This window comes from Moschus berezovskii, chromosome 15, assembly GCF_049115385.1.
Source record: "Moschus berezovskii isolate FMDL1 chromosome 15, NW_MosBer_1.0, whole genome shotgun sequence".
In the NCBI taxonomy this organism is placed as follows: Eukaryota; Metazoa; Chordata; class Mammalia; order Artiodactyla; family Moschidae; genus Moschus; species Moschus berezovskii.
In genome coordinates, this window is record NC_142474.1 from 23,922,150 (window position 1) to 24,034,469 (window position 112,320).

Consider the following 112,320-nt stretch of genomic DNA (forward strand, 5'->3'; position numbering starts at 1 on the left):
TGTGGATCACAATAAACTGTGGAACATTCTGAAAGAGATGGGAATACCAGACCACCTGACCTGCCTCTTGAGAAACCTGTATGCAGGTCAGGAAGCAACAGTTAGAACTGGACATGGAACAACAGACTGGTTCCAAGTAGGAAAAGGAGTACGTCAAGGTTGTATATTGTCACCCTGCTTATTTAATATATATGCAGAGTACATCATCAGGAACACTGGACTGGAAGAAGCACAAGCTGGAATCAAGATTGCCGGGAGAAATATCAATAACCTCAGATATGCAGATGACACCACCCTTATGGCAGAAATTGAAGAGGAACTCAAAGGCCTCATGATGAAAGTGAAAGAGGAGAGTGAAAATGTTGGCTTGAAGCTCAACATTCAGAAAACGAAGATCATGGCATCTGTTCCCATCACTTCATGGGAAATAGATGGGGAAACAGTGTCAGACTTTAATTTTGGGGCTCCAAAATCACTGCAGATGCTGACTGCAGCCAGGAAATTAAAAGACGCTTACTCCTTGGAAGGAAAGTTATGACCAACCTAGATAGCATATTAAAAAGCAGAGACATTACTTTGCCAACCAAGGTCCAATTGGTCAAGGCTATGGTTTTTCCTGTGGTCATATGGATGTGAGAGTTGGACTGTGAAGAAAGCTGATCACTGAAGAATTGATGCTTTTGAACTGTGGTGTTGGAGGAGACTCTTGAGAGTCCCTTGGACTGCAAGGAGATCCAACCAGTCCATTCTAAAGGAGATCAATCCTGGGTGTTCATTGGAAGGACTGATGCTAAAGCTGAAACTCCAATGCTTTGGCCACCTCATGCGATGAGTTGACTCACTGGAAAAGACTCTGATGCTGGGAGGGATTGGGGGTGGGAGGAGACGGGGACGACAGAGAATGAGATGGCTGGATGGCATCACCGACTCGATGGACATGAGTTTGAGTGAACTCCGGGAGTTGGTGATGGACAGGGAGGCCTGGTGTGCTGTGATTCATGGGGTCTCAAAGAGTCGGACACGACTGAGTGACTGAACTGAACTGATAGCTGATTAACAATGTTGAGATAGTTTCAGGTGAAAACCAAAGGGACTCAGCCATACATAAACATGTTTCCATTCTCCCCCAACACCACCGACCCCCCCATGCCATCCAGGCTGGCACATAACATTGAGCAGAGTTCCATGTACTATAAAATAGGTTCCTGTTGGTTATCCTCTCTAAACATGGTAAATATGCTATCTATTTTACTTAGTGTGTTTCGTATTTACCATATTTTCTCCACCACAGAATATTAACACTACAGAGCAGGGATCACTGTTTATTCATGAATGTATCTATCCCCTTTGCATAAAATAGTAGCTGCCACTTAAGAGTGGTTTGCTGAGTGACTGAATGAGCTGCCAAAGCCCAGATAGGGGGCTGTCTGGGTGGGGAGGCAGACAGGTCTCAGGAAAGCGCAAGGGTGGAGAGGCCAGCCTGAGTCAGTGCGGTCAGGCAGGGGGACGTTCCATGGAAGTGACAGTTTGCTGCCCCTCTGGGGAGTCCTGAGGATGGGCAAGGCTTTGAAGATGCACACATGGGCCGTCTCCTGGGCCTCCCTCCTTCCTGGTCTGGTGTGTCTCCGGTCCTGCCAATAAACAGGATTTCTGGGCAACTGCCTGAAAACCCTGCCCCACACCCCAGAGGCCTTGACTTGCTCCTTCCTGTGCTATAAATCGGGTCCCTTCCAGCTGTGACATCCTGGATGCTGCTGGGGGCGGTGAGGCAGGCACATTGGTTGGAAAGAGCTGTGCATGGCCTCGAGCAGGGCACTGCCCCTCAACATTCTTGTCAGCAAAATGGGAATGAGAGGAGGAGAATGGACTTCAGGGCATAACTGTGACGTTCAATGAGATGAAGGCGTGAAAGTCCCTGCTAAACTGAGGTGCTCCAAGGACTCATGGTGGGTAGTGGCACAGGGGCCAAATCCCAGCTCCACTGCTGAGCTCAGTCTCTTCACCCGTAAAATGGGGTTAAGTGAGTCATTAACTTCTAGGGTTGTTGAGCGATTCAAAATGCAGAGGAAATTCTTAGCACTCAGGAGACATGTAATAGTTGTTAGCTGTTATTGATGGTAATTATTCTAATAATAATAGAGATTGGAATGTTATTGAAAAGCCATTTGGGAGTCCAGAAGCCTTGTTTCACACCCAAGAGAGGACCGTGGACTTGACACAGCACAACTTCAGTCATGTGACTTTGTGTCCAGTCTGGGTATGGGGTGTGGGGAGTTCATATCCAAACCTCACTACTCCCCAGCTATGGACGTATAGACATGTTATTTAATTGCTTTAGGCCTCAGTTTCCTCATCTGAGAAAGTTGAATAATTATAGTACATGCCTCTTACAGTGACCATGAGGATCAAGTGAGTTAAAATGTGCCCAATACCTGGCCCTGTGCCTGGCAAGCAGCAAGCAGACCATATGGAACCGTGCTGTTCTCTTCATTCCACTAATGGGTAAAGTGAGGCTCAGCCAGGGGAGCACATTTGGTCCAAGATGTCGGTTGTGATGTTTATTGGGGCTGAGATGGAATCAGTTTCAGTAGAGCATTAGAAACCACAACCAGTGAACTCATTGTGAGCTGTCCCCTTTTATCTCAAGGATTTTTCCAGCTAAGTGGGAATCTATGCCAATAATGTTAGAAGAATGGATAAGGGAAAAACTCAACACCGAGAAAAATCTCATCCATGCACTTCCTTCCAGAGAGCTGAGGAAACACTTAGGACTGGTATTAAAAGGTCTTGGGTTCCAACTTGAGATGTACCAAGCAAGGTAATGGACAGTCCTTGAAGGTTTTTGAGCAAGGGAGGATTTAACTTAAAGGCTATGTACCTGGGGGGCTTCCCAGGTGGCTCAGTGGTAAATAATCCTCCTGCCAGGTTCCATCCCTGGATTGGGAATATCCTCTGGAGAATGAAATAGCAACCCACTCCAGTACTCTTGCCTGGGAGATCTCATGGACAGAAGAACCTGGCGGGCTACAGTCCATGGGGTCACAAAAGATTCAGACACGACTTAGCGACTAAACAACAACAACATGTATCTGGGAATACATTGGGGTTGATTCCAGTTCCTGAGGTCTATACATTGCTGGTGGTGAGTGAATTGGCACAAATCTCTGTGGAGGGTGGTTAAACTCCATAAATAGCCCAGATATGTTTGTAGAGCTCTTCCTCAATGCCAGGTACTGAGCAGAGCTGATGATCTGCCACTGCCCCGTGCTTGTGATCTGGAGAGGAGACAGACAATAAACGAACATACAACTCCACATACTCCATGTTGGAGGAAGAACTGCTATGAAGAAACCAAAGCAGGATAAAGAGAAGAGCTTGAGTGGGAGGGGTGGTGTTCGATTTGAGGCACAGATTGAGTAGGGAGGAGCCATGGAGACCTGCAGGGAGAGAGCATTTTGGGAAGAGGGAACATTGAGTGCAAAGGCCCTGGGATGGGAGCATGCCTGGGAGGTTCAAACTCCTGCCAGGAGCCAGGGGTGCGAACATGCCGGGTGGGTTCAAAACCTAGTGGGGCAGAGAAGGAGAATGTGGAAGGCACCAGGTGAGAGAGATCACCGGGTCAGACATACAGGGTTTCAGAGGCCTCGAGAGAATGTATTACTCTGAGTAATACGGGAGATCAGCAGAGGCTTCTGAGCAGAGGAGGGGCGGGATCTGACTCAGGTTTTAAGGGAATGCGTCTGGCTGCATGTGGAGAATGGACTGTGGGGGCCGGAATGGAAGCTGGCAGCCCAGGGTCACAAGGAGGGTGACTGGTACCCAAGTGGTGAGGGCAGAGGTGGTGAGAAGTGCCCTGGATTTGTTATGAAGAAATGGAGCTCAGGGTTGATTGAAGGATTGGCAATATCTGTCAAAATTGCAAATGCACATATCCTTTGACTAGCACGCTGCTTCTGGGACTTTTTCCTACATTTACACTTGCTTATGGGGAAGTGACCCATATGCAAGAATGCTAGTTGCATGTAAAGGAAGAACTGAACAGGCTGGATTCAGCCAAGTGTGGGTGGGGATGTGGAGATAGTGCTGGGGAAGTGGGGGCTGGAGCTGCCATCTGGAGAACAATCTGTCGTGTTAAATATATATATCAGAATGTGTAAAAGATGGCCACCACTTCTCTGACACTGCTCCCATAGAGAGGTGAGGCCTATGCACCTGCTCTCTGAATCTGGGCTGGCCCACGGCTGTCTTGACCAACGACTATGGCAGAAGGGATGCTGTGTCAGCTTCTAGGCACAGATCTTAAAAGACTAGCAGCTTCCAATCACTCTTGGAATGATTGCTTGGGGAGAACCCAGCTGCCAAGAAAGAAATCCAACCACTGTGAGACTGCCATGTTGCAAGGAAGTTCAGGTAGCTATGGAGAAGTGTCCTTTAGGGTGAGATGCCAAGGGTGGGGAAGCAGAGAGAGAGAAAGAGGGAGAGAGCACATCAAGGCTGCAGACATGAGTGAAGATGCCATCTTGGAAGGGAACCTTCAGCCCCAGCTGTCTCAGCTAACACCACATGGTTCAGAGCTGAGCTCCTTAGCCAAGCCCTTTGTGAATTCTTGACCTGCAAAATCATAAACAAAACAAAGTGTTGTTTTACACCTCTCAGATGAGGGCGATTTTTGTCGTACAAAAGATAACCAGAATACATATACCCGATGAACCAGTAATTACATACCTCTTTGTTCAGACAAAATTCTCATGCCAGCCCACCCAAGGACATAGCAGTGCTGTTACGGTGGTAGACTTAGAGACCACCCAGTGCTCATCACTGGAAAAGTAAGAGAGAAGAATGAATGTGGTGGATGCAAACCAAGGAGTCTTAGTCAGCAATTAGAAGTCACAGGTCAAGTCACAAACTAAATCAGTATTAAACAGGGAATCCATACTGGAGCACAAATAAATTAAAAATGCAGAAAACACAGTAACACAGAAAGCAACAATACACATACAAGCACACTGTGTTCATTATGTTCTATAAGGAGACTTACACCCCAAAAATGCACATGGAACCTAACAGAATGGGTCTATGGAGGTCCCAAAAATGGGAAGGGGAGACAGGATAAAAAGGAATAGAGGGAGAGAAATAAAACAAAGGAGGGACATGCAGCGGTCAACACTGACAATCAACCATGAACTGAGGAATGTTTTTCTTTGCTGTTTGTTCAACTTAGGTCTCTACATTTGAACTTAAAATGTAGTAATAAAGGTAAACAAACTAAATGTCTATAAATAGGAGTTGGTTGAATAAATTACAGCACCTTCACATGACAACAAAATCATGACAAAGAACGGAGAAGCCTGCTATCTACTAGTTAAATTTGTAAGAATCACTGAAGTACCCTGGCAAGGGGAAAAAAGTGATTTAGAAGGGTGTGTATAATATACCTCCATTGGTGGGGGGCGGGGGGGGAGTACAAATGTATGTATTTGTGTTTATGTTTACAAACAAATGGGATCTCTGTGTAAGAATGTCACAGAAACTAATACCAGTGGATGCTTCTGGGGAAAAGAGCCAGGTGTCAGGGGACAGGAGTGAATGGGAGACTTCAGAAGAGCTGGTACCCAGGAGGTGTGTTCGGAGAAAGAATCATTGCCCTCACTGGAATCATCTTCTCCAGGCAGGTTTGCCTGGTGCAGGGGCTCAGAGGGAAAGCAAACCCCATCCTGACCTGCTCAGGGTTCTGACTCTGCTGCATCCATGACAGAACCTTGGCCAACAAGACCCTGGATGGTTGGGGGCCCTGCTCACCGGTTGCTGGCCTTGCCTTCCTTACCACTCACCCATCACAGCACCCCCTCTCTACTCCCCATCTCCACTCCCCATCTCCTGCTATGTTTTTAAACACTCTAAGTAATACAAAGGCTAATGTAACAAAGCTCCACTTTCTTATCACCCAGTTTAAGGAAGAAAATGTCAAACACAACTGAAGAGAATAGTGGTTTTTTGCCCGTGGTGTGTGGAACCTATAATTCCCTGAGCAGGGGTCAAACCCATGACCCCAGCAGTGAAAGTGCCAAGCCTTAACCATTGAACCAACAAGGGAAGTCCTAAGAGAGTGCAGTGGTTTTAAAATATGTCCACAAATCCTTTGAAACACCTTCCTTCAAAGGGGGCCCCTATTTCCCTTACCTTTGAGTAATGGGTGGGGCTTAGTGACTCCCTTCTGATGAAGAGAATGGGGTGGAAGTAATATTTAAGGCTAGGTCTTAAAAAGGATACAACTTCAGATGTATCTGTCAATGCTCACTTTTGGAGTCCAGTCCCCATGCTCTGATGGGATTCAGGTCACATGGAGAGGAACTGAGTCCCTCTCCTCTCCCTCCCCCCAGTGCCCAGCAAACAACCAGCACCAACTTGCAGCCATGTGCATGAGCCACTTTGTCAGCAGCTTCTCCAGCCCCAGTCAGGTCTTCAGATGACTGTAGCTCCACTTGACATCCAAATGCCAACTCTTGAGGACCAAAACCACCAGCTAAATCACCCCCCAATTCCTGACCTGCAAAAGCTGTGAGAAATAATAAATGACTATTGTAGCTTTAAAACATCATGTTGTGGGGTTATTTGTTACGCAAAATAGATAGCTAATACAGAAGGCCCCTGATATCCTTTCCCAACAAACAGTCTCCCTCTCCAACCAAAAGAAACTCCTCTATTGGTATTTATTATTCCCAGGAATGTTTTAACTTTTACTGTGTCGATATAAATCATTATACAATGTGTAGGACTGTATTTCATTCTTAAAAGTGTATAGAAGTGCCCGTGATATAAAGCATACATTTGTATTTATGATATGCATCCTGTCTCGCTTGCCTTCTTTTCTTCTATGGCATGTTTTGGGGCTTCCGAGGTGGTGCAGTGGTAAAGAATCTGCCTGCCAATGCAGGAGACACAGAAGACGCAAGTTTGATCCGTGGGTCGGGAAGATCTCTGGAGTAGGAAATGGCAACTCATGCCAGTATTCTTGCCAGATTTTTGCAGGCTGGAGTCCATGGGGTCAAAAAGAGTTGGACATGACTAAGCACCCCAGGCATACTTTCGGGATGCATCTGTGTTGAGGCAGGCAGCTGCAGGCCCTTGTGGCTGCTGTACAGCATCCTGTTGTATTAACAAACCACAGTGTATTATCCAGAACTCCTTGTTGGTGGACATTCAGGTCATTTCTGGGTTTTGCTATTACAAACAACAGTCTTAGTGACATCTCGTTACCCTCTACTCCTCTTCATATGGGAACTTCTTGTTTGAAATCTCAGCTGTGATGTCACCTTGCTGATCACCCCTCCTAGCTGTCAGGTTCTTTAGGGCTCCCCAAAGCTGGTCTCTATTGCTCCCTTAACTTTTCCTTCCAGTATCTAGTATGCTTGGTCAGCTTTCAGTCCTTTGGGCCTTTCCCTGAACTCGATAGTAGCTCCATGAGGAGGGCTTTCCTCCCAGTTTTCCCCCTTTCTGCCCACTCCCACCACACACCCAGCATAGTGTCTGAAACACAGTAGATCATCAACAAAAACGTGGTATATTAGAAACGGCTGAGAATAGCTTCCTCACTTCGGGCCTCAATTTCCCCATCTACATGGTAAAAACATTAGATCAATTTTGGGGTGGCTTTCATTCAGCTTTTGAGAGGGGCCTCTGTGGCCACTGCAAGGTAGAGAGGAGAGAGCTTCAGCTTTCGGCAGAGCCCCCGTTCTTTCCTCATGTCCTAGCTTGGTCTCCATGGGAGATTTGGTTTGCAAGGGAAGAGCTACCATTTACTGAGCCCCTGCTATTTACCTGTGACAGGCGTCTTCTAAGTCGGCACAGGTATTTTCTCATTTCAGCTGCTCATTAGCCCTTGGAAGTAGACACTATTACTCTCCTCTTGCTACAGAGGTAAACTGAGGCAAAGAGAGGCTAAGTAACTTGTCATGGGACTAGCAAATGAGGGATTGAGATTTGGGCCAGAAGAGACTAGCTCCAGAGCCGATTGTCTAACCACTAACCCACCCTGCCAGCTTTAGAGAAGGGTGGGGGCAGAGGAGGAGGAAGGAGAAGGGCAGGGCAGAGAGGAAGGTAAACAGAAGGCTGACAGTCACTCTTCTGAAGGCCTCTGCCACAGAGAGCATCCTAGTGTCCTCAGTCATTTCCCCAGGCCCCTGTCTCTCAGCCCTGATGGCTTTAAAACATCCTGCCTCCCCCCATTTGGTTCCCTGGCCCAGCTCCAAGCCTCAGCAGGGTCCTGCTGTGCTTCAGCAGCTCATACCTCTTCCCCCACATCTCCTTCCAGGTGTCTGGACACTAAACCCCAGAAATTGGGGTCTGGAGTCACAGCCCAGATCCAGCAACGGGACAGGAGGGTCTTTCCAAATCAGTTCTTGTTCAGTCATTCAGTCGTGTCCAATTCTGCGACCCCATGGACTGCAGCACGCCAGAATTCCCTGTCCTTCACAATCTCCCAGAGCTTGCTCAATCTCATGTCCATCAAGTCGGTGATGCCATCCAACCATCTCATCCTCTGTCATCCCTTTATCCTCCTGCCCTCAATCTTCCACAGCATCAGGGTCTTTTCTAATGAGTCAGTATCTTGTACCTTCCCAGGAACGTCAGAGGAGGGAAGTATGATGAAATTAAAAGGACATCTCATTTCCCTGGTAGCTCAGATGGTAAAGCGTCTGCCTACAATACGGGAGACTCGGGTTTGATCCCTGGGTCAGGAAGATCCTCTGGAGAAGGAAATGGTAACTCACTCCAGTACTCTTGCCTGGAAAATCCCATGGACAGAGGAGTGTGGTAGGCTACAGTCCATAGGGCTGCAAAGAGTCAGACATGACTGAGCGACTTCACTATCTTTCTTTCTGTCTCTCTGGACACCTGGGCCCCAGGGTGAGTTGTGGAGTTGGGGTGAAGCAGCAGCAGCAGCTCATAGCCTCAGGGGATTCTGGTCCAGAATTGGGGGGGGGCTGGGTCCAGATAGTACCTGCTCCCTGGCAGGCAGCATCCCCAGGAACTAGGAGGGAGGATCCTGAACGTGAGTGCTGAAGGGTCCCTGGCAACTTAGGATTCTGGTGTTCTTTTGCATGATTTCTGAGCTTGTCAGCCTAGCTGTCTTCCATCTCTTTCTCCCTTTTTTAATTTGTTTTCAAACTGTATGTGGTTCCAGGCATTGACCCTTCCTTTTATTCATTCAACAAATCTTTACCAAGGACCTACGGTGTGCCAGGCACTGGGGAAACAGCCATAAGTGAGCAAAACTGATAAATATTCTGACCCCTACAGAATGTGCTCTCTGTCTGTAACAAAAAATAGGAAGAATAAGTAAGTCAGGAGAAAAATTAAGAAGAGAAGAAGGTACCAACTTTTGGGAAGGGGAATGAAGAGGGAGAGGTAGTGGCAGAGGAGGAAGAGGAGGAAGAAGAAGGGGGAAAGATTTTATTTTTACTTTTTTAATTAAAAATTTTTAATTTTATTAAAAATTTTTAAAAATTTAATGCAATTTTTAAGGGTTACACTCCATTTACAGTTATTACAAAATATTGGCTATGTCCCCCATGTTGTACAACACATCTTTGTAGTTTATCTTATGCCCATTGTTTTGTGTCTCCCACTCCTCCCTGCCTATATTGTTCCTTCCACCCACCTCCACCCTCCCCTCCCCCACCCTGGGAAAAGTCTCTAGCTGGCCTCGGAGGTATAATCATAATCATATCAGGCACCTAAATCTCATCCTGGTTTAGGTTGCTGGTGTACCACAAATACCGAGCCAGAGCCTTAGAGGCTGTGAGCTGCAACTACTGAAGCCTGTGTGCCCTAGAGCCTGTGCTCTGCAGCAAGAGAAGCCACCGCAATGAGAAGGCTGTGAGCTGCGACTACAGAGGAGCCACAACTAGAGAAAAAGCCGGTGTGCAGCAACAAAAGTCCAGTGCCACCAGCCAACCAGACAGACCCACTAAAGCCTCTCTCCTCGGTGAAATTTCTTCCTGCCTTCCCCTCCTTTGGGCTCCCACAGCCCTTCGCAGTTCTCTTTTCTGGTTTGGTTGGCTTCCCTGCGGGTCTCCCTCAATGGCCAGTGAGCCTCTGAAGGGCAGAAGCTGGATGTGGCTCATCTCTTCTAGTCCTCATGCCAAGCCCAGAGCCTGGTACATGGCGGGCCTTCCACAAGGGCAGGGGTCATCCCATTTCACCTTTATAGCTTCAGTGGCTGGTTGAGAGGAAGTGCTTGATACATGCTATTGGACAGATAAATGAATGAATGCCTGATTTAACGCGCGAGTAATGATATGAAGGCTACTTTTCCAATAGCAGCAAAATCTCAGTGCTGGGAAAACAATTCAAAGCCTAGAATCCTGATTTCTAGGCCCTTCATTCCTAGATCTTCAGAATGTTGTTGAAGAAGAGTCCCTGGCATCACTTCTTCCAACCCGGTGAACTTGGGCAAATTGCTTCATCCTGTGCCTGGGTGCCTCCATTTGCTCAAAAGAGGAAATAGTTCCATCTTTCTCATGGGGTTGTTATGAGGATGAAATCTGACTGTGTGCGCCAGGCACTAAGCACAGCCCCTGGACACCCATGAGATGTTGTTCTTCAAGTCTACACTTGACTTATTTTGAAATAATTTCAGATTTACAGAAAGTTTGCAAAAATAGTACAAAGAATTCCTGTATGCCCTTCATTCAGACTCCTCAAGTGTTAACATTTTACTACCCTTGCTTTATCCTTCTGTCTCTGCATATATTTTATCTAAACTGCTGGGAGTGAATTGCAGACAGACGCCCTTTTATCTCCAAATGGTTTTATGTATATTTTCTAAAAAACAGATGCAAAAATTAGGAAATTAACATTGTAGGTAACTATTATCTACATTTAGACCTATTGAAATGTTGCCAATTATTCCACTCTTGCCCTTTAAAGCAAACAAACAAAAAACTTTTTTTTTCTGACCCAACATCCAATTCAGGATATATGTTCCATTTACTTTGTGTGCCTCTTTACTCTTTTTTTTTTTTAAATCTGGAACAGCTCCTTTTTCTTTGACTTTTGTGACCTTGACATTTTTGAATCTGTATAGGCTAATTGTCCCTTTATTTGGAATCTTTTTGATCTTTCCTTATGAATAGATTCAGATCAGGTGCTTCAGGCAAGAAGACCACAGAAGTGGTGCTGTTTACATCACTTATGGGGGGGCACATAATTTCACTTTGCCTGATTACTATTGATGTCCACTTTGATCACTTGGTTAAGGTGGGGTCTGCCAGTTTGCCCACAGTAAACTTACTCTTTCTTTTTGTCATTATCTGTGTGTATGTGCTAAGTCGCTTCGGTCGTGCCTGACTCTCTCTGTCCCTCTCCAGGCAAGAATATTGGAGTGGGTTGCCATTTCCGTCTCCAGGGGATCTTCCCGATAGGGAGATACATTAAGATGATGAAGATATTGTGTTTCTCTTCATACTTCCTACTCACATACATCTTTTGCATTAAATGTAAGTTCCTATTCGACTACAGAATACATAAACATGGACCAAGAATTCAACAGTACAAAGGAGTGTAAAGACGAGTCTCTACCCCACCCCATCTCCAGACACGACCAGGTCTCCTTCATGAGCCATCCCTACTCCTGCTGCTTTTTTGTGTCCTTCCAGAAGTGTTCTAGCAGGTTATACACTAGGCAGACTAATACACAGATGTCCCTCTTTGAGAGCTATATGCACACGGAATGTAGCTGAATACACACATTGCTCTGCATCTTGCTTTATTTCACTTGATGTTTTGGAGATATACTTGCACATGAAGATCTTCTGCTGATTTTAGAACCTTATTTCCACCTGAGATACAATCCCTTCCTTTTCACAAATAAGGAAACTGAGGCCCAGAGTGGGGAAGGAACAGGTCCCCAAAGTTAGAAGGAGAAGGAGACTTGGAAAGCAACCTGGGTCCCAGGCACAAAAGAGTGGCTGGGTCTCCCCACTGGGGAACCAGGCCTTCCCGGGGCTGCCCCCGATGAGATGCCAGGGCCAGGCTCAGGTCCCTGTTCTCCTTCTTAGCTCTCGTTAGGGACTTCCCTGTAGCTCCCTGCTGGGCCGGGCCTTGGGAGCCCCATTGATCCTCTGACAGCCCAAGACAGATCGTCAGCAAGTGTGTATTCAGGTGCAGGCCGAGCACATGGAGGCCAGATGAGAATGGGGTTGGGGGGGTCAGGGGCCCACTTGGGTCGGGGAGAGGCCTGAGGAGGAGAGCAGAGAAGATCCCACAGACACCTGCCTCCTCTCTCCCTCCCCCATCATCCTGCCCTTCTTGCGGCTACTGTTCCCCCAGCCTCTTCTTGCCAGGCAGGGCTGTCCGGCAGGGACAGGCACAGGGCTTACCCGAGTCCTCTCCTCTCCCTCTGGCCTGGGAGGCTTGGCTGTAGTGAAGTGGGATATGGAGTGAGCCCGGCTTGGTCCAATCGCAGCTCAGGCTCCTCTGTGAAAGACAATAGCGACTCCTGAGCATCAGTTTCCTCGGGACAAGGAGGAGCGAATGCACTTCACATGGTCCCGTAGGCAGTGAAGCAGGCTGGTGACTGTCTCTATGACCTCCCATCAGCCTCTCAAAACTCCCACTGCTCGTCCCTTTCTAGTTGTGGAAGCTCCCACCCATCTTCCCCAACTCGCCCTCCTGCCCCAGAAGGAATATAGAACTGAGCTGGGCCTGCTGACCCAAGAAGGCTCCTGGCACGAGCCCCTGGGGTCGCTGTGTCTTTGCACCGCGAGGAGCCCAGTTGCAGCTGTGACCAGGTCTCTGTCTCTGGGCTCGGGCGATGGGCACTCACTCCCTGGTGAGGTGGCTGCTCAACCCTGCCTGCTCTCCCTTCTTCACAGAAATCTGTACCCCTGTGGCTACCGGATGATAGTGTGGGCCCCAGAGTGGAGGGGTCTGTCTAGGTGACCTGTGACCTCCTGTCCAGAAGCCCTGTAGATGGCACATGCAGCCCAAGTGGGTACCTGGTAGTGAGTGTGTGGTGTGCAAGGAGGTGGTGGGCTTGGGAGGCCAGACTAGGGGTAGAAATGGGCTCAGAGAGAGGGATGGGGGAAGAGGAGTGGGGCTTAGTGAGAGAAGAGGGTCTTCAAGGGAGATGTGAGAGCAGAGACAGGAACAAGGATTCAGTGAAATACACCGGGACTTGGTGAAAGGGGCTCTTGGTGATGGGGACTCAGAGAGAGCCTGGGAGCACAGAGAAGAGGCTGGTGGGACAGAAGGAGAGGTTGCTGTAGACTCAGAGAGGAGAATGGGCCTAGGGGGATGAAGACTCAGGCAGGAGGCCAGGGGACATAGGGGAGCATCAGTCTGGGGGAGGAGTGGGTGCCCCACCGTCCCCCTGAAGCTCAGGGAGGAGGAGGCTGGGTCTGTGGAGTGCAGCCCCAGAACAAAACCTGTGGGAGCAGCCACCCTGAAGCTTCTTCCCAGCTGACAGACCCTGAGCTAATTGTCTTAATGAGCAGCTGGGCCCTGTTTCCTGGGATTTGCATTTGCAGATATTCAGCACAGCAGCACCTCTGTGGATGGCAGCCAGACTGGCCTTCCAGGGGGTGATGATTCCGGCAGAGGTAAGGTCTCAGGAAGGGCCTCCCCTGCCTCGTGCAGGGCTGGGGAAGGCGTCGATTTGCCCCTCTCCCACCCCCTGCAGATTGGGGGATATTGGAAGGCAAAGTCCACTGGAGGCAGGGGGCTGGCATCAATTATTCGTCTTGGCCAGGGCCAGGGGTGTGGGTCATGGGGAGGGGACCAGGGTTTTAGCCCTCGCAAATCTCAGGACATTAGGCTTGGAAGCCTTTAGATCCTGAAGTAGCCACCATTGCAGAAACAAGAGAAAGAGCCAGAGAGGGTAGGGAGCTGCGCAAGGTCACACAGTACAACAGAAACACTTGGGAGCCTGTCTGTGCCAGACCCTATCTGAAGCACTTTCCTGAATCTCACCAGCAACTCCATGAAGTGCTGGTAAAACCAGTGGTCGCTATTAATAACCCCATTTTACAGATGAGGAGACAGAGGCACTGAGCACTCACACAGCCCAGAGGCCCCACAGCTGGGATTTGAACCCAGCCATCCTGGCTGGTCCCTGCAGAGTAGAGTAGCGGGGCTCTCGGACCTGGGCTCCCCCTGGCCATGAGGGCTGACAGTGCCTCTCCCCCCCACCCCCCGTCCTTCCCCTCTCGGCAGGGATGCCAGTATGTTTTGTGCCCCCGGCAGGGTTGGGAGGTGAGACTTAAGTATAAATAAATAAACAGGGAGCAGATGGTGGGGGTGGGAGGTGCAGAGGTAGGGCCAGGGCCTCCTACTCCTCCCTGGGAAAACATTACTGGGCCAGAGCAAATGGATTCCAGACTTAGGGCCTAGGGGCCCCCTCCCTTGCCTGCTCTCTGGTATGCCAGTCTGGGACCTGGCCAAGCCCTTGGGATAAATGGTGGGTTGGGGCCCTGAGTTCTAGGCTCTGCCCATCCCTCATTTCCTCTCTTCTTCCTGTGTGACCTTGAGAAAGTTACCTGCCTGTGCCCCCATTTACTGATCTATCAAATGAATGGAAGATGGTGGTCAAGTTTCTGCTCAAGGGCCACCTTCTCAGGGCAGCCTTCCTTGATTGCCCTAGGAAGACATTGTTGGAGCAACAGCTTAGAGTATCAAGGAGAATGTGAGTGTTTGTGTCTTTCAACCCCCAATGGTCCATGCAACAGGTATTTGCTCACAGTCTGCAAGGAGTTGGCCACTATGCTATCCTCAAGGCTGAGAGTGTCTCTCCTAGCCCCAGCAGCTCGCTCAGTATGGCTACTAACACTTGTTTTGTAAATAAATGAATGAGTGGGTGGATGAAAGGGGAGACAAGGAGCTGCCACGTTTCCCGAATATGGAATCTGTATCAGCGGGGTGATTGTGGGAGTGGACCAAAGATGATGTGGGTGAACAACAAATATACCATGAAAAAGTCATTCTTTTTTCAGTATCTTCCAGATTTTCCAATAGGCCAAAGAGAAAGTCTCCAACAATGCTGATGACATCTCTCTAACACCTGTGGATCACGTGTGTGCTCTTCCAGTCTCTTCTGCTCTCTCTCTCACCTGGACAAAGCTGGTCTTGGACCTAGAACTTCTACAGGCAATGGTATCCAGCTAGAATTTGAGAATATTGTTTTGCTTCCATTTTGCTCATTTTGGTCAGTTACTTTTTATTTGTGGTAGGGATTCTGATTTTTTGTTTTCTGTTTGGATATTGCTGGTGAGAGTAGAAAGTGGCCCTGGAGAAGCTATGCAGAAGTGTTGGCATTTTCTGAAAAAGTGATTGTCTGGGACAATCACTGGTGCTGGGGGCCTGATGTTACAAGGGAACTTGTGATGGTAATGGGATGTTCTGTTTTGACTGAGATAGTGGTTACATGGGTGTGTATATTTGTCAAAATATGTTGCACTGTGCACCTTAAATAGATACATTTTATTCTGTGTAGATTTTACCTCAATAAAGTTGATTTTAAAACACATATATATTTAAATTTCAGTCTGCCTCCTGGCTGACTGAAGACATTATGTACATAACATATATATTAAGATATTAAACACAGATGCCCTGTGGGTGTGGCCAAGTCATGAAGGTTGTCCATCACACAGCAGTTTGGGAAACATGGAAAGCAAGACACGTGAAAGTCAAAGTCGCTCAGTTGTGTCTGACTTTCTGCGACCCCGTGGACTATATACAGTCCATGGAATTCTCCAGGCCAGAATACTGGACTGGGTAGCCGTTCCCTTCTCCAGGGGATCTTCCCAACCCAGGTCTCCAGCATTGCAGGTGGCTTCTTTACCAGCTGAGCCACAAGGGAAGCCCAAGAATACTGGAATTGGTAGCCTATTCCTTCTCCAGCAGATCTTCCCAACCCAGGAATTGAACCAGGATCTCCTGCATTGCAGGTGGATTCTTTACCACCTGAGTGGAGTCAATGAATAAATGGATAGATAAAAGACAGAATAAGTGATTGGGTAAATGAGCAAGTGAATGAATATCTACCCCATTGATAATAATCCTACACAGCCCCAACATACCAGGGGCTATCCTATCTCAACTTGCATAGCCCCTGTGATGGGGAGCTCACTACCCAATGACATAGCTTTATCTAATGTCCAAACGTTAGGACTATGTGAAAGACTTTCCCTCACATTAAATTGGTCTTCCTGGTGACCCCTTGCCCTCTATGGCTCCCCAAACACATCTGCTTTCCTACCTGGGGACAACCCAAATGCCCCTCCCCCAGCCTGCTCTTCTCTGGGTTCTTCACCCCAGATGCTTAGTTGCTCTAAGCTGAACCACTAGGTTCAGCTTGAAAAGCTTACATCATAGCAGTGCAGCAAGATAAAGAACAAGTACACAGGTAAATAAAACAACTGCAAGCCATGAAGGAAAAAAACACTGAGAACATTGGGGAATCTATCGGGGAGATGAAGGAGCAAGGGAAGCCTCTCTAAGGATCTGATATTTGAGCCGAGTCCTGGAGAATGTGAGGGAGCCAGAAGAACCAGAGGAAGAATCCCAAACAGAGTCCAGAACAAGTGCAAAGGCCCTGAGGTCAGAGAGCAATTGGAAACTGTGAGGCAGCCAGCCTGGCTGGAGTGGGATGAGGTGGGGAAGGGCAGGTCACTCAAGGCATTGATGGCGAGGAACCTGGAATTGTTTTCTAAATTTGATCCTCAAATACTGTTAAGTGAACGTGTTATGATATGACTTTCATTTTAGTAGACACGGTAAATATGTACTGTCTTAAAATTAACCGAAGACTCTTCTAGTTCCAGTAATTCAGCATGTTCATAGTGATAATAATATGCCTTCACGGAACAAGGAGCGGCCTTCAGAATGGGCCTGACTAGGTTTGCCTCTTGGCTCTGCCTCAGCCCTGCTGTGTGACTGCGGGCAAGGGGCCTCATCCCTCTGAGCCTCAGCTTCCTCATCTGCAAAGTGGAGATCCTAAGTGTGTCCACTGCATGTGGTGGTTGTGAGGATTAAATGCCTTTACACTCGGGCAGCATTTAAATAACATAACAAGTGCTTTTGTGCTTTTGATTTATTTAAAACAAAATAGGTGAGGACACAGAGAGCAAGATGAGAAATCTTTTTTCAGTCTCTCTGAGTCCAGGAGAAAGTCCTGAATTGGTGGGGCTGGGAGAGAGAGGGAAGGAAAGAGGGGAATTGGGGTGGAGAGGAAGCGGGGAGGGGGAGAGAGAAGTTGGACAAAGTAACAGGGTTATGTTTACACTGTTTACATTGATCGTCACATAGGTTTATGTCACCTGCTACTGATTTTCCATTTAGTCCAACTATCTCAAGTTTCTTAAAAAAATTTTCTTTTGTTGTTTAAGTAAAACAAAAGCAAACAGATGTAACAATTCAAAAACAGTGGTTCCTATAGGTAATACTGAGCACTCCTGTCCCCAGTGGCCCAAATTGTGAAGGAGGCTCTTGATGGGATTTTAGGAAACATGTTTTAAACTTCACCTCCTCTTTGCACTCTTGGGGAACTGGAAGCCCTAATGTGTGTCACATGCTTGGCTGAATCCTCCAGGGCACTGGGGACAGAGTGGTTTCACCCCGGGGACTCTGTCTACATTCTGGCCTGCAGTGAAGTTTCTGAAAAGGGCTGGTGGACTCTTAAATCTGGGGGTCACTAGAGTCCTCTCTGCTACCCTCATCCCTCAGATCCAGTTCCACCCATTGGAAAATTCTTGGGCTGTAACTTCAGATTACATCCAGATTCTGGTCACTTCTCTGCACCCTGATCTAACCCACCGACCAGAACCTGGGGGCCTGGTGACAGCAACAGGTTCCCCTTCACCCCCTTTCCAACCCTGCTTGACTCAGCAGCCAGAGACACCAGGTCCGTCCTCTGCTCCAAGCCTCACACGGCTCCCAGTCAAAGTGCCAAGCTGATGGTGCCCACCTCTCCCACCTCATCAGCTGCCCGGCCCAGCCTTGTCCCATCCAGGCTGCCCCTCCCACACCGGCCGCCCTGCTGTTTCCTGGACATTCCAAGGGGCTCTCACCTCAGGGCTTTTGCACATGCTGTTCCTTCTGACAGCCATAGGGCTTCTTTCCTCTCTGTTCAGGTTGATGCCCGCTCCTTGGAGAAGTCTAACACCTTTATGAAACTGATATTTCCCATCTCCTTCTTTCTTCTTCCCCTGCTTTTCCCTCACAGCAGTTAACACTATCAGATACTGCAGTTTACATTTTATATATGTTCCATGTGTGTTTCTTGCTCGTCTCCCGCGAGTGGACTTCAAGAGGACAAGAGTTTCCATCTGTTTTGTACTCTGATATTCTCAGCACCTGGAGCAGTGTCTGGTGCCCCACAGATCCCCGGGAGAATGAACATCCAGGGAGTGTGTGAAGGGTGGGGGCAGCCACTCCCGGCCCCCTCCTTGGTCCCCTCTCTGGACATGGCATCCCCACCTCCCTGCCCTCACCTCCTCAGCCCTCAAGGGCAGCACAAGACATGGAAGCTTATCTCTCAGGGGAAAGGTTTCCAGCTGCAGGCAGACACTCCTCCAATGCCTCCCTCCCCCACGAGCCCAACAGGAACCATCAGGAGCATCACCCTCTAGGGAGTCCTCAAAAGACAGAGGGTTTGGGGGCAGACCCATATGGGGTGCTCCCGAGCAAGCCAGGGAGCAAGCCATTCCCAGCCCTGCGTCCTCAACTAGAAGGAGGTAAGACCAATAAGAGTAAACAGTCCTTGGGGAGCTTATTTTGCGGACAAGGAAACTGAGGCGCAGGAGTTAAATGTGTCTCCAGGAAAGCTGGGGCCAGGGTTCCTTCGTCTGTGAAAGAGGCATGATAATCCTCCCTCCTAAATTTGTGGTAAGGATTAAATGAGTTCATTGGCTCAGATAGTGAAGAATCCACCAGCAATGTGGGAGACCCAGGTTCGATCCCCTGAAGAAGGAAATGACAACCCACTCCAGTATTCTTGCCTGGAGAATCCCAAGGTCAGAGGGGTTCGGCGGGTTACCGTCCAAGAGGTCGCAAAGAGTCAGACACGGCTAGCCTTTGCACTTAAGGTCTGGCACAAAGTAGCTGCTCAAGAAATGCTGGCTATTATTCCTGTTGTTCTGAGAGGTGAACGCGCTCACGAAGGTTCCATGGCCAGCAGGTGGCAAAGCCAAGATGCAAACCTATGTCTGTGATAGCGACTCCCCCTCACAATCACAAAATAGTTAACAATAGTAATGGCAACAATAACAATAATAGTAACGCACCCCATGTGGGAGCACTCAGCTTGTCAGCGGGCAGCACCTGCCTGGCGCCCACAGCCGGGACCACTGGGGCTGGTGCCTCGCGCCCTCCCGCTCTCTCCGCGGGGACAGGTGGGCAGCCCTCGCGACCTCCCGCTGGGGGCGCCCCCCGCCCATCCCGCCACCCGGGGAGCCCCACCGGGCGGGCGGGGGAGGCGAGCGCGGCTCCGGGGGCTCTGCGAGGAGCCGCGCGGGCCTGGAAGACATTACACGGCTGTCGGCCGGGGGGCGTCGCGCGGAGTTCCGGAGGGGGTCCCGGCGGCGGCGCGCCGGGGGAGGGGACGGCCCCACCACAAAGCGCGCTTTGTTCTGCGCTCCCCCCGGGAGCTGGAACCAATGGATTGGCGGCAGCTGAGGTCATCTGTCAGGCAGCGCCGGGGGTCAGGCCCGGGGAAGGGGCAGGCGGGGAGGGCGGGGCGGATGGGCCGGCGGGGATGGGGCGGGGGTCCCTGTGTGCGGTCGACTAACCCGGCTCCTCCCCGCTTCGGGCCTCAGTTTACCCCTCTGTCCAACAGGGAAGATCGTTTCCTCTCTGTCCCGCTCTTGGGACGGCTGCATCAAGTATGGAAGTGCTGACGGTGGAGCCTTTCTGTAAAGAGCACCCGCTATGTTCCTGCTCTGTGGGAGAGCTAGAGGTGGGATGCGAACCCCAAAGGCTGCCTGCGAACACTGGAGCAAATATGGTTTGGGTGGGAGGCAGGGAGGAACGTCTTGCGGTGTTCTCATCTGGCCCAAGGGACTCGAGGCCTCTCTCTGGTTCCCAGCTTTGACCCTGGATGCCAGACTTTGCCTACCTCTTGCCGGGGCTGACAAGTGAAGCCACCCAGACCTAGTCTAGAAAGCCTTTGGATCTGGTTCTCAGGGGACCCCAGGGTCCAAGATAGAGCAGGGCTGGACCCCACCCCCCCACGCCTCCCCCGTAACTGTTTTTTTCTGACTGGAGACAGATCAGGGTCTGAGCACTTTTATCCACCCTCACAAAACTAGATCCCATTTATCCATTTGTTCACACCCTACCTGTGTGTGCCTCACTCATTCCTGGCCATGCAATGAAACAACCAGGATTCTAAACACTGGTTCCAGGGCCTGGGAGATAAGACCTTTAAATCCAGGCATCCTCAGATCTGTGTGTGTTTCTGGAGGAGGAGCTCATGGCTGTCTTTCAGATTCTCAACTGTGTTCACCATTCAAAGCAGGTTAAGAAACACCGGCTGGAGTGCAGGGACAGAAAGCTGACCCCCTACTCCTACCCCAAACTCAGGGAAGGGCACTTGGAACAGCCACTCTGGAGAGCAATTGGCCAACACCCATGCACAGGCCAGGCTGTGCCACTCCTATGTACAAAGCTGATTGAGCACAGCGCGTGATGGCAGAAAGCGTTTATAGCAGCAAATAACAGTAACCCCTCAAAATCATTAACAGAATGACTAATACATGGTTATATGAAGACCTTGGAACACCATGCAGCAATGAAAAGAATGAGCTAGACCTATATGGACTTTACTCATTTAGCATTTTTATTGAACATTTATGTGTCGGACAGTTTTTAAAAATATTTATTTATTTTTGGCTCTGTCAGTTCTTGGTTGCGGCATCTCTAGTTGTGGCAAGAGGGCTTAGTTGCCCTGTGGCATAGGGATCATAGTTCCATGACCAGGAATTGAACCTGAGTCCTCCACATTGGACTCCCAACCACTGGACCACCGGGGAAGCCCCTGTCAGGCAGTTCTTGGCACTGGGCCTACAGTCAAAGGACAGATCAAGTCTTGCCTCAAGAACTTACATTCTAGTGGATGAGACAGTCATAAACAGATACAAAAGATAATTTCGGGAAGTGTGATAAATGCCGTGAAGAAAATAAAACCGAGTGTGGTGACAGAATGACGGGAGAGGGACACCTCAAACAGTGACAAGAAAGGCCCCTCTGAGAATCAACCAGGGGGGCTCAGATGGTGAAGAATCTGCCCTCAACATGAGAGACCCAGGTTCGAACCCTGGATTGGGAAGATCCCTCTTAGAAGGGAATAGCTACCCACTCCAGTATTCTTGCCTGGAGAATTCCATGGACAGAGAAGCCTGGTGGGCTACAGTCCATGAGGTTGCAAAGAGTCAGACACGGCTGAGCAACTAACAGTTTCACTTTGCTTTTTTCACTTTCAAGAAGCAACTAGAATGAGGGAGACTCTGGAAGAAGAGCAAAGGCACTCATGGGGTGGAGGACTAAGGCACATCACTAGTGAAGAAATATGACCTGCACAATTAAGTAAAAAAGAAAAACACTGTATACTCACACACACACCCCTACTAAATTAGAAGGTCTGGAAGGGTATACGCCAAATTCTTGAAGGTGTTTACAAACAGAGAGGGCAAAGGGACAGCCAGGACTAGGAGTCATGGTGGATATCAGCTTGCCTCTCATAGTTTGCTCTGTTAATATTAATTATTTAGCATTTTGCTATCTTAATGTTTAAAAGGTAAATATACACACATTTATCTTGTGAAAATAAAACATTTAAAAAGTCTACCATGGTGAAAGGGGTTCGTCCCAGGGAAGTACAGGAAATAAGAAGTACCTAGATCAATCCTGGATGTTCATTGGAGGGACTGATGCTAAAGCTGAAGCTGCAATACTTTGGCCACCTCATGCGACGAGTTGACTCACTGGAAAAGACTCTGATGCTGGGAAAGGTTGGGGGCGGGAGGAGAAGGGGACGACGGAGAATGAGATGGCTGGATGGCATCACCGACTCTGTGGACATGAGTTTGAGTGAACTCCGGGAGTTGGTGATGGACAGGGAGGCCTGGCGTGCTGTGATTCATAGGGTCGCGGAGAGTCGGACACGACTGAGCGACTGAACTGAACTGAACTGACATGCTGCTGACTTCCCTGGTAGCTCAGACGGTAAAGCGTCTGCCTATAATGCGGGAGACTCAGGTTCGATCCTTGGGTCAGGAAAATCCTCTGGAGAAGGAAATGGCAACCCACTCCAGTACTAGAGTACCCTCCAGTACTCTAGCCTGCAAAGTCCCACGGACAGAGGAGCGTGGTAGGCTACAGTCCACGGGGTCGCAAAGAGTCGGACACGACTGAGCGACTTTACTTTACACACTGCTTTTCACTGGACCCAAGTTCCCTGGGGCAGTGGTTTGTTTGGGGAGGAGACACATTTTTGGATCAGGGGCAGCCCAGAAGAGGCATGGAGCTCAGCCTGGAGGATCTGGAAGCTTCTTGCAGGAGGTGAGCTTGAGATAAGTTGGCCCAGCACACCCTGTGTAGATACCCTGGTCTCCTGTGACAGGCCTGGAGACGCCATGATGTGTGCGGGGCCAGAGAGCAAGTTCCGACAAGGGTAAGTAAACCCGAAACTCCAAAATCCTAGCCAGGTCCCCTTCTCCTGCCTGAAGCCCTGGCTTCTCTGGGCAATCTGTGGGCATCCCTCACGGTCAGACCCCTCCATCTTTCCCTCTTCCCACAGCAGTTATTCGGTAGGTCGGAGGCCCAACCCCGCTCGGGCAGCCAGAAAGCAGCGCCATCTGCTGGCCCAAGCGGGAAATGCATCTCAGCCTCCACTGAGAGCAGCCAGGTTTCACGCTTCAAAACCCAGCACCTCTTCTTAAGAACCACCAGTCCCTCCCGCTCCAAGTCCGCTCTGCAGCTTCCTCTCAGTGCCCAGTAGTACCCCTAGCACTGCCTGCTTGGGCCATATCTGTAGGAAGGGAAATCGTTCCAAGAAGGGGTAACCACTCTGCTACTCAGTGGGTGCAGGTGTCTTCACATGAGAAGCAGCAAGTCATGATCGCAGCTTACAAAGCATGTCCTCAGCTACCCTCCGCCCCGCCCCAAACCTCAGGGGTAGACAGTCCATTAGACAACTTGGAAAAAGCCCCAGGAAAGGGCTTGTCCAATGTCATATGGAGTGGGTGCACAAGCTAGTTCCAAAACATGGATCTCCTGGGACCCAACTCTTTCTTCTCCATTGGAGGTGAAAGGGCTGTCACCATACTTGAAAAAAAACAACACAGTCTAGATCAGTGGTTCTCAGCTTGTGGTCCTTGATCAGCAACATCAACATCACCTGGGAACTTGTTGGAAAAGCAAATTCTTAGGCTCCACCCTAGACCTTCTGAATCAGCAACTCTGGGTGTGCAGTCTGATCATCTGATTCAGCAAACCCGTTTTGTGAACCAGAACCATTGGTTTAACTCAATTACCCCTCTCTTTTTATTAAACTTTTATTGACATGATTTTTGATTAACAGAAAAGTTGTAAATACAGTACAGAGTTCCCATATACTCTGCACCCAGCCTACCCCAATATCAACATTTGTATAAATTAACTAAAATCCAGACCTTCTTCAGATTTCCAGTTTTTCCATTAATGTCCTTTTGTTGCTGTTGTTTCAAGTTCCAATCCAGGATATCACACTACATTTAGGACTACATCCCTTTTAAATTCCATTGGTCACCGCAGTCATCAATCCCTGGGACAGAGAATGGGTGGGAAAGCTGTTGTCTTCATTACTGAGCTGGAGAAAATGAAGTTTGAAAATGCTAAGTGAGGGAGTTCCCTCAGCAGTGCAGCAAGGGTAAGGTCCGCCTCACTCTGCACCCTTCCTCTGCCTCTTCCTTTACCCGCAGGACTATAGGATTTCAGAAGCTCCTTTGGAGTGTCCTACCTGGCCTACCCACCCGCCCTAACCTACCAGAGTACAGATGTTGAGGGCCCTCCCAGAGTGGGCCCAGCCCTAGGAGAGACCCATCCACCGCCCCTCACTTCTTCCCCTCTGCAGGGCCAGGACCGTGTCTTAGTGACTTCAGCCTGGACAGAGCAAGGCCCCATGCAAGAGAGAAAGAAACAAAGAAATACTGTTATTTGCTATCCAAAGTCATTTGTGATAGAAAAAATGCCACAAATCATTTGTAGTTTCTCCATGAGGTATAGTCTGTTTCCCCAGCCCTTGAATATGAGCCAAACTTTTGATTTGCTTTGACCAAAAGGACTTAGCAGAAGTGATGTTACACCAATTCTGGCCTAGAACTCAAAAAGGCCTTGCAGCTTCCCTTCTGTCTCCATCTTTCTCTCTCTTCCTGTCCCCCATGCATGCTCCACCTCTCTCTCTCTCAGCCCTGATGCCATCATGTGAATAAGCCTGAACTAACTGGTGGAGTGGCCACCTTGAGGAGAACCAAGTCACTCAGGCAACAGTCCACCTACTGCCCAGACAAAGGAGTCAGGCTATTTGAAATCATCCAGGCCATTTTGGGTGACAGTTGGTTTGCATACTATCCCACGAGTGACCTCAGGCAAGATCAGTAGAACTGCCCAGATGAGTCCAGCCCAAATTGCTAACCCACAATTGAATTGTAGAACCCACAATTTGAATTGTAGACAAATAAACAACTTGTTTTTAGCTGCCAAGTTCGGGAATTGTTTGTTTCTCAGCAAAGGCTAACTGATACACAATTTCTCATTTCTCTCTTGGCAATGGGATTCCAATATTTTTCAGGAGGCTGTGTGACAGTTCTAGGAGATGGGATATGATTGATCTACTCAACTGTGACAATTGTGTTCCTGCTGTCTTAGCTTTCTTTGCGGCTAGGGGTAGCTACTCTACCTGGTTTGGGCCAAGAAGATCTAAGTAGAAATACACAGGGGAAGAGAGCAGGAAACAGGCCTCTGGAAAAGTCCTGAATTTATGATAGAAGCCGATGGGTCCAGCTGGCTGGGCCTTTTCTCCTCCCTGACTCCCTTCTTCCTTGGACATAGCCACGATTGCTGGAGGTACAGCAGCCACCTTGTGATTGTGAAGTGACAAGCAATGAGGGAAAGGCTGAAAGGATCAGAGACGTGTGCCTAACTTTGCTGAGTGGTTTAACCAGTACCATTAGCCAACAGTCTCCAGAATTCATGCTATGTGGAAAAGCAAACTTCTTTTTGCTTAAGTCACTGTAACCTAGGTTTTCCTTCACTTGCAGATGAATGAATTCACATGATACAATAGAAGGACAGAAATGCAGAAGGATCTTTGTCCTTGGGAATCTGGAGCAAGTAGCATATGACTCTCCAAATCTGCCTCCTTTCTCATTTCAGCCTCTCAATAATCCCTCAAGAGCAAACACAGGACCCCATTTTCCCCAAGGTGGGAAGTGGGGCTCCCACATTGTTCAGTCATAAGTCCAAGGTCTTGCAGCGAGCTCAGAGGGTGCTTCAAGCCAGCCCCACCTGCCACGCACAAACAGAATGCACTCCTGCTACCTCTGCATGGCCTGGTTCACTGGAGGCTGGGTGTCTTTCAGGGTCCCAGTAGTAGTGGCAGGTGCCAAAGAGGCTGCTACTGCAAGTCTGGCGTGGAAGCGCCCAGGTACACCCTTAGGTCCGAGAGGGTGGACTGGACAAGCTTGGCGGGGATGGTCTCTCGCTGCAGCTGCTGGTAGGCTGCATACCGGTGGCAGCCCCCAAAGGAGTAGAAGTAGTCACCGCCCTGGGCCCCTTTGATCCAGAGGACATCGATCGGGGGAACGCTGTCTGGATTCTCCTGGTGACAAGAGGACACAGGGTGAATGAGCGTGGCATGGTGCTGGACAGTTTGCAAAGCAGACTTTGTTAACCTGGGCTGAACTCCAGGTGCTCAGGCTGGTTTGTGAAAGGCAACAGTTACACGGTCAGTTTTGTGAGCTGGCTGACCTTGGTAGCATGAAAATCAGTCATGGTCAGAGTATTTACACCATGGAAATTGGCAGATACTACAAATCAGGGCTTCTTCCCACCCCCAGGTTGTTAACCATTTATCACACCACATGTATATTACCTGGCACTGTTCTAGACTCTGGCAATAAGGTACAGACATGGCCCCTGCCATCAGGGCTATGAAGACAATAACACAGGTTGTCATGACAATGATGGGGGTGACCATGAAGCAGAGACCTGAACACAGAGAACTCCCCTGGGGAAGACAGAGAAAGAGCCTTTCTCTTTTAGAGAAAGAGCCTGACTGCCAAGTTCAAATCTCAGGTGCTGCTGCTGCTAAGTCACTTCAGTCGTGTCTGACTCTGTGTGACCCCATAGACGGCAGCCTACCAAACTCCCCCATCCCTGGGATTCTCCAGGCAAGAACACTGGAGTGGGTTGCCATTTCCTTCTCCAATGTGTGAAAGTGAAAAGTGAAAGTGAAGTTTCTCAGTCATGTCCGACTCATAGCGATCCCACGGACTGCAGCCTACCAGGCTCCTCCATCCATGGGATTTTCTAGGCAAGAGTACTGGAGTGGCGGTGCTACTTAATTGCTCTGTGACCTTTGGCAATTCATATTTGTGCCTCAGTTGCCCCAGATGGGGATGAAGATGACACAACCACCTCATAAAACTGCTGGGTTTAATGAGTTAACAGATACACAGTGCTTCAAACAACACTTGGCACAGGGACTAGGCTCGGTAATACACAGTGAGTATTACCCGTGGGAAGGGTGTTCCAGGCAGAGGGAATAGCAAATGCAAAATGCCTGAGGCCAGAACAAGCTCACTGTATTGCAGGCATGGCAAAGAGGCCAATGTAACCAGAACAGACTCGGGGGTTTGTGGAACAGAAGAGTCCAGAAAGGTTTTATTGAGATATAATTGATGTACAGCACTGTATAAGCTAAAGATATAATGATTTGACTTAAAACATCATGACATGATGACTACAATAAATTCACTGAACATCCATCATCTCATATATGTACAAAATTAAAGAAATAAATTTTTTTTCCTTGTGACAAAGTGTTAGTCTCTCAGTTGTGTTAGTCTCTCTCTTTGCAACCCCATGGACTGTAGCCCGCCAGGCTCCTCTGTCCATGGAATTCTCCAGGCAAGAATACTGGGTTACCATTCCCTTCTCCAGGGGATCTTCCCAACCATGGGATTGAACTCAGGCCTCCTGCATTGCAGGCAGATTCTTTACCATCTGAGCCACCAGGGAAGCCTCCTTGTGATGAAAGCTCTTAGGACTTACTCTCTAAACAACTTTCATATATAATGCACAACAGTGTTTATTATATTGATCATGCTGTACTTTACAGCCCTGGTACTTATTTATCTTATAATAGAAGTTAGTGCCTTGCGACCACCTGCATACAATTTTCCTTCTCTTTACTCTCCCCCTCCCACCCCTACCTCTGGTAATCACAAATCTGGCCTCTTTTTCTATGAGTTTGTTTGTTTTTGAAGCATAATTGATGTACTCCACTATGTTAGTTCCTGGTACACCACGCAGTGATTGGATATTTCTATACATTTCAAAATGATCACCATGAATGAGTCTAGTTACCCTCCGTCAACATACAAAGATATTACGCAGTTTTTGACTGTCTTCCCCACACTGCACATTTCATACACGACTCATTTGTTTCATAAATGGAAGTTTATACCTTTTAGGTCCTGGAGTGTTTTAAACAGGAGAGGGTAACATGATATGAGGGACGTTCTAGAAAGGTGTGATGAGAAAGCAGCCTTGGTGAGGTGGACAAAGACAAAAGCAGGGAGGACAGAGGCGAGTCCCCAGCAGGTATTCAGCAGAAGAGGCTGTCCTGGGTGAGCGCGTTGAGAAGACAGGGAGAGGTGGACAGGTTTGCGACATCTTCAGGCCGCAGATCCCAGGGGAGGGGTGAATGTGAGGAGAAGAGGAAGAAGAGAATCTAAGCTGACTTCCTGTTAGGGGCCTGAGTAGCCAGATGGAGAGTGGGTGGACATCTACATAGGGAAAGTCTGGGACAGGGTGGGATGGAGAAGGGGGATATGGAGTTAAATGAGTTGCTAGAAGGCCTCCCACACTGGCCCTAAAGCAGTCTCTTCTCAGGCTGCATTGATGGATTCATTATTCCATTTATCTCAGAAGTTATTATTAAGCAGTAAGGCCCAGGAATTATGAGCTGGGGCTCTTGCACAAGGTAAACGTGAATTTAAATCCCAGCTCCTCCACAGAGCAGCCGGCAGAGGAAGGGAGGTGGTTGGGTAGGGAGGGAGGTGTAAGCAAGGGGCCTTGCCACTGGGCATTGTTCCTTATCTTAAGATGGGAATAGAAACCCTATAGGCTGTTGATGAAGTTGGGAAGCTGATATAAGTTAGGCGTGGAGCACAGCCTGCCTGACAGTTCACCAACAAAGAGAGGCAGTTGTGCCAGGCAAGCCTTGTGCTGGGTGTCAGGGCTGTGACGATGGGTGGGCAGGATAACAGCCCCCAAAGATGTCCATATCCTAATCCCCAGAACCTGTGAATATGTTATTTCCAAGGGACAAGAACTTTCCAGATGGAATTAAGTTATAGATCTTCAGATGGGGATATTATCCTGGGTTGTCCAGATGGGCCAAAAGTAATCACCAGAGACCTTAAACGTGGAACAGAGAGGAGCAAGAGGAGATCTAATGTTGCTGGCTTCCGAGGTGGAGGAAAGAGGTCATGAGTCAAAAATGTGGGTGGCCTCTAGAAGCTGGGAAAGACAAGGAAATGAATTCTCCCCCAGAGACTCCAGAAAAGAATGCAGCCCTGCTGATACCTTGATTTTAGCCCAGTGAGACCCATTCTGGACTTCTGAACTATAGAACTATAAAGTAATAAAATCTTGGCCTTAGTCACTAAGTTTCTGGAATTTGTTACAGGAGCCACAGAAAACAAATACATGCCATAAGCAAAGACAGGCCTGGTTTCTGCCTCCCAGAACGTATGGTGCTGGTGTGGAAGACAGGTGTCTGAGGCCACTACACTCCAGTTGCACGGGATCAGAGGTGTGCTGACAGGTATGGAGGTGGCTGGGGGCCCACAGGAGGCCCCTAACCTTACAGCGGCTGTCAAGGAAGACACTGCCAGAAGACCAAGAAGGAGTTAGAAACAGTAAAGAAGAGATGAAACAGTGTTTCTGGCAGGGGGAAAAGCTTGTGCAAAGGCCCAGGGGTAGGAGAGAGTATCCCTGGACAGATCTATCACAAACAGCCAGGCACCGTGCTCGGGTTATGACCAGACAAAATCCCAGCTCCTTGGAGTTCAAATGAGATGGGGAGGGGAGACAATAAAACACAAATAAACACACAGATAACATAACTCAGGCGTTATCCTGAATTATGCTTCCAAGGTGAACTACTCAGGTTAATGGGAGACCTATAGAAGCCAGGGCTTCCGGGAAGCAGGCCCCTGACCCAAGTGAGGGACCAGTTCCTGTGGCTCTCTGGGAAGCAGTTCCAGACGGTGGAAGCAGCAGTGTAAACTCTAGGACTTAAAGACAACAGTCAAGCAGTAGAGAGGTTTGGAGGGGCCTCGGGGTCTCCTGTGGCCACTTCTGAGGGTCTGGGGGCTTGGGACATGATGCCGCGCAGGCCTAACCTGACACTCAGGTACCCTCCCTCCAGATCACCCTGACCTTCTTGAGCTCTCTCTCTGAGATGTGTGGCTGACCCCATTCTCTCCCAGTTCCAGTTCAAACAAGGTCTTCCCAGCAGACAGGACACCTCCAGTCCCACTGTCATAGCCAGAAGTGACCACACAGGTTATGTGGTGGCCATGCAGCTGGGCACTGGGGCCAGGCTATGCCACTTTCTAAAGGCCTGACCTTGGACAAGCTGCTTGGATCCTCTTGGGCCTCATTTCCTTGTCTGTAAGAGGAACAATAGTAGTATCTACCTTACACGGTTGGTATGAAGAAGCTGCTGCTGCTTAGTCGCTTCAGTCATATCGGACTCTGTGTGACCCTAAGGAATGCAGCCTGCCAGGCTCCTCTGTCCATGGGATTCTCCAGGCAAGAATACTGGAATGGGTTGCCACGCCCTCCTCCAGGGGGTCTTCCCGACCAAGGGATGGAACCCGGGTCTCCTGCATTGCAGGCAGATTCCTTACTGGGAGCCACCAGAGAAGCCCATATCAAGTGCTATGTTTATAGGAGTCAGAGATAGTTATTTTAATGACCTCCTCCAGTCTCCTTGCTCTATGACGAAACAGAGGCCCAGAGAGGCCCAAACTCTTGCTCAAGGTCACAGAGCAAAGGGTCAGCTCCGGCTGAAACTGAACTAGTCCCTTCTCACGTCCAGCGCGACCTCCCTCCTCCGAAGCCTTCCCAGCGGCCGGCTTCCCCGGGGCCTCACCCGGATCGTGTCCACGAGGCTTTGCACCTTGGCCTGGTCCAGCACAGATGGCAGAGGCCGGATGAGCACGCTCAGCGGCACGTTGTGCACAGCGGTGATGCAGCCCGAGTGGATGCTGCCGCCCTGCGCGCCGCCGCTTGGCCCAGGTCCCTCGGGCGCCCCCCGGCCCGCCCCGGCTCTGCCCAGCGCTCCTCCCGCGCGGAGACCCATCATTCCGCCGTCGCCGCCGCCTGGGCCGTCGCGGGACGCGCCACCTCCACCCCCGGGCTTTAACCTCGGCCGGGCCGTACCATTCCGCCCGAGCGGAGGGGGGCGCAGCCGGGCAGCGCCGAGCGTCTCTCTCCCCTGGCCCCAGGGTGGTCTCGCCCACTACCGAGCGCCCCTGCGGGACCTCTGCTCCGCTCGACCCGGGCTGCCGGACGCCAGCGGGGCTTCGGCCCTCCGCTGGGGGGCGCCTCGCCGCCTGCCCTCCGCCGCGCCGCGTCCCGGGAGTGGAAGCGGCCGGGCAGGCTGACTCAGGGTGAGTCTGCAGGTCGTGGAGTGGGAGGGGCGCGGGTGACGCACATTCCGGGGTGACTCAGGCCCATGGCGGGGGCACAGGGTAGAGGGGGCCGGACGTGCCCAGCAAGGGTGAGTCGGCAAAACTCTTGGCCGCCTGGCCCTTGGAGCGTTAGTGGTGATAGCCGCGTAGGTGATACTAATACCAAAGACAGTAATACTAGGAATCTGCTGAATGTGGTGCTGTGTCAGGCACTGTTCTAAACACTTTGCATGTACATTACCTTATTTAAACCTCAAACAACCCTACCAGCTAGGTATGATTATTATTCCCATTTTACAGATGAGGAAACTGAGGCACAACGAGGTTTAAGTGATTTTCCCCCAAGGTCATGGGGCTTGTAAGTGACTGAACCAGGGTTCCAAGGAACATTTTGTAAATATTTATTTGGCTGCTTTGGGTGTTAGTTGCAGCATGTGGAATTTAGTTCTTTAACCAGGGATGGCCCAACCAGGCCCTTGCAGTTGTGCGCATGGAGTCCTAGCCACTGAACCACCAGGGAAGTCCCAAGGAGCCTTTTGGAATGGTGCTGACAGTGTGTGGGCACTGCCCTGAACGTCTACAATAACTGTCTGCTTTCATCCTCACAGCACCTCGAGGAAGTTGACATGGTTGTTGAAGCACTTTTTTTTGTCCAAGGTAGGGCGGCTGGAAATGAAATGCTGAGCTCAGAGTCTCAGGCCACTAAACACCTGCTTACAGATGAAGACACTAGGGCTGCAAGGGGTGGTGGTGATGTGAAGTGAAGTGAAAGTCGCTCAGTCGTGTCCGACTCTTTGCGACCCCATGGACTATACAGTCCATGGAATTCTCCAGGCCAGGATACTGGAGTGGGTAGCTTTTCCCTTCTCCAGGGGATCTTCCAAACCCAGGGATAGAACCCAGGTCTCCTGCATTGCAGGTGGATTTTTTACTAACTGAGCTATCAGGGAAGCCTATGACGTAGGTCCAAACATGCCGACTGCTATCCCCACTCTTTTCTGTTTAAAGCTCTCTATCTCCTTGATCCCAGGTTCAGCACCCAGTGTCCTCTGGAGCCAGAGGGAGGCAGGCAGAGGCTCCTGGTTTTATTCTCTGGTGTTTATAGCATCTGTGGCAACATTAAGACTTTGGCATAGACTGGCATGGGTTCAGATCCCAAATGGCCACTCCCTGGCTGTATGGTCTCAGGCAAGATGCAAGAGCATCAGCCTTCTCTTTTGTAAAATGATTGTGAGGGGATTGTGAAAACCTTTGGAGATAATGGCTGTTAGAGGGCAATGTGAGTGCTAAGTCACTACAGTCTTGGTCGACTCTTTGCGACCCTGTGGACTATAGCCCGCCAGGCTCTCTGTCCATGGGATTCTCCAGGCAAGAATACTGGAGTGGGTTGCCATCCCCTCCTCCAGGGGATCTTCCTGACCCAGGGTTCAAACCTGCATCTCCTGCATTACAGGGGGGTTCTTTACCACTGAGCCACCAGGGAAGCCCAAATCAGTGCTTACATAGTGATAATCTAGGAAGGTGACAGGTTTCATCACGACACCCAGAGTGCTGAAGGAGAACCAGGAAAGGCTTCCTGGAGGAGGGGTTATTCATACTGGAAAGTGGCTTGGTTCTGGAGAGGGAAAACAGGGAAGAAGCAGGTGATGGTTTAGGATATAGGATCTGGAGTCACTTGAATGGGATGGATTTAAGTCCTGGCTCTGCCACCGACTAGCCAGTGTGATGTGTGCGTGTGTGTGTGTGTCTGTGGTGGGATACTCAGCCAGTGTGATGTGTGTATATGTGTGTGTGTGTCTCTGGTGGGATACTCAGCCAGTGTGGGGTGTGTGTGTGTGTGTGTCTGTGGTGGGATACTCAGCCAGTGTGATGTGTGTATATATGTGTGTCTGTGGTGGGATACTCAGCCAGTGTGATGTGTGCGTGCATGTGTGTGTGTGTGCACATGTGTCTGTGGTGGGATACTCAACTTTTCTGTGTCTTGGTTTGCTCTCTCAGTTGCCAGGAAGAGTAAATGAGAATAACACATAGTGTTTAGAAAGGAATCTGGCACATGGTGTGTGTTCAGTCACTCAGTCATGTCTGACTCTTTGTGACCCCCATGGACTGTAGCCCGTTGCCATTTCCTTCTCCAGGGTGTCTTCCCAACCCAGGGATCAAACCCGAGTCTCTTGTGTCTCTGAGACTGGCAAGTGGATTCTTTACTGCTGAGCCACCTGGGCTTCCCCTCAGCCCACAAATTACTGGTAATTAGAGAATTTCATCAAAAGGGAAGTTGTTCCTTTAGAACCACTTCCTCCTTTCAGAAAATAAGAAGAAACGAGGGAACAGCTTCTGGGATGGAAAAATGGAGGGTTGTCCTGAATCTTTCATCATAGTTTGCCCAGTGAGAACTCCCCACTCCTGGCAACAAATTCTGTATGTTGAGATACCTATGATTCAACTCAAAATTGAATTTTAAGCCTTAAGAAGACTTATACTTCCACATAATTAAGATTTCTGGAGGCAGGTATATACATGATTGGTGGAGGTAGTTGAACAATGTCAGGTTCTTTCCAGCTTTTTGTACCATCATCCTCCGTGTTCTTGTTTTCATCCTTATGCTTGCCCCTCATGGTCCCAAGATGTTTTGCTGTAGCTTCAAGCATCGTATACAACAGCTTTCAAAGGTGGAAGTTAGGACATTGACATCCCTTTGCCCCTCTTTTTAAGACTGAAGAAACCTTTAGTAACCATCCTCTGCCTCCCCACCCTTCTGCCCAGGAGTGTTTTCCTCATGTCTCATCATACTTCCATGCCTAAACCAGTCCCTGGCAAGGAGAGTGGAATCACCCTGATTGTGTGCACGCATGCTCAGTTGCTCAGTCGTGTCCAACCCTTTGCAATCCTGTGGACTATAGCCCACCAGGCTCCTCTGTCCATCGGATTTCCCAGGCAAGAATACTGGAGTGGGTTGCCATTTCCTCCTCCAGGGGATGGCAGGAGGAGGGATCTTCCCAACCCAGGGATTGAACCTGAGTCTCCTGCATTGGATTCTTTATCCCTGGGCCACCTTGGAAGCCTTACACTGATTGGTTTAGCTTAATTGGTGTTCACCTCTGGGCTCAAGAAGGTTTACCTTCCCCTGAAGTTCATGGCCTCTGATCCCTGAACAGAACTGGCAAGGCCTGGTACTTCAACCTTGTTTTCCTGTGTGGTTTTGGGGAAGATTCCATGAGAAAGGAGGATTGACGGGGGAAAAGGACCTGGCCAGTCAGCAGTTCCATTATTTTGGCCCATCTATCCCTAAACTATCCATGGCATCACCAATGCCATGGACATGAACTTAGGCAAACTTTGGGAGATGATGAGGGACAGGGAAACCTGGCGTGCTGCAGTCCTGGCGTGCTGTAGTCCTTGGGGTAGCAAAGAGTCAGACATGACTGAGTGACTGAACAACACCACCACCTATAAACTAATGACATGAAGACCTGACCCTTGTGTTGGGATTATGATGAGGTACCTTCCACTGCGGCTAATGTAAGCGTGCGACTGGAAGCTGGAGAAATTCTGGGATCTAACAATATTCTTTTAGTTTGGGTTCTCCCAAAAGTAGACTCTGAGACTGGGACTTGCGTCCAGGTACTTTCTTGGGGAGCTGCTCTAGTTATTATATCACTGTAATACAAACCACTGCAAAATGCAGTGGCATAAAATGACCATTTTTATTATCCTCACAGATTCTGTGGGTCAGGAATTCAGGCCGGGCACTGTGGGCACTGGTTGTCTCTTCTCTGCAATGTCTGGGCCATCACTTGAGAGGTGATTCAATGACTGGGGGTGACTCGATAGCTGGGGCTAGAATCATCTCTAGGTGTCTTCACTTACACATGCAATGGACCATCCTCCCTGTCAGCTGGAACACCTCCACGGGGCCTTTCCATGTGGCCTGGGCTTCCTCATAGCATGGCAACTGGCTTTCAAGAATGAGTGTCCCAAGAGAACTTGGCAGAAGCTTCATGGCCTTTTCCAGTCTAGTCTTGGAAGTCATATGGCATCATTTCTGTGGTGTTCTATTTGTAGGAGCCGTCATACCACCACCCTGCCCCCAACCAAGGGAAGGTACAGAGATTCCATTTCTTGATGGAAAGAGAAGCAAGGTTCTAAAAGAGCTTGTTCCCACAAAAGAGATATTGTTGGGACCATCTTTAGAAGACAGTCTGCTGTAGGAAGTGAGCCCAGGAAGGACTGGGGAAGGGAGAAATGCCAATATAAAGGACACTGATGAGCAGGTTAACATGATGGTTAACTGGGGTCACTTCTGCTGGAGACCCGTGAGGAAACATCATGCATCAGAATCATCCCACCCTTATGACCAAATCACTTCCCCAAAGTCCTGCCACCAACTACCAGCACACTAGGGATTAGGCTTCAACGTATGGACTTTTGGGGGACATAAACATTCAGTCAGGAACCAACAGTTAGAACTGGACATGGAACAACAGAATGGTTCCAAATCAGGAAAGACTTACGTCAAGGCTGTACATTGTCACTCTGCTTATTTACCTTATATGCAGCGTACATCATGAGAAATGCTGGGCTGAATGAAGCACAAGCTGGTATCAAGATTGCTGGGAGAAATATCACTAACCTCAGATATGCAGATGACACCACCCTAATGGCAGGAAGTGAAGAGGAACTAAAGAGCCTTTTGATGAACGTGAAAGAGGAGAGTGAAAAAAAACGGGCTTATAACTCAACGTTCAGAAAACTAAGATCATGGCATCTGGTCCCATCACTTCATGGCAAATAGATGGGGAAACAATGGAAACAGTGAGAGATTTTATTTTGGGGGGCTCCAGAATCTCTGCAGATGGTGACTGCAGCCATGAAATTAAAAGACACTTACTCCTTGGAAGAAAAGCTATGACCAACCTAGACAGCATATTAAAAAGCAGAGACATTACTTTGCCAACAAAGGTCCATCTAGTCAAACCTATGGTTTTCCCAGTAGTCATATATGGATGTGAGAGTTGGACTATAAAGCAAGCTGAGCACCGAAGAACTGATGCTTTTGAACTGTGGTGTTGGAGAAGACTCTTGAGAGTCCCTTACAGCACGGAGATCAAACCAGTCAATCCTAAAGGAAATCAACCCTGAATATTCATTGGAAGGACTGATGCTGAAGCTCCAGTACTTTGGCCACCTGATGCAAAAAGCTGACTGATTGGAAAACACCCTGATGCTGGGAAAGATTGAAGGCAAAAGGAGAAGAGGATGATATGGTTGGATGGCATCACTGACTCAGTGGGCATGAGTTTGAGCAAACTCCAGGAGATAGTGAAGGACAAGAAAGCCTGGTGTGGTGTAGTCCATGGGGTCACAAAGAGTCAGACACTTCTGAGCAACTGAACAGCAACCACCAGGGACCTACTATATGCTGAGTTGTGTGAGTATGGGTGCTGGAACCTGTCACCCACTGGGATGACTCTGATTGGGTTGGAGGAGACCAGTCAGCCACATTCCTGGGGTCAGCCCCTTTTGAGCCCCCTGGGTGGGTTAAGTGATGACTATATGTCTGAACAAATGTGAGCTCTGTTGAAAGGAGACGGTGGACCAAAGACCTGGATACCAGTGGCACATCCCCTTGGCCTACCTTTGATCTCAGTTAACATTGTGGTGGAATTATTGTACAAACCGACTCACCTAGCACTGCTGGCTTCCCAGCCAAGGCTTCCAGTATCTTCCATATTTTCCATCCCTGTGGGAGTCTCCTAGAGGTGTTGAGGGGTTCGCCAGTTGCAACTGGAGCTGGTGAGTAAAAGGGTCTTACGTTGTCACAGGTGGAGAATTATGAGAAACATTCCAGGCCATTTGGACCTTTTTTGGATCCTTCTCAGAAAATAGCAGTACCAGACCCATTACTCCAGCAACAACCCCACTAACACACCCTCTATCTCATTCTTCTTGCCCCTGCACTTCTGCTTCCTGAAATCACCTCCCAAATAAACTAACTGCACTCAAGACTTTGCTACTGGGAAGTCAAAACTAAGGCAAAGGGGGAATTTCACGGATCATCTGCAATAGTTCCGAACCTTACCTGTGTTAAAATTATACATGTCTTGTTAGACGACAGTGGACCAGGCACCTGTCTGTGCCTTGGTTTCTTAACTTTCAAAATGGCCTTCATAATGGTGCCTAACTTGTACAGTTGTTGAGAGAATAAAGCAATGATAAAAGTAAGGTCCTTAGAACAGTGCCCAACGTGCTGTGAGTGCTCAATAATATGATAATATGTCAATATCATATTGTCAAATATCAAATCTGATATGTTTGATAACATTTTAAATGTATAATAGATCTCAAAGGTCTCTCTGTGTTTGCACTTCTAGACTGGTCCCAAGGTATTAGCCCAGGCTCTTGTTTGCAGGTGTAGGAAACCAGCGTGAATCAGCCTAATGAAAATGGAACACTTGATTACTCCCTTGACTGCAAGGTGAAACTGGGCTCCAGAGAAAAGTGGGTTCAGAGACTTTTTTCTGTCTCTCCCTTGGCAGAGGGATTACCTCCATGTGATAGGAATGTGGCTATCAACGGGTTTATCTTTGGCTTTTACTCATAGAAACCGGACAAGAGAGGCTTAATATGCCCTAACATGTTTCCTCTCAGGAAAGAGAATCTGGAAGCGGGAAGTCCAGGACTGGGATGGCTGCTCCATTGTCACTAGCGGCACAGGCCCTTTCTATCTGTCAACTCCATCATTTTAGAGTAGGGTCACCTCCTAGTTCAAAGGTGTTCCTGAAGTGCCAGCCTGGAAGAAGGTGGAGAAATGAAGAGGCAAAGGATATGACCTCCTCCTTTTTCTGGGTGTTGTCTCAGAAGTTCCATATAACACTCTCCCTTGTGTGTCATTGACCAGAATTTGATCACATGGCCACTGCTGGCAGCAAGGGCAGCTGGGATATGTAGTCTTCATCACTTTCACTTTTCACTTTCACACATTGGAGAGGGAAATGGCAGCCCACTCCAGTGTTCTTGCCTGGAGAATCCCAGGGACGGGGGAGCCTGGTGGGCTTCCGTCTATGGGGTCACACAGAGTCGGACACGACTGAAGTGACTTAGCAGCAGCAGCAGCAGCAACAATGGAAAGAGAAGATGGATATTGATAAGCAGCTAGCAACCTGAGCCACAGCTCTCAAGTTACAGGTCTTATGATTTGGAAAGAGGGAGAGAGGAAATTTCCAAGTTCTAGTCAGATGCTCAAATCTGAACCAATCATCTATGGCCATGAGGGAACAAGACTCTTTTTTTTTTTTTAAAGCATAAATCACCATTATTGATTATGACTTAAATGTGTGTAGTTCATTAAAAAAAATTACTGGTTATCTGCTGTTGGCTAGGTACTGTGGCAGACCCAGGAAATTTAATGACAAGCAAAAAGACTGTCAGTCCCTTTCTCATGAAGCTTATAATCTAATGGGGGAGACAGAGAATAACCAGATACCACAGTAATTAATGGAAAAGTGTACATTATTGGTAAGTGCTGTGAACCAGGATCATGTGGTCCTTGAGGAAGTGATCATCAACCTGGGAAATGAAGACTGAAAGGAAATAACTAGTCAACAGTGGTGGTGTTGGCATTGCAAATGAATTATGTTACTGGTGGTCAGAACAGCTTATGCAAAGGCCCTGTGGCAGTGGGGAAAGCAAAACTGCTAAACAGAGGTGGCTATAACTGAAACAGCAAAGGGGCTTATGTCTGAAGATTCAGCTTGAGTGAGGTAAAGAGTCAGACTGGGTAGGTCTTTGAAAACAGGTTCATCTCCCTACCCCCCACAGTGAGAAATCACTGAGGCGTTCAAACGTAGAAGAGGAACAGGAGTGACATAATCAGAACTGCATTGTTAAAAAGATCCCTGTGGTCACTATGGAGAGAGGAAGGGAGGTGGTGGAGGCAGAATGGATCCAGGGTCACCAGTAAGAAGGTAAGAGATGATGGTAGCTATGGTCTAGGGTGGAGACTGAGAAAGAGATAAAAATAAACAGAACCTGATGGATTAGATGGAAGGGTAAAGGAGACAGATGGAGAAGAGAACCACATCATGGCTTCAGACTTGGGCTGGTCTATAGTACTTTTGGGATATCCATGTGGAGCTGGTTTGCAGGGAGATGTGGATTTGCAGCTCAGAGAGGTCAGAACTGAAATGTAAATTTGCAAGTCATCTGCATGGGGGTGAAAATTGAAGCCGTGGGTGTAATGAGATTGCTTCATGAGAATACACAGTGAGAAGAGGAGTCTAGGAGAGACCTTGAGGAGCACAGACCAGGACAGAAGAGGGAACGGGAAGTGGGTTCCTTAGGCACAGGAAGATGAGTCTGCAAAGTCACTAAGTGGAGCAGCCAGACAGGGCAGAGGAGAGCCAGAGTTGCATCCCAGAGGCATTCTTTTGTGAGGACTGTGAAAAGCAGAGTGGACATATGCTAATTGAGGTGCTCTGGGCAGAAGGTAATGGGGCCATGGGCTTTCCCATGTCTGCTCTGCTATCCAGGCTGTGGGCTTCATGTAGGGCTGGTTCCCTTTAAGGTCACAAGATGATACATTAGATGTTTATTAATATAAAATGCTATCTAGAGTGGGTTCTGGTCCCTGGACCTGAAACAAATGTAACTGATGCAATAACCAATCAGGAGCAGTGTGGATGACCAGGGAAGGCGTCAGGTGCCTTGGCCCTTCAGTCTCCCTTTGGAAACTTTGTGGGGGATTTCCACACTGCTGTCATTGCTGGAGACACCTAGCGCATAGCTCAGGATGCAGTCAGCCTGTCCAGAGGTGTATGAAAGGAAAAGTGGACAGGCACCAGGTTAAGGGTATAAAATTTGAGTGCCCTGTCTATAAACGGAAGAAAACTGAAAGGTGACTCAAAGGGAGATGCAGTTCCAGCCTATACTCCCAGGCTCCCAGCCTGGCATTGGGCCCTCAGAGCACACCCCCACCCTGTGAGTCTGTGCTGGGGGTTGGAGTTAAATGGCACGATGCTAGTAGTCCCCAGTGAAGTTGTTTAGTAAGGCAAGGAGAGATTTGCATTTTGAAAACTCACCAAGCCAGCTGGCAAGTGGGATGGACTGGTGCTCCACCGGCTTACTGAATACTTTTGGTGACAGGTAGCCCACAGGCTCTAGGGGTAGCTCCTGGTTTTGGGACAACGTTGCTGAGCCAAAGTCAACCTTTTTGCACGCCTGCATTTGCCACTTGTATGACCAATAGGACTGGTCAGAACCCCTCCTCCCCTGCCCCGCAGAGAGAAGGGTGAAAGTGGGGAAGAATATAGGGATTGTAAACTGGCTGTCAAGGGACAAATCTGGCCCGTAGTTGTATTTGTTTGAGAGGTGCAGTTAATTTGAATTGCAGTTCTTTAAGGTGAGACATGCTGTTTTCAGGTGCCAGCATCCCCTAATGTCTTAGGGCAGCCTGCCTCATTCACTTATGTTATTAATCTGGGTCTTGAACCCTTTCAGTTTGCAATCCCAGTAGATGAGGACCATTAAGGACTGAGGATGCCTGGAACCTTGTGGATGTCAAGGGAATCCTTGAGCTGTGTGACTGCTGGGGACAGCTACAGGCTGGTCAGGCTGGTGGGGCAGGGGGCGGGGGAGGGATTGAGTGGAACAAAAATCTGGCTGCTTCTTAGATGTTCCCCCACCCCACCTGTCCCCATCACAAGGTCTAGAGGCACTGATGAGTGGCCAAAGTCCCTTTAATATCCCTGAATTGCCTTACAAGTAATACTGCTGAAGGTGAGGAAGGGATGGGAGTCTGGGGTGGGAGATGGGGGAGGAGAAGGGAGGGAGAGCGCCAAGCGCTCATACAAAATATGGCCAAAAGGCTTAGCATGCATGGAAAATTATTGCTGTCGGAAGTTCCTATTTACAGGATCAACACCCTCCGTAGTTGCTTCTGCATCCCCTCTCCCTCCCCTCATCCCTGCCGCCCCCCTTCCCAGGTGGGCCTGGAGCTGAGAAGCCCTAGAGAAGTGCACCTGCTCCCGGTGAGGGTCCCTCCAGGCTCCACCCTTATTTGCTGCTTAGGGAAGAGAGGGGAGGGTCAGAGATTATGGGACTCCTGCTCCCGAGCTGGGCGCCTAGAGATGGGGCAGAGGCGTGTGCTTAAAGCAGAGGGGGCCAGGGCCCAAGAGCATGGAGGTGTGTGCTTCGGTCCTCGCCCGGGCATGCAAAAGCGCGGCGGGGGAGGTAGTGACGGCCAATGGGGGGCCTGCTGGGAGCCCCGGCCCCTCTGCCCGGGAGAGTTGCATAGACGTGGCGGGAGGGAGCGCTCCTCCCGGGGAGCGGAGCGGGCCGGAAGCCCCAGCGGGTCCGGGGCTCAGTCGGTCCCTGGAACTTGGGGTTCCTCAAGAAGAGGAATGAATAGGAAACATATCGGGGAGGCTCCTCTCTCCGGTCTCCCTGCTGTGGGAATAGAAGGCTCAGGAGGGTGGGGACCTGCCCCAAGTCTGACCTCCTGATGTCCCCCCACCCCCTCAGTTGAGGGTCTGCAGGCTATCCCTCCCATTCTCACGCCCCCTTCCCCAGCAAGTTCAGGCTCTGATGAGGGTAGGGCTTCTCCCCATTCCCCGAAATGGGGTGTGTTGGGGTGGGGGGACAGCCCTCTATGGCCTTTGCTGTCCCTCTCCTTGCCTGGCTCCCTGACCTCCCAGTCCAGCTGGGGAAGCCAGACCATTACTGGGTGAGGGCAAGAGATTAGTTAGAATAATAAATAGATAAATAAATAAATACACAAATAAATACACTGGAGAGGCCCAGCCGGATGGGGAGAAGGGCATTTGTGAAGTGCCCCAGACCTCCCCCCAATACATAAAGAGGATACCTGTAGTCCTGTGGGTGGGGAAAGTGCTCAGAGAATCTGCGGGAGAGGCTGGAAGCCAAGCAGGGGCTGTCCCAGGGTGAGAGAGGGGCTACATTAGGTGGCCGAGCCCTGAACTGGCCCCTCATGTCGGCCCCAGGTCAGGTGAACTCAGAGGGTTGAGAGCTGCTAGTGGGATGAGGGCTCTGGAGAGAGTAGGGGGTGGGGATGAGTGAGAAGGTCCCCCAGAGGATGAGGAAGGTGGTGTGTGAATGGCTAGACTAAGGCCAAGGTAAGGGCAGGGGGATCTGGGACAGGCTGGGGCCTCCGAGAATGAAGATTAGATTCCTAAGGCCTGCGTCCTGGTGTGCATGGGGAATCCATGGCAGGCGTGAGAGTCAAGGGGAGGTTTAGGCCTTAACATTGGGGGGCTCCTGTAGAGAACCGGCCTGAAACGCAGTTGGGAAGTGAGAGAAAAGGTCTGTAAGTTAGAAAGGGAGAGCTGCAGGGTCTGGACGGGAGAAAATTCCAGCTAGGGGGCCCGGCAAAGGTGCGGACCTGGTGCCTGAGTTGGGAGCCTTGAGGGCGCGAACAGCGGGTCAAGGTCCGAATCTTGGTAGCCGGTAAGGACGAGGCGGGTCGGGATGTACTTGGGGAAGACGGTGGCGGAAGCGAGTTCTGGGTTTGGGGGTCGGAGAGAAAAGTTCTGGTCTGGAAGCAGGGTCCCCACGAGGGCCGTGGGCAGGGGGACGCAGCTGGGGGACCCGGGAGCGCGATGGGAGGCTCAGCTGGTGGGGCCGGCGGGCGGCGGCGGCGGGGGTGGCTCGGCCCCCTTGACGCAGGCGGCCTCGCAGTGCTTGTGGAGGTAGGACTTGAGCGCGAAGCTCTTGTCGCACTGGCGGCAGCGGTAGTGCTTGAAGGCCGAGTGCGTCTGCATGTGCGCGCGCAGGTTGGAGCGGTCGGCGAAGGCCTTGCCGCAGTGCGCGCAGCCGAACGGCTTCTCGCCGGTGTGCGAGCGCATGTGGCCCTGCAGCAGCCAGGGCCGCGAGAAGGCCTTGCCGCACACGCCGCACTTGTGGCGCAGGTTGTGCGTGAGCACATGCATGGCCAGCGCGGGCATGGACACGTACGCCTTGCCGCACGTCGGGCACTTGCGCGCCAGCTGGCTGTCCAGGCTGCGGTGCGTCTGCTTGTGGCGGCTCAGGTTCGACGACGTGGCGTACGTCTTGCCGCACTCGGCGCACGCGTGCCGGTGCCCGCCGCCCGCCGGCGGCCCCGCGCGCCCCGCGCGCCCCCCGCCGCTCCCGGCGTCCCCCGCGCCGCCCGCGTCCCCCCCGCGCCGCCGCCGCGAGCGCCCGTCCGAGATGAAGAAGGCGTCCATGGAATAGCTGTCGGTCACGGCCGCCTCCCCGCGGAAGTAGCGCGCCGACAGGCTGGACTGAGGGCTCTCGGGGTCGCTGTACTCTTCCGGGGCCGCCGGCGGGTACGCGGGCTCGGCCGGCGCCAGCTCCAGGCCTGGCTTCTGGTCCGCATCGTAGCTGCTGGGGGGCAGGCAGTGCGGGGCGTAACCTGGAGGGGATGAGACAAGGGCGGGGGAGGTGAGGCGCCCAGGAGGCGTCCCCTGGCCTCGCTTTGGGAACTGAAGTCTGCTTGTAAAGCAGCAATCGCTGTCCTGCTTCTGGGGTCAGGATGCCCGGGTTCAGATCCTAACTCCGTGGGCCGCACGCAATAAAAACCACCCAACTCCATCCTTGTGGAGCCCCGTGAGGTCACATTCTACAGACTTGGTGTTGACTACCTTCTTAAGTGCTCACGGCCACGCGGGGAAGGTATTGTTGTATGATCTGTACAGAGAGAGAAACTGAGGTATATAGTCTAAGCCCACAAATATTTGGTGGAACCGGGATCCGAACCTTGGCAGCCTGATGCCAAAACCCAGGCTTTCTTTATTCCAGCAGCATTCTGCCATTCCAGTCCTTTGACTTATCTGAATCTCAGCTTACTCATTTGCAAAATGGAGCTTATGATCGGACACCCCTTCCCAGGGTCTTTGGAAGGATTGAGTAAAGTGATGAAAAGAGCCATGCATTAATTGTACCTGTGCACCAAGCTCCGCCTCTATGCGTTACTTTTGTTAACTCATTTAGTCATCACTGACCCTATGAAGTAGATCCTGTTTTAATTCCCATTTTACATATAAGGAAGTAAAGAAAGAGCACACAGTAACTGCTATATAAATGTTAGCTGTTACAGTTACGCTTTTTACTTGCTTGAAAAAGCGACTTCCTGAAGATTATGTAATTGTCTGCCCCCCACCCCCGGACTGTGAGCTTCCCAAGGTGAGATCTGTGTGCCCAACACGTGCCTGGCTCAAAGGAGGTGTACAAAGAATAGATATTGCATGAGCGAACCACAGTTCTGGTAAACCCACCTCCCAGGGTTGCTGGGGGATTTTAAAGAGGTCAAGTATGTGGCGTGTAATAAATGCTCCAAGAAGGGCATGTCCTTGTAACTTGCTCCCCGCTCCACTGGAAGCGTTCTGGAGTCCCCTTGTGAGATTTATCCCCTCTCTGAGCCCCTCTTTCCTCTCTAGAGTTGGACCAGAAATCCTGTCCATTTCGGGATCTAGTGACTGTTGGGTTGGTGGGCTGGCACCCTCCCGGGCATTCTACAGGGGCTTTCCAAGGGCAGGGACCATCCTGATTTGACTCTGCCTCTCTGGGCCTTGGCTGGTTCCAGAACCCTCCCTGAGGGCCCTGGGGCCTGGGCTCCCAGGAGAGTTCCTGGCAGATATTACACAAACTTACCAACCTGGCACTGAAATACCAAGTATTTCCCTTGTCCTTTGATTGCAAAAAACAATGGGGGTTAGGCTTCTTTACCCAGAGTGGCAAAGCTGGAAATATGACCCTCTACCACCCCCAGCATCCTTGATTCAAATGAGCAGGTGGAAAAGGGCTTTGTAAGCAGGGAACTGGATTCAGAGCTTTCATCCCCTGAAACAACCTGCCTGATTCAGCATTCATGCTTTTGCCTCTCATCTAGCCTTTGGGATGGTCACAGGGTGAAGTCTGTGCAGAAGGCACCCGGGCCCAGAAGGTGTACCTTTATTTTTTACCCCTGTCCCTTCAGCTGCCCAATAGAGACCTCTACACACAATGACTGGGGGTTGTGGATGTGGAAGACTTAATAGGGAGGGCACTGGTCAGATGCAGAGAGGGCAGTGGTGGTGGCAGTTTTATAATGGGGCAGGCGTGCAGCCTCTCAGCACCCCATTCTTCCCTCCTGTCTGCCTTTGGTCTGGAGGTTCCCCTTCCTCCCACTCCAGGAATCAGGCCTGGTACTAAAGCCCCTAAAACTTTCAAGGAGTGTTGTTTCAGACTGAGTCAAATACCTGTTAGGCATGCCTAGACTCCCTCTTTGTTCTGTGTTTCTTTCCATTGTGATTATTGATGATAATGATAATACTAGCTGATATTTACTGAGCACTTACTAAGAACCAAGCTCTGTGCTAAGTGCTTCACTCCCATCACCTTGCTGAATCACTACAAAAATACCTGTGTTACACATAAGGAAACAGATGCAGAGTGGTGGTGGTACTTGCTCAAGTGTGGGACAGCAGTTGGAACCCACTGCACTGCTCCTCTTCCACATGCTGGGAGGAAGGGGCATGGCTGGGTTGTTCATCTACTGGCAGAGCCCCAGCTAGTGAACACTTGATAAGTATTTGTGAAATGGGTGGTGAATGGGTAATAAAGATTTGCCAGGCCAGCCTCAATTCCTAGTGCAGCAGGGTCTGCCAGGACCATTCTGCCTAGCAGATCTTGGGACAACTTGATTTCCTGACACTGATTCTAGCTGGGTGACCTAGAGCAAGTTGTACATCTTCCTGCGTCTCTGCTCCGTTCTCTGGGTATGGGGTTAGTATAGAATCCATTTGGAGGGGGTCACTGACCATGTGACCTTGGATGTGCTATTATTAAGGAATGATGGCATATTGGTTAAGAGCACAATTTTGGTACCAGACTACCAGGATTGAGTTCCAACTTTACTATTCCTGGCTTTGTGATCTTAGACAAAGTGTTTGACCTCTCTATGCCTCTGTTTCCCCAGCTATGAGATAGTTGAAAATAAATGCACCTAACTCACACAGTTTGTAGTACAGAGTCCATGAATAAACAAACAAGTGAAAAGTGAACAAATAATAACCAACATTCCCAGAGCACTTTTGTGTCTGATACTATTTAAAGGTTTTACGCACGAATGCATCCCACCCTCATGACTCTGAGGTTGGTACCATCTTACAGATGAGGAAACTGAGGCATAAAGTAGTTGTTAAGCAACATGCCCAGGGTTGTGCAGCTAGTAACTTAGAGCCAGAATTCCAACCCAGTGCCTGGCATGATACATGTTGGCTGTTACTAACAATCTCCCTAGGTGGGTTTCTGTGCTGGAAACCCAGTTTTCTTGGCATCTGCACAGACACATCTTGCACCTCCAACCTGGGCCACTGTTTCCTCACCCAGGATGTGTAGGTTCTGGCTCACCCTCTGATGAGAAAACTGGTGATCCAGAAAATTGGTAGCAGCTCAATGGTCTTGGGCTGTCCTCGCCCTAGCGGGATTCTCTTTCTGTGGTGCCCTCTGGTGGTGACTTGCAGTACTGCAGCACTCCTGTTGCTGGGGTCTCTATATAGAAATACTGGCACCTCAAAGGCTGAGCCTCCACTTAGGGACAGATGCGGAATTGCCTTCCGGTCAGAAATTGTGGGGCCCGACATGGTGGCCAGCAGCTGCGGAGTTTGGCATGAGTTGTGGGGTCGGGGTGGTGGGTTGTATGAGAGTTTATGTGGTCGTCTTGGTGGAGGTGGTTCTAACTTGCTTTGTGATCGTGATTAGGTTGCCTAACCTCTCTGGACTCTGTCTCTACCTGTAGAAGGTTGACTGAGATGCTCGAAAGACCCTTGTTGCATCGTGGCTGAACCGATCCCTCAGTGATTCCCATTGTCCTGTCCCCTACCCCCCAGTCCCTATCAATTCCATCTCCTCAGACTCACAGACCTCTCCCTAGCTATGTGACTTTGAAAGTGAAAGTTAAAGTCTCTCAGTCATGTCCGACTCTTTGTGACCCCATGGACTATACAGTCCATGGAATTCTCCAGGCCAGAATACTGGAGTGGGTAGCTATTCCCTTCTCCAGGGGATCTTCCCAACCCAGGGATCAAACCCAGGTCACCTGCATTGCAGGCAGATGCTTTACCAGCTGAGCCACCAGGAAGCCCATCTGACCTTGGGCAAGTTATTAAACCTTTTTGTGCTGCATCTGGATAAAGGAACTTATAAAAGGACTGACTGAATTAATGATGTATAATGCTTAGTACAATGCCTGGCACACAGTAGCCTCTCAAGCTGTTATTTAATTGTCACTATTATTGTTCCTACATTTTCTAGTGATACCCTCTAAAAAGAGCAAAGGGGGCACACGTGGGTCATCTCAGGCTGCTGTGTTACCTTGGGCAAACCACCTCACTTTTCTGGACCCCAACCCTGGAGAATCCTTTAGGACACTATAGGCAGTGCTTTTCTGACTCTGTGCATGGAACTCACACAGGTTTTAGATACCTCCCTCTGTCCTACAGGTGACTAGAAGGATGAGTTACCTGTCTCCCTGCTGACAGGGTGAGATAGGCCTCTCTTGTTTGGAAACAGATAGAGGCAGGGAGGGCCAGGGACCCAGGGAGAAAAGACGGACTCTTTTAGTCATATTCCAGCTATGTGACCGTGGGTAAGTCACAAAGCCTCTCTGGGCTTCAATGCCTCATTTGAGGGATAGAACAGAGCCCCTCCAGTCGCAAGGAGCTATAAGGAAGGCTCAGAAACACTTAAGAGAAGTGGAGATGTCGTGTATATCACCTGAGAATGAATTTTGATTTTCCCTGCTCAAGAGTTTTGATATTTTAGACTGAAGGTCCAGAATACATTTTAAAAAAATTTTGTAAGAGAATATTATGAGAAATCAGGTGCTGGGCATTTCACAAAAATTGTCTCTTCCAATTGTCTGACCCCTTGGGATGAGGGTGGGGGGAAGATCTGAGAAGTACTGCTGCTTCCAGCTACCATTGTGCCCACCTCCTGTGCCAGGCACTGCACTAAGCCCAGAGACCTGGAGAGGGCAGAGGAGTTGCTCAAGGTCACTGGAGGAGAAGTAAGGCTTGAAATCCCCCAGAATCTGTGTTTTTTCCCCAAACCCCTGAACAGCATGGAGACCTGTTGAGGGAGGGAAGATTTTCAATTGGTGGGAGGCAGGGGTGGTGAGTTTCTTCAAATACCACCACCTAGTTGGCCTGTGTCTGATGTAATGATGGGGTATTGGGGGTAGCGAGAAGCTCTTCTTCTAGAAAACGCACCAGCCTTTTGTAAACCTTTGTAAATAATTAATAAAAGTAATGACTAACCCTGCTTGAGCACTTACTGTGTACAAGGCACCCTGCTCAGTATTTTATGTTTGTTAGCTCATGTCTAAGGGAATGTAATGGTCACTTGCCCCAGTGCCCTACTTCTATGGAAGCTGAGGCCCAGAGAGGGGCCTTTACCAGGTCACAAAGCAAGTTCCCACCAGAGCTAGGCTGGCCTTCTGCCTCCCAGGCCAGTACTCTTTTTCCCAGTCTCCCTCAGGTTCCCAGTGTCCCAGACTTCCTCCAGGGAATCTCCAGGCCAAATCCCACATCCCTGTCTCTAGTTGGGTAGAAGAAGAGAGGGGCCTAGTGATGGGCCAGCTTCCCAGGTAGCCCACTTTCCCGAGGAGAGCTGGGCCCTGCTAGGTGGGGGGCTGGAGGGGCTGCTGCATGAATATATTTAGAGCTGCGTCTTGCTGTGCCAGGGCCTCGGGCCTTGAGAATCAGCTCCAGCCAGCTGAGCAGAAAGCCAGGTCTGTCAGCAGCAAAGCAGGATAAAAATAGTTTCTCCTGTCTGCTCACAGAGCTGGGCAAAGGGGCTGGTGCCTCCCCCTCCCCTTATTATAGCATCTTTGTTCGCAGTTCCCCGGGCACTGGACCAGAAATGACACCCACCTCCTCCAAGGGCCTGGCAGCTGGTACACCTGCCCACTGGGGAGGGGGCCCCTGAGTCCAGATGAGTTGGGGACAGAGTGGGGTCTGGCCCGACATGACCAGGGTGGTAGGGTGTGGGGCTCGTGCCCACTGACTCAAACCCAGGAATGCTGAGAGCACTCCAGAGCCTTTCCCCCTCTCCCCGCCTCCTGAAATCCCCCATATTCTGGTTTCTCCTGACTGTGACCCAATTCCTGTGGCCCACGGGGAGGTCCACAGCTCTGCAGGAATCAATAGGAAAGATTTTTCAAGGGGTTGTGGAAATAGACCTGGTGGCTGAGGGTCTGGAGTTACCCAGCACTGGTTGGTGGAGCAGCCTCCCGCTCCCTCCCAGGCATCTCTGGGGCCATTTCTGGGCCTTCTTTTGGAGACCTGGTGTCTTGTATAATGTACGTTGTCTCTCTGGGCCCCCTGCTTCCTGCCCTACCCTCTCTGTGCCCCAGAAGAGGCAGAGGGCCCATTCCAACCTCCCTTCTTAGCTAAAGGCTGGCAGCGGCTACTCCATCCCAGGGGAGACTACAGCTGGAAGGAAGCCAAGAGTTCCAGGGCCTCATCTCTCCCAGCAGCATCTCACAGGCCCACCCCCACCCCCTCGCCCTGAGAGCACCTCTAGGCTGAGGGGGTCCTGGGAACGTGTATGAAGCACCCACCTGGGAGGGGTGATACAGTGCACCACTTATGCCCTTGTCATCTCAGGCAAGTCACCTCTCCGATCTCAGCTTTGCCTCTGGAGGTTGAAGCTAACCTTCGCCTTCTCTCTGCACTTGCTGCCCTGTGCCCACTCTGTGTGTATGTGTGTGTGTTTGGGATGTATAAATTGCTATGCTGCCGTAGGGACTTGATATACTTTCCTGACCTCTATCAGGAGCCAAAAACTGAGACTGTCTGAAGAGTGGACATTCAGCCTGGCTCCTTTGTGTCCCCCTTGTGACCCCAGGCTTAAGGGGGGGGTATGGACCCCAGATTCATTATCCCATCCCTTTTATTGCACATTCCCGCTGACAGATTTTTAAGAAAATCGAGTTTTGGGTCCCTGAAAGACAAGAGCTGAAAGAGATCAAGTTCGACTGCTTATTTTTGTAAGAGGGAAACTGAGGTTCCGGTAGGGCAAGATTAATTCAGAGCTTCAGAGGAAGCTGGCTCTAAGACTTGAACTGCCCAGCCTTGAGAATGGACCTGGACATGACCTTGGACTAGAAATTGGATCTGGATCTGGATCCGGTTCCTGGAGCATGAATGTTGACTTGGACATGGATTGAAACTTGAACTTGGACATGGATTTGTTCTGAATTTTGAAGTGAGCCTGTAACCTGGGACATTGACCTTGGAACTAGACTTCAGACCTTGTCCTGGAATGAAGGTTAGACATAGACTTTGAACCTGAACCTCTGCCATGTCTCTAATCTTGACCTTGGACCTGGACCAAGACCAAGATGCCAGGGGCAGAGGTGGTTAAAGAACACTCAGGCGGGCCTGCTGTGTGTCCTTTGACACCTCCACAGCCTTCTCTGAGCTCCCTCTCTCAAGGGACTGGGGCTACTGTTTTGCATCCCTGCACCCCAAATAGGCTTTCTAAAGTGTGGGGTAGACATGTGGCAATTGGGGAGTTTGAGCAGATTCCCAGGCCTGGCCTGGGGCGACTTCTCGGCGCCATCAGAGGGAGTGATCGGAAGCGGGTGCTGGTATAATGTGGTCAACTAGAGAAGCCCATGGGCAGAAGTAGGAACGCTTCCTCAGCTGCTGGGGAGGCTTAATGTAGCTGTGGAGGGCAGACAGCTGCGTTATTGGATTGGCATTGATCCCTCATCTGCCTGGGTCGGATGCACTCTGAAGGAGTATGAGGGCAGGACGTGGTGGGGGTTAAGAGGATGGAGGACCTGGCATCAAGCTGGAGTTCAGAGTTAGGGTGTGCTGAGAGGTCGATACTCTGGGGTCAGTGAAGATGTCCACGGGTTTATGGAGACCACTGGTGTGCAGCTGGGTGGGCAGCTTCCTTCTCTGAGATGGATGCATCCCTAGCATTCCCCAGGATGGGGCCCAGGCCTGGGAAGGGGGAAGTTTGATGGAGTTGGAGGATGAGGTTCTGAGAGGGTTGGGAGAATGTGAATTGCCATCTCACTGAGGGACTGAATCTGTGCTCAGAATCACCCAGGGGAAAGAGGGGGAAGGGAGGGCTCCACAGAGGCAGAAAGCAGTGGAGAAGCAAGAGGGGGAGAAAAGAGGCCTTACGTTGGAGAGGACGGTGAAATTAGATCTGCTCTCCCTTCTTTGGGTAGCGCTGCAGAGAAACCTGGAACTTGGCCCGTTGTGGGGCTTCTTCCCTATTTAGGTGCATTCAGGGGGAGCCTGGAGCCCAGATGTACCTGCCACACCCTCTGCCAGCCCCACGGAGGCTGCTGATGTGTGTGTGTGTGTGTGTCTGTGTGTGGAGGAGGAGGAGTCCTCCAGGAATTCTCCAGCACTCCCGAGCTTTCCCTGGGCTGGGGGTACTCTTTAATTTGGGGTCTTGCATCTTCATCAATCAGGAGCCTGTGGTTCCGCTGATCTCCACGTTCACAGGCTCCCTTCCTGCCCCCCACCCAAGATTCCCCTCGCATTGGTCTCCTCCTGACCCTGCAGCCGTTGTTGCTGCAGGGATGGCTTGTAAGAGGATCTTTCTAATAACTGGAACTCTCTCCAGCCCCGGGCTCTCCCCCTTTCCCTCCCTCCTTGCTCCTTCCCCCTCCTCCTCTCCCTCACTCTCCTCACCTCCCCCCTCCTGTCTTTCTCCTTGTTTACCCAGCACACTTACACACGCTGCGAGAGAAAAACGTCGGCTCAGCAATTTTTCACACTTCCCTCAAACGCTCAGCAAGGTTATTTCCGGCAGAGCGGAGACAACGGACCGCTAGATGCCGGCAGGCTCTCCGAGGACCTCCAGCACCCCTACCCACCCGTGGGATGAGGGAGCCTTCATTTCCCAGTCTGGCCACACCCCAGGGATGGAAGAGCCCCCCCACCCCCACCCCATAACAGAATAAGGCAGACTCTGTTTCCCAGCCAAACTCAGGCTTGAAGGGTCACCCCTTGGTCTCTGGCACTAACCATTTACTGCAGACATTGCTAGGGCAGCCAGGTCAGAGTACCTGTCCTCGGCCCGGGGCTGCCTGCAGAGACTGAAGCCAAGAAAAGTGCTTGGCCTCAGAAACTCTGCCACCCTCAGCCAGACGTCGGATGGTAAACGGAGCCCTACAGAAACCCTGACAATGGCCCCATGCATTCTGTTAGACTCTCATCCAGTCGTCTCCAATGCCTCCCACCTCACACTTGACCTTCACAGAAACTGAGCTTGTCAAAGTTGGAAGGATGCTTAGATCATGCCATCCAAATTCTTTCACTGTTGAGGAGATGGAGGATCAGAGAAGGAAAGGCACTTGCCCAAGGTCACATAGCAAGTCAGAGACCTAGAGCCCAGGCCTTCCAGAGTTCCAGGCCAGATATCAAACTGTCAGGACAGCCTCACGATTCCCCAGAAGGAGCTGGTCTGGAGCCCTTTAGGGAAAGGGCCAAGGACAGGGTGGTTCTAGGGGGTTAAAGCTGGTACAACAGCCCTGCTGATGGCTTGGCCCTTACCTTGCTTCCCACTATTTGCTCAGAGGCTCCTTTCAAAGCTTTTCTGGACTGAATTCAAGGCAAGGCATTCCTGCCTCCCTCCTGAGGAACAGTCTGCAGTTTTGGCTGTGCACGAGAAATTCTCTGGGCTTCTCTGGGTTTCCTCAGCTGGCCTGGGACAGGACCAAGGGGCCCTCAGTGGGCAGGAACCCAGGGCTTTGTGTCCGTCCTCCAAGGGATCCACAGCTCAGGCTTGCAGGCATTTCCATTTCTTCTGAGGTCCCCAGCCCTGGCATGGCCCCAGGTCCACCCTCTGTCCTGCCAGCACTCAGATAAGCCCAGCCGTATCCCTGGGATTCAGTCCTCAACCCCAAGAGACCCTGGGGTCAAGAAAGAGGACAGCAGAATCAGAAACGTGTGGGGCAAAGAACAGGGGGTTGGTTCTCTTGGGGATCTGGGGGAGGTCAGGGGCTGAGGGGCTGGAGCTCTATCCCTGTTCGCTCCCTAGTTTCTTTGACCTTGATGAGGTCACAGAGCGTTTTACCCAGCGCCCTCTTGCTACCTGGCTTGGCGGAGTGATGGAATGTGGGTGAAGTGCTTGGAAATCCCTGAGGCAGAAGCTCCCACCCTCCTGCCTTTGCCATCTCAGCTACCCCCTCATCTCAGCCCTTTCTTTTCTCTTTTTTCTCTCCTCTCCTCTTTCCTTCCCACTCACACACACACGCGCGCGCACACACACACACACACACACACACCCAACACACACATGCAAACCCCAAAGCTGATGCCACATGTGATGTCAGATTTCTTAGCCAAAGGGATGCCTCCTCTTCAGACACCTGTCCTGGTGGGGACCATCAGAAGAGAACCCTTTTGTGATCCCCTTGATGGGGGATGGGATCCACAGAACCAGTCTCTAATTTTTCCCCATAACCTCCAGAGATCACCTCTTGGGCCTGAATGACCTCTCTTGTCCCCCAAACCCTTGTCACTATAGGAACTTGCTCTGAAAAGAAAGAAAGTGTGTTGGGGGTGGGGGACTGACAGGAAACAGCAGGGCTGGCTCTAGAGGGGAGTGAGAAGCTGGAGGGGGGAAGGGGGTGCGACCTAGGAGACCAAGAGCCACCTTGGGGGAACCCCTCCTTGAAATTCCCTCTTCCTCTCAGTCCCCAGGACAGGCCCAGCCTTTGGCAGGCATGTGGCTGAGGGTAACAAAAGAGTTGCTGAGAGAGGGGGCTGAGAAGACTTGTCTGGCATCACCAGGGGGAGCAGGCTTGAAGGGAAAGAGGGTGCCCCCAGCTACCCCTAGGGAGCCAACCCTCTCTCCCCAGGGGTTGGTGGTCCAGGCCAGTTTACAGTCCCCATCAAAGGAGCACTCTCAGACAACCAGCCTCCTTCCCTCAACCAGGAAGAGGGGACCCTTAGAATGCCTTGTGCATTGGCCCCCCAGCACTAACCTTTAATGGACACCACTCTCTGTCTCCATTCTCTCACCATCCCTCACTCCAGTACCAATCTAGGGCCACAACTTTCAAAGTCCAGGCTGACGCTCGCTCGGCGGCTGGATGGGCCGACCCTGCGACTTTCCCTTTGTACGGACCTGGCCCTCGCCCCGCCTGCCTGGCCCTCGGGAAGCCCGGGAGGCGCACACAGCCAGGGAAATCTCCTCCCGGGGTTCCCTGCCGCGCGCACCCCTCCTCGTGGCCCGAGTTGGGGAGGGCCCGAACTCCCCTCCCATCTTCTTCCCCCCCGCCGGGTCCCACTCACCGTTGTCCCCGGAAGGCCCCCGGGCTCCAGGCAGCACGTAGGCGGTCTCCAAGGGGTGATAGGTGGGGGCCGGCACCCCGCTGCACTGGAAGCCGTCGCCTTTGATCTTCTTTACCAGGAAGGAGCGGGGCATGGTGCGACTGGCGTGGGACTCGGCGGGGGCACTTGCGAGGGGCCCTGGTCGGGGGGAGGAGGCCAGCCGGGCGCGATTGGCTGTCTGCGCGGGGTTTCAGCACTGGACAGCTCCCAGCGGGCGGCGGGCCGGCGGCAGCGCGGAGCCGGCACCGGTGGCGGCGGCCCCGGCTGTAGCTCTGGCTCCCGCTCGGGCTTGGCGGCGGCGGAGGCGGCGGCTCTCAGACAGGCGATTGCTGGAGCTGTGCTCAGCACTCCGGCTGCCGGCTTTATATGGGACGCAGGCTGGAGGAGATCAGGTGGTCCCCTAGCAATGGAACTGTTCAGCGCTCTAATCCATCAAATGTCCCCCAGGACAATCGCTCCGCACACGTTCCCCTGAACCGGCGGCGGTGGGGGCAGGCCAGGCGCAGGGAGCAGCGGGCAGGCAGGAGGGGAGAAAGTGAGGGCGAGAAAAGCAGAGATATAGAGAGACGGAGAAAGGGGGGCGGGGGGGGGGACAAGGAGGAGAGAGAAAGAGAGAGCGGAGATGAGATATACAGAGAAACACAGAGAGACATACAGAAAAAGAGAGATGCATACACAGTGAAAGAGAGAAATAGGAGCAGAGACCAAGATAAGGACAAAAAGACACGAGAGAGAGAGAAGAAAGGCAGAGACGGAGAGAAGTAACAACACACACCCACGGGAGAAAAAGAGACCTCCAGATACACAAAAAGAAAGCACCCAGGGATGCAAAGAAAGGGGAAGAGAAGTGCAAGACAGAGGAGAGAGGACAGGAGGTAGACCGGTCTGAGCAGGCGGGATTCAGGCACATGGGGACACAAGGAAGGGACTGCAGAGAAGAGTGTGAGCTCGCCAGCAGCCGCGGACGCCCCTGCCTCCAGCCCCCTCCCTGTCCCCTAGTTTTGAAGGGTCCAGTTTGGACACTCAGCTTTAACTAGGGGAAGTCACCCCCCCTCCCCAGCTTGGCCTCCCACTGAAGCTCCCTGTTGGGTTTGGGGTTCAACTTTCTTCTTCCAAAACTGATGAGGGGAGCAAGTCCCCCATGCTGATGCCCAGCCTAGCTCAGCCAGTCCTGTTCCAGTGCCTAGCTCAGGCGGGCGCTGCAAGAGGAAGTGAAAATCGTCCAGTAATTAATTTCCCTGCTGCCGGGGGGTGGTGGTTTTGACACATCCGAGGCTGTGTCTTTCCCTGAAGCGGGGAGCAGACAATAGAGACACGTGGACTGGGAAGGGAGAGGGGGGAAGGGAGGGGGAGCGGGGCTCCCGCTGGAACTCTTTGCAGGTCAGCTCCTTTGTCTCCAGGAGGATCTCAGCAGAACCCCCACTCCAATCCAGCCAAAACCTAGGGGAGCTTCCATATCTGGGTAGGATCAAGGAGCAGGAGAATGCAACCCCCTGCCCAGAGAGGCTGCTTGGCAAAGTGCCATGGTGGTGGGCTGGCCTTAGCAAGTATGTGATGGCCAGAGCACAAGAGTCCCAGAATCAGACTCTAGGAATGTCAAGATCTCATTGGTTAACAGCATTCTGTTTATGGGATGCTAGACTGATGGAGTGGGGTTGTGCTTTTGGGACTGGGTCATCTAATACTAGTTGGGAGACTAAGACCCTTGAAGACTAAGAGAGGCCACAGAGGTGCCCAGGGTCCCACAGGGAGTCAGCAGAAATTTACAGAGACTCCTGTGGTCCTTTGGGACCTCATGCAAATTTTGAGGTGTTGCTTAGAAATCTTAGAATAAAATTTGGACCCCTGATCTTGCCAAGATCCTGAATGATATGAAGGGTCCTGCCCATCTTCTCAGAGATATTGTCCCACATTTTTCCCTCTGAGACTTTTTTTAACCTCAGTCACAGAGGGTTGAGGTGACCACACCCCTGGACTCATGATGCACTCAGTATTCCCTACTTCAGCCACACAAGCCCTCTTCTCATTTGCAGACTTATTACTCTCTCCTTGGCCTCTGCTCTGGTTCTTCTGTTCAGAGGAACCCTGCATTGGCATAGCTGAGGCATCACTTCTTCTGCGAAGTGTCCCTGACTTCCTACATGGTAGACTGGGCCAGCTTGCCCATTGGCCCCTGAGCTGTGTGACTCTGTCCTGTGTTTGGCTCAACATACTCTTGCAATGTGCAGTAGGATATCCCAGTTCCTCTACTTACTAGCCATGAGATCTTAAGCAAGTTATTCAACTTCTCTGTGCCTCGGTTTCCCATCTTATAAAATGGGCTTGCACATAGTAGGTATGTAGGTGCTCATTCTGTGTGTGTTCTGTAAGCACAGTTGCACCGGGAGCACCCAGGATTCATCTAACAGATGTTTGTGGGGCTCTACATAATAGGTGGTAACCTCAACAGCCCTAGTCCCTGGTCTCCTTGGAGGTGACATTCAAGGGACATAAAATTGGGTGAGCAGTGGAGGGTGCTGGTTCCTAGACAGGATGGCCAGCAAGGGTCTCCTGGAAAAGGTGATATCTAAGCAGAGACTTGAGTGATGAGATGGAGCCAGCCATGGAAGGAGCCAGAGAAAGAGAGCTCCAGGCAGAGGCTTCACAAGTTCAAAGACTCTGAGGCAAAAATGAGCTTGGGCCAGTTCAGGAACAGTAAGGAGTGGGAGGAGATGAGGTCAGGAAGTTGGCAGGGCTGGAACCCAGAAGGTGTTCAATAAATCATGAGTGAATGACTATGGGGTAAGTTGTTGTTCAGTTGCTAAGGCATGTCTGACTCTTTTTGACCCCATGGACTGCAGCATGCTAGGCTACCCTGTCCTTCACTATCTCCCAGAGTTTGCTCAAAGTCATGTCCATTGGTCGATGACGCTATGCAACCATCTCATCCTCTGTCGCCCTCCTATCCTTTTGCCCTCAATCTTTCCCAGCTTCAGGGTCTTTTCCAATGAGTCTGCTGTTTGCATTAAATGGCCAAAACATTGGAGCTTCAGCTTTAGCATCAGTCCTTCCAATGAATATTCAGGGTTGATTTCCTTTAGGATTGACTGGTTTGGTCTCTTTGGAATCCATAGGACTTTCAAGAGTCTTCTCCAGCACCACGATTCAAAAACAGCAATTCTTTAGTGCTCAGCCTTCTTCATGGTTCAACTCTCACATCCATACATGACTACTGGAAAAAAACCTTAGCATTGACTGTATGGACTTTGTTGGCAAAGTGATGTCTCTGCTTTTTAATATGCTGTTTAGGTTTGTCATAGTTTCCCTTCCAAGGAGGAAGTGTCTTTAATTTCATGGCTGCAGTCACCATCAGCAGTGATTTTGGAACCCAAGAAAATAAAGACGGTCACTGTTTCTACTTTTTCCCCTTCTATTTGTCATAAAGTGATGGGACCAGTTGCCTTGATCTTAGTTTTTTGAATGTTGAGTTTTAAGCCAGTTTTTTCACTCTCATCTTTCACCCTCATCAAGAGGCTCTTTAGTTCCTCTTCATTCTCTGTCATTAGAGTGGTATCATTTGCATATCTGAGGCTGTTGATATTTCTCCCGGCAATCTTGATTCCAGCTTGTGATTCATCCAGCCTGGCATTTCACATGATGTACTCTGCATATAAGTTAAATAAGCAGGGTGACAATATGCAGCCTTGAGAAACTCCTTTCTCAATTTTGAACCAGTCCATTGTTCCATGTCTGATTCTAACTGTTGCTTCTTGACCTGCTTACAGGTTTCTCAGGAGGCAGCTTAGGTTGTCTGGTATTCCCATCTCTTTAAAAATTTTCTACAGTTTATTGTGATCCACACAGTGGAAGGCTTTAGCACAGTCAATGAAGCAGAAGTAGATGTTTTTCTGAAATTCCCTTGCTTTCTCTATGATCCAAAAATTGTTGGCAATTTGATTTCTGGTTCTTGGGTGAGATTCAGCCTTAAAAGGCGGATCTTTAAAGTTGGAGAACAATGTTTCACTGCTCACACTGAAGTTGTCAATAGTTGTTGGTGGTGTAGTCATATTTTCTTGAGTTTGTACTGGGTACTGGGATCTCTGTCCCTTAGTGGTGCTTAATACAGCGGAGTGAATAATGCAGGTGGGCACCCTTGAGTTCACTTTTACCTGCCTGACGATCCTACCATTCCAACCTTTTCCATAAGAGATGGTAAAACTGAGCCCAGAGAGCTTCCCAGGACAGTGAGGGTCCACAGTGAATTAGGCACAGAACTCAACTGAGACAGGACTCTCCCTCATCGGGGGCAGGGTGGAGAGGTAATCCCCGCTCGAAGTGACATAGAGAGGCCCACAGAAGTGATGTATTCAAGGTCCATAGTTCAGTATTGTTGGGCTGAAGATAAGATCCCAAGTCTCTGACCTCTGGCTAGTAGGTGGTGTGGGCAGGCAGGCACCTTTAGCAGATGAAAGAAACCCTAAGCCCACAAGTTGAAGTTCAAAAATACACATGGGGTCGGGTGTCCTTAAGCAAGGATGAAATACACAACCTCTGGCACGGTTTCAGCAGTAGGACACCAGGGAGGGCCTTCTGTCTCCCAAACTTCCCCCCAATACTGGCTCACTGGTTTCAGAAAAGCCATGTTTAGGAATTCATTTCTCCAAGCCACATCAAATAAGGAAAGAATTTTAATCCCAGGCATGCTTGCTACAGCATCAGAGACTGGAATAAAACCCTCAAGTTGGAGAAAATGGGGAGGAGCTGTGAAGAAAACATTCCCTTGATGGAATATTCTGCAGCCATTAAAAATTATCATATGGAGGAAGACCTTGTCTTTCAATGAAAGATGCAAAATCTTGAAATCCCTTACAGCACGTTTGCAACTATGGGCCAAAATAAAGATAAACATGCACAGAAAAGTGAAAGAAGGATGGTGGAACTATGGGTGTTTCTCCACCTTCTTTTTTGTGTTTTCCAATAAGACTATAAAATGTTTCAGTTCAAGAAACATTTATCTTGAGCACCTGCTACCTTCTCCCTTACTTCTGAAGAGAAGAAATGATAAAATTTCAAAAAACATGTCAGGAAACTCATTCTTCTGACTTTTGCGAAGATAGCATTGCCTATGGCAAATTTCTCCAATGACAACAATAATTATTACTATATCAACAGTGGCTTCACATGCCTGGCACTCTTCTAAACATCTACCCTTCACAGAAACTGGCCTTGCCAGAGGCTTTCTGTAGAGGGATTTGGAATCAGCCTGTTTTCAGTTCTGATCCATGCTCTGTCATTTTCCAGCTTTGCTTCTCTGTACCTCCATTTCCTCATCTGTAAAATGGAGATTTTAAAAGGGAGTATCCCCAGCGTTGTGTATGTGCATGCTCAGTTGCTCATGTCCAACTCTGGATCCGATGGACTTTAGCCCACCAGGCTCCGCTGTCCGTGAGATTTCCTAGGCAAGAATACTGGATTGGATTGCCATTTCCTTCTCCCAGGGATCGAACCTGCATCTTCTGTGTCTCCTGCATTGGCAGGTGGATTCTTTACCGCGGGGCCACCTGGGAAGCCCATCTCCAGTGTTGCAGTGAGGATTAAATGATAATGTATCTGAAAAGGATTTAGAGCAGTGCCTGGAACACAATAATTTGACTTGGTATTTGTTGACTGTACTTTTGTTTATATGTCATTTCTCATCTAAACCTCACCATGTCCTCATGGGAGAAGGCTCTGTTATTGACCTGTTGACAGATAAGGGTGAAATGACTGGCCCAAGGCCATATGGTTATTGTGGGGAAGAGCTGGGGAGGGTCTCACATCCCTGTGGTCTACTGCCTGCCCCTCCAGGAGTCCCAGGCTTGGCACAACTGGTTTAGCTGGTGAAGGCTGCAGGCTCTGCCCTTTCTGCCTGACCAATCTGCTCTGGTATCCTTCAGATTTCAACCCTGTCTTGCCCATCATGAAGGAGGGGAGCTACTAGTGTCTTTGTGTGACTCACAGTGCTGTGAAACCCCAGGTAGCTGGCAGAGCCACCTGAACCTCTCTCTGGACATCTGAAAAGAGGGGAGCAGGCATTATATTCAGGCTTCACTCCATGGTATTAGAAAGGAGCATTGCTCTGGAAGTCGGGAGCCTGATTCTTCTCTCTCTGCTCCTCCTCTGGGCTCCAGCCTTCTGGTCTGTCAAATGGGCATGGGACAAGTTGGTCCCTGAGCTGCTGTGCAGCGCCAGTAATGGGATTCTGTATGAATTCCAAGGAGGAGAGTAGCTACAAATGCATCCACTTGATGTTGATGGACTGAGCTTCCTTAGTCTGCCTGTTTCTCCAGTGTATTTCTCCAGGTCCTCCCTCTTCTGAGCCTAAGGAAAGAGGGTAGGAGAAGCCTGAAACTGACTCTTCACAGCTCTGTACGCCATGACTCAGAGACAATGGCCCAAGGCCTTGTTGGGGCGGGGCCTTTGGAATCTGATCACTGCTATGTTCTCTCTCTGGTCAATTTGGTCCCGGGAAGCAGATTTGAAAACCAAGATGGAAGTGCAACTTGTGGGGATGACACCTGCAAGAAAAAGAGGTGGGCCTTCAGACTAGGGCTCAAGCCTGACATCTGTGAAAGGAGAGAAGGAGGCTGGGTGAGAGAAGCCCCAGGCAGCGGTGCAGCTCGAAGGAAGTCTGGCCAGAGCCACAGGGAGCTCCGGGCCCAAGACTTCCTGCGGAGGAGTCTCGTGCTGGGTGGAATACCAGGCCCTGGTTCCCCAGCCGAGCGTCCCGGAAGGAGGGTGGCCTCAGCTCAGACACTGGCCGACTGAGAGGGCGCTGCAGTGGGAGGCTCTCAGGGACTGCAGTCCAGAGAGGCGGGCACCTCCCTTCGGCTGCTGCATGTTTTTCTTGATTCATTTAATAAACACAGCTCTGGGCTATGTGCCAGGTACTCATCTACAAACTTTACAAATATCACGTTCGTTAATCCTCACACTCGCCTTCTGACCCGTCAGTATCATGAGCCCCATTTTCAGGGGAGGAGACTGAGCCCAGAGAGGTTAAGTAACTTGTCCAAGGCTTTACAGCCAGTAGGTGGTGAGCCATGGTCCAGTCCAGACAGCCTGCTCCAGAGGCTGTGGTCTCACCACTCTGCCATGCCGCCTCCTCTCCTGGGGACCTTTCCTTCTCATTCCTCATTGTCTCTGGAGCCCAGAGCCTCAACCAACTTCAGGAAAGGACCTGACTAGTGCAGCTGAGTGTGTGGCAGGGTCCCACATGCTCCTGGAGCGTCTACCCTGTTCCTGCAAAGCCTCCCACCTCAAGGCCTTTGCAGATACTGTTTCTGCTGCCCGGAGCAGGCTTTCCCTCCCTCTTTGCCTAGTTAACCCCTCCTCCATCGCTGCCCTGCTTTACTCCAAGATCTAGCCCAGGACAGAGATGATATGCAGTGGGAAGGAGCGTGTTTTAAAGACACAGATGATAATAATGCTAGCTGACATTTCTTGAGCACTTATTATGTTCCAAGAGCCAAATCCAACCCTTTCTGTGGATTACCTTATTTAATCATCACAACAGTCTTTGAAGTGGGGGCCCACAGCTATCCCCATTTTACAGATGAAGAAACCAAGGCTCAGAGAAGCAAAGTGACTTACCCACGGAGACCCAGCTAGGTGTCAGGATTCAAACCCTGATCTTAAATATACAATCCCTCTTTCTAACAGGGCCAGAGGTGCCAAAGGGAATCTCCCTCCCCCTGCACCCCTGAGGGCTGACTGCTCCTTAATGGGGGTAGGGGCCCATATCTGTTCTATTCACTGCCACACACTATCACCTATATAGTGCTGGGCAAATAATAAATATGTATCTTAAATGAATGAATAAACTGACTGGAACAACCTCCTTGTGATCCATCTCCCCCAACTCACCTTGATCCTTTTTGGCCCGAACTTGGGTTAGTTCATCAACCCTTTCAAGGTTTTCCTCTCCTTTGGGGGATAATTGAGTCCCTATCCTGACTACCACAGTCCTTGACCTTCCCGCATTAAAGTATCTTTCCTTCCAAGTTTGAGATGTTTCTGAACCATGGCAAGGTCACCCTTTAAGCAACTCCCTGAAACCTCTGAAAAGGACTGGTTGCAAGAATCTGATCACTGGGCTCCCTGCCAGGTCAGAGGGGCCTTGGGACAAACCCTCAGCATGTGTCAGGGATGGAGAGGCTAAACAGCCCCTCACAAGAGCCTCACATTGAAGCAAGTGAGCTAGTTCAGAGTTTGGGCCTGGGTCACCCTGAGCCAAGTGTTAATCCCAGCTGTTCCTCTTCAGGCTGTGTAATTTTAGGTAAGTCACTTTGCCTCTATGTGCCTCTGTGTCAGCTTTGTAAACTAAGGCTAAACAGGGCTCTATGAGGCCTGGAGCATAATCAGCACTTGATAAATAGAAGCTCTACTTGGATAGTCTTCAGGATATCAGCATCATTCCCTGCCTATCCCTGTTTGGCAGTTGGGGAAACTGAGGCACAGAACAAGCAAGTGCCTTCTTTGGGACTTTCAGGCTGCTGCCTGCCAGATCAAGGCTGGCTCCTTCACCCCACGGTGGCCTCTCCTGCCTCCATCTCTTCCCCACCAGCCGAGCTGAGAACCATCCCTGGCAGATGCTAAGGCGGCTGCCGAAGCTGCAGAGTTGGCATTTCCGGGCTCCCAGGGCTCCTGGCACAGAGGAATCAACCCTTCTCTACACCCTCTAGCTCTGCCTCCTGCTTCTGCCTCTGCTCATATACCAGCTGGGACCCATCAGCTTCCGGAGAAAGTCAGGAGGTGGCCCAGGTGCATGGAGGCAGGGGGCTGTCAATATTGACCAGTGCCTGACCCCAGACTAGTGGACAGACTCCTAAGAAGTCAGAACAACCACAGGTTTCAAGTGCACACCTTCACAGCCTCCCCTCTCTCTCACTCTGACTGTAGAGCACCAGGGGAGCAGAGAGGTTAAAAGCATGGATGGCCTGGGTTCAGATCCCTCCTCTGCTGCTTACTGATGAGTTATCTACCCTGGGCAACTTACCTATCCTCTTTGTACCTCCGTCTCTTCAGCTGTCAAAGGAGGATGCTAATGGTACCTCCTTCACAGAGCAGGTGGGAATCCAGTGAGCTGTTTAGGATGCTCATTCACACACAGTTGGGACTCAGTAACATCAGCCATTTTGAATGTGGAGTTCACTCTCTCTGTTGACCTCTTAAACCTTTCAGCCCCAAGGAGTATCCCCTGTTGACTCCTGAGGCTCTAATGGTCAAGGCCCTGCAGTGAAATGCCACTGACCTGGCACATGGTAGGGGCTCATTAAAAGGTCTTCTTGGCTGTGATACAGGAGCTTCCCTGGTGGCTCAGATGGTAAAGAATCTGCCTGCAATGCAGGAGACCTGGGTTCGATCCCTAGGTCAGCAAGATCCCCTGGAGAAGAAAATGGCAACCCGCTCCAGTATTCTTGCCTGGACAGTCCCATGGACAGAGGAGCCTGGTGGGCTACAGTCCATGGCGTCGCAAAGAGTTGCACACGACTGAGCAACTTTTCTTCCTCCTTGGCTGTGATACAGCATGAACTCATGGAATTTTCATGACCGCTTTTGGAGGTAGTATGATGACACTCATGTTATAAAGGACAACATAGGTATAGAGAAGTTAAGAAATTGCCCAAGGGCTCACAGCTAGTAAGTCTGCAGATATTTACTGAGCATCTACTCTGTGCCAGGCACTGTGCTCAGAACTGAGGATGCAGCAGTGGACAGAGCAAAGACCTGCTCTCAGGCAGCTCATGTCCGCCCTCCTGTGCTGACAGATAATAAGAAACATGTAGATACGCCAGCTTCCTGTTTACAAAGTGTCAGGAAGACAAGTGACATGGGACAGAGGTAGAATGGGGCTGTTTTAGATGGGGTGGGTAAGGAACCCCTCTGAAGGAACCCCTCTGTTTTAGATGGGGTGGGTAAGGAACCCCTCTGAAGAAACCCCTCTGTTTTAGATGGGGTGGGTAAGGAACCCCTCTGAAGAGATGACTTTTGCATAGAGTCCAGAAGGCAGCAGGTGCTTGGTTGGGACACAGGGAATCCACATTTGCATTGGCTGTGGCAGGTGCAGTCTGCAATCCTAGAGATCCCAGGTCTGGGGGCACCTAGAACTCACCTGTCTGGGTTGGCTTCAAAGTGGGTAGTGATTCCCTCTGCTTCAGCTGGCCCACCTCTGTGGAGGAGTTAAAAGAACAGGGCAAATGACTTAATTTCTTTGGGTCTCACTTTTCTTACCTGTCAAATGTGCATTGATAAGCACATCATACGCTGGGGAGAGAGGAGATGCTTAACAGAGACAATCCAAGGAAAGTGCTGAGCACAAAGCCGGGCACAGCAGAGGAACCCAACCCTTGGTGACTTGAGTGGACAGGTGACCTTCCTTTCAATTGCCCAGAACCTTCCAACTACCTGGTCTGATGAGTCCCCTCCTCCCACTGGCAGGGTCGGTACTGGCCTCCCGCATGTCTTCTGTAGCCAGGGGCAGTCATGTAGTCAGCCCTAGGCCCATCACACACTGGCTAGAGTATGTCAGCCTCTACACTGAGTGTCCAAAAGCACCAGGGACAAAGATCAGGAACTCGGCCTCCAGCATTGGCCTTGGGGCCCATTTAGCAGGGACATCTCCCTCAGGCCAGGCCTTTGACCTATTTTTTTCTTCTTTTTTATTTTGGACACAAGAAGCCTCTTATCTTGGTGTCTGACCCTCTTGGAGGTTCTTCAAGCATGTTTGCTACCATGGATCCTTGATGATTCAGCAGCCATTGTCTGGAAACTCCAGTGTGCATGCTGGATGTGTACATGCTGAGTTGCTTCAACTGTGTCCGACTCTTTGCGACCCTCTGGACTGTAGCCCACCAGGCTCCTCTGCCCATGGGATTTTCAGGTAAGAATACTGGAGTGGATTGCTGTGCCCTCCTCCAAGGAATCTTCCCGACCCGAGCATCTAACCCTGAGTCTCTAATGTCTCCTGCATTGGCAGATGGGTTACCACTAGTGCCACCTGGGAAGCCAGAAACTCCAGTAGTAATATTTTTCCCAGATTGAGTGGAATACCACAGGTTCTATCCTTCTGGTCCAGAATGGCTCCTCAGGGATAGGAAGACACCCGGTTCTTTCCAAGTTCACTCCAAGGGCAGTGGCCTGGGGCTGCTCCTATTGGTGTTCCCAACTCCCAGCACAAGGTGACTCAGAGGGAAGTCTTAGTACCTGTTCACGGTGAGTAAATTAGTGATACAGGATATGCTTTCCACATATCTGCCCATCCTGGTAGCTTCCCTGAACCATGTCCCAGTTTTTTGATGTTTTTCTGAGAGTGTGAGGCCCAGAACTGAACACAGAACTCCCCAAAATATATAAGCAGAGCTGAGCAGAAAGGGACTGTCACCTTTCTCACTCTTGATCTTGGACTTCTAATAATTTGCCCAGATATTTCATAAGGTTTTTGGTGACTATTTGCCCTGCTAACGTACATTAGGCTGTTCTGTTTTTATGCCTTCTCCCTGTACTGATGTTGTTGTTTAGTCACGTCCAACTCTTTGCAACCCCATGGATGGCAGCACACTTGGTTTCCCTGTCCTTCACTATCTCCTGGAGTTTGCTCGAACTCATGTCCATTGAGTCTATGTTGCTGTCCAACCATCTCATCCTCTGTTGCCCCTTCTCCTCTTGCCCTCAGTCTTTCCCAGCATCAGGGTTCTTTTCCAATGAGTTGGCTCTTTGCATCAGATGGCCAAAGTATTGGAGCTTCAGCTTCAGCACCAGTCCTTCCAATGAATATTCAGGGTTGATTTCATTTAGGATTGACTGGTTTGATCTCCTTGCTGTACAGTGGACTCTCGAGAGTCTTCTCCAGCACCACAGTGTGAAATCATCAGTTGTTCAGTGCTTAGCCTTCTTTGTGGTCCAACTCTCACATCCATACGTGACTGCTGGAAAAACCTTAGCTTTGACCAGACAGACCTTTGTTGGCAAAGTAATGTCTCTGCTTTTTAATGTGCTGTTGCTGTGCTGTCCTGCACTGTTGCTCGACCTCATTTTACTGCCTCTTTGCCCTTAATCTCATTCTGACAATGGCATTGCCCCCTCCCCACCCCAAGGAATGGCAAATTGACTTCAGCTTAAGAACCTATGTTGATTGGTTGGTAGCTGTAGCCCAAAGCATAGTGTTGAGATAGATTTTGGAACTGAGTTTGGGCTCAGTGTGGAAGACTGCTCTAATTGATTAATGATGTCTGCCAAAATACAGGAATGGAAATGTTAGTTTACTTGAGATACACTTGTCATTCCCCATCACAGATGCTCCTAACCTGGGGTCCATAGAAATAATACAGGAGGCCCACCATTAACTGAGATAGAAAAAGGATTGCGCCTTCAATTTCACTAGCTTCTTTCTGAAATTTTTCATTCCTTCTGTAATGAATGCAGGCCACAGATCATAGTGGCATTAACAGGGCCTGTAACATTGTCACTAATAGAAATCACAGATATTTTCTTGTCACATTACAGATGTTCCAGATAACTTGAAATGCCATTTACACTCATCATGACTTGGAAATTGCAACAGTTTTTTGCTAAATCCTTGTGCTATAATGCATAATCAAGAAACATATGTATTGCTGTAATGTAGATTTATTTTTAACATTTTTATAACTTTCAATATAATTGGTTTCCTTTGTAATGCTGTATATTTTATGAATTTAAAGACATTATTCTGAGAGAGGTCCATAGGCTTCACCAGATATCAAAGGGTTTCATGAACTCTGGACCATTGGGTTTTAGGAGCTCCCTGCCTTTTCAAGGGAATCTTTCTGAGTTCCCTCCGGTATCCTGGGTCTATGAGGGGAGCAGGAGGGTGAGATGAAGTTCTTCAGGCCAGGAGAAGCTGACCACACAGCCAGCTCCTGGGTCAGCCGCCCTGAGGTGCTGTGAGAGGTGATGGACCAGCAGAGGTGGTGGGAGGTGATGTAGGAAGTGAAAGAGAAGAGGTTGTGCAGGTGAGTTCCTGGCCAAGCCTGGGCTATCTTGTCTCAGCGGGGAGAAGCTGGTGTTTGCCAAGGTGATGTGAGGGAAGGAGCCTGAGCCTGACCTTCTAGAGGGGGAGGGAAGTTTTAACCTAAGAGAAGTCCTAGATCATCCTCCCTTATGAGCGCAGAGGCCCTGGACTGCAGGAACCTATAGCCTGGGAAGGGGGAGACCCTTGTCACAGGGGAAAGGGGGTTCAAATCCCTTCATGCAGCACAGACAGCTTAGCAGTCTTCACCTCATTCATCTACTCACTGATGTAAGTGACCTGGTAATGTGCCAGGACCTAGGCTGGGCACTCGGCACAGGGACGTGTATGCGGCTCAGTCCTCCCTTCATAAGATACAAGCAAAGCCAGTGACAACGAAGAGGCTTGATGCTTTGATGGGTCCATGAGGTTCCCTCACACAGCCCAGAGGGATTAGGGAAGGCTCTCTGGAGGAGGTGGTCTTTCAAGTGAGTAGACATGAACAAGGTCTGTGGATGCTCAGGAAAGGTTCTCAGGAAGCAGGGGCAGCAGCACGTGCAGAGGAGCTGAGGAAGAAAGAGGACAGGGGCATTCTGTGGGGGGGTTGGAGGTGGTGAGAGATGGCTGGAGAGGTCACGCAGGAAGCCTGGAAGCCATGCGGACAGCTCCCTGGCTGTGGTGAGGAAGGGTATGGGCCCCTGCTGCCCCATCTGTCAGTGGCAATGAGCTGTGACTTCAGTGGCCTGGGGAAGTTCAAGGTCACCGTCTGGGGTAGCAGAGGTGGGGGAGCTAGGGGCCATCATCTCACCAGGGCTGGCAAAGGCCAACTGGGAACCTGGGGCCCCTGCCTGCCCCACACTGCAGCTTCCGTGAAGGTCCTTCTGCTCCGAAGGCCTGAGTGGGCCCTGTTCCTTTATTTATGGGCTGTGTGAGCAATTTGCTCCTTGCTGGCCGGCTGGCTGGGTGTGTGATGTGGGGATTACTCACGCCCCAGTTGTGGTCCGGCCTCTGCAGGCTGCGGGGTAATGAGTGAGGTAATTAAGTGTAAAAGACAGGAGCAGGCAGGGGAGGGCTGAGGGGGGCGAGCAGTCACTGGTTCTTTTCAGGAGCAGGGGAGTGAGATAATGTAGGATAATAGCTCAGCCAGGCCCTGCCCAGGCAGCCCGGCCTGTGCCGAGAGGTGCCCCCCAAACAGCCAAGACAATTCAGCTTTTTCAGGGGAAATGGGGGGGCTTGGGCAGGGCCTGGCTCCCGGGGACAGCTGTATGGAAATGACAGCGCCTCTCCTTGGATCTGTCCTGTGTTGGCTGAGGGTGCGGAGCCGGCGCCTTTGGCTGGGGTTGAGGCTAAGAAGAAGTGGCTAGGACCAGGAAAGTAGATGAGTCAAGATGAAGGGGCCACGTGGGGCTGGGAGACTGAGCTGTGTGTGGGGAGAGAAGAGATGTACTGAGAACAGTAGGTGAGGCTGTTGGTGGCTCCAGAGTCTGACTCACTGGGTGGGAACTGTGGCTTTGTCATTGATTAGCTGTGTGACATCAGCCTATTGTGTTCCCTCTCTGGGCCTCAGGGCTCTCATCTGTAAAGTGGGGGTGTCCAAACAGTCCTTACCTCACAGAGGCGTCTGGAGGATTAGCAAGATGATGCATAGAACTTAGCACACAGTGAATGGTCCGGAGGTGCTTGAGACTCAAGGCCACAACCAGAGGGCATTGGTCATTCCTTTAGTGAATACATATGTACTGAGTGCCTGACATAGTCTGATGGTTCTGGATGCTGGGAAAACAGTAATGAATAGAACAGAGTCCCTGGACTTCCTTGGTGGTCCAGTGCTTAAGCATCCACCTGCCAATGCAGGTGACATGGGTTCAATCCCTAGTCTGGGAAGATGCCACATACTAAGTGGAACAACTAAGCCTGCAAACACAGCTGCAGAGCCCATGCTCTAGGGCCCATGTTCTACAACAAGAGAAACCTCTGTATTGAGAAGCCCGTGCACCACAATGAAGAGCCTGCATGCCCCAACCAGAGGACGCTCGCGGCTGCAATGAAGACCCAGCTCAGCCAGAGGGAAGAAAAACAAAAAGAACAGGGTCCCTTTCCTCTTGGAGCTGATGTTCTAAGAGGGGAGACCTTTCATCATTAAACACATAAACGTAACAGGTCACACCAATGATCCCACTTCTGAAAATGTAATCTGTGGATGTGTATGGACACATGTGAAATGAATACATTCAAGGTTATTCACTGCAGTCTTGTTTCGCCCATCACCTCAGATGCAGTCTGAATGTCTGTCATTTAAATGAAGTTAAATGAGGTTAAATGAACTATGGACTAGCCAGAGGAAGACTATACAACTACAAAAAGGGTGAGGTCACTTTTTATGTACTGATACAGAAAGATCTCCAAGATATACTGACAAATAAAAGGGATGTCAGAAATACTTTGAGTAAAAGAGGGGGGAAATAAAAAATATTTTAATACCAGCTTGTGTATATAACAAACTAATAATAATACTTGTAGCTGTGGACAGGACCAGGATTGGAATGAGATGGGTAGGAGGGAGATTTTTCACTATGTTCTTTTCTATAGTTTTAATTTTTGTACTAGTTCAAAAATTTTTTTTAAATTTCAGCTTCCTCTTTCCTCCTTCCCTTTTCCAATATTTGTTGGAGGTGGTGGGCAGGACATGGGACCAGTCATGGAAAAGCAGCTGAGTGAGGACAGGTCAGAGAAGGGAATCACAGATATGAAAATGGGAAAGGCTAGTGTGAACCCAGTGGTGCTGGGGGAATCAGTGTGAGCTAATGGCATTAGAAAAGTGTAGACAGTTAAGCATGGATGTAAATGTGTGTGTCTGTGCCCCATACATGTGTTTCTCAGTTCTGTCCACAAAGAGAGCCTAGGAGCACTAATACCCACATAGCGATGAGTACTCCTCACACCAAATCTTGGTTGCTAAATGTAGCATTGTCCACTGAAAGGAACCAGGAATCCTTGGGAAAATGACTGACTTGAGAATTGGGCCAAGGAAAGTACACAGTAAGCCTGGAGCATATACTTTGTGCTATGAAATAAGTAGAAGTGCTCAAGTAATGCTGGGAACATGTCAACAGAGCCTAGGAGCTACTGGGATGATTTGAGCATCAGAAAAAATGATGACAGTGAATAAATGATTACAACACACTGGATAAAAATAGGGTTCTATGGAGATTTCCCTGGTGGTCCAGTGGCTAAGACTCCAAGCTCCTAAAGCAGGGGGCCCTGGTTCAATCCTTGGTCAGGGAACTAGATCCTGCATGCCACAACTGGGGATCCCATAGGCTGCAACTAAGACCTGGTGTGTGTTCGTGCTAAGTCACTCAGTCGTGTCGGACTCTTTGCGACCACATGGACTGTAGCCTACTATGCTGCTCTGTGCATGGGCTTTTCCAGGCAAGAATACTGGAGTGAGTTACCATTTCCTTCTCCTGGGGATCTTCATGACCCAGGGATTGATTTAGTGGCTGAAAACAAGATCCATTTAGCTCACACCTCTGTGAGTCTCAAGTCTGGCACAGTCAGTTCAGTTTAGTCGCTTAATCACGTCCGATTCTTTGCGACCCTGTGGACTGAAGCATGCCAGGCCTCCCTGTCCATCACCAACTCTCGGAGTTTACTCAAACTCATGTCCATTGAGTCAGTGATGCCATCCAGCCATCTCATCACACAGTCAGCTATGCCATATAACCTAACCTAATCATGGGAGTGAACTCCATCATAGGCACAGTCCAGGGGATTATGCTGGACAGGCACACCTAGGGGGTTGGAAATCTTGGGTGCCATCTTAGAATTCTTCCTGCCATAGTGGGAGTTGAGGAACAAGGAAACCAGTGGGGCTATACAAGAGTGAGCAAGGGGAGGAGGAGTGGGAGACAGCTGAGTATCTCAGCTGGGAAGACACACATGTGCCATAGAGACCGCTGGGAGACTGATGTCTAGAAAGTGACCTTGGGTGGTTTTGCTCCTGAGTAAGGGGAGGGCCATGCCAGTTCCCCATGGACCCACTTGAGATACAGAGCAACCCTGAGGTACAACCCAAAAGCTGATTTAAATCAAAGGGATGCAGGCCTAAAGTAGCCCTTGGGGAATCAGTGCCCTGCTGGGCATAGGTGATGAAGGGGTCTGCTCTATGCCTTTGACCTGGACAGGGCAGTGCAAGAAGCCACAGGGTCCTGAAACCTATAAAAATTGACTGGAAAAATATTTTCAAAACTTCCCAGGGACTTCCCTGTTGGTTCAGCAGTTAAGACTCTGAGCTTCCAAAGCAGGAGCCCGCATTTGATCCCTGGTCAAGGAACTAGACCCTGCGTGCCACAGCTGAGATACCACATGCCACAATTAAGACCCAGCACAGCCAAATAAAAAATAATGAAAACTTTCTAAGATTCAAAGCAATAAAGTTTAATTATGTGCCTACAATGCAGCATTATGTCAACGGTGATCAACAACAGATTGGAATCACCTAATAGTTACATCAGTGTTATATTTAATATGATTGCGTTTTGTTTCCATGTTTTAATTACTGTATTTATTTCCCCATAGGATCATATACAGCATACAAAATAGAAAGGTACAGAAGGGGATGGAATGAAAGGAAATCTCTCCTACTGTTGATGGCTAGCCACTCCTCCTCCTCCCTGGACGCCAGTTTTCTGGGCTCAGAGGTATTTTCTGCACACAAGTGAATGTACGTACACACACTTTACAAGGGTAGCTGCTCTGCCTGCTTTCTTCCCCTTGGCAGTGTATCTTAGAGATGCTTCTGATGACTTCGTATCGAGCTGCCTGGTCTTTTGTACAGCAGCGGAGTGGTCTGTGAGCCAGTTCTGCCTGCAAACCTACCACTTCTCCCACACCCTGAGCACTCTTGGCCTCTCCCTGGCCCCTGGGAGAGTCACTGAAGCTCCTGCTCATCTCACTACTTCCACTCAGTTGATGAGTCTGAGATCTGCTCGCCCATCCACGGCTGCCCAACAAGGCTGAAGGCTGAATCACACCACCCAGAATTGGGCAAGAGTTAAGGCCCAGCCCCAGGGCAAATGAAACAAAAGAAAGCCAGAAGGCAGGGTGGAAGGGAGATGAATTCATCAGGTGCTTTAGGCATCTTTGGCTCAGACGGTAAACAACCTGCCTGCAATGTGGGAGATATGGGGTCCACCCCTGGATCAGGAAGATCCCCTGGAGAAAGGAATGGCAACCCGCTCCAGTAGTATTGCCTGGAGAAGCCCATGGACAGAGGAGCCTGGTGGGCTATAGTCCATGGGGTCACAAAGAGTCGGACATGACTGAGCGACTGACACTTTCACTTTGAAGGGCAGGAGGCTGAGGGCTCAGTCCTGCCAACCTGAACATCATTGCCCGCCTTTCCCATGCACAGGTATAAGTTTCTCTAGAATGTATCCAGGAATGGGATTGCTGGGTTATGGAGTAAGTGAAGAATAATGACAAGTTGTTCTCTAAAGGTGTACAAATTGACCCCCTAAAACCAGTGTCAAGGAGCTTTCCTTACTCCATGCAAGTGATCCTGTTTGGATTTGTCCAGCCTTTCAGGTTTTGCCAATCTAGTGGACATGAAATGAGCTTCTAATTTGGATTTCCTGAATTACTAAGAGGTTGAGCATCTTTTCATATGCTCACTGGCTGTTCATGTTTTCTATTTTCTGTGTTCAAATTTTCAGCTTATTTTTCTTTTTGATTGTCTTTGTCTTATTGATTTGTAGGAACTCTTTATATACTTTGAATGCTAATCTTTGTCAGATTGTTACAAACATTTCCCAGTTTGTGGCTTATTTTTTCATTTTTTTATGGTGAACTTTGAACAGTCTTAATTCTAATGTATATTAGTTTATTAATATTTGCCTTTTATGGTTTGGACTTTTTGTTTCTTGTTTGAGAAATTTTCTCCAACACAAATCCATCCTATTCTTTCTACAGTACATTTGTACACATATTAAAAATGAGACATATTGTATGTCCTATTTTATAGCTACTTTTCTACTTATGGGGCCTTCCCTGGTGGCTCAGAAGGTAAAGAGTATCTCCTGCTTGCAATGCAGGAGATATGGGTTCTATCCCTGGGTCGGGAAGATCCCATGGAGAAGGAATTGGCAGCCTACTCCAGTATTCTTGCCTGGAAAATCCCATGGACGGAGGAGCTTGGCGGGCTATGGTCCATGGAGTTGCAAAGAGTCAGACATGACTGAGCGATTAACTCTTTCTACTTAAGAATATAACATGAACATTTTTCTATGTCTAAAATTCTACAGCATTATTGGTAAATGGTTGCATAGTTTTTTTTTTTGCATGAAACATACTATTTACTGAATCCCCTATGCATGTTTTCACCTCCTGTGTTTCAGCTTTTCATTATTATCAACAGATTTGTTAACAACATCCTGCAGCTATTTGGTCTATATTCATGGTGATTTCTCGTAGATAAAGTCCTAGGAGAGAAATTGCCCCTCCAATTAAAGATTTCTGATCCATTGTACCAAATTTGCCAGAGGTCTTACTTGATTCCCTTCCCAGAACAACATTGTATTAAATTGCCCTTCCCAAGAGTCTAGAATCAGTAAAGTGGATGGATGGCACCAGGTAGAGGATCCTGGAGACTGTGTTTTGATCTGAGAGTAGTTAGGAGGTGGGTTTGGTTGCAGGCATGGAGATGGTCCCTCTATGGGAAGAAGACTTTACCCTTCTCCTTCCCACTCCCCTCACAGGTAAGACACCTTTATTAGGTGGTGTTGAACAAAAAGAGCCAAGAAATACCTGTTGAGACTGGCCTGGGTGTTACTTCTCTGTTAACTAATTGTATTTCTTTCTTTCTTTTTTTTTTAACCACATTGCATGCCTTGTGGGATCTTAACTCCCCGATCAGGGATCAAACCTGTACCCTCTGCAGTGGAAGCTTGGCATCTTAATCACTGGACTGCCAAAGAAGTCTCTAACTAATTGTATTTTGAACGGTGTGAGTGGCTGCCCCAACAAGTCTTTCTGTGTGTTGAGAACTGGTAATAGTGTCACTTACAGCTGCTGCCAACTGAGACTAGGTAAGCAAGTTTCTCATGAAATATTTTTCCAGTGAACCGAAAAATTAAAAAAGTCCCCTAGAGAATGCTCAGCTTGAGAACTTGAAAACCTTAGAACAGGACTCTCATCTTGCTAGGAGTATCAAACTTTTAATAGATAAGTATTTATGTCAGCAAATATCAACGTATATTTAAAATTATTAATTGATACAAGTTTTGTTTATGGCAGTGGTGTAAAGTTTTCCATTAGCGCGAACTGGCTTTATTTATTAATTTTTTTTTCCCCGACGTTGCTTTTATTTAGTCACCTTTACTTTTTCTCATTATAGAATAACACATATCCAATATAAAACATTTGAGAAACACAAAAGTTTGAAAAAAGGAAAACAGACCAACTGTCAGTATTACTTAGAGGTGGCTGCCCTTCCAAACCTTCTTTTCTATGAAGTGAAGTGAAGTCACTCAGTCGTGTCCGACTCTTTGTGACACCGTGGACTGTAGCCCACCAGGCTCCCTCGTCCATGGGATTCTCCAGGCAAGAATACTGGAGTGGGTTACCATTTCCTTCTCCTATTTATTAATTTTTTTAATGAGACAATTTAAAGAAAAATATTGAGTAAATTATATGAAATACAAACAGAAAGAAAGTAAGAGTTGGTGAGGGGAGGTGGTATAGTTGTGTCAAAACTTTGAGAAACTCTGCCTTGATGGAAACCCCCTCCTTCGAAGAAGTCTAAGACATGGCTGGGGTGGGTCAGGGAACAGCAAAGCCTCAGGACTCTAGGGAGGACTCTGGGCAGCTCCAGAAGATGAAGACATCCTATTCAGAGGAGGGGCAAGTCATTCATTATGTTACTGAAAGCATATGTAGGGACTAACAAGTGTCTTTCCTTCTTCATTGTCACTTAATACTTGTAGCAACTTTGTGCAATTTCAGGCTATGGGGGAGGTTACCCCATTCCTTTACAGAGAAGAATGGAGGCCTGGAGGGAAGAAGCAATTTGGTTGTGCTGCTCATGGGGTGAGCAGGCTTCCCTGGTGGCTCAGATGGTAAGAATCTGCCTGCAATGTGGGAGACCCAGGTTGGATCCTTGGGTTGGGAAGTTAGGGAAGATCCCCTGGAGAAGGGAATGGCAACTCACTGAAGTATTCTTGCCTGAAGAATCCCATGGACAGAGGAGCCTGGCAGACTACAGTCCAAGGGGTCACAAAGAGTCGGACATGACTGAGTGCCTAACACACACGCACGTGCACGCACACACACACACATACACGCGCGCACGCGCTCATGGAGTGAATACATGGGAGAGGAACACTTGGCTCTAGTGGTGGCTTTGGAATTTGTGAAGAAGTATATCAGGACTTGGACCTCTGGGGCCAGTACACCCACAACCCTTTGATGACAACAGTAACAATGATAACCATTAGCATTTATTGAGTGCCTGCTGTGTGCTGGCTCTCTACTAAGCACCCTTGGCTGTCTCCGTGAACACTTTACACTCACCCTCTGGCGTCGGATCCATCACCTCCCAGAAAGTGTCAAGGGAGAAGTTATCAATTCATGGTGCCTGCTCTAGTAGAAAGCTGAATTCCAGTAAGGCAAAAGTGAGGCAGAAAACAGTAAGCAGAAAACAACCACAGAAAGACATACACGAATGAGGTAATTTCACATAATGATAACTGCTATGAAGAAAACCAAGAGGGCAAAAAGATATGGTTTCTGGAAGTAAGGAAAGGACTGTACCACGTGAGGTCATCAGGAGAGGCTTCTCCGAGGAGGTGACATTGAAGCTGGCACCATGAATGAACTGGATTTGTACCCAGTCCTACTCAGGACCCCAGACCTGTGCCACTTCAGTCTCAGGTAGCTCACGGGTGCTTCTGCCAGAGTCACCTGGCTCCCTTGTTAAGTGTCCTAGAGTTGTGGCTTATGGGCAGGAGTGTCTGGGACCTAGGAATGGAAGGATGATAAGACACCCTAGTTGGAAGAGCTCGTACCCATGGGGCTGCCCTGTCCAGTTCTAGGGCCTCTGTGTTCGAGGAGTTGTACAATACCCAGAGGTCTCTCCAGGTGATCTCTGGCCAGAAAGGTGACCAAGTCCCAAAGAGGAGATGGGCCACGCTTATGGTTGTGCAAGTGCTGGGCTCAAGGGTACCCAGCTAAAAGGGTAAGCTAAGAGGCCACCTAGCACCAGGAAGAAGGAGTGGCTGTTTCTAGTTCACACAAAGGGATGCTGTGGGCTCGTGGTGACCCTGAGCTTGGTGGGTTATGAGGGTAGAGATTGGCCCTTCTCTCTGCTTTGAGGCTTTGCCCCTGCCAGCCCGGGAGGCTAGAACAGGAGGCTCAGGAGGTAGAATATCATCACTATTTGAGGATTGCAGACCTCCTTGATTATGGTGAGGGGCGCTTCGCAAGCTCATCACAGGCGTTCTGGGCAGGGAAGGGGAACGCCTGGGACTCCCTGGGGTCTTTGTGAAGCTGACAGGCTGAGGGGTGGGCAGGGCCTGGGGCGGGGGTGGCCCAGAGGGGCTTATCTCCTCTGGGCCAGTGTCAGCTCAGGTCCCCAGCCTGTGATACAGGCTGGAGCTGCCAGCCTGAGACTAGGGACCACAGCAAATTTGCATTTATATTGGAGACTTCTGTTTCCAGGGCCTGGGGGGAGGAGGGTAGCCACCGTGGTCAACGGAGCAAGAGGCAGAGAGGAGGGGCCTCCAGCCTTGTCCTGCCAGGGACACGGGAAGTGGCTGGTGGGCTGGGCCTGCCTGGCCGAGGAACAGTGGCACAGAAGGTTCTCTGGGCACAAGGCCGGCCCTGACAGCCTGCCGGTCCACCCTCCTAGCCGCTTGCCAGTGTCAGCTGGGAGTTGGCTCTGCCCCATGGGCCTGGGAGAAAGGTCAGAGGCCTGTGCCAGCAAGGGACTGGTGGAGACAGAATTACTCCTGGGACTGGGCACAACTGTGTTGTTCTGTCCCACCCTCTTCTCAACCTGTGAAGTGGTTTCAGCCAAGAAAACCAGGGCTCAGAGGCACTGAGCAATTAGTCCAAGGCGATCCAGCTCATGATCCAGTGCCCCTGAAGCTGCCTCCTAGTAACACCCAGGGTATTCATGTGCTCTGGGAGATGCCCTCTGACTCTGGGGTGGAGAAGACTTGGCAGATACAACAGAATCTGATTGGGGGAGAGTCGAAGGAGCTCCTCACAGACTCGTGACACCCTCAGGACTAGCTTTGTGATGGCTCAGCAGATGTGCTTCATTTTATGAAGAAGTCCATGGTCATGACCAGGTTCGGACCAGACTGACCCTTGCCTTTGGGGGAGGTAGCTTCTTCTTGTGAGATTTCATAAGGGGGAAGGAATGACAGAAAGGCAAGAAGGAGGGAGAGAGGAAGAGAGGGAAGCGTGGAAATCAGGCATGGAAGAAAGGATAGAAGGAAAGAAGGAAGCATGGAAGGAGGGCTGGCTGGAAATAAGGAAGGAAGGAAGGGAAAGAGAGCAGTTGAGAAGAGGCGCCAAGGCCAGCAGCACCCCACCGGAGGGGGAGAGAGCCACCCACCCCGCGGCAGTGCCCTTATGCACCTGGAACTGTGGTGAGTCCCCTGCTGGCTGGGGTATGGAGTGGTGCTCCCTCCCCATCCTCCTGCTCCTCCCACTACACCGAGTGCTCCTGGCTTCCAGTGGCAGGCTGAGTCCTGCTCCAAGCGGGGGACCAGTGACTGCCGTGGGTGCTCCAGGGAACAGAGGTCAGAGCCCCGCTGTGATCCAGAGGCTCAGTTCTGGTGACCCAGGCTTTATCTTCACCCCTTAGTGCTTTGCTGCCTCTGGACGGGGGTTCTGTCTCGTTCTTTGGGCTCTCTTCACTGCCCCCCTCCCCCATCCCTCCAGACGGAGGTCTTGGCCCCCATCCCCCAGCCTGTGACTGTGGGCTTGCAGCTGACAAACCTCCTGGTCCTGGCTCTCCATCCTGTAGCACGAGCCCTCCCTGTCTGTCACCAAACAGTCAGGATGGCCTGTTCCACCTGGCAGGCTGGCTAGTGCCCAGCTTCGTCTTGGGAAACAAAGACCAGCTCTGACAACCTGCTGCCCAGCTCTGACAACCTGCTGCCTAGGTTCAAATCCTGACTGTGCCTCTTCCTAGCTGTGTGGGCTCGGGCAAGACCCTTCACTTGTCTGGTATGAAGGTATTAGTCGCTCAGTTGTGTCCGACTCTTTGGGATGCCACGGACTGTAGCCCGCCAGGCTCCTCTATCCCTGGCATTCTCCAGGCAAGAATACTGGAGTGGGTTGCCATTCCCTTCTCCAGGGGATCTTCCTGACTCAGGGATTGAACCTTCATCTCTCATGCTCCTGCATTGGCAGGCAGATTCTTTGCCACTAGCACCACCAGGAAGCCCTCGCTTCTCTGAGCCCTGGATATTCTTCAGTAAATGGGTGGAAAGCTAAGACCTGCCTCTTAGATCACTATGTGGATTATATAAGATCATGCATGGAAAGCACTTGGCTCTGTGCCTGCCATCTAGTAAGCACTCAATACCTATTAGCTCTTATTATCCAAACTCCGTCTTTCAGCCTAGTGGGGATGTTAGGTTCCAGGGACCTGCTTCTGTGCCTCCTCCATTAACTTTTTTATGCCTAGTGTCTTATGGTTATTTCAGCATATACAGGATTGAACCCTGCCACTATTTTACTACTGCCACTTCTTCCAGCTAACATTTAATGTGTCCTTATGATGAGCTACACATTGTTCAAGCATTTTAAAAAATATGGCTCCAAATTCCTTGACTCTCTTCCTGTCAAGGGGTGGGGTCTATGACCCCTCCTGTGATGGTTTCTAGAAATAAAATATGGCAGAAGTGACACTGTGTGACTTCTGAGGATAGGTTAGATGTGGCCATAATCACCTGTGCTTTGGTCTCAGGGGACTCACTCTTGGAACCCAGCTGACATGCTGTGAGGAAGCTCACGACCCAAGGAGAGGCACATACAGCTGTTCCAGCTAATAGCCTCAGCCAAGCTAGGCTTGGCTGCCAGACATGTAAGGGCAGACTCCTTTTGATGATTCGGGTGCCTGGTCTTCAATTCTTTCCAGCTGAGGCCCCAGATACTGTAGAATGGGAGGAAGCCATCTCCCATGTGCTCTGTCTGAATTCTTGACCCATAAGAATCTGTGAGCTTAAGAAACTGGTTAACAACACTGTATTTGGGGTGGGTTGTTATTCAACAGTCAATAATCGGAACACTTGCACTGACTCAGGAAGTAGTTGTTATAATCATCTCCATTTCACAGAGGAGGAAATTAAACCCAAGATGCTTCAATGAGTCCCTCAAAGTCACAGAGCACCTAGGAGAGGGGATTTGTCCTTATGAGTCTCCTTCAAAGCTGCGCACCATCCTCAAGGACACGGAGGGCCAGAGAGGGGATCAGATGTCAATTTGAAGGCCTTGGGGGGCCGCAGGAGGGCGCTGCGGTGGAATCTGTGAGTTTGGGAAAGGGTGCCATGTGGAGAGGCTGAGAAGGGGCTTAAAGTGGCCACTGGGAAGGACAGTGCCATCCTGCCATTGTCTACTATCTTCTCTCTGCCCTGCCTCTCAGAGCTGTGACGCTCTGAGAAGGACTCTGAGAAGTCCTTCTCTGTGAAGGACTCAGTAGGAGTCCTGACCTTCTTTCCTTATGAGCTCTGTACCTCTGAGAGCTTGGCCCAGCCAGGGATGCCCACCAGTTGGGCTGACCTGGGCTGTGCCTTTGGACAGGCAGAGCTTGGCTGCAAAGGCCAGGGGCTTCAGGGCCAATATGAGCAGAAAAAAGACCCAGGTGAGTTCTCTGCACTGTGTACCTCAAGATGGGCACAGTGTTCCAAGATCACCTGTGCCAACTGCATCTGTTTTGGAGTTGGCTGTGAGTGGAAGAGAACTCCAAAGAAGAGTGCCTTAAAGGAGACAAACACCGATTTTTCTTTCTCATAAACAGTCTGGAGGCCGGCAGTCCTAAGCTAGCAAGATGGCTCTTTGGTCCACAGGGACCCAGATTCCTTCTATCTTACTGTTCCACACTCCTCAACACCTCATGGCCCAAAATAGCTGCTCATTCTCCAGTCATCATATTTATATTCCAGCCAGAGGGAAGGGGGAAGAGGCAAAGAATGCTCTGCCTCTCTTTAAGGACCTCTCTCAGAAACTGCACATGGCATTCTACTTTCCTCCTCTTGGCCAGGATGGAGACACATGGTCATACCTAACTGTAAGAGGCTAGGAAGTATGGTCTCTATTCTAGTGTCTATGTGTTCAGTAATGTCTCTGGGGTCCTAATACTGAGGGAAAGGGAGACCATAGGCTTGGAAACCACCAGTAGTCCCAGCCATACCCCAAAACTGGCAGCCAGAGTGAGTGTTTTTAAACTCATATCATTTTATTTCCCTGCTTTAAAGCATCCTGTAGCTCCCCCTGCTCCCACTATAAAGGCTAACTCCTTATGCAGCTCTCAGGACTGCCTGATCTTATTCTGACCTTATACCTCTGCTGCCTCATCCTCCCCAGCCCGCTCCCAACACGGAACTCAAACCACACCCACTCTCACCCTGAACCTCCTCTGTGCTCTGATGATTTGGGGAATCCATTGTCAGGATCAGCCACAGAGGCAGTTAAAGACTATAAGGGCTGTGGTTGTAAAGTCCCTACCATGTTCCAGGTACATACATAATATTTTCCCATCTCAATCCAACCTCAGTGCGCTGTTAGGTTGGTTCTCTTAGGACTTCCTTCTGTAGATAAGAAACAGACGTGCTGGGGAGAGGCGTGTCGTGATCTCCTGGCTGCACTGCCTTGCTGATGAGAAATGACAACTGTGGTCATGGTACACAATGCTCCCTTCGGTCATCTTGTGGCAGTCCTCACAGCTACTGTGTCCCTTTCGCAAATGAGGAAATGGAGGCTCAGAGAAGAACAGTGACTCCCCCAAGGCCACTGCAGCCAGGTAATAGCCATGTCCTGATTGGAACCCAGGTTTCTCTGCCTCTTGCCTCCTGGGGCTTATCTGGGCCAATTTCAGGGCCTATTCCCTGGAGCTCCACCAGCTCCCCCGTTTGCCTCCACAGGGAGGAGTGAGCACGGACTGCACTCTCCCTTCTGTGGTCCTGGTGAAGGTGGCAGGGATTCCAAAGTCCAAGCTCCAGATGAGGAGATGGAGACGGAGGTCCCCAGAAGGAAGGAACTTGCCCAGGATCCTATCCACCTTCAAGGGCATTACTGGCAAGGAAGCCAGGTCTGCTGGCTTCCAGTGCAGGGATTTTACACACTCAGCTCATTCATGGACAAATATTTATTGAACACCTACTGTGTGCCAGGCACAGTGCTAGCCTCTGGGAATCACAGAGATGACAAAAACAGGCATAAATGCCTGTGCCTGCTGCCCCCCGCCCCAACCATGGAGCTAACATTCTAGGGCAGAGTTGGGGAGGGGGAGGTGGTGGAAACTAACCAAATAAATCTTCAGCAGCTACTGTCTTCCCTCTTTATTTCTTTCCTTCAACAAATATTTATTGAGAACTATATTTCTGTAAGACAGACACGGTCCTGACTCTCCTGGAGTGAGGGTCTAGTGGTGGAGACGGGCACGAGATGAGGAGACGCATAAACAAGATAAATTCAGATTGTAATAATGGCAGAGAAGACGTCAAGGCTAAGTCCTAGGGAGCGAGGGGGACGGGAGGCAGAGCTTCAGAGGGTGTGGTCAGGGAAGGTTTGAGGGCTGGAGCTGAGATCTGAAGCGGCCAAGCAGGGTGTTCCAGTTGGAGGAAACAGCAAGTGCAAAGGGGCCAGGTAGGACTGAGCTTGGAGGTGTGGGGAGGAGCAGAGAGAAGGCCAGGTGGCTGGAGCAGGGTGAAACGTGGCAGGTCACACAGGGACGCGAAAAGGGCCAGAGTGCCATCGAGGGATACTGAATCGAGAGAGCGATGACTAGACCCACAGGGGGCACCGCTCGGGCAGGCCAGTCGTCCCTACATCTGGGGGTTTCCCAGCCAGACCCCCGAGGGGGAGCGCTGAGCACCGGCTGGCCTGGCACTGTCTGCCTCTGCAGAGATAAAGGCCCACAGCCCCCTGCAGTGGAGCCCCCCTGGGCAGTTGCTCCACCTGCACAGCCGGCCAGGGCATTGTCTGCTGGCTCTGACAGGCACACCTGGTGCTCTCACTAGCCTGCTGTCTGTCCTGATTTAGGGGCTCATCCTGGCTGGTTTCAGGGCCTGTTCCCCAAGGTCCACCAGCTGGGATGAGGCTGGCTGAGGAAGAGGAAGCAGGCTCTGGGAGTAACCCGGCTAGAAAGCATGTCTCAACCTGGCAAGCCCATTGGACCCAGAGAGAAGTAGTCCTGAGCACCTGTGAAACTCCAGACTTCCCTTTTCTGTTCACCTTTCCCCAGATGGCGAAGAGCCTGGGGCTCATGCAGGAGGAAAGGTTCAAGTGCCAGTTTAGCTGTGATGCTTAGAAATTTTCAATCTCCCTCTCTGGGCCTCAGTATCCTCATCTGTACAATGGAAGGGTTGACTTGACTAAATTCAAAGTAGACTCTAGAGATAGACTGTCTGAATCTTCACGTTACCGTGTAGTGGCTATTTGAACCTAGGTAAATTATTTTCAGTGCCTCAGTTTACTCATCTATAAAATGGGAGTATAATAGCATTTATTTCAAGGGTTGTCTGAAGACTGAGTTATGTATGCTTAGAAGACTGTGCCTGGTGCTTACAACACTGCTTGTCCCATGGTAAGTGCTATATTTAACTCTGATTGGTATTATTATTCAAATCTTTAGAGAACATTGAACTGGAAAGACTTAGAAAGACTCTAAGATAACCGAGTCTGTTTGTTTGCAAACTTTTTGGTCTTTGTTTTTAACAAGAGGCTCTGCATTGCTCAAGAGAAATTTTACTCAGAGGCCCAGCTGTTCAAGGGGATAGAGGGAGGGGGTGCCTGCTCCACCTGCTTCCCTGTCTCTGTGTCTGCAGCCCTCAAGGGGGATACTGGAGCATAATTTGAGAACTCCTGCTCAGTTTGTCTCCTTCAGCTCACAGTCAGGGAAACTGAGACTCAAGAGAAGGACAGGGACCAGCCCAGGTCCCACAGGGACTGAGTGACTCAGCCTAGCCTAAAACCAAGATTCCCCTGGTTTTCTCAAAGCAAGACAAGGGGCAGGAGCTGGGAGAAAAACAAGGACCAGAAGCCACTTAGGGGACTGGGTGCATTGTGGCGTCAAGTTATTAGCATGTAAATTACATGCAAATAGATGCAAAACAGCATGTTTTATGCTAATTTGCAGAGTCGAGAGCTACGACATTTTTGGTAATAGGGCAGCAGCCCTGGTCCCTGGGCATTGCTGAACACGCGTCCCTTTTTTCTTTCTTTCTTTCATTATTATGATCGGGCCCATAAATCTTGGCTTGGCTGTAATCCCGCCCCTTCTCGCCTGCAAGCCTGTCTCTTGTCACCCTCAAGGGCTTCCTCTCCAGTCTCCTGGTCCTGCCTGGGCTCAGGGACAGGCCTGGGCAATGGATCAGAGAACCAGGATTCAGGAGCCACTAGTCAGCTCCAGGGCGTGGAAGCTGCTTCTTGAGGAGGGGGTCTGGGTGGAAATCTGATGGGGCTCAGGTCATGGCTGCCGCTCCTCTGTGCCAGCTGTCCTGGGCACCTGGGGCATGTCCACCATGCCTTCCCACAGCCAGCCCTAAGCCCAGGTTTGGCACCTCTGCTGAGCTTCCATGGCCACTGTGGTATTCCTGCTATTGTCTGGGGTTGGCCAGCTTTGCAGGATGACCCACTCCAGGAGGGCAGGGCCTGCTCCTTTTCTTGGACACCCAGTGCCCGGGACACAGGTTTTGGATGTCTCTGGTGTTGGAGAACTGAAGCAGTACACAGAGATCTGGCTGTGCACCTGGGCGAGCTCGCAGTTTCTGAAACCATGCTGCTTGAATCTAAATCCTGACACCTCTGCTTTCTGAGAAAATGCTGGCACTCATACTAACAGGAATGACGCACCTACCACGGTCCAGGTGCTTTGCTTGGTGCTTACTGTTTAGGCTCTCACTGATAATAATACAGTAAGTCCCCCACATACAAACTTTAAGTTTCTGCTGCTGCTGCTAAGTCACTTCAGTCGTGTCCGACTCTGTGTGACCCCATAGACAGAAGCCCACCAGGCTCCCCCGTCCCTGGGATTCTCCAGGCAAGAACACTGGAGTGGGTTGCCATTTCCTTCTCCAATGTGTGAAAGTGGAAAGTGAAAAGTGAAAGTGAAGTCGCTCAGTCGTGTCCGACCCTTAGCGACCCCACGGACTGCTGCCTACAAGGCTCCTCCATCCATGGGATTTTCTAGGCAATAGTACTGGAGTGGCTTGCCATTGCCTTCTCCGAAACTTTAAGTTAGGAGCTTTCAAAGACGTGAACGTGCCCCTGTATGCCAGTTGCTGTACTGTACCACTGTATTTTTCAAGATACTGTACTGTAAGATTTAAAATGTTTTATTTTTGTGTTTTTTTAATGTATTATTTGTGTGAAAAGTATTATAAACCTAGTACAGTACAGTATTATATAGCTAGGTGTGTTAGTTGGGTACCTAAGGTGACTTTGTTGTACTTATGAACAAACTGGACTTACCAACACACTCTTGGAAAGAAACTTGTTTGTCTGTGGGGGACTTACTATATCTTATAGGGTGGATAGTTTATTATGACTCCCACTGTATGAGGAGAGGTCAAATGACTTGCCCAACGTCACAACCCCAGGGGAGCTGACTAAAGGGGCATTTATATTTATTGAGGACGAGTGCCTCACAAGGCAGTGGTTCTAAACCACTCAGCAAAGCTGCTGTAACAGGAAATCAGAGCTTCTACCTTACCATCTGCCAACCTTTTGACAATGTTAAACTTTACCTATGCCCATAGAAAATATGGATGTTTAAGAAATCTCCTCAACCTTTTGTTTTTTTGCAGTCCCTCTACCCATTGTGTTCTGGTAAATGGCTTACTGCAAGCCACCACCTTCTCCATAATACTTAGGTAAGACTCTATCCGTCTTTCTCATGGCTCCCCTAAGACTGGACTCCCCTTGTTTGTCTGTGACCTTTTCCCTTTTGCCTAAGCCTGCTAAGGCCAAACAAAGACCTTTCCATTCTTTGTCTCCTGGTTGATTAGCTGAGGTTAGAACTGTTTGTGCCATCTGAAACTAGACACAGAGATAAACATTTCCTGTTCAGCTGGTTGAGACGACTTCCCCTGATTGTAAAACATCCCCCCACCTGTAACCTGTCTACTCCACCCTATAACAGTCAGGCAAACCGGCCCAGCCCAGACATCCGTGGTCTTGAGCTCGCGGGTGCTTCTCCATTGCAAGAGCTTGAAAAAAAAAAATCACCTCTCCCATTGTCTGATGTATTTTGTCTTTGACACTCTTCCACTGTACCGTTTTTCAGCTAAGGAGCCTTTTTAGAGAACCGCGTGTGACCTTGGATCACTTCCTAAGCATCTCCGGGCTCCGGGCTCTTCTGCTGCAAAACGTGATGGTCACCGGCCCTACCTCCCCAGGTTGAGACTGGAGATCACTCCCGGAAACGCTTGGCGCAGAGCCGGGCCGGAGTGAACGCTCCAGAAATGTCAACCTTTGTGTTTGCAGGAAAGGCGACCGGCGCTTGGGACACTCGGCCGGCGGAAGTGAAGGAGTGGAACGCGCGTCTGGAGACCTCTACCCCTGCTCCGGCGCTGGGGGGGCTGTCCTGGGTCCCCTCCCCCGGCGCCCCCCGGGATCGCAGTCTGGGTCGGGGGTCGGGAGAGGCATACTCCCCACTCCCGCCCTCCCCGCCGCCCGCCTTTGATTACGGCTAGCAGCGAATCGCCGAGCAAATTAACTTTTTGCACACTTCATTATGCGCCGCCCCGCGTCCCCTCGGGGCCGCGGCCCCGCCCCCGCCCCGCGCCGACAACTTGATTGGGCAATTAATCTTCGGGCCCCCCCAGCCCCCCGCACCCGGCCCGGGCCTTTGTGAGCCTGCACGCGGGCCGCCGGCGCCCGCCCGGACGCCCGGTCTGCTAGCGCTGATAAGGCGCGCGCGCCGCCCGGCCCCCGCCTTTGTCCGCGCGCGGGGAGGCGCGGCCGTCGCTGCCGTCTAGCACCCCGTCAGCGCGCCCCCGCCCCCTCGGCTCGGTCCATCTGTTTGAGCTGCGCAATCCTCCAGCGGCCTGGCGGGGGAGGGGTCTCGCTCTCGGGCTGGGAGCCAGCACCCCCTCCACCCGGTCGCTCCATGTGTAGGAGTGACGCCCCCCAGCCCCCGAGAAACACACACGCGCACACACACACACACACAGCGCCCAATTAAGCAGCACGGTAGTAATTAAGAAGTAGGGGGCGCGAGGCACAGCAGCAGTCTAAGGAATGAAGGGGTTTCCGAGCTGTGTCCAAAAAAAGAAGGGGCCCTGGCATCCGTCCTGTACCCGGGTGTGAACCTCTGGTTACAGGCTTGGGGTTCTGCAGACTTGGATGGCTGCGGTTGGGGTAGGAGGAGAGAAGGAGAGGCCCTGGGAATTTGTCTGAGAAGTCATGCTTCTTTGTGCATTTTTTTCTGGTGTTTTGCCAGCAGTTGACCCAGCCTCAGAAAGGCAGCCTGTGATTAGTGAGTGTTGAGAACCCGGTCCTAAATGGAGGCTAAATGAAGGATGATTGTGGAGACCAATAGCAAGGTGGTTCAGAAAGGGCTCCCAACTCGCTGTGGGAGCCTGTGTTTTAGGTAACAGCTCTGTGTGCCCAGGGTTGGTGGAGGCCACGGGCTGTCAGCGCAGGGCATCCAGCATGTGCTGGTTCTTGGGATTTTATCAGGACAGGGACTGAAAGCTGATGGGTGAAAGATGATGCTGGAAACAGGCTCTTGAGTTTCCTCCTGCTCCAGGGCCAGTGGGCATGGGTGCAAAGCTTGTGGTCTGTGCAGAGCTTAGGGCTGGTGTGTGTGTGTGTGTGTGTGTGTGTGTGTGTGTGTGTGTGTGTGTGTGTGTGTGTGTGTTCCCTGGGAAGTGCCTGCACCAGCTTGTGAAGGGTTCAAGTTGTGTTTGAGTAAAGGATTCTTAGCCTTCACTAGTGCTCATAATAAGGGTGTGACCCAGTGTGCACAGAATCCCTGAGAAGAGGGCTGGCAAAGCAGCTTCATCCGGGTAATCCACCAGCAATGCTAACTGAACACTCACTGTTTGCAGAGTTCACAAGGGCACCCCTAGATGCTTGGACAGCATGAGCAAAGCAGAGCTGCTTGTTGTCCTCACAGGCTCACAATCTAGTCTGAGAGATGGATGAGAAAGTAGATAAACACAGAAGTCATGAGATGATAGAGCTGGAGATAAAAACAAAGCAGGACAACTGAGTTGGTGTGTGGGCCCTACTTGCTGGACACCCCCTCCCCACTGCCACCAGGAAGCCCCGATGCCCCGGGAATGAAGTCTGCACTCCGGAATGTAGGGACCCAGGCTGTCCTGACTCTCCGCAACCTGTCTGTCTGCTCCCTGGGACCTCGACCCCCCAGCCAGTTCTGTGGCCACCCCAGGGGCAGGGTCCCTGGGATGATGGGCAGGCTCAGTCTGCTGTGGGCTCTCCCCCTCGTTCCTGTGCAGGTGGTGGTGATGGTTCCTTCTGATAATGACAGCCTCCAGTCTTGCATGACGGAAAGGCCTCACGGGTTTATAGTCCAGAAGGGGCCCTGTGAGCAGAAGCTGAATTAAAATGGAGAAATACAGCCTCCCCTTCCTCCCCTCCTTTCCCTCCCCCGGCCCAACTTCCCTCATTCCCACAGCCCCTGAGGCCACGGGTGAAGAGTTTCTTAGTCCATTTGCCTTGCTAAGCTGAGTTAGTGAGCTGGGTATATACCTCCCTATGCAAAGAGTCAGACATAACTGAGCGCCTGAACTGAACTGATAGGTACTAAAGTTAGGAGACACCCAGAACCAGCAAGTGGAATAAAGAGAATACTATTTGACTCTGAATGCACCACCCCTCCTCTCCCCAGTGCAGACTAAGTTTAGATTCCTTGTCAACTCTAGTCCCTGATTCTAACGTTCTGGCTCTAAACATTCTCAGACTTCAGAGTTGTAGACTCTGACATTCTAGAATATTAACATCCTATGCATCTTACACGAACATTCTGGATGTCTATGATTTCTGCCCTTGTGTTCTAGAATTCTGGGACCCCAATATTGATTTTTGTTGGGGTCTACTCATTGAAGTAACAAAAGAGAAAGACTCCATGCAGAGTCACATGATTTGTCGTAATGATAGCAACTAACAGTCTTTCAATCATGCTTTTATTCAACAGTTCTTTTTGTTGTTGTTGTTTAAGGAATCTTTTAAGTGCCAGACACTGTTCTTGGGTTATACAAATAAATAAATTTAAATATTAATAAATAAATAGACATATATAATTTGTTAGATGAAATGTGCAGGAGAGAGGGGTAGGGAGTGAGGGAGCACAATTCAAATTGATGGTCAAGGTAGGACATACTAAGAAGGTAATGTTTGATTTTCTATTTGTTCTTTCATTTGTTGAAATTTTAAATCTCAATATATAACTATGGATTTGTTTCTCCTTGGAGGTCTACCAGCTTTTGCTGTACAAATTTTAGATCTCTGCCATTAGGAGTATAAACATTTAAAATTGTTTCATGCTCTTAATTAATCAATCCCTTACTTGTTATGAAATGACCTTATCTATCCCTGGTAAGATTCTTTGCTCTGAAATGAACTTTGTCTGATATTAACCTAACTACTCTAGTGTTGTTTTAATTAGTGTTAGTGTGGTATATCTTTTTCCATCCTTGTCCTTTTAACTTGTGTCTTTATATCTGAAGTGGATGTGTGGTTTTGTTTTTGTTTTGGTAGATGGCATGTATTTGGGTCTTTGTAAAAATTCAATCTGACAATCTCTACTTTTTAATTGGGAGTGTTTAGACCATTTACATTTAATGTGATTATTGATATGATTCTGTTTAAGCCTATTATCTCATATTTGCTTTCTCTGTCCCATTTGTCTTCTTTTTCTGCCTCATTTCTTTCTTTTTTTTTGATGTGGACCATTTTTAAAAGTCTTTATTAAATTTGTTACAACATTGCTTCTGTTTTATGTTTTGATTTTTTGGCCCTGAGGCATGTGGGATCTTAGTCCCCTGACCAGGGATCAAACCCACACCCTCTGCATTAGAAGGTGAAGTCCTAACCAATGGACTGTCAGGATAGACCCTCTTTCTGCCTCATTTCTGATTAACTGAGCACTTTTCATTATTCCATTTTCTCTCCTTTATTGGCTTATTGTCTGTGATCCCGCATTCTGTTGTTTCAGCTGTTGCATTAGAGTTTATGGTAACTTGTCAGTCTACTGTCAAGTGATATTATACCACTTCATATGTAGTGTGAGAACCTTATAATAGTATACTTCCATTTCTTTCTTCCTGACTTTAATGCTATTATTTTCATGCATTTTACTTATGTAGATGTTACAAACTCCACCAAATATTATTATTTTTGTTCAAACAGCAAATTACCTTTTAAGGACAACTGTGCTGTGATTCATGGGGTCGCAAAGAGTCGGACATGACTGAGCGACTGAACTGAACTGAACTGAAATGATAATACAGAATCTTATATATTTACTCATGTAGTTAACATTTTTTCCTTTGTTCTTTATTCCTTTATAGATCCAGATTTCTGCCTGGTATCATTTTTCTTCTGCCTGAAAAGACATGTGCAGGAGAAAGGTGCATTTATCATTTTTTGTAGTGCAGATCTGTTGGTAAAGAATTCTTTCGGCTTTTGTATGTCGGAAGACATCTTATTTCACTTTCCTGTTTGACAGATATATTCACAGGGAACAGAAATCTATGTTGACCCGTTTATTTTTCTTTCAGTAAGTCAAGATGTAGCTCTACTATTTCTCCCCTCCATGTGTCCAACAAGAAATTTGCCATTATCCTTATCTTTGTTCCTCTGTACTTAACATACCTTTTTGTTTTGACAGTTTAAAAAATATTTTCCTCTGTCACCAGTTTTGCGATTTGATCATGATAGGTAATTTTCTGTTTTTTTGTGCTTGAGGTTTGTTAAACTTCTTGCATCTGTGAGTTCATATTTTACATCAGATTTGGAATATATTAAACCATTCTTTTTCAAATTTTCCTTTCCTTTGGGGAACTCAGTTTCACATATATTAGACTATTTGAAGTTGTTCCACATTTCTTGATACTTTTCTTGTTTTTATTAAAGAATTTTTCCCCCTGTTCATGTTCTATTTTGGATGATTTTTCTCTGCTGTGTCTGCAAATTCATTAATCTTTTCTTCTGCTGTGCTTAGTCAGCCATTAATTCTAGCATATTTTTCATTTCTGATATTGTAATTTTCATTTCTAAAAGTTTGATTTGGTTCTTTTTATATCTTCCACTTGTCTCTTTCACTTGGGAACATATAGAATACAGTTTTTAAAATTGTTTTAATGTTCTTATCCACCACTTCTGTGTCAGTTCTGGGTCAGTTTCAACTGATTCATTATTGTCCTCACTATGGGCTGTGTTTTCTTGCCTCTTTGCATGCCTGTAATCTTCATTTGGATACCAGACATTGTGAATTGTACCTTTGGTGGATGCTATAGATTTTTATATTTCTATAAAAGATGCTTGCTCCTTAGAAGAAAAGCTATGGTCAACCAAGACAGCATATTTAAAAGCAGAGACATTACTTTGCCAACAAAGGTCCATCTAGTCAAAGCTATGGTTTTCCCAGTAGTTGAGTGTGGATGTGAGAGTTGGACTATAAAGGAAGTTGAGTGCCAGAGAATTGATGCTTTTGAATTGTGGTGTTGGAGAAGACTCTTGAGAGTCCCTTGTACTGCAAGGAGATCCAACCAGTCCATCCTAAAGGAAATAAATTCTGAATAGTCATTGGAAGGACTGATGCTGAAGTTGAAACTCATTTGAAAAGGCCCTGAAGGTGGGAGGAGAAGGGGGTGACAAAGGATGAGATGGCTGGATGGCATCAGCGACTTGATGGACATGAGTTTGAGTAAGCTCCGGGAGTTGGTGATAGACAGGGAAGCCTGGCGTGCTGCAGTCCATGGGGTTGCAAAGATTCAGACAAAACTGAGCAACTGAGCTGAACTGATAAATCCTGAGTTTTGCTCTGAGATTCAATTAGGTTACTTGAAAATACTTTGATCCTTTCAAGTCTTGCTATTGTGATTTGTTGACTGTGTCCAGAAAGTGCTCTGTTAAAGACTAATTCTGTACCAATACTGAGAGGCGACCTTCCTGATGACTCTAACCATTACCCCATGAGTTATGATTTTTCTCTGTTTGGCACTATATTTGGTCCTGTGTGACTGCTAGGCACTGTTCTCTAATCTTTAACCATGTTTTTCCAGCCCAGAGTAGTTTTGTTAGACAGAAGCACCAGCCAGTACTCATGTAATATCCCAGGGTAGGGGAACTTCCTGGAGATTTCTAGAATTCTCATTTTGTGCAGCTCTCTCCTGTCTGATGTGAAAGTGAAAGTGTTAGCTGCTCAGTAGTAGCCCGCCAGGCTCCCCGTCCATAGAATTCTCCAGGCAAGAATACTGGAGTAGGTAGCCATTCCCTTTTCCAGGGTATCTTCCCTATCCCAGGATTGAGCCTGGGTCTCCCGCATTGCAGGCAGATTCTTTACCACCTGAGCCACCAGGGAAAAGTCTGCTTTCCTTGGTCTTTGTGGACTCTCAGCTGCATTTCCTTAACTCAGAGTGTCTGCTGGGCATTACCTCCTTCCCGTATTAGGATCTGTAAACTCCTCCCAGGCAGTAAACCTCAGTAATGACAGGGCTCATATTGTTTGCTTCTCTTCACTCAGGAATCATTGTTCTTCATTGCCTGATAACCCACTGCCTTGAAAACTGTCATTTCATGTCTTTTGTCTTGGTTTTTTTGGTTTGTTTGTTTGGTTGGTTTTTGTTCTTCCAAGTGGGAGAGTAGATTCAATTTCCATTACTCCATCTTGGGTGGGAGCAGACATCAGAACGGAATATTCACAGACTTGAAGAGGGTGTTAGAGTTAACCATGGGGATATGGGTGTAGGGGGGAAAGAAGATGATTCCATCCAGATAATGGGGCCGGCCAAGTACAGTGGTCCTGTGCATGTGTTCCTGAGAGTGTTTCAGGAACAGAAAGGAGCCAGTGTGCCTGGAGCAGGGGATGCTGAGGGAAGGGGGGTGACTTGGGAGAGGAGATGAGGTGCCAGCTTTTGTAGGACCTTGCAGGCCATGGTAAGAACTGTGGCTTTTATAACAAGTGAAATGGGAACTGTGGGAGGGTTTGGGCAGACAAAGGAAGATCTTTTGACGTACACTTTACAGGATCTTTTAATTGACTAAATTAACCAAATTAACCAAGAGAGGCAAGAGTGAACGCTTGAGACAGCCGGGAACTGGTGCACTGAACCAGAAGAGAGGGCAGGTGACTCAGACACATAAAAGGATGCACTGTTGAGGGGGGCATTAACTGGGAAGACTTGGAGGGAGGCTTCTGGGGCGCTGTTAGTGTTCTGTGTCTTGATGGAGGTTACATCATGTGTTGACTGTGTGACAACTCATTGAACCAGGTGTACATCTCTGCTTGTGTTCTCATCCACTTGAATGTAATATCTCAAGTAACAGAATAGAGATGAGGGTGGTTTGGACAAGGCTGTTATCAATGGAGGTGGAGAGATGTGAGGGCAGATTCTGGATCTCTTTTATAGGTCAATCCAACAAGATTTGAGGATAGATGTAATGTTAGACGTGAGGGAAAGAAAAGGGCCCAGGATAATGCCATGAAGTGGGTTTGAGAATCTATTTTTGCATTAAGAGTGTAGTTTGTGTGGTGGATTCTGGAGGGACTGATGGTTACCTTTGCTTCTGTGAGGTTAGAATTTCTGAGTGAAAATGACGATGTAGAAATCAAATGAAGTTGGCAGGAGAGACAATGTCCACGCAATAACATATCAGCTCCTGGATCCAGCCATGCCTGAAGTCAATACTCTAGTCTTCTCAGCTTCATAAATCAATAGTCCCTTTCTTTTCCTTCCTTTGAGTCGTAACTTAAGAATCCAGACTGATACAACATTTTCACATGCTTTCCTCTGTCTGTACCATCCCAGAGATCCTGTATTGAAACTATAGCCTTTTCTTACCATTTTCAACACCTGCCCTACATTTTTTTTCCTCTGGACTTTTGTTCCTATGGTTCCCTCTTCCCAGAATGACCTTCTTTCCCTTGCTTCCTGTCTTCATATCAAAACTTTCCTCCAGTTCAAATCCATCCTGACTCCACCAACTGAAAGTTGGAGCTGACAGGGCCCTTAGACACCAACCTTCTACTGCCACTCCCATTTTGTGGATGGGAATACTGAGGTCACTCTGAGATATGGGCAGATTTGGGGGTCAGGACTTCAGTATCCTGACTCTCTCAGAAGCATTTCATGATCCTCCTTGTACAGTTATTTCTGCTCCCACTCTTGCTCAGGGCTGAACCAAACTCTTCACAATGGTTTTCCTTAGTCTGGGATGCCTTACGTCTCCCTGTCCTTCTGGAAAAGTTCCCATGTGAACTTGAAGACTCCACTCAAGGGTCAGACTTCTGGAAGTCTCCTTTTATTACCAGGATGGGTCAGTGTCCTGCTAGGTACTCCCACAGCTGTCTTTGGTACCTCCATGAACCTGTTCATCCCTCGGTATCGTGAGTGTCTATATCCTGTCTGCCTCACCTTTGGGGCAGGCTGTTCTGGCAAAGAAGTTTCGCAACCAGTGTACGTTAATCAACAAACATGGAGTGAGAAAGAGCACTGCTGGGGAAGAAAACCGGCCCTGGGCTTGGAGTCAGGAGGGCCAGCTGCTGCCCATCTCCCTCCCCCGTCCCAGCTCTGTGGCCTCAGGCAAGTCATGTCCTCTATTTGAGCCTTGGGTTTTTCATCTGCAAAGGAAGCGGGACATCATAGGGGTTAAAACCTCAGGCAGCCTGAATTTGAATCCTGGCTGTGTGACCTTGGGCAGATGACTTAAATTCTCTGGCCTCAGTTTCCTCTCTTGTCAAATCAGGATAATAAATGTACCCACCTTGTATAGCATATATTTATTGTAAACAATAAATGAGTGAATATTTATAGTTTTCAGAATTATATTGGCACAATGTATAAAAACCCCAAATGATAAGCATTAAGCAAAAGAAGAGTTCCTTGGACAGCAAGAAGATCCAACCAGTCCATCCTAAAGGAAATCGGTCCTGAATATTCATTGGAAGGACTGATACTGAAGCTGAAACTCCAATACTTTGGCCACCTGATGTGATGAACTGACTCATTTGAAAAGATCCTGATGCTGGGAAAGATTGAAGGCGGGAGAAGGGGACGACAGAGGATGAGATGGTTGGATGGCATCACTGACTCAATGGATATGAGTTTGAGTAAATCTGGGAGTTAGTAATAGACAGGGAGGCCTGGTGTGCTGCAGTTCATGGGGCCGTAGAGTTGGACATAACTGAGTGACTGAACTGAACTGAAGCAAAGTGAAAGAAACCCTTATCTTACTGAGAGAGGATGAGAGCTTGGCAGCCATCAGGTGCTGTATGAGTGGACTAGGGTTAATCTCATTAGGTAAGCTGACTGGGAAAGGCTGGTCCTGACACTGACTACTTATGTGTCCTTGAAGAAATCATATCACCTTTCTGGGCCTCAAACTCCCCATTTATAAAATGAAAGGGGGGAGGGTTGGGGAATTCCCTGGGGGGTTAGGACTCCACACACTCACTGCTGAGGCCTTAGGTTCATTCCCTGGTTAGGGAACTAAGATCCCACAAGCTGCCAGAATAAATAAATAAATAAAATGAAATATAAAGTAAAATAAAATGGAGGAGTTGGTCTAGGGCAATTCAGTTCAGTTCAGTTCATTCGCTCAGTCGTGTCCGACTCTTTGCGACCCCATGAATCACAGCACGCCAGGCCTCCCTGTCCATCACCAACTCCCGGAGTTCACTCAAACTCATGTCCATCGAGTCGGTGATGCCATCCAGCCATCTCATTCTCTGTCGTCCCTGTCTCCTCCTGCCTGCACCAGCATCAGAGTCTTTTCCAGTGAGTCAGCTCGTCGCATGAGGTGGCCAAAGTATTGGAGTTTCAGCTTTAGCATCAGTCCTTCCAGTGAACACCCAGGATTGATCTCCTAGGGCAGTTAGAGTTAAGGTATTAGCCTCTCCGAGGCTCATGACTGAATGTGTGGAGTGGGGCTGACAACTGCGTGCCTGTCGTGGGCTCCTGTGGAGGATTAAGTAGGACAGAGTCTGTGGAGCCCGTGCCGGCCATGCTGGCAACGCAGTGAGTGGTCTGTAGATCTGCCTGTCCTTTGTTGTTCAGTCTCTAAGTCGTGTCCAACTCTCTTGCAAATCCATGAACTTAGTGTAGCCTGCCAGGCTCCTCTGTCCATGGAATTTCCCAGGCACGAATTTGCCATTTCCTTCTCCAGGGGATCTTCCCGATCCAGGAATCGAACCTGAGTCTCTTGCATTGCAGGTGGATTCTTTACCGCTCAGGCACCTGAGAAGCCCATGCCTGTCCTTACTGCCACTGTTATTCTGGCTCTGACAGTCCAGGGTTCTCTGAGGTGGGGCTAGACAGAGGACGAGCTGGGTACTCATAAAGTATCGCTCTACTTCCAGTTTAGAAAGACGAGAGCAGCTGTGCGACCTCTGGCCAGTGCCTGCCTGTCTCTGAGCCTTATGCGCTGGGCTGTGGCACGAGCAAGAAGGACGAGGAGCACGCCCACTGGAGAAAGAAGAATGTGGCCCCTTCATGCCACAGGGATAGTCTGTGTCTGCTTTTGTGTGGCCTCTGATCTCCCAGGGCCAGCAGTGTCCCTGCCACATGTGTGACCATCTCAGAATTGTCATCTGCCACCTGCTGGGGCCTGGGAGTGGGAGGCTGTGATGGAAAGAGAGAGTAAGGTCCAAATTCTGGCTGGACCTGTTTCTTGTTCTGTGATCTTGAGTAAACCTCCGTGCCTCTCTGTCCCATTTCCTCACGTGTCAGGTGGAGCTGCTTTGAGTGCTAGATAGGAGGGTACACTCCAGACCTGGGGTGTTGGAGGCAGTGAAGAGGTGGCGAATGTTGGCCTGGGTTGGGAAGTATGAACTATTCCCCTGGAGCTTTCCCCAGGGTAAGTGAGAAGCAGTTGGGAGCTTAGAGGCCTCTCTCTGTGTCCTGTAGGTAGAGCACAGACTGGCTGGCAGAGGCCCGGGGCTCATCTTGGGATGGAGACAGATTGGCAGACAAAGGCGCGGCAGGCGGGTGGGGCCGGGGTGCCCCTGGGGAGGGAAGAAAGAAGGAGGGGCGAGGAGCAGGAGGGAAGGAGGCAGGGCCATGTGAAGCCTCACAAACCCTGGACCTGTGATGTCTCCAGCTGGAGGCTAGATTGGTCCCTTCCTCAAATAGGGTGAAGAGGGATGCTCGTTGGTTCAGCCCTCTGGATTCTGGGAATAAATGAGGGAGGGACTTGGTGGGTGGCAATTGCTGAGACTGTGATAAAACAGTCCCTCCTTCCCACAGATCGACCCCCGCCTCCCACCCCCTACCACACTGCCACTGTGATGTCTAAACAATAGCTCTCCTCCCTTCTGGCAGTTCTCAAGGCTTCGAGAGATTGCTGGGACCCACCCCCAGGTCTAGGGTAGGGCCTGAGAATGTGCATGTCTTGTCCTTGGTGATGATGATGCTTCTGGTTCTGGAGACACACTTTGAGAACCACTGGTCCACTGAGTGCCCTGTCGGTTCAGGTCCTTTAGGTGCAGATACTGAGAAGGAGCCAGGAGAGTAAGAGGTTTATTGGGGCTTGATGGCTATGCAAGACCAGGGGCGTGGGGAGCAGAAACGGAGAGAGAACTTGAGACTGCCACGTGGTAGTCTGGCACCGCCAACCCAACGGGGAGCTCTGGAGAAGAATCCGCCCATCAGGGAAGCCCCACGCTGAGCAGAAGTCTCCTGCTGGCTCGGACATTGGCTGGGATTGCCCAAGAAGGCCGTGACCTTGGCTTAAAAGCTGAGGTGGGTGCTGAGGTTGCTGCAGCTGGAGGCTGTCGGCTCACTGCTCTCTTGGTATTCAAGGTATTCTCCCTTGAAGGGAGAACAAGCACCCTGCCCAGCCTGCTGTGGTGTCTGCCACGTGCCAGGCTCTGGGTAGAACATTTACCTGGATGAGTGCAGTTGCAGAACCAGAGCAATCTGAAAACTCAAATCTAGTTGTCCCTATTTGAAAGAAAGCAAAGGTGAAAGTCACTCAGTTGTATCTGACTCTTTGTGATCCCATGGACTATACAATCCATGGAATTCTCCAGGTCAGAATACTGGAGTGGGTGGTCTTTCCCTTCTCCAGGGGATCTTCCCAACCCAGGGATCGAACCCATGTCTCCCACATTAAAGGCAGATTCTTTACCAGCTGAGTCGCAAGGGAAACCCAAGAATACTGGGGTGGGTAGACTATCCCCTCTCCAGCAGATCTTCCCCACCCAGGAATCGAACTGGAGTCTCCTGCATTGCAGGCAGATTCTTTACCAACCAAGCTATGTCCCTATTTAACAGATGGGAAAAGTGAGGCTCTGAGGGATGAAGTGATCTGCTCAGAGGTAGAGCCAGGATTTGAATCCTTCTCATGTCATAGCACGGAGAAGGCAATGGCAACCGACTCCAGTCCTCTTGCCTGGAGAATCCCAGGGATGGGGGAGCCTGGTGGGCTGCCGTCTATGGGGTCACACAGAGTTGGACATGACTGAAGCGACTTAGCAGCAGCAGCAGCAGCATGTCATAGCACTCACTCCTCTCCACCTGGGAGGTGAAGAACACCTGTGCCTTTTACAGCTGGAGACCCTGAGGTGTGGAGAGGTCAACAACTTGCCTGACTATGCAAATGGAGTAATTGGAAGCTCTGGTGTTTGAGCCCTGCTCTGACCCATCTCTTCTCATTGCAAATGCTACCCTTGGATACTGATAGGAAGATGTAAGAGCAGAATCTTGGGGAGTGTGGTCAAGCTTTGGACCCGGACTCTGTTCAAGGTAGGACTACTCTCTGCAGGATTCTGAGTTCTTCATATTTTCCACTCACCTGACTCCTGACTCATCTCACCCTTCCTCAGACTCCTCTGTGGCCTCCAGCCACTAAGGTGGCCCCCAAGGATCCCCTTCTCCTGAAATTCACATAAACTTTGAATTCTAATAATGTAGACCTGTGTAACCAGTTGGATTTTCTGGAAATGGTGAAATGTGACTTCCAAGGCTAGGTCTTGAGATGTAGTGCCTTGGTCTCTGGATTTGGTCACCCTGGGGAGGCCAGCTGCCATGTATGAAATCACTCTAGCAGCCTGTGGAAAGGCCCACCTCCAGCTGTCATTATCTTGCCGGTCCTACGAATGAACCACTTTGCATGCAGATCTTCCCACCCCGTCAAGCCTACAGATAAGTGCAGCCCTAGAGCCACCAATCAAGCTGGTCCCAAATTCCTGACTCAGAGAATTCCTGAAACCCATTGCTTATGGTTGTTGTAGTTATAAGTCACTGAGTTTGGTGATGATTTGTTCTGCAGCATCAAACAATGAGGGCTCTTCCCCACCCCTTCTTGGCTCCTCCTGTTTGTTGCTCTGGTGGCCTTCTGTAAATTGTTCACTCATTCATTCACGAACATTTATCGGTCACCTCCTGTGAACCAGTCATTGGAGACACAGGTTACAATAGATCAGGCCCCTATCCTCAGAGTTCCAGGATTCAGGCCTCCTATTTTACTGTGCTTTTTCTAAATTCATCTGCATTAAGTCACCGATTGTTTGAGCTGAATGTCTCTGAGTGACTCCTAACCTTTTGGGAGATTTAACCCCTTTTGAGAGTCTGATGAAAACCAAAGGCCAGAAAAGGTCACCTATACACAGAATTAAATTGGGGTGCACTTTCAAAGGGATCTCAGGCCATCCAAAACAGAATCTTAGCCCCCCAGACTCCAGAGTCCCCATCTGGCCCCTAGTAGACAGCAGCTCAGTGAGGAGTAAGCAGGGCCTCCCCTTTGATCTGATATTTATGTAATGACACAGCCTGTGCTGATGGCAGGGGGCCTTCAGCTTGGTCCAGGCCGAATGAGTGGCCTGAGCTCTCCTCTCTGTGCCCTTGGCGGACTGTCCTGCAGAGAGGCTGGTAGGTCTGGGGTGCTGAGTAAGTCACTTGAGAGAAGAGGGTAAGTGTGCCCAATGGATTGTGTACAAGTGGCTTCTCCAGCTGAGCTCTGCCTGTTGCTGAAGCTGGTACTTGGCCCAAGTCTCCACCTTAGGGACTCCAGAGGCTGGGCAGTGTGGAGGCTGGGGAGTGTGGAGGCTGGGGAGTGTGGAGGCTGGGGAGTGTGGAGGCTGGGGACTGTGGAGGCTGAGGGTGCAGCAGCCTCTGGGTGGACCGTGTGCTCCAGCTCTGCAGTGGAGCTTTATCAGTCCTGGGCCCTGGGGGATTTAACCTCACCTTCTGACTTTGGCTTCTTCAACTTTGAACTGGGGACAAGCCCTTTGAAGGGGGGCCCTGGGGTAGAAACAAGTCCTCCAGACAGGCACACTGGGGACTCCTTGCCTGGCAGACCCTCTGATTCTTTGGCCCTCGACCTCTTCTCTCTGGCTCTGACCAGCTGCTGGCCTCGTCACTTCCCCCAGGGAACCACCATTCCCGGCTTCAACTCTCCACCTTCTCAGGAGCCTGGTGTGTGACTCAGGAAGCAGCTCTGTAAGCGAGATGGGGGTGGGGAGGTGGGTAGCAACTGGGGGTGCAGGAGGAGGCGGAGGGGTGGCACAGCCAAGGGCAACCTCCCTCTCCCAGGCCCCCAAGGAGGGGCCCGCTTCCGTCCGGAATGTCTGCTTCTCCCCACTCCACTCTTTCCACTCCTCTCTCCTTTTCCTTCTCTCTCCTTCCATCTTTGTTATTCTTGCCTTCATTTCCTCTTTTTCTCCTTCCTCCCTTCTCTCTGCCTTCTGTCCTTCTCTCCGCCTTTCTAGTCATTCTTCTTCCCTTCTCCTTTACCCTCCTCTTCATCTTCATAGAGTTTAACAGCGTGGACCCTGGCTGTCTTGGGTTCAGATTCCAGCTCTGCCACATCCTGGCTGTGTGACCTCAGGCAAGTTACTTAATCTCTCTGTGCTTTGGTTTTCTGAACTGTAAAATGAAGTGCTCACCAACGGGCACTCCTCTTGGGGTTGTTATGAGCAGTAACTGAGACCAGTGACTGCGGTTGTTATGAGGAGTAACAGACCAGTGACTGAGGTTGTTATGAGGAGTAATTGAGGAGTCACTGCTCACTGAGCATCTGCTCCTCCGTTAATATTCTTCCCGCCCCTCCTTTTCTCCTTCCTGCTCGTGGGCTCCCTCCCTCCCTGCCTGTCGGACCTATGCTGCAGCTCTCGCCCCTTCTATGCTTGGATCTTGGGCCTGCCTCCTGCCCAGGCCCTGCCCTGCTCCATCCTTCCTGGACCGGAGAGGAGAAGCAGGAGCGCAGTCGTGGGGCCAGGCTGCCCCTGGAGCAGTTGCAGAGCCAGGTGGTTGGAGCTCTTCCCCAGCCCCGCCCATGATGTGCAGAGCTGCCTTTGTGCCGCAGGGTGACAGCCTCTCTCAGCACCTTACTTGGCAGAACTGTGCATCTGGCCTGGGTACAGCTGAAACACTCAGCCTGGGAGGCGGCAGCCTTGGAAGGCTGGGTGCTCCAGAGCCCCCTTCTCCTCCACTTGCCGGATGGCTGGCCTCACAGGGACCACCCCAGTGCCCAGCCTGGTGCCCCCGACACAGCAGGAGTTCAGTCAATGGGTGGGCGTGAAGGGTGATATCAGCCTTGCTTTGGGCCAAACGCTGCTCTAAGTGCAGATTTCTTTCATCATCACATCAGTCCTCTGCCTCTCTAAATCCCAGTTTTAGAGATGAGCAGACTGAGCCACTATGGCTCAGATGGTAAAGAATCTACCTGCAATGCAGGAGATGTGGGTTTGATCCCTGGGTCGGGAAAAGCCCTTGGAGAAGGGAACGGCAGCCCACTCCAGTATTCTTGCTAGATTTTTTCCCATGGACAGAGGAGCCTGGTCGGCTATAGTCCATGGGGTGACAAAGAGTCAGACACCCTGAGTGACTATCACACACAGGAAAGTGTGGGAAACTGCAGGTTGAATGAGTGGATGAAATGATAACTTCAGGAGGGGAAGCATTTTACTGAGGAGGAAACCAAGACGAGCGGTTGACCTACAGTCACCTAGGTGGTGAGTGGGAGACATCAGGACTTGACCCCAGGAATCCAGCACTGCTTCTCACCTGCCTATAATCATGATCGAACAGTGTGGCTGGGTCCCTGCCCACACTGGCCTTGGGCTAGGAGGAGCAGCTGTGAGCAGAGCGACAGCAGAGTGAACCACTGACCAGAGGCCCACCACCAGCCAGTGACCCAGTCCTTGCCACACTTCTTTGAGAGTGTTGTCTTTACTTTTCAGGTGAGGTGCCTAAGGCTCAGAGAAGGCAAGCAACACGCTCAAGGTCACACAGCCAGAGGATGTGACTCCCAAGTCTTCCTTCCGATCTTCCAGGAGGAAGGCCTGAGAGATAGACAGGCCTGGGGTGCGAGGACAAAGAAAGAAGGCCATGCCCAACACCACCCCATTGTTCAGTTTCTGCTGCCAGGGTTACAACTCAGGGCCCCTCTGCCCATTTGCAGAAAGGCCTGGTGGTGGGCTTCTCCACTTTGTCCTGGAAGCCAGGCCTGCAAGGCTCATTGTGCTCACCTTTCTTCCTTCCTTTTTCTTTCCTTCCTTCCCCCTTTCCTTCCTTCCTTTCCTAACCTTTTTTATTAAGGTTTAAAATATACAAACTAGGGCTTCCCTGGTAGTCTAGTGGTTAAAAATCCATCTGCCAGTGCAGGGGACATGGGTTCAATCCTTGGTCCAGGAAGACCTCACAGGCCAGGGGGCAACTAAGCCCGTGTACCACAAATATGGAATCAGCAAACCTAGAGCCTGTGCTCCACAGCTAGAGAGTAGCTCCTGCTCGATGCAACTCAAGAAAGCCCGTGAGCAGCAACAGAGACCTAGGGTAGCCATAAATAAGTAATCCTTAAAAAATACACACTAAAGTAGCTAGAACACACACATCTGAAGAGTGCAATTAAATGAATTTTCATGTAAGTATACACCCATGTGGAGAAGGCAATGGCAACTCACTCCAGTACTCTTGCCTGGAAACTCCCATGGACGGAGGAGCCTGGAAGGCTGCAGTCCACGGGGTTGCTAAGAGCTGGACATGACTGAGCGACTTCACTTTCACTTTTCACTTTCATGCATAGGAGAAGGAAATGGCAACCCACTCCAGTGTTCTCGCCTGGAGAATCCCAGGGACGGCGGAGCCTGGTGGGCTGCCATCTATGGGGTTGCACAGAGTCGGACACGACTGAAGCGACTTAGCAGCAGCATACACCCATGTGACTACTATCCATATCTATAGAACATTTTCCTCACCTAGCAGGCTGCCTCCTGCCCAACCCCTAGGTGACCACTATTCTGATTTTTTATAACCATGAATATTGTGTATTCTCAAAATTTGTGTAAGTATTCTCACTGCCTATTTGACAGACGAGGAAAAATAGACCAGATACCTGCTGGCAACTCAGAGCCAAGCACTATGTGCACAGTTTAAAGTGAAGAGACATGAGCTGTAGGTACTGCCCAGCCCTCACCCTCATGCTCGTACTTTATTTATCAGAGGAAATGCCACTTTTAGCTCTCCATTGATAGGATGGTCAGGCACTTGATACTGCTCATTCAGAGGGTCTCACAGGAATCCTGGGGTTTTAGCAATCCAGCAAATGTAGGGAAGGTCAGGTCCCTTCAGGATCACCAGGGAGATACTTGCTGTCTGTACTGGGTTGAGTGACATCCCCTTCTCCCAAATTCATGTCCACGCACAACCTCAGAATGTGACCTTATTTAGAAATAGGGTCTTTGCAGATGTAATCAAATTAAGATGTGGTAATAGTGGAGTAGGGCAGTCCTTAAGCCAATGCCTAGTGTCCTGATGATAAAAGGGAAATTTGGACACAGATGCAGGTATAGAGAGATGGCCATGTGATAATGGAGGCGGACATTGGAGTGATGCTTCTACAGGCCAAGGAATGCCACAGATTGTGGACAAACCCGGAAGTCAGGAGAGGCCTGGAGCAGATATTTCCCCAGAGCCCCAGAGGGAAGATGGCCCTGCTCACACCTTGATATTAAGTGTCTAGCCTCCAGAACTATGAGACAATACTATTGTTATTTCTGTTATTTAAAGCTGTTCAGTTTGTTTTGCTGCTTTGTTACAGAAGTCTCAGAAAACAATACAGTCTCTAAGCCTGAGGTCTTGGGAGATGCCTCTTTTGACCCCAAATCTGGATGGGGTCCATTTTAGGGAAGAAAACCCTAGACAAACAAAGAGGCTGCCAAGGATCTCCTAACAAGAGCCTGGAACTCAGAACGCAAGCAATCATATTGTTGGGGTGGAAGAAAGAAAACTACCTCTCCTTTTAGGTGATAGTTCTAAGAACAAGAGCCAAGAGACTTCCCTGGTGGTCCAGTGGCTAAGACTCCAAGTTCCCAATGCAGCATGCCCAAGTTTAATCCCTGGCCCGGTAACTAGACCCCCCATGCCACATTTAAGACCTGGCAGAGCCAAGTAAATAAATATTTTTAAAATAAACAAATAAAAACAAGAGTCAAAAGGCATCTCAACAGGTTACCTGAGGTGTGACATAAACACTTTGCAGCTTTCACACAATGAAACTAAGTTTGTAGCTGCCACGAGAGCTGACTTCTTTGCCAGGCAGGGTCTGCTTTCATTTTGGCAACAGCTTTTGTTATTCCCATTTTATAGATGTGGAAATGGAGGCTCTGAGACATTACATGACTGAGGTAGCAGGTGTGACGGCCCAGGCTTTGGGACCTTGTGACTGTTGGTAGGTTACTTCCCCTCCCTGAGCTTCTGGCTGCTGAACTGCAAGTACCAAGATGCACTTCTGATGGAGCTGTCTTTTCAAGCATTATCCCACTATATCTTCATACTTTTCTGGGAGGCAGCCATCACCAACCTCACCTCACAGTCAATGAGCCCGAGTCTTGAGGGAAGGGATGTTCACAGGACATGTACAAACTGGAAAATGTAAAAGCAGTTCTCCTCTTGCAAGGATGTCATGCAATTTGAGTTGAGTAAAAGATAAGAATGTAGGTGAGCCTGGCACAGAGATAGTGCTTAATAAAGTCTTGCTTGAGATGTCCCAGCTGGTGAGTGGCCAAAGGGGAAGTCACACCCAGATCGGTCCCCCTAGAGTTGGCCCTATAAGCTCCTTCTTCCAAGTGAAGGCCAGAGGAGGTGCCTGGCACAAAGTGAACCTTCAAGAAAAGTTAACTGGTTCAAAGTATTACTTTCAGAAAGCTGAAAACATGAAGCTCATGCAAATACAGAGTAAGTACACAGCAAAGGTTTATTTAATTCCGTAATGGGGGAAACAGAAGGTTGGTAAATCTGATTCAGTAAAGGACAAGATGGCCCTTAGGTGAAAATCTTACAGGGCAACAAAATCACAAGCTTTCCCATTATTTTTACTATAGGACAGAAATCATTTGCAACTGTGTATCTTTCTATAAGATAACTTGTAACTTCACTGAGCAAGGGCTTGGATCAATGCTGCTGCTGCTGCTGCTAAGTCACTTCAGTCGTGTCCAACTCTGTGTGACCCCATAGACGGCAGCCCACCAGGCTCCCCCGTCCCTGGGATTCTCCAGGCAAGAACACTGGAGTGGGTTGCCATTTCCTTCTCCAATGTGTGAAAGTGAAAAGTGAGAGTGAAGTTGCTCAGTCATGTCTGACTCCTAGCGACCCCATGGACTGCAGCCTACCAGGCTCCTCCATCCATGGGATTTTCCAGGCAAGAGTACTGGAGTGGCTTGCCATTGGCTTGGATCAATAATCAACAGCAAAGTCAAACAAAGGTGTATCACCTAGAGAAACAGGTGCCCTGACTGGCCGATCAGACAGTGCTTATGAGGACATTGAAAAGACACACAGGCTTTCTTTTGTCTTGTTTCTTATGTTTTGGATATATTTGCATTGCAGCAGCTGCTGCTGCTGTTATTATTGTTATTTTTCCTATTCTCTCTGCTGAAAGGCAGCTCACAGACCTGATAGGTTCCCAGAAGCCCAGAAATGCACAGAACTCACCCTGCCCCCATATTCACGCAGGGACACTGGGACAGAACCTTCCCCTAAGGGTGAGCACGTTGGGAAGGGCACACAGGTCAGGCAGCAGATCACACCCAGGCTGAAGGGGGCTGGGAGCCATCAGAGGGGCCTGCGGTAGTGTTGTTATTCTGTAAACAACACATCTAGGAAGGATTGCACTACATTCCTTGTCAAGTAAAATAAAGCGACCCGTAGATAATCAGTAGCGCATGATTCCATTTAGGGTGGGACATGTGTGTTTATATGCAGATACATTTATGAATGTGCACGCAGAGAAGGCTCTCTGGAGAAATATCCCCAAACTGACGGTCGTGGGGGAGGTGAGGACGAAGGGGGAACAGTCTTGTGAAACCTAGGGCATTTTCTAAATTGCTTACCTCCAGTTTCTTTTCCTTGTTATTTGTTTCCTCATTGAAATATATTCCTATATGTACTTACATATGTTGGAAGATTTCTGGAAGGTTTGGTTGGGGAGCTAAGGATGGGGGGCGGGTGGGTTTTCCCCCTGGTTCCCTTCTGTACTCTTGGGCTTCTCATCACTGGTATCATTTCTGACCATGAACGCACCTCCACCCGAGCAGTGTCTGAGGACGGACCCCAGGCTTGCAGGCGGGGATCAGGGGCGCCTGCTCCCAGGTCCCGCGCGGTGCGGCGGAGGAAAGAGGTGCGGGCTTCGTAGGCAGCCCTCGCCCGCTCGGGGCTGGGTCGGGCCCGCAGCTGACGGTGCGGGCAGGGCTGGGGAGCAGGAGCAGATGGACGGGGCGCCGGACGGCTCGGGGTCCCCCGGTCCCGTCCAGGTGGCTCGGGCCGACTCTGGGCCAGCTGCGGGGGCTGGGGAGGGGCGGGCAACAGGGATGGGGAGGGGACCCCGTTTTCCATGACAATGCCGAGGCGGCGCGTACAAAGGCGCCGCAATCAGCGTTTTATTGGTTCGAGTTAATTATCTGAGGCGGGGGGGGGCGGGCGGGGCTCGGCGATTCCCTCGTGGGGCTGTGTGTGTGTGTGTGTGTGGCGAGACCCGAAGAGGAGGGGCAGTGGGAAAGCGGCTCTTCCCAGTCTGAAGAGGCAAAGCGCCACCGCCCCCTGGTGGGTACTTAATTCATTCGTTCACTCACTCATTCATTCGTTCAGTCACTTGTCCAGTCACAGAGTTGCTTTGCGAAGCACTGCTTGAGTTGGTCAAGTGTTAAGTCCTCAGATCAGGGCCTGACAAGTGGGTCACATTTTAAGATGCCACGTCCTGGACTGGGCCCCTCTTGGTTCCCCTCTCACCAGCCAAAGGCTCTCTAGTGCTGCAGGCAGACTTCTATATAATCATAACGCAGCCTGGCAAACCCTAGCGGAAGGGCGGCAACAGGGCGTGGGCTCAGAGCAAGACCTTCTGCAGAGGGCGCCTGAGAAGGCTGGCTGGAGGAGGCCTAGTCTGAGATAAGGCCGAGAGACAAGAGGTTATTAACCAACTGAGGGGGTGGAGGGCCTGGCTGGAGGAGGGCTTTGCCGGTAGAAGGGTCGACAGGTACAAATGGTTGCTGTAACAGCGAGTAAGGTGTACCCAGGAAGACTGGCTCACTGGGGAGAGGCCTGGAACTCACTCTGCAGTGGGGTGGCCAAGCCCGCGAGGGTCAGATGAAAGCATAGGCTGTGGGTGGAGTGGGATAGGAGCACCTGTCCTGTCATTTCAAGTTTATCCTTCTTTCCTTTAGATTTGGAGAGAATTTGGCTGTTCTCTCCATCCCCCACCATCTAATTGCTACCATGTGGGGTCAGGCCTTATCATTTTCCCCCTTTACCATTGTCCTGATGTCTCCTTGTTTTCCTCAGTCCTTCAATCTACCTGTACTCCATTTCCCAAAATGACCTTTCTAAAAGCAAAGCTATGTGGCATTACTTTTTAAACTTACAAATGCACAGGATCTATAACTCAGTGGCTGCATGTGACAGAAACCCCACATTGATAGTGGTTCAAACAAAGTAGAGGCATTTCTCTCTCATATAAATAAAGTCTGGTGGCTAGCAGTCTAGGGCTGGCATGGTACACCATAGTTTGGAGAACTAGACTCTTTCTGTCTTTTTAGTATACTGGGTTTATATGGCTTCTGCTTCATGGCCCAGAATGGTTGCTCACACACAAGCCATCACATTTGCATCCTAGAGGGAGAGACTTCCCATCATTAGAAAGAGGTCAAGTCCCTTTAAAGACCCTTTCTGGAAGTCACATGTGATCGTTCTGCTGATATTTCATAGGCCAAATTTTGATTGCATGGCCACAGTAAGCTACAAGACAAGCTGAGAAACACAGTGTGTGTTCTGGGCATCCTGTGTCCAGATAAAAATAGTAGGTTCTATCTCAAAGGAAGAAGTGAAGCCTGGACAGTAGAGGCTTCTTAGTCTTGTTAGAACCATTAGTCTCTGTCACTTCGAGAAGTGTGTCCTACAGGTGCACTCACCCATGTGACATGTGACATATCTACAAAGGTTATTCACAACAGCATTGTCTGTAACAGCAAAGGACTGGAAACAACCTTACTAGGGGACTGGTTAAACACATCTGGTGACATCAAGACACTGGAGCACTACGCAGCCATAAACACAGTCGAGGACATTCACGGTGCGCTGGCTGGGAACAGCATTTTAGATATCCCACCTTGGAAAACAGTTTGGCAGTTTCTTATAAAGTTAAACATACACCTACCCTATGACCCAGCAACTTCACCCTTAGGTTTTTGCCTCAAAGAAATATATGTTCCCACAAGGACTGGTCCACAAACATCTGTAACAGTTTCATTTGTAATAGACAAGAAGTGGAGGCAGTTTGGTGTCCGTCAACCAGGGGATGGATAAGCAAACTGGCTACTCCGCATTGTGGGATGCTGCACTGTGTCACCAGTGAGTAAACTAGAGATACATGCCACAACCTGGAAGAATCTCATAACACAGCTGAGCGAAACCAAGCTGGACACAAGAAAATTACCTGCTACAATGGTGTTATTGATATGAAATTCTAGAACAATTGAAATAAATCAATTGATGGTGATAAAAATTGGATCAGTGACTTCCTCCAGGCCATGGGGAGGGAATGACTGGGAAGGGATGTGAAAGAACTTCTTGGGGGTGCTGGAAATGTTCTGTTTCATGATTGCGTATTCTTTACACAGATACATTGCACTGTATTAAATGATGCCTTTTCACCTTTAAAAGGCATGGTGCAGAACAGTATGTAAGTTATGTGTCCTTTATGTTTAAAAAGGAAAGAAATTTGCCTGTATCTGCATAGACTGTCTCTGGGAGAGGCTGGTAACAGTGGCAGCCTACAGGTTGGGAACCGGGTGGGGAAGGAGACTTCTTTGCCATATCCTGGTACACCTGTTGACTCTTAATTCAGCTCTTACATAGCTGAATATATTACCTAAATAAAAATTAAAAATGAAGAGCTCAATTACGTGCAAATTTGACATCAACATGTGCTCAGTGCTCAGTCATGTCTGACTCTTTGTAACCCCATTGACTGTAGCCTGCCAGGCTACTCTGTCCATGGGATTCTCCAGGCAAGAATACTGGGGTGGGTTGCCATTCCCTTCTCCAGAGGATCTTCCCAACCCAGGGATCAAACCCATGCCTCCTGCAGCTCCTGCATTGCAGGCGGATTCTTTACCGCCAAGTCACCGGGGAAGCCCTGACATCAACACGCCCCTGCTTTAAATCCTGTAGTGGTTCCCCAGCACCATTAGGGCAAAGTTCAGACTCTGAGCTGTTTCTCAGACTCTGAGCTGTTTCTGCCTTCTCCGGCCTCATCCAGGCAGCATCTCTCCAGGTGCCTGTCACCTACCTGCTCAACAGTGCTCTCTCAGTGCTGTGTACCTCTGCTCTTACCACAGCCACACTTTCCTGCAAGGGTTGGCTGCTTGGCAAAGTTCTCACTAGTCCCCAGTCTGAGTGGGTTGCTCTGGCCTCCATGGTCCTCCCTTTTTCCTCATCTGTCCAGATCACCATGTGTACTGGTGCTCACTGTGAGCTGGACCGCAGGGTTCCCGGAGATGGATAGGAACCTGCTTCCATGTCTGTTCCTCTCTAGACAGCAGGCTTCTCCTGCCAGAGACTGCATTAGAGCTGCTGGCCTGGGGCAGAGGCCTTGATAAATGTGATGTTTTGAAACCAACTGATAGCTGCATAGAGGACCCATCCCATGACAAGGCCAACACAGCCCTGCTCATTTAGGACATGTAGAGAAGACACATTTCTTGGCATTGTGTGATCTGAAATCCTGACCCCTGGCACTTATGAAGATCACCTCCTTTGGAAATAGGGTCTTTGCAGATGTAGTCAAGTATGATGTTATACTGGATTAGGTGACTTGTGACCTTATAAGAAGAAGGAGATTTGGACACAGATACAGAAGGGAGAAGGCCGTTATGAAGATGGAGGCTGATATAGAGTGATGTGTTTACAAGCCAAGGGACACCAAGGATTGCGGGCAACCTCCCACAGCTGGAAAAGCAAAGCAGCATCCTTTTCCTTCCCTGGAGCCTTTAGAAAGAGCATGGCCTTGCTGACACCATGATATTGGATTTCAAGCATTCAGAACTGTGAGAGAATAAATTTTTGTTGCCTTAAGCCATCTAGTTGTGGTTTCTTACTTCAGCCCCAGGAAACTAATATTCACACTAAACCAATCAACACCTGAGACAATCCTAGGTAGTAACAGTGCTTTGGAAAAGTAAAGAAGCTCGTAAACAGGGCATGTACAGAGAGCTGACTGGGAACAGCAGCCCCATATCAGCCAGGATGCTCAAGGAAGGCCTCTTGGAGGAGGTGACATTTCTAGATGAGGAATCCACCATGTGATGATCAGGTGCTGGGGGCAGGGGACGAGCTTGAGGGTTTTGTAGGCTACTGGCTGCAGCCCTGACCATGGAGGACATCTTGCCAAGGCCTTTGGGGAAGTCCCCAGAAATGAACCAGGAAGAGACTGTCTTCTCTTTGCCTCTGTAGGTCTTAGAATCTGCTGCGTGGTTGGTGTGGGTTGCCCCGGGTTGGGCCGGCTGGCAGTCGATGGAGGAGGCCAGCCTCGCAGCTGACACTCTGCGTGGTAATTGTGATTAACTATCGGGTCCTCTTTCCTGCTCGGGCCTTAGGCTGCGGGTGTAACAGCTGTGTAGTGAAGCAATGAGGCCAGGAAGGGGTTAATGGGCTGCCCCTCCATCTGAGCCCTTCAGACAATAGAGGGGGGCTTCTGGTGGGGGTGTGTGGTATCAGCTGGGGTGACTGAATGGAGGGGACAGAGGCCTTGTCCCCAGAGAAAGGGTGTGAGTGCTCTGTGGGGAGAGGGGTCAGAACCCTCCCTCTGCTATTATTTCCATCCAGTCCTAGCATCTTCTCCCCGCCTCCACCCGTCTCTTGCATCCCAGGCAACTGCCCTCTTGGCTCCAGAGTGGGCAGCATCTTCAGCCTTGTGAAATTCTGAAGGAAGGAGTCTGAAAGCCAAAGAACTGGAGAATCATGAAATGTCATTGCTGGTGGGAAGCTCATCCATTCCCATCATTTTCAAACATTTTTTGCTTAATTATTAGCAGCGGAACACAGAACACCCCCCCAACCCTACCTCATTTTTCTCCCCAAATAATAAATAATGCATTGATTACCTTGAGAACAGTCTCAGCGCCAAGCCTGCCTCCTTCATCCCCAGTTCCAGCGGAGGCATGACACATGTGTAAGTTAGGCGACTGTCACCACAATTGATAATATAGAACATTTCCATCACCCCCACATTCCCTCATGCCCATTTGTAGTTCATTTCTTTTCCCTCAATCCCTGGTACAGTAGGTTGAATAAGGGTGCCCCCAAAAGGTGCTGAGTTCTAACCCTGAATTTCATATATGTTACCTTACTTGGAAAAAAAAAATCTTTGTAGATGTGATAAAATTAGTGATCTTGAGTTGAAGATTAACTTACATTATTCAGGCAGACCCTAAATGCCATCACATCCCTTATAAGAGAGAGGCAAACATGCAGAGGAGGAGCTGATGTGACCACAGAGGCAGAGATTGGAGTGATGTGGCCTCAAGCCAAGGAGAGAGCCACAGAAGCTGGAAGAGGCAAGGAACAGCTTGTCCTTGGGAAACTTCTGAGGGAGCGCAGCTTCGCCAACACTTTCATATCAGACTCCTGGCCCTGGAATTACAGGAGAACCAGTTTCTGTTGTTTTAAGCCACCCAGTTTGTGGTACTTTGTTCCAGTAGTCCTAGGAAATGAATACACCCAACAACCATGACCTGTTGTCTAAGTAGAGTTTTGCCTTTGCGAGAATGTTGGATAAATGGAATCCTACAGTATGTAGCCCTTTGAGTCTAGTTTCTTTCACTCAACATAATGCATTTGAGATTCATCCATGTGGTTCCATTTGTCAGAAGTCTGTTCCTTTTTATTGCCAAGTAGTATTTCATTGTATGAATACACCACCACTTATTTCTCATTCACAAGTTGAAAGGCATTTGGGCCTGTTCCAATTACTGGTGATTATAATAAATAAGGCTGCTATGAACATGTGCATGCAGGCCTTTGTGTGGACATGAGCCCATTCCTCTAGGGTAGATATCTAGGAGTGTGATTAGTGGATCTTATTACAACTA

At 49.7% G+C, this 112,320-nt stretch overlaps 3 protein-coding genes across 3 annotated transcripts; 1 reads left to right on the plus strand and 2 right to left on the minus strand.

Annotated features, from left to right (window-relative positions):
- Positions 1-23,543: 23,543 nt before the first annotated feature.
- SRXN1 (sulfiredoxin 1) lies at positions 23,544-30,801 on the minus strand. The gene is made up of 2 exons (XM_055434791.2): positions 30,428-30,801; positions 23,544-25,858 (listed from the first exon to the last, which is right to left on the minus strand). The coding sequence occupies exons 1-2, from the start codon at positions 30,638-30,640 to the stop codon at positions 25,655-25,657; spliced, it is 417 nt and encodes a 138-aa protein (XP_055290766.1). The 5' UTR covers positions 30,641-30,801; the 3' UTR covers positions 23,544-25,654.
- Positions 30,717-89,838, plus strand: LOC129561930 (uncharacterized). The gene is made up of 4 exons (XM_088843888.1): positions 30,717-30,947; positions 71,898-72,019; positions 74,233-74,404; positions 86,037-89,838. Exons 2-4 carry the CDS (start codon positions 71,969-71,971, stop codon positions 86,243-86,245), a joined length of 432 nt encoding a protein of 143 aa, XP_088700014.1. The 5' UTR covers positions 30,717-30,947; positions 71,898-71,968; the 3' UTR covers positions 86,246-89,838.
- On the minus strand, positions 42,590-54,404 carry SCRT2 (scratch family transcriptional repressor 2). Its single transcript, XM_055434778.1, has 2 exons — positions 54,272-54,404; positions 42,590-43,374 (listed from the first exon to the last, which is right to left on the minus strand). Exons 1-2 carry the CDS (start codon positions 54,402-54,404, stop codon positions 42,590-42,592), a joined length of 918 nt encoding a protein of 305 aa, XP_055290753.1.
- Positions 89,839-112,320: the final 22,482 nt, after the last annotated feature.

Coding starts and splice junctions, on each gene's coding strand:
- SRXN1 (XM_055434791.2), bottom strand. CDS start 30,640: ATGATGGGTCTCCGCGCGGGAGGAGCGCTGGGCAGAGCCGGGGCGGGC. Junction 25,859..30,427: donor GCCTCGTGGACACGATCCGG/GTGAGGCCCCGG, acceptor TCTTGTCACCAG/GAGAATCCAGACAGCGTTCC.
- SCRT2 (XM_055434778.1), bottom strand. CDS start 54,404: ATGCCCCGCTCCTTCCTGGTAAAGAAGATCAAAGGCGACGGCTTCCAG. Junction 43,375..54,271: donor GGGGCCTTCCGGGGACAACG/GTGAGTGGGACC, acceptor CATCCCCTCCAG/GTTACGCCCCGCACTGCCTG.
- LOC129561930 (XM_088843888.1), top strand. CDS start 71,969: ATGGCTAGCCACTCCTCCTCCTCCCTGGACGCCAGTTTTCTGGGCTCA. Junction 72,020..74,232: donor CCAGTTTTCTGGGCTCAGAG/GTATTTTCTGCA, acceptor CTCCCCGATCAG/GGATCAAACCTGTACCCTCT. Junction 74,405..86,036: donor CTGCTGCCAACTGAGACTAG/GTAAGCAAGTTT, acceptor TTGTGTTTGCAG/GAAAGGCGACCGGCGCTTGG.